The sequence below is a fragment of the Xyrauchen texanus genome, chromosome 7, assembly GCF_025860055.1.
Source record: "Xyrauchen texanus isolate HMW12.3.18 chromosome 7, RBS_HiC_50CHRs, whole genome shotgun sequence".
Taxonomy (NCBI): Eukaryota; Metazoa; Chordata; class Actinopteri; order Cypriniformes; family Catostomidae; genus Xyrauchen; species Xyrauchen texanus.
Window position 1 is genome coordinate 48,966,434 of NC_068282.1, and position 144,179 is coordinate 49,110,612.

The following is a 144,179-nucleotide window of genomic DNA, read 5'->3' on the forward strand; positions in this document are numbered from 1 at the left end:
GGGCGAGCTCTGCATGCCCCAGTCCCAGGCAGAGAGCGCAGATGATGTGTCGGTCTCCGGCGCTGAGAGGAGCGCGGCATGAGCTGCAGGAAGTGCGAGGCATCTTTAAAAAGACGCTCGATACTCTTTTGTGAAGTTCGCTGAGGAACTTAGCTTGCTCTAAAAAAGGATACGTCGCGGATGGCGTAGCTCGCAGGATGGCTGAAGGTGGCGAAGACGGCCGGCTTCTTCGAGCGCTGTCCACGCTTGCTAGATGCCCCTCGAATGGCGACGCGGCTTCCAGTTCAGAGATGCGAAGAGTTCGCTGAAGAGATGAAAATCAGGGATCCAGCCTACGAACTACGCTTATATGCACTCTAGTCACGCCCTTTTTGGCGGGCTTTGATGCAGTGAGCGCGCGGACGCCTCTCATTGGATGCGAGTTCGCCCAAGCTCGTCTATAGGCTGCAGCAGTTGCCGCAGAGCAACCAATGAGCTCGCTAGATAGCCCGCTCAAGGTCTGCAGCTGCCGCACTGCGTTGACAATGGATACAAAATTAAGGATAATTTTTTGGCTTCAATATCTCAGAAAAGATTAATCTTTCCCGTAGCGTAAGCTAGCTTACGCAATACGAGAGAACCTCTCGTAAGAGAACTCCTCGTAGAATGGATATAGCGCCACTTGTGGTAACGCTGAGAATGCAACACATACTTGCGTTGTGTTATGAATTGCACTATTACACACTTAGGAACCCAGTGACGCACAAAACCGAGATTGCGTAGCTAAAAACGTGTTTATGTGTTTCTTCAACCTGTGAAGAAATCCTGTTAAAACTTTTATCACACTCTCGCTAGTTTATTTAATTTGTCTACTAGTGTATGTTCATGCATCACAGGAGATTTCTGTCATTTTTGTGTCATTTTCAGCACTTCTCCAATTCTGTATTGTGTTTAATAGAATCATGTGCTGGAAATGACACTGATGGGTCTCGCTTGTCTTGCTCAGGCTAATTTCATAGCTAATATTTATATATGCTAAATACACACAATTAAATAATGTTATCTTAGATTTTTTTTATTAGGGCTGTCAATCGATTCAAAATGTGAGCCAAAATAAATTATGGAGGCCTGGTAATAACTAAAGTCAGTTTTAATATGACCTTCATATAGCTGAAATATTTTCCATACAGCATCAGGGTTTTTTTTGGGGGGGGGGATTGGGGGGGGTTTAGGATGCGTGCATCAGGTGATCAGGTGAACAATATATGCTATCAGTGGGCACAATTCCCACAAAACCGAACACTGCTGCCCTTGGGGAAGTGATTTCCTGACCCTCTTGTCTGGTTACAGTAAGTCCTGTAAATGGCATGACCTGCGTCCTCTCTGACTCTATACATTTAATTGATTGACAGCAGGACGGCCGGTGCTGCGGTCTCTTGCCAAGCCACGGCCGGATTAACTGAGGCTTTTTAAAAAGCAGATTATGTGAGGAGATTTTTGAGCAGATGAAAACTGTTCTGTTCTCTCCATGATCCATTAACTAATTGTTACGCGTTACCTTACATGCTCCTTTCATCATACAAACACGTGGTGCATGAAGGGAAGATGAAGGGAAAGAGAGAGTGAGAGCACTGAAAACCGACATACAGTATATTCCCCCAGAGACTGTCGGTTTAATTTCATATTAAGACTCCACTGCAACAAACCATTTTTAACCAGATTTGCTATGGTTAGAGGTGAAGGTAAGTTTGGGTCTCATGATCAATGCCATATTAGAGTGCTTGACATTGTCATGACAGTAGAGCTGTCAGCTGTGCACAAGAATTAATATGTAAATCTTGTCAGAGTAAAGGTGCCTTTATGGTTTAGTGTCAGTGAGTGTGTTTACATGCACAACAATATGCTGAAAACAATCTAACAATGCAAGAAAACCGTGTTTACATGAGATTTGAAATCACAGGGTTATTCTCTACTTCTGACATCAAAGCATAAACAGTCATGCGCACAACACTTGTACACATTGGATAAGATGGTAAGAACGCAGGTGAAGGTGTTTACATGCAACGTATTTTCAGGGTAATGGGCAATATCTATGTGTGCCGGTCGGTTTATGCTAAAACAGTTTACCACCTTACCGAGATAAAAGAAAACCACTTCAGGAATTCACATGACCACAGATGTTGTCGGCTTCTTAAGTAAGATCATACATGTAAATGTGCTCAATGACGAAATATAAAAGAACTAATAATACTGTATTTGACGTCATTAATGTAACAATTGCCATGGCACATCTTGAGGCGTCGTGTTTAAAGGGACAGTCCACCCAATAATGTAAGTTCTCATATCATTGACTCCCCCTCATGCCATTCCAGACGTGTATGACTTTCTTTCTTCTGCAGAACATAAATTAAGATTCTCAGAAGAATATTTCAGCTCTGAAGGTCCGTACAGTGCAAGCGAATGGTGACCAGAACTTTGAAGCACCAAAAAGCACATAAAGGTAGCATAAAATTAAAAACTCCAGTGATTTAATCCATGTCCTCAGATGCATATGATAGGTGTGGGTGAAAATACAATACAAATGTATGTCATTTATTTATTTTTTTACAACAAATCTCCACTTTCACATTCTTCGGCTTTTCTTTTTGGCGATTCGCATTCTTCGTGCATTTCGTCACCTACTGGGCAATGAGGAGGATTTATAGTACAAAAGAATGTAATACTGATATTGTCCTCCTCATATCGCTTCTGAAGACATTAATTGAACCACTGGAGTCGTTTATGCTACATTTATGTTCTTTTTTAGAGCTTCAAAGTTCTGGTCACCATTCACTTGCATTGTATGGCCAACAGAGCTGAAATGTTCTTGAAAAATCTTCGTTTGTGTTCTGCAGAACAAAAAAGTCACACATCTGGGATGGCATGAAGGGTCAATGATATGAGAACTTTCATTTTTGGGTGACCTGTCCCTTTAAATGTGTGTGAACGTGAATGAGATTTGAGAGCTTTCCGAACGGCATGCTGGTCCACCAGCTACCCGTTCATCAGCATCAAACAAGCACTAACCAGCTTAAAGTTTCAAAGTTGGTTCCAGAGAAAACAAAGACCGTAATCTCACACGTGTCTCCTCTTGAGCTTTAAAAGAGATCTCAACAATGTCTCAAACTGTGCTCAGAGATCTCAATAGATGAGCTCAAAAATGTCTCAAGATCAAATTATCCACATTCATTTCATAGGTCTATCATCTAGACGTTGAAACTGGCACGCTGAGAAAACAGATGCATTCATATCAACTCTGATAATAATGTATTAATAATTAAAAGTACATAATAAATTGATAGAAATGCACAAATCGCATAAAAGCAAATAGTACACAGAGATCTTTCTACAAAAGCTCTCAAGTATTCCTGTCCTTACTACGGTGCCAGACATTGTTTCTATCCTAAAGCAAAATGTAAATGTGGAGATTGTTATTTAGTGTTTATTGTTATGAACTGTATATGGAGCACAAATGTCAATGCACCAACTGCACATAAAAACATAAAACTGTAAGACTGTGAAACCTTGTCAGATTCAAAGGAGTCTTTCAGTTTTATCAGGAGCATCATATATATATATATATATATATATATATATATATATATATATATATATATATATATATATATATATATATATACATGTATATATAAGACTAAAATGTCCTCAGGCTATAGGGCATCCCGGCTTACATTTAACCCTGTCACTACCAGCAAAAATCATCTACTTTTAAATCCAGGCCATCAGCATCAAAGCTCAGTCTGAATCAGTTGACAATGTCTATATTACATTACAGTGTCAATTTCACAATTGTTAGATACTTCAATACTTCTTTTGTATTGTAATATAATAACAGTGTGATATTGTACATGCATACATTACTTACATGGTCAGTACTTAGTAATAAAGCACTGTACACTTACTGTCTTTATCAGTATTTTTGTCTTATTTCAGTAAAAACATCCTTAAAGCAAAATACATTTACCTGAGAAGACAATTTGTGTTTTTTAGAAAACATATATAACTGTATTTTCATTACCCTATTAGCAAAATATATTTATTTATTACATTTTTTGTCTTGTTTTAATTTAAAATGGAACAATATTTTGTGAGGTTTATGCTGAAGATGCGGGGAAAAGATTAAGAAATGTATTAATATTGTTATTATTATTATTAATTATTATTATTTTGCTGTGCAGTAACATGACCAGGAATTTTATATCATTTTCTATATAATATACATATAAAATAATAGGTACACTTTACAGTAAATTTGTATTTGTTAACATTAGTTAACATGAACTAACAATAAACATTTATATTTACATTTATATTTATGCATTTGGCAGACGCTTTTATCCAAAGCAACTTACAGTGCACTTATTACAGGGACAATCCCCCCGGAGCAACCTGGAGTTAAGTGCCTTACTCAAGGACACAATGGTGGTGACTGTGGGGGATTGAACCAGTGACCTTCTGATTACCAGATTACCAGTTATGTGCTTAGACCACTACACCACCACCACTCCTAACAATACTTTACAGCACTTATGCTAATTCCCAATCAAATTAATACATGCTTTAAGTTAAAAGCTGCATAAATATTTAAATGAGACCAATAAGCATATGCGCATTATTTGCATAAACCAAACAACTTTCCTGGTCTTGTGCTTGGAGCAAAACATCCACCCTTGAAAAAGAGAGCAAATGCATGAAACACCGATGCCTTCGAGAGGAAACAAACCAAGTCGTGCTGCAAAATGCTGATGAGCGAATAAAATGGCTAATAATTACAACAAACTTCAAAGCCAGGGGAATTAGGAATTGAGTTGCTAACATGCCCAAATCAAGAGACTCTCCTCAAGTTCGTACTCTAGAAATGGCTCATAAGACCAAAAGTTGATAACATTTGAAAATATAAGCAGCTATATAACTTAAGGACGTGAATCATCACTGACGTCCTTTTACAGAACGTTGCCTCTGAAGACAGGAGAGCAGAGGAGGAAACTTCAGCCTCAGCTGTTTTTATTATGAGACAACAGAAGATCAGAGAGTCTCTGTTTCTGCAGTGAACATCAGCAGTACAGACATCATGACCTACTTAGAGTTTGGGCTCAGAGTAATTCCTCATGCTGGACCTGAACGGTGGAAACGTCTGTTAGAAAACATAATAGATATAACTGGGCGAGAATGCAAATAGTGGAAGGATTGTCTTAATATTGATATTATTATACTGATTTCTGTAATAGAGTTAGAGTGACACAAAAACATCCCAGAATTCATCAAATTCATCGCTAATACTCGCTGATGTTTGTGCCAGTGTCAGAAATCAACCATCGAAGGGCATTCGATTTTCAGGGGCATTTTGCCTATAAAAGGGCATATTTTGTTCTATTTAATAAAAAAATATATTGTATCATCCTTTCATTTCAAATCGGCTACTTGAATTTAATAAATGCACTTGTATAGATCTTCCTCTGAATAATTACACTGTGAATAAACACTCAAAAAATATTTGATCATAATTTTAAGATTTCAATTTCATGACAAAATTCCTTCAAATTTAATGTATAGCCTTTAAGACAATTAAAGTAATAAAGTAAAAAAAAAAAAAAAATTTTTATTAAAATGTACGCAATTTTTGTTATGAAACTAATATGCTTAAATATATATTTCTATTTAAAAAAAAAAAAATAATAATAATAATAATAATATATATATATATATATATATATATATATATATATATATATATATATATATATATATATATATATATATATATATTATATATTTTTTTACAAGCGTTTAACCTATAACCCATTAACCTGCTGATATTCAATTCCCCGCGCGCGGTAGTGACGTCACTCTGCTTACATTTAATATATAATTTACCGTCTATAAATGTAATTATTGTTAACAAATGATGCATCTTTTCAAAGGTCTAAGGGTTCAACATTGATATCCGATCTCTGTTTCACGATAGTAATCCTCCAGAAACAGCAATTGAGTTATTTGTGCAGGATTACAAATGAAAACATACAATATCAAAACGGGACTTTTATTATGAAAACACGATCGCCAGATAAATCCAGTTCAACACACTTGGGTCAATCGTCCATGACAAGCGTTCATTAAAAACATCCAATAGCACTTTTTGTCCATAAAAGTGATAAATGTGAGAAATATTGATATATTCTCCATTATTTACATGATAATATATTAGAGTCTCATAAACAAAACGAGAAGGCGGAGCCTTAATTTTACTCTGTACGCTTCCAGAGATTTTACAGTGAAAAAAAGCTTTTAGGAACCTGGATTTGTGCAATTTTATGTATAATTTGACCTATAATATAATATATAAATATGTAATTTTTTTTCTTAAATTTTTTCCCCTTTTCTCCCCAATCTGGAATTCCCGATGCGTCAAACCCCTTCCTCCTCTGACATGTCACTCAAAGTTGGTCAAAAGCCCCGAGGTAAACCCAAACCCATCCATACCCTTCTGTTACTAAGACCTGTCTGAAGTATTCAGCAAACACAAAGCCACCGAATTACCTCCTCATCGCCCTTGGGATTGTGCCATCAATTTACTTCCTGGTACCACACCACCTAAGAGTACAATCTACCCTTTGTCTCAACCTGACAGCAAAGCTATGGAGGAAAATGTTAATTAGGCCTTGGCTCTGGGGTTCATTAGACTATACACTTCTCCAGCAGCAGCAGCAGTCAGGTTTTTCGAAAAGAAGGATGTGGTCTTCGACCCTGTATTGATTACAGAGAGTTAAATTCCATCAGTATTAGGAACCAGTTCCTCTCCCCTTGGTCCCCTCTGCATTAGAACAGATTAGAGAAGCTAGGTTTTTTCTAAGCTCGATCTCTGTAGGGCTTACAGAGAGGGGGATGAATGGAAAACCACCTTTGTTACTAACTCAGGGCACTATGAATAGCAGGTGATGCCATATGGGTTAGACAACGCACCTTCAGTTTTCCAATCAAGTACTAAGAGACACGATTAACGTCTTTGTGCTGGTGTATATTGACAATATTCTGATTTACTCTCCCTCAGAGAGGGAACACATCCATCATGTTTGTCTGGTGCTTCAAAGACTGGAACAAAACCATCTGTATGCCAAGCTGGAGAAATACACATTCCATGTGTCCACAATCTCATTCCTGGGATATGAACTAAGCCCACAATGGGTTTCAATGGACAACTCCAAGGTGGAAGCTGTGATCAACTGGCCCACACCTCATAATGTCAAAGAACTTCGTAAACAAAGATTTCTAGGCTTTGCCAATTTCTATCCTTCCTGTTGGAGGGAAAGCCCAAGAGACCCCTGTGGAGTTCAGCTTCCCAGTTCACTACTGTCCCCATTCTGAAACATCCTGATCCCACCCTGCCCTTCATTGTGGAGGTGGATGCATCTGATTTGGGTATCGGAACAATCCTATCTCAACGACATGGTACGCCAGGAAAACTTCACCCCTGTGCTTTTTATTCCCGCAGACTAACACCATCTGAGCAGAATTACGATGTTGGAAATAAGGAACTACTCTCCATCAAGGCTGCACTTGAGGGATGGCGCCATTGACTGGAGGGTCCCAACTGACCATATGAACTTTGGAGTATATCAAGCCAGCTAAATGTCTCAATCCAAGCCAAGCGAGGTGGGTCCTGTTCTACACTAGGTTTTATTTCCAGTTATTATCGCCCTGGCAACAAGAATGGTAAAGCCAATGCACTTTCCAGATTGCATGACACTTACCAAAACAATCCCAGATCTGACATTATTCTTCCTCAAGCAGCCATCCTTCATAGGAACAGCCCAAACTTCCTTTATATTCAGTTACTGGAGAAGAACAAATGTGTCTGTGACAGTGGGTGAGCAATCTAGAGTTTCAATAGAAATAGAGTTCCAATAGAGTTTCAATTTGTTCATGTGTTTCATGTCATGTGGTCCCCTGGTCATGTGATTTCATGTTTTCCTCCATGTTCATGTGTGTTGTTTTCATTGGTTTATTGTATAGATACCTTGTTATCAGTTCTGTCTTGGCATTGTTACCCTTGTCCATGTATTTAAGCCTCATGTTTGCCAGTGTTAGGTATTGTTTGTTTGTTTAAATGGTCTGGACTTATATAGCGCCTTTTTAACCTTAACGGTATTCTAAGTGCTTTACACTGTGACTCATACACCCATTCACACACACACATTCATAAACCAATGACGGCAGAGCTGCCATGCAAGGCACTAGCCTGCCATTGGGAGCAACTTGGGGTTCAGTGTCTTGCCCAAGGACACTTCAGCATGTGGAGTCGTGTGGGCCGGGAACCACCAACCCTGTGATTAGTAGCCGACCCGCTCTACCAACTGAGCCAGAGCCGCCCCACATGTTGGCATGACTAGTGCAGAATAATCTTGTAATGTTATAAAACAAAAAAATATAATTCATAGCCTATTTAAAAACGCTTCTGTCCACCAATTCAAAGTCATTGGGTGAAACCAACATGATAGTAGCCATAGTTGAATATAAAAGTGGAAACATTTAGACCCTCAAGACTGAGCGTGAAGTTTTAAAAAACATCTGATATTCATTTTGTCATGTGGTGCAACCCTGAGAAAACCCCTTGATATTAGTGACTCAAAAATTCAGAACGTTTATAAAACCACCACATGACAATTTAAAGGAGACAAAGATTACATTTCTGAGAAGTGTTTTAAACTAGACAGCCTTATTTGTCAATGACCCATAATAATCACCCCTCCTGTGATGAACAAGGCAAACAGGTCACCTCATTTTCTGCCTATCTGCAGTGCGGTTTTAAGAATCTGTGTGTGTGTGTGTGTGTGTGTGTGTGTGTGTGTGTGTGTGTGCTCTCCGACGGCACTCTGACCCAAATTCCGTTCCTCTCCATCCATCAGACAGGTGGAGAGTTGCCACACAGCACCTCAGTGTGCCTCTGCCGCAGTGTTCAGCCTGTGTTCTTCAAGCAGCTATATTTATTCTAAGGAGGACACTTGGCTTTTTCTTTTCTAGAACTTCCGATAAGTTGACACTGAACTAAACGAGGCACACAAGCCCAGAGGGAGCCTGAATTAGGCTTGCTTGAGAACTCGGGCACATTCACTAAACAGTTGTGCCATTTTAGCATTGAGTATTTCAGTGCAAACCTCTGCATATACAATCCAAGTGAAGTGCGCTAGTGCATCCTCCACAACCTAACACACATATGGGATCTAATTGCAACCAGCAAATTGCGTTCAGCACTACTGTTTTTTAGGGGGCATTTGCACATCGTTCCTTTAGTGAATTGGACACTTAAGCAGGGCAGACAGCACATGCAAATAAACAAAGCTATAAGAAACTGTCCAGTCCTGTTTTGGCACAAATTATGAGAATCTGTTTTCATTTTCCAAAGTCTAGAGTCATACCACAGGGTCTCTCCTTTCATTCACACATTGCAAATTCAACACCCATGTATGAACCCCCCACTTAATTCACATCAAACTGCATTTTCATTCATTCATGTTTGACACATGCAGTAGCAAAACTCTCTCATATAAATGGATATGAGTTATGGTTTATGCTGTATAATAAGAGCTTGATGCCTTACTTCTATTGTACAGCTCACAGGCTCCATCTACTGGACAGCATAAAGTTTTGTAGACTACAAAATCCTTCATAAAAGAGGCAAAAAAGTATCTGAAAATCAGACATAAAGACAAAGATGTCTGTGCACTTACCATCTTTCCTGAGTGCACAAACTACAATCCCATGATGCATTGCAAATGATGGCATTGAATAAAAACTAGGGGAATATTCAGTATATATTGATTTTAGGTTGTTGATTATAAGTAGAGAAACAATATATTTAATATTCATTGATAAATATCCCTATATGCATAAATATATAATTAGTTTAAGGGTGAAGGGAGGCCGACATGATTACATCATTCACAGTGCATCATGGGTGTGCACAGTCACTCTGAGGCAGGTTTCCATGGCAGCTGTTCTCTGATTGGTGGATCTGTCTCTGCTGTACCATGGGTAATGTAGTTGGTCATTTCCTGGCCGTTGCTCCTAAAATGGCCACTATTGATGAACTTTAAGTCATCATGTGCCTTTCTGCAATTACTAGATTAACAATACAATGTAATAATACAATACATACAGTTCCAGAATATTAGTGAATCAAGTTTATATCATTTAATAATATAAACAGTAATGAACCGTAAAGTATACTAGCATCAAAATTACATCCCATAAATCTTGAAACATGGTCACTATATTTTTACGGTTTATTTTTACGCTACATTTTTAATTTATTGTTCTATTTACAAATGTTAAAATAAATGTAAATAATAACATACATAGTTAAAATAGTAAATAATTTTTTTTAGAAACTGATCCGGGTGGCGCAGGACGAATCTCAGTTGCCTCCGCGTCCGAGACCGTCAATCTGCACATCTTATCACATGGCTTGTTGAGCGCGTTACCGCGGAGACCTAGCACATGTGGAGGCTTCACGCTATTCTCCACGGCATCCACGCACAACTCACCGCACGCCCCACCGAGAGCGAGAACCACATTATAGCAACACAAGGAGGTTACCCCAACGTGACACCATCCACCCTAGCAACCGGGGCCAATTGGTTGCTTAGTCAGCGTCTTTACTTCCTGAGCTATCCAGGCCCCCAGAAACAAAGTTTTGACCAAAATACCATCATTTTTAATCCAGTTTTTGCTTCTACAGTAACCGGTACAGAATTATCTATATCAAGAATGACTCTACAGTAGTTATACCAATATCTGTAACTACTGTTTAGTAATTTTGGATCAAAAATATATGTAATTTCACACAGAGATGAGTAGGTCTGTTACTAAAATCAGGTGACACCTCGTTGTATTATATGTCAATGGAGTCCAAAAAAGAATTTTGATACATTTGATAGTTTATAGTCTTGTAAAAGATATGAGCAAATATGTTTTTTGGGTGTGGCCTATAGACAATTTTAGGGCAGAAAAGCATAATAAGAAAAACTTTTTCAGAGCTTTACAGATGTACAATAATCCTGAAATCCAAAATTAAGGTAAATAGTTAGGTACATTTTGTGGTCAGTGAACCATTTTTGTGTTGATTTTGATGTGTGTTTTGGATCATTTTCCAGCTGGAAGATCCAACTAGGGCCCATTTGAAGCTTTCTGGCAGAGGCAGCCTGGTTTTGAGTTTTTTGATCTGTTGGTATATGATAGAGTCCATGATGCCATATATCCAAATAAGATGTTCAGGACCTCTGGCATAAAAACAGCCCCACAACATTAAAGATCCAGCACCACATTTAACAGTGGGCATAGGGTGCTTCTTCATCTCTGTGTGTGCCAATCCGATCTGTAGTGTTTGCTGTCAAAAATGTAAAATATGAATGGGATTATACTTCAGATACATATTATTCTCATAAACATTTCTAGGGGTGCCAATAATTGTGGCAAACAAGTTTTGGAGAAAAATATTTAATTTAATTATGAGACACCCCCCCCCACCCCTTCATATGTTTTTTTTTTTTTACCTCTAGTTCTGCTACCAAAAATCATAGGTGAAAATTTTCAATTTGAGCAAATTTAAGCACTGAGCCATATTGAGAGCCCCATATCTCTGGGATAAATCCATGTAGGGCCTTAAAAATGAAGATAAAAAGAGAAAACTTGTTTTGAGACAGAATGTAAAAGGATATTAAGATATCTTTAATTCTTCTGTAATTATAAACACTCCAAAAAACAACAACAACAACAACAACAACGACACACAAAAAGTATTGTTCTCCTTATTTGCAAAAAGAGGTGTTGAAGTCAACTGATGTTAGTAATAGATCTCCCTATCTCTGTGTACAAATAATATAATGACACTGACACCTTTCTAAGATTTTTTATAACATGTTTTGACCTGTTGCACTGATGCAAAATCATCTGCATTTTTACAGCGTAAATAGAGATCCATGTACAAAAATAGTTTTAACAAATCAAATCAGTAATCCTCCAATTAGTGTGAACACGCTCTCTCTCTCTCTCTCTCTCTCTCTCTCTCTCTCTCTCTCTCTCTCTCTCTCTCTCTCTCTCGCATGCTGGCACACGCACGCACGCGCACACACGCACACACACGCACGCACGCACGCACGGACACACATACACCTGTTGGCAGCAGCACATGGCTCTGTTCTGTCACCTATCCATCATGTTCAGAGTCAGACACATGCCATTAGAGAGATCACAGTAAGAGAGCAACACTAGAGTCCAGAAAACTGCTCAGGGTGAGTGTAAGTGTGCTTTTATTTTTATTTTGTCTATCAACGAAAACTTACAGTTGTGCTGAAGTGTGTTTGTGTGTTTCTTAGTTTTATCTGCCACAAAGTGAACTCAAGTGGTAGTGACATATGTCAGTTTCGATAGAAACTAAGAAAAATAGTATTGACTAATTGGTCTTTTAACAGCATAAGATTTGTTAGTCCTACAAATGTCACTATATTACTGTAAAGAGGTTTTTAATTATTTAGCAGGTCATTTTAGGTCACTGTGACACTGAAGTGCAATAGCAGCTCTCTTGAGGATCTTTAGTATGTGAATAAATATATATACAGTATTTCCTGCCAGGATTGTGTTTGTCTAGGATTCAAATCAGACTGTAATTCATCTGATAGACAACAGAGTGTGCTGAACAGCTACAGTAGTTCTCTTGATTTAATAAGTTTGATTTATTTCTGTTTTACTGGTGTAGATGCATTTGTAAAACCATGAAATACAGTTTTTCATCAGTTTTTAACATTTGTATACTGTACCTGGCCGAAACTGTATTTTTCAGTTCAGTAAAACCAGACGGATTACTATAGAGAATAATGCTGTCTTTCTAACAGAGCACAATGCTAGTTGAATAGTCTTTTGAAAATGAAAAGCACAGGTTTATGCAACACCATCTGCGGCATTCACGCACAATAATGTTGCATGAAATCAATTCATTCTCCCAGTGAGATTGTTTATTCTGGATCCGTTCATTCAGTTCATGTCACTGTGTTCAACAAAAAACGATTCTGTTCTTGATTTATTAGCACGATTCACTTGCATGCGTTTATTAACAGAATATAAAACAACACACAACAAAAGATGTTCTGAGCTTTTCAGATAACTCGATTTAAGGGTGTATTATCAGGGTGCACAAGAGATGTGAAGGATCAGGATGCAGGCAAACCTATTGATCTGCCTTTGCAGGCAGCGTTTTAAGGCAAACAAATTCTAATATTGTTCTTGTACATGTTCAATAAATTATTTAAACATTCACAGTGTAGGTTGGAAAAAGTATGTGAACCCAATATGATAATGACATCAACTAAAGCTAGATAGAGTCAGGAGTTGGCAAACCTGGCGTCCAATTAAAGAAATGAGATTGGAGGTGTGGATTAGAGCTACTTTGACTTACAAAAAGCACTCAAACATTTTGAGTTTTCTATTCACTAGAAGCATCTGCTGACGTGGACCAAGAGATCTCAGACGACCAACAATCAAGAATTGTTGCTTTGCATGAAGCTGGAAAGGGTTACAAAGTTATCTCAAAGAGTTTAGATGTCCATCTGTCCACAGTTAGACAAACTGTCTATAAATGGAGATGATTTAGTACTATAGGTGCTCTCACTAGAAGTGGCCGTCCAGACAAGATGGCTCAAAGGGAACACTGCAGAATGATCACTGAGGTAAATATGAACCCTAGAGTGACCGATAAAGACTTGAAGGAATCATTGGAACTGGTTAACATCTCTGTTCATGAGTCTACTATACAGAAAACATTAAACAGGTATGGTGTTCATGGCAGGACACCACGAAAAAGCCGCTGCTTTCCAACAAAATCATTGTTGCACACCTGAAGTTTGCAGAAGACCACCTTGACACTGCACAACACTACTGGGAAAATGTTTTGTGGACTGATGAAATTAAGGTTGAATTGTTTGGGAAGAACATGCAGGACTATGTATGGTGTAAAAAGGGCACTGCATACCAACATGAAAACATCATCCCAAATCTACCCTTTTGAATTGCCCAGTCAGAGCCCAGACCTTAACCCAATAGAGATGCTGTGGAATGACCTCAAGAGAGCCGTTCACACCAGACATACAATTCATGCATTACCGACAGGAACTGATAATTTATCATAATGCATTTTTATGCTAATGCATTAGCTTAGCAACATGCTAACACCAAATTCTATAGGAATCAATTCGAGTTAAGTCGAGTCTCTAATGTGCTACATGTGTGGAGCACGATTTGTATGACGCACAGAGTGTTCCAAATCAGTTGCTTATGAGGTCACAGTTTAGTTAGCATTATGCCTTAGAAGGTAGCTGCCTATATAGTCAGTAGACATCAAGGAAGCTCGCTAGGTTTTGGTAAAATAGTCAATTCTAAACCTTTCAGGCCAAAACTATGTTCCAGGGACTGAAAAAAAATGGCCGTGGCTTATTTCTATGCTAAATAAAGCCTTTAATGATGATAAAAAATATAAAATTGACAACGGTTCTGAAATGTTTTATTCGTTTTCCAGTAAAGATATTTACAAACTCTTAAAAGAAGATACATTTACTTCAGAAGCATGACAAGATATATTGTCTTGTTTTCAGAGAAATCTGACAAAATGTAGTAGTTTACGCTTATTACAAGATAACAAAATCAATTTGCCAATGGGGTGAGAAAGAACATTTAATAATCTGGAAAGGTTTATTTCTCTTATTCAGGGGCCTCATGCCCATTCAGACAGAGGGGGCTCGAGCTTGTTCCAAAAGCAAATCCTTTTTATTTCCTTGTTTTAAACATAAACCTCAATTAATTTAGTCCAGCAATTCTCTGAAACAAAACTTAACATCTCAAGTCATTCTGCTTCTCAAGTAATTGTTTCTTGTTTAAGCATGTTATATTTTAACTAAAAATTCTAATAAAACTAGAAAAAAATTAAGTGCAACTAAAATGTGTGTTGTTCAACTTAGAAAGACGGCTTTACAACGGTTGTGAAGGGCAACATCTCTCCGGATAACTTTTTTGTTATCTTCAGAAAATCATTTAAGATATGAAATTATTTTCAAAAAAATGTATTATAAAAATGTAGAGCTGGAATTGATTTTCAATCCCATTTTTGGAAGCAGATACAAGATAGATAAAAGCCTTTTAGTGACCAGCTCAGATATTTTGATCCAAAAAGACCAATTATAAACGGTTTGATCATAAAATATCAATTTGATCATTTTATCACCAGAGAACAAGTGACGTTCATTGGAAAGGACCCAGGTTTGAAAAGGTTCATTAGATTGAATAGTATATTTTGTGTTGTTACAATTAAATATTGAATATAATATGCTAATTATGAAAATAAAACCATCAAAACAGATTAGCCTAACCAGTATGTCTGGGAGACCAGCTAACCGCTAGGCTAAACATAGGCTGGTTTAAGCTGTTTTTGTTTTGTTTTGATTTGTGACATTTTTCCTTGTTTCTGGAAGTTAAGGTTGAGTTTAATCTCTAGTTCCCTGATAAGTCTCAGTGACACTCCCACACTCGGAGTGCCAGACGTGATGTTATTGTTATCAGACTTGGTTCATATCACGTATGTTTGCGACTGTACAGGAAGTTATGTTGGTCTGTCTGATGCCTTGAGAGGCCGTGGCAATAATGAATGTTATCATCAGTCTATGTTGTTACAATCCTAGACTAAATACTGACTCTATTTTATTGTATAATTTATGTCTGAGGAGAGAGACCTTGTTGCAACACTTCGTTATGAAGTGCAGTCTGATGTTTGTGTAGCCTAAATCTTTTATGTGCAATTTGTGCACTTAAAAAAAATGTAAGAAATGTTGAGGGTTCAATTCGTTAAGCTTTATGGACAGCACTGTCCATAACGTTGCATGTTATTTATTACCAGAGACAATAATTTCAACACTGAAATGCATTTACTATAGAAGTCTATGGAACAAGCATTCTGGGGGGTTTAAACACTGGAAATATTCAGCTTGTATTTTTTGTTAATGTGCTTTATTTATCCTACATAATATAATACAATATTGCAAATTATTTGAGCTACAATGTTGTTTATATTTTCCTTTTAATGGTGGGAATACGGTTTTAGGCAAATGGACATTTCGGGTTTCTAATCTTGTTTTAATTTTAAGGTTTTAATTTGGGTATTTTTATGCAAATATTTAGGATATCACATAAAAAATGCCGGATGTAAAAATATATATTTTTTTTACAAAAGAAAATTCACTCTACATATTCATATCTATATCTATATTTTGATTTTGCACAAATTTCAACAGATTTGACAATTAAATACTTTGACAATTAATACTGTTTTATTTAATTAAGTCTTTTGCAATATTCAATTTTTGCAAAAATTAATTGCGCAACTTGGATGGAAACCTAATGTAATTTATTTATTGGGTTTCCTTCTTAAAAAAGAAAACAATATGTATTATAATAAAAGCCTTCCACAGTATAAAGATAGAAATGCACTAAAATAGCACAAATTCAAGTAACATTAAACATTTCCCAAAGTCTAATTGGGAAGTTGACCAATTGAAATAACTAGTCCTGATAATTGAATTTAATTGCAGTGGATATTAACCCTTTAAGTTCTGAAGGTGTTTTTCAAGATTTCCTGTTTTCGTTGCATGCCCAAAATTAAAGGATTATAACTCTACAAAACAAAAAGTGTCAATTGATTGGTATAATTTTAAAGAAAACGTTTTGCAAATTTGAATGACAGATTATGACAAATTATGAAACTCTCAGCTTGAGAAACAGCTGTAAAATCACACAGATTTTTTTTTTTATTGCTTTGGTTTTTCCCCTCGATCATGTCACCAGTAACTGAGTAAAATTTTGTTTTGATATGACAAAGCAGTCAAAAGTTACAGCATTACAAATATAATTTGATCATCGTGCCAAGAACATCTCCAAGTGTCCAGAAGCCTCTCTAAACAAATAAAACATAATAATTGTACATAAAAACGAATTACACATGCAAATACAACAATGACTAAAGGAATACTCTCTCCAAAACATGCAGACATGAGTAACAAGATCTCATTCAGTTCCATTCTGTGCCATTTGAGCCATCGAGTCTGTGTCAAATACTTGGCGCCATCTAGTGGTGGCCATATGTAATTACAGTAAACGATCCTCTCTGCCCATATTTGGATGACTTCCATGTTTGGTTGCAGCGATCTGAATCCTAATACGATTGGTTTAGCGCTCCATGATACTGGACAACATACTACATCATTTCCAATTAAGTCATCTGCTCCAGGATGCAACGTCTTTTAGCCAGATAGCACATTATGTACAAATAGCACGATCTCACATATGTATAGTGCAAAATAATTAACAAATTATAAAAATGGAAGACTTCAGATTTGTCAGCAAATTTCAAAGTACTTGTTCAATTTTGGTCATAATAACTGCATGCATTGTAAAGTAGAGCTTCTAAGCTTTAAAACAATACCTACAAATGGCTTGATTAGTTGTCTCTGCATATTAAGCTGGGATAAAGAAGTTGTTTAACACTAACAAAGATACACACTTCAGCTTTAGGTATAATTCACTGTTTTAGAGGGAATCACCTGTTCTACAGAGCACTTGTGCTGGTCACATAAATGTGATGGCTCAGCATTAGAGCAAATGGAGTGAGATAGAGAGAGAGAGAGAGAGAGAGAGAGAGAGAGAGAGGAGAGAGAGAGAGAGAGATAATGTCTATATGGCTCCCAGACTAATGGCTGATAACATTCTAGCTGTGTAAACAATCTAATCTTCTCACAAACAAAGAGACTCAGGAAAATAGGTGTGTTTGCTTAGCACGCAGCCTTTACACAGTGATTTTTATTTCCATGAGGTCAACTTATAACATTAGTCAATAGTTATCATGACTAACCACCCTCACGTTGACCCTTAACCAGGTTGTTTTTTGCTACTGTGTCTTTAAAACTTCACCACATTTGACTCTTCTCATTAGTTATTCTGTTGTACAGGATTTATAGTATCTATCCTACTTCCTAAAATGAAGAACCATTTTGTTCTTCTGAAATACTGCAGGTTTTCATCAGCCGGTAGAGGGCGCTGTTTCCTCTCTATCCTTTGGTAAAATCACAGAGCATGTGCAGGTAATAATGAGATGCAAATGCATGTAAATCCTTCTCATTATGCGTATGCATGTTGGACAGGATGTCCTTTCACCCAGATTCACAACACTTCCTCCTGCATGTCTCATGACTGTTAGCCCCTCATCTCTGATGTGTACAGTGTCTAGAAATGTCTTACACTCATAATGAGTTCCAGCTGCTCTGTATCACATATGAAAGCCATTAAAACAGACAAAGAGCAGAACAATGCAACATTGTCTCTCAAAGCGAAAGAGCGGTTCATTCCTGGTTTGATTTAATGGGGTTAATGTGTTGTTGTCCTTTGACATATTAGCAACACTACTAACAAACTTCTATAAAAAGCTCAAAGGGAACTATGGAGGAATGCATCATAAATATTGTGTGACCAGACGTCCTGGTTTCACGAGGTGTGTCAGTTCCTTAAAAAATGTCAATATGTCCCAGTTTCACCTGTTAAAGCTGATGTATGTCATTTCTGCAGTGTTAAAATGATTTCTCATATCCCAGCTTAATATGTAGAGTCAACTATACGTTAGCCATGTAGGTTGATTTCAACATAAGAGTGTAACACTGTGACTCTGTGGCGTTATTAAAACATTCAAGAAGAATCCTGCGATTACATGAGACTTGAAATCCCCCATTTCTGCTTTTGACGTCAAAACAGTTGCACACAAGGTATAAGATGGTAAGAACGCCGGTAAAGATGTTTACATGCAACAGGAAATTTGGGACAAGGAGCGATCTTTTTTTTTTTCCGGCGATGAAAAATGCCATTTATGACGTTTACATGATCTATCAAGTTTTCGCATTATTACGCATAATCGTGTAAGTATATGCGCGTAAACGCACTCATTTACTCAATGGTGAATGTTTGGTGCGGGACTATCTTTTTTTTCCTACCATTGGAAGATGGAGGGAGTATTCCCCCCAAAAATGTTAAAATGGTGATTATTATGGCAGTTTTGTTTAGTGATGCTAGCGGTGGAGAAATGCCCATGGTTTTGCCCTCTGAGACAAATTTCGGGAAACAAACAATATTTCTTTCGTCATACAGCAAGCGTTCTGAGTGTCATGAGCAGAGCAACTGACATAAGTGTGTGTTAAGTAGTGCTGTCAGTTATAAATAAATAAATATTTAATCACGATTAATCGCATATATTTTTGTAGTTAATAGCGATTAATCACAGATTTTGAAAGTGCTGACATTTTACACCATATATACGTCTTTTCCTGTCAAAATGCATTAATTTCCGTCTTCGGAAAGAAAAAAGTAACATTTCCCGAAACAAAGCTTTCCACAGTATAAAGATAGAAATGCACGACAATATCACCAATTAAAGTAACATTAAACAGTGTAATTGGGAGTTTTACTAATTGAAAGAATTTGTCCCCTCGTAGGTTGCCTATTCATTGCAATGTGCATTAAATATCTTAAACGCTCATCCTGCACAATATAAATATGCCGGTCGACTGTGGCTATCCACTTTCCTACAGCAATCGTGAAGCTGCGTTCATTATTTGCATCAGGCATCAACACCAGCGCCTCTTTAAACTTCACATTAATAGCGCTTGCAAAGAAAAACCTCTCATTTTGCGTTTTGGTGATAATTAAGACTTGACGTGCTTCTGTGATAGTTAAAATGCGCCTTACATAGGCTGAAAAATACTTGACTTTTATCACTAGCCCCATCTGGGCTTGTTTTGAACATCAAATAGCATGAAGTGGTCCTTTCTCCATTTTATCATGAAAGCACTGTCTGAAGGAATATAAAGTCACCTTTATTGGTCTAAACTCTTGAGGATAAATAGTCCAGTATCTCACAGCAGTCGTGGCGCACATGCGCTAACTGCCAGCGTATGCGCACACAGTCTATTGGAGCATACTTTGAAAGGCTAGTACGCATACGCTAAGCACCCGCGTCAAAACCGAAGTATACTTTTGGCTCAAGAGAGCAAAACAGAGACATTTTTTTATAGCTTGTCTGTATGATGTGCAACATACATATCTTATTATTTAGCTTTCCCTTCATGTAACAATCATACTATCTTTTGTCAAGCCACCAAATTGGTCTGTGCTTACTGAAATTCAAATCCCTGCCCCCAGTGGCCGAAGCTGGAAGTGTTGTTGATCGGTTTATGGGTGAAATATCCACAAGGTGGCGCCATAAGAGAGCTTATTTTTTATTGGAAATGATGTAATACAGTAAACAAGAATGCACATTTTGTTAACCATATGCTCTAAATCAAACCCCAACTCTAAACCTAAATGTCAGTGGAGTAACCATGTCATCTTAGAGGGAAAATAGGTTTCCACGGGACCAGAACCCGTCTCTTGACGTTTGGTTGCATGGCGTGCTATCAGTTGCACCACAGGAAAAATGTAACACATTTGAATTGATGTTTTGAGTTCTGAGAGTTACAGTTTGTCTCAAAAGATCAAGGAAAAGGTTATTTATGATTTGACCCCTTTCAAAAAAACAAAAATGGCTCTCACTCAAAGGTGAACAAATATATAAGTCTGGACACAGTACTAATGGGTCTGTCTGTACTTTTTTAACTGTATCCTTTGGTCATTCTCACATGTGACTATCCAGTTTCTATACAGACATTCATAAGAAATGCATTATCACTCTCTCTCTTACACACAATCACAAGTTAGCTACACACATTGTCTCTGAATATCCTGAGCCTCATCTGCAACGATTTAAAATGCCAAATTGAATTAGAGATCCTCTCCATCGCGTGTGTGTGTGTGTGTACTGAATAGTGAATGTATGCATACCTTCAGCATTACACAGGGGCACTGGGTTTTCTCTAAATTAAACAGAGAAAAGGAAAGTATGGAATAAGAAAAGGCATTTTAATGACAGTATTAGGTTTAGCAGTGGTGCAGAAATGTGCAGTATTATGCTGGAAATACACGCTGTGTTTAGGTGTACTATACAGGATTAGGGTGTCTGGTGCACACTATATTTAAATGATGTGTGTCACACACACACACACACACACACACACACACACACACACACACACACACACACACACACACACACACACACACACACTATTCAGGTTATGTGTTTGTGTTCTCCACCCATGCCCAGTTCCAAAGTATACAATGGAATGACCATTATAATAATATAGTGTTTTTTTGGACACTACCACAGTAGTAATGCCATGGTATATAAATATGATGTGGCATTGCAGATATTTTCCAGGTTCAATACAAGTTAAGCTCAATCGACGTCATTTGTTGTATAATGTTGATTGCCACTTTTTTTTCCAACTAAAAAAATCAAGGTTACAGTGAGGCACTTACAATGGAAGTGAATGGGGCCAATTTTAGAGGGTTTAACCCTTTAAGCTCTAAATTTGTTTTTAAAGATTTTCTGTTTCGGTGGCATATTCAAAATTAAAGGCTTATGAATCGACAAAATAAACAAGAAGGGTCATGCGCTTGGTATCATTGTAAAAAAAGTTTTCAAATTATTCATGATATAAATTATGATACATTCTGAGACTCTAAGCCTAAGAAACTGCTGACATTAATACAAATGAAGCCAAAAATGTAATATTTTTCTTATCTGACATTATATATTTCTGAGTGTAAATAACGTGGCTCCGAAAAACTGCTCGCAAACATGTCAACTGTATCAGTGAAAAATATTGTGTTGAAACGACAAAGCAATCAAAAGTTCTAACATTAAAAATATAATTGATCATAGTGTCCAAAAACATCTCCAAACAAATAAAAGATAATAATTGTACATAAGAACTAATTACACATGCAAACACAACAATGACTAAAGGTTTGCATAGCATGCACACATGATTTTAGTCATGAGATTTCACAGAATGAGTTTCATTCTGTGTCATTTGAGTCATCATTGAGTCTGTGTCGTGTATTTGGCGCCATCTCCTGGTGGTCATATGTAACATTGTGCTTCATGTGGATTATCTAATGATCTATACATCTGATTATCTTGTGTGTGGACTTGTTTGAAAAATAATCACCTCGTCTAAGTAATGGACATATTTTATGTTCTGTTTATTTTTCGTTAAGTAATAAGCGAAAAGGCAGCATATAAGCAACACCAACATAATTTTGTCTGTGAGTAAAACAAATAGGTTGGTTGTATTCTACTCTTTAAGAGCTTTCCAGCAACATATGACACATGGATATTTGATCAGCTTGACGTTTTTACTGATTACAAAAAGTGCATTAAACCAATGAAAACAAGACACATGAAAATGGAGGGAAAATCAGGACATCACATGACTAGGGGAACACATGACATGAACTGGAACTAAACTTTTCAAAATAAAAGACTTGGAATCAAGACATGAACAAAAATACATCTAAACATGACATCAAGACTGTAGTTGTTCATGTTTTGATGATTCATTTTTCAAGGCCCATCTGAGCTTGTATGTATAAAAGCATTTATATTAATTGTTCTATTAAACCTTGAGTATTTTTTGAGCTGTAAGGTTTATATAAAATCTTTGTTTTTATGGTTGTTTTTGGGTTTACACCAGCATTACGTTGTCATGGCAATGAAGTTGTAAAATTGGATATAACTTTACACAGATGTGGTCAGTAAGTAATTTTATGACAGTAAACTCATGTTAACACACATATTGTTTATGTCTTGTGTCTATACTTTTGAAACAATGAGTATTTTAATGTTTACAGATTAAACCCCATTGACTTCCATTGGAAGTGTCTCACTGGAACACACATTTGTTAAGCAAGATATTCTGTATTAATTTCTTCATATATGTGAAATAGAGTCATATGTAGTATTAAAATAGTGAAATCTGATTGTCTAATCTCATGTAAACACAAACACTCACTAAACACTTTATTGGGAACACCTGTACACCTACATTTTCATGTGATTATTTAATCAGCCAATCGTGTGGCAGCAGTACAATGCATAAAATCATGCAGATACGGGTCAGGAGCTTCAGTTAATGAAACTTCAGAATGAGAAACGCATTCATTCATGTGTTTTGTCTTCTAGAGAAGATTCCTCATTCAAAAGTCACAAAGTTGACATATCCACATACAATCATGAAGTCAAATTGTCCTCAGCTGTATATATTTCAGATGTGCACCTCAGGCTACAACCAGAGATAATGTGTTCCTCTGTTAGCTCACTTTTTCCATCTGTAAAGAATAAATCCATTTGGCATTCCTCTTTTAAGATTTTATTTAATGTTTGAGTGTGGCTGATGTCTTTTAGACTGAGATGAAAGCTTATATATTATAGATGTGTGTGTGTGTGTGTGTGTGTGTGTGTGTGTGTGTGTGTATGTGTGAGCGTGTATTTATCACTTTGTGGGGACCAAATGTCCCCATAAGGATAGTAAAACCCGAAATTTTTGACCTTGTGGGGACATTTTGTCGGTCCCCATGAGGAAAACAGCTTATAAATCATACTAAATTATGTTTTTTGAAAATGTAAAAATGCAGAAAGTTTTCTGTGAGGGTTAGGTTTAGGGGTAGGGTTAGGTTTAGGGGATAGAATATAAAGTTTGTACAGTATAAAAACCATTATGTCTATGGAAAGTCCCCATAAAACATGAAAACACAACATGTGTGTGAGTGTGTGTGTGTGTGTGTGTGTGTGTGTGAGTGTGTGTATGTGTGTGTGTGAGTGTGTGTGTGTGTGTGTGTGTGTGTGTATGTGTCAAAACAGACACCATATTTCCATGCTGACACGGCTCTTTTACTCCCTTAAAACAGATCTTACACATTCATGTCCATGAAATGCTTCGACAGAGAAAGTGTCATAGAGTGGTTTTGTTTTTCATCTCACATTTGCTTTGACACTATCGGTTAAGTATATTCGATTTATAATTATCCTCCTCAGACCGGAGCATCTCAAGAAGATAATTATAATTCCCATTTTCGATTTGTAACTAGTAGAACCCAATAAACATTGAATAATAATTACTGGAGCAAATAGTGTTCCTAAAAATTGATGTCCACATATGTGGACAGCGGGACTAAGTTGTGAAATTTGACCGAGCTATAGAAAGTCAGATATTTTTCATCAGATAGTTTATTATGTTTCCAGGAGTGTTGATTATTCAAGTTTTTGAGATGTTATAGACATTACATCATAAATTAGCATAATTAATTCTGATTCAATGTAATGTCCAGCATCATCCAATCACTGTCAACCATGTTCAAATAAAATGATCCATTATAAATGGTGAATCTATGTACTGATGATCATCGTCCCATGTGTGTCAAACATGTTGAGTGATCCAAACATCATCTGCAGCCTGAAACTGAACTTTTGATCAGATTTTAGGAGTGAACACACTTAACTGCATAGAGAGCTATAGGATGCTCCCTTGCTCCCTATTTAGTGAATGACTTAACCTCCAGTGTGTTGTCTGTCTGCACTGGTCTCAGAACAGTTATAGGAGAGCTATAGGATACTCCCTTGCTCCCTATTTAGTGCATGACTTAACCTTCAGTGTGCTGGAGGTTATAGGAGAGCTATAGGATACTTCCTTGCTCCCTAATTAGTGAATGACTTAACCTCCAGTGTGCTGTCTGTCTGCACTGATCTCAGAACAGTTATAGGAGAGCTATAGGATGCTCCCTTGCTCCCTATTTAGTTACTGACTTAACCTCCAGTGTGCTGTCTGTCTGCACTGATCTCAGAACAGTTATAGGAGAGCTATAGGTTACTCCCTTGCTCCCTATTTAGGGAATGAATTAACCTCCAGTGTGTTGTCTGTCTGTACTGGTCTCAGAACAGTTATAGGAGAGCTATAGGATGCTCCCTTGCTCCCTATTTAGGGAATGACTTAACCTCCAGTGTGTTGTCTGTCTGCACTGATCTCAGAACAGTTATAGGAGAGCTATAGGATGCTCCCTTGCTCCCTATTTAGGGAATGAATTAACCTCCAGTGTGTTGTCTGTCTGCACTGGTCTCAGAACAGTTATAGGAGAGCTATAGGATGCTCCCTTGCTCCTTATTTAGTGAATGACTTAACCTCCAGTATGCTGTCTGTCTGCACTGTTCTCAGAACAGTTATAGGAGAGCTATAGGATGCTCCCTTGCTCCCTATTAAGTGCATGACTTAACCTCCAGTGTGCTGTCTGTCTGCACTGGTCTCAGAACAGTTATAGGAGAGATATAGGATGCTCCCTTGCTCCCTATTTAGGGAATGAATTAACCTCCAGTGTGTTGTCTGTCTGCACTGGTCTCAGAACAGTTATAGGAGAGCTATAGGATGCTCCCTTGCTCCTTATTTAGTGAATGACTTAACCTCCAGTATGCTGTCTGTCTGCACTGTTCTCAGAACAGTTATAGGAGAGCTATAGGATGCTCCCTTGCTCCCTATTAAGTGCATGACTTAACCTCCAGTGTGCTGTCTGTCTGCACTGGTCTCAGAACAGTTATAGGAGAGCTATAGGATGCTCCCTTGCTCCCTGTTTAGTAAATGACTTAACCTCCAATGTGCTGTCTGTCTGCACTGGTCTCAGAACAGTTTGAAATGTACTTTATTTTCATATTAAGCCTCTGAAAGCAAAAGGTTTCAGCTTTTGGATGCATCCATTGATTCTTAATGTGATGATGCACAGAAATATGATTTCTAAGGAAAATGTTTTTGTTAAAGTTCACATAGTGTACATTGTGTTTAACAGCATTGGGTTTTGTGATAAATTGCTCAAATTTTTAAAATGTCATACTTGATGAAACTAGAGACACTAATCTTTGACTCAAACAGGTTTCAATGTAAAAACGGAATTCGTTTTCTGACCAGATGTAGTTTTGTTGGCCTTTCTCCCAAAGACAAACTCCGCTGTGGTCAGCGCCATGTTGTTTTGTCGACTTTACTGACAGCACAGAGTCTCCTGATCTGAGATCAGTCAGTTTAAATTAAATAAAAAATTATGCATTGCATATAGCGATGCCAAAATACAACATTGTGATGAGGAGGAGGACGTGGCTGGGCCGTGATGTAGCACGGCTGGCGCTGAATCACCTTATAAGCGGGATAGCTAGATAAGGTGCAGCTGGAGACGCCGGTTCGAGAGAGCGAGAGATTTAAAGTTAATTTAAGTCATTAAAGTTTATGTTTAGTGTTCAGCCAGTTCCCGCCTCCTCCTTGCCCGTCCTTATACTGTTACAGTGGTGAGGAAACCTGGGAAGGAGGAGGGATGCGCTGTTGCAGAGTCCTCACCGCTGCCATCCGCCAAGGGAGCAGCCGCAGCCGTCTGCTTGTGGACGGAGGGGTCGCTGCCGGCCACCGTGAGCCGGATGAAACATGGCCATCTGTCGAGAAGGGGAGGACTGGTTCGGTCCGCCAGGGGCCGGAGGATTCACTGACATCCACCAGTGGAGGAGAAAGCTGCCATCTGCCAGAGGGTGGAGGAGCGGTTAAGGACAAGGCATCCGAGGCCTGCAAGCAAGTTCTCTCTCTCTCTCTGTGTGTCTCCGATCGTCCTTTCCCTCACCCCACGCCCCCCCTCGTGTCTCCCCCAGGTTCACAGGAGGCTGGATGTGCCACCGGCTGAAAGTTATTCAGACCGGTGGTGCCCCACAGACAAGGAGGAGGGTGTGGCCGGGGCGCTGAATCAGCTGATCAGCAGGAGAGTGAGATAAGGGGCAGCTGGAGACGCTGGTTTGAGAGAGAGACGCATGTGGCCTCGTTGCATGTGTGTCTGTGTCCTTAAGTTTTATGTCGTTTTAAGTTAATTTAAATCATTAAAGTTTATGTTTATTGTTCCGCCGGTTCCCGCCTCCTACTTGACCATCCTTACACTGTTACTAACATCCACGCATGTGTACGCGGGGTTGCACAGTGGTATGATAGAGAGAATGTTGCTTTTGTTTATAAAGAGAGGATGCTTTAAGCATTTACACTTTCTAAATAACTAGAGAGAATTCCTGTGTGTGGGTGAATGAGATCAGGGCATGGTGACTCGCAGATGGAGGGTGTGAGACCCCTTCAGGTCTAGTGCCTTGAGGGCTTTTGTTGGATTAAGTGTCTTGTGTTTTTAAATCCAGCTGAATCCTACATCCTACAGCAGCTATCAATCATTCCTTTCCATTTTCTCCTTCATGTTCCTCTCCACTCATCCCATCCACAGCCAAGTTTTATTTAGCTGCTTTTATAGCTGTCCACTCAATACTTTCTCACACCCTAGTGTCAGAACATCCTAATAACCACAACACCACTCAAATTCATTTCAGACAATGTCAAAGAAGAGTTGTCTTTCCTTCTCTTTAGTGATGTAGTTAATGTGAACCCCTCCTACATTTCCAGACATCATGAGTTTCACATGAGTCTGTGTTTAAGTCTGGCGTTTTGATCTGTAGTTCAGACTCTTTTATATAAGTACATTAGATAAAAACTATCAGATGATAAAACACTCACGCACGCACGCACACACACCCAAAAGTGCATTCTCTGTCCTTCTTTTACAACAAAATAATCTAAAATCTTTCACTCTTTGCTATCACCAAAATAGAGTGAGTCTGAGAGTCTTTGCATATGGCTACTGATCAATTGGTGAAATCATACTTGTCTTTACTGGGCTGGACTGACTTACCTTAAAAAGGGACTTTGGTGAGGCCAGAATCAGTCATATTCTCCTGTACACAAAGGACATGATTTACTTAGGGTATTAATTTGCTTGTGCAATCTATCACATCGTGTGCACATTGCGGGTGTATTGCAAATGATTTACTCAGAAAATAGAGCAAATAACTACACACACGAATACTTTGGACACGCCCTTGAAAAGGAGGCTTTTGCATGTGGTAATTACACCATATGACTGCTCACAGTACAGCTCTCACTGAATTAATTCAATATAAAATTGCATTTATTAATATAGCATTAATTACTACAAATATATTTATAAATAGAATTATATTTTAGATATAATAGAACATCCTATATGAAAGACAAAACAAAGAAAGAAAGAATGAAATTAAGATTGAAAGAAAGTACAAAAGAACTAAAAAGTATAAAAGAACAAAATAAAGTTTGAACAAACATATGAAAAAATTACAAAAAGAATGAAAAAGTGTGAAATTATGAACGAAAGACTTCAAAAGAACAAACAAAAGTACAAAGTATAAAGGTACGAAAGTACAAACACAAGAAATAACAAAAGTACGAACAAAAGAATGAAAGAAATTAAAAAAGAACAAAACATTTATGAAAGAACTAAAAGTTCGAACGAAAGTATGAAAGAATGACAGAAACAAAGAGCGAAAGTATTGACAATAGAAACAATAGAAAGAACAAACAAAAGAACAAAATAATTAATTTGACTGCTCACGGTACAACTCTCACTAAATTAATATAATATGGCATATATTAATATTGCATTTATTAATACATATATATATTTATAAATAGAATAATACATAATCTTTTGTGAAAGACTGAACGAAAGTATGAAAGAGCAAAAATACAAAAGTATGAACAAAAGTATGAAATTACGAACAAAAGAGAGTACAAAAGAACAACAGTGCGTAACAACATATGTACAAAAGAAGGAAATTACAAAAAACTAACGAAAGTACAAAAGTACAAACGAAGGCTTGAATGAAAGTACAAATGTAAGAAAATACAAAAGAACAAACAAAGGTACAAACAAAAGAACAAAAGTAGGAAAGTACAAACAAAAGTATGAAAGTAAGTACAAATGAAAGTACAAAAGAATGAAAGTAGGAAAGTACAAACAAAAGTATGAACGAAAGTACAAACGAAAGTACAAAAGAACGAAAGTAGGAAAGTACAAACAAAAGTATGAACGAAAGTACAAAAGAACGAAAGTAGGAAAGTACAAACAAAAGTAGGAAAGTACAAACGAAAGAACGAAAGTAGGAAAGTACAAACAAAAGTACGAACGAAATTACAAAATTAATAAAAGTATGAAAGTATAAAGGTACGAAAGAACAAATGAAAGTACGAACACGAGAAATAACAAAAGTATGAACTAAAGTACAAAAGAACGAAAGAAAGAATTAAAAGTACAAGAGAACAAAAGTGCATAACAACGAATTTACGAAAGAAGGAAAGCATGAAAGAGCAAAAATACAAAAGTATGAACAAAAGTATGAAATTACGAACAAAAGAGAGTACAAAAGAACAACAGTGCGTAACAACATATGTACAAAAGAAGGAAATTACAAAAAACTAACGAAAGTACAAAAGTACAAACGAAGGCTTGAATGAAAGTACAAATGAAAGAAAATACAAAAGAACAAACAAAGGTACAAACAAAAGAATGAAAGTAGGAAAGTACAAACAAAAGTATGAACGAAAGTACAAACGAAAGTACAAAAGAATGAAAGTAGGAAAGTACAAACAAAAGTACAAACAAAAGAACGAAAGTAGGAAAGTACAAACGAAAGTAGGAAAGTACAAACGAAAGAACGAAGTAGGAAAGTACAAACAAAAGTACGAACGAAATTACAAAATTAATAAAAGTATGAAAGTATAAAGGTACGAAAGAACAAATGAAAGTACGAACACGAGAAATAACAAAAGTATGAACAAAAGTACAAAAGAACGAAAGAGAATTAAAAGTACAAGAGAACAAAAGTGCATAACAACGAATTTACGAAAGAAGGAAAGCATGAAAGAGCAAAAATACAAAAGTATGAACAAAAGTATGAAATTACGAACAAAAGAGAGTACAAAAGAACAACAGTGCGTAACAACATATGTACAAAAGAAGGAAATTACAAAAAACTAACGAAAGTACAAAAGTACAAACGAAGGCTTGAATGAAAGTACAAATGAAAGAAAATACAAAAGAACAAACAAAGGTACAAACAAAAGAACGAAAGTAGGAAAGTACAAACAAAAGTATGAAAGAAAGTACAAACGAAAGTACAAAAGAATGAAAGTAGGAAAGTACAAACAAAAGAACGAAAGTAGGAAAGTACAAACAAAAGTATGAACGAAAGTACAAACGAAAGTACAAAAGAATGAAAGTAGGAAAGTACAAACAAAAGTACAAACAAAAGAACGAAAGTAGGAAAGTACAAATGAAAGTAGGAAAGTACAAAGCGAAAGAACGAGTAGGAAAGTACAAACAAAAGTACTGAACGAAATTACAAAATTAATAAAAGTATGAAAGTATAAAGGTACTGAAAGAACAAATGAAAGTACTGAACACGAAATAACAAAAGTATGAACAAAAGTACAAAAGAACGAAAGAGAATTAAAAGTACAAAGAGAACAAAAGTGCATAACAACGAATTTACGAAAAGAAGGAAAGCATGAAAGAGCAAAAATACAAAAGTATGAACAAAAGTATGAAATTACTGAACAAAAGAGAGTACAAAAGAACAACAGTGCTGTAACAACATATGTACAAAAGAAGGAAATTACAAAAACTAACGAAAGTACAAAAGTACAAACGAAGGCTTGAATGAAAGTACAAATGAAAGAAAATACAAAAGAACAAACAAAGGTACAAACAAAAGAACGAAAGTAGGAAAGTACAAACAAAAAGTATGAAAGAAAGTACAAACGAAAGTACAAAAGAATGAAAGTAGGAAAGTACAAACAAAAGAACGAAAGTAGGAAAGTACAAACAAAAGTATGAACGAAAGTACAAACGAAAGTACAAAAGAATGAAAGTAGGAAAGTACAAACAAAAGTACAAACAAAAGAACGAAAGTAGGAAAGTACAAATGAAAGTAGGAAAGTACAAACGAAAGAACGAAGTAGGAAAGTACAAACAAAAGTACGAACGAAATTACAAAATTAATAAAAGTATGAAAGTATAAAGGTACGAAAGAACAAATGAAAGTACGAACACGAGAAATAACAAAAGTATGAACAAAAGTACAAAAGAACGAAAGAGAATTAAAAGTACAAGAGAACAAAAGTGCATAACAACGAATTTACGAAAGAAGGAAAGCATGAAAGAAGGTTTGAACAAAAGTAGGAACAAAATTATGATAGAACGACAGAAAGAACGAAAGTACTGACGGAAGAAAAGCTGTTAGATGTATTTCACATTTATGAGTTCTTCTTAACTACATTTTTTGGTGGCGATTTTCACAATAGTGTCGTTTTTCCAGTAACGAGCTACGGGATATATAGTGTCATGAACCGTGACTTCTTTTTTATATATATATCAAGTGTATTGCTGCTGTTTAACACTATATTCCAATTTATTTATATCATCCTATTGTTATAATATCTAAAACTATTTTCATTTTAAATGTCATTAGCTTGAGGTATAGCTAAATACTTTTTCAAAAAAGTAGCTTGACTGTAGTTAAACAAAAATAAAAATAACATATATAATATAAAGTATAAAAATGTAAAAAAGTCTGGTAAAACTGACCATTCACCAGCCACTGTGGTGAAAGTAAAAAAAACATTCCCTCCCCGACTGTGTCATTTACATTCCTGCTTTGGCGTAGAAACCTGCAGTGTTTTTTCATTCCAGTCTCCTCTTGAAAAACTCTGTAAATAATATTCAGGTGTTTGTGTGTATCTGAGAAAGAGAGAGAGAGAGAGAGAGAGATACACTTTTCAAGAGTTCTGCATCGAAGAGAAATAAATAATGTGCTCTTTCTGTCTCTGATTTGTTTAAATGAACAGAAACTGAACTGTACAAAGGAAATGAAAGAATTTAGGGAGGCTTTAGTGGTCTCTTTGTTTGACCAAGTGTGTGAGTATGTGAGAGAGAGAGAGAGAGAGAAGGGACGCTCATGATTTGCCACTGAGAGAAGTATGAAAAGCCTTCGGGGGATTTCCTCTAAAAGAAAGACCTCCTACTCTCCTCTGACCCTTTACTTTCCCTCCCTCCCTGAAAGAAATCACTTTACCGTCAAAACACTGCAGCCAGCCAACAGATTTGCCGTTTCGCTCTTGTACAAACTTGTAATAACTTGCTGCACAATGGCTGTAATCCACTATAGACCAGGTTTACTACCCTCCCCAAACCAGATAGCTTGGAATCACCTTTGGATGTGAGAAATCTTGGGAATGGTGCCATTGCATTTCCAGAACTAGATTTGGAGTTTCCTTTGTTAAGGATCACAGATTTGAAGATGACAGCTCAGTAGCCGGAACACTGTCGTCAAGATGGTAAATAAGACTTTTTTATTTGAGTTTCTACAAAACGTTTGTGATGTTGCACCAGTGACCTACTGAACTAATGATAACAAGGCCACTGTTGGGAGACAGACCAGTAAGGTGTTCCGATTTAGTACATTAGTCGTGCTAACGTACTTAACTTAAATTTTTCAAAATCCTAAAAGCTCTGTTGTGCTAGTCCTACTCATCTTTTCCAGAGTATATTCAGGTTTCGTTCTATAGCGTTTCATTTGTTATACATCTCTGAATGACTGATGATGTTTAGCTGAGAGTTGTACAGCCTACACAAGCTTTATGTTTTGTTTTGCTTGAGTTGGGCAGGTGTGTTTTATATCTCTGGTATAAAATGATTTACTCAGTGATTTACTTAGAGCAGGTATGTTCTGAGGTATGCAAAGCAGAAATTACTGCAGACTCCACTACACTCCCTCAGATAGCATCAGGAAGACTCGCAAACCTGAGTAAAGTTTTAGATGACATTTATTTGATGAACATGAAACAGGAATGTAATGTCTCTCTCTTTGGCGTAAGCCCAATCTGACGGTCCGAAGAAGTTGCACTCGGAACCATCAGATCCTGCCGGAGATAGGAGGCAGGGGTGAGGAGCCTACCCCCATGCAGGACGGGACTCAACATGTGGTGGTGGGGTGGAGGAGGTGTCAGTGTTAGCACACTGAAACAGCAATGTGATTGTTAGCAGACTTATAAAGCAATGGCTAACATGTGATTGGCTAGGAGTTACCTAGCTAATGGTGTGATGATGTACAGCTGCTAGTTCTCCCGCTAGAACTACGCTGCACTTACATTTACAATAGTGTTCAAAAGTTTGGGGTCACTTGCCTGAAATGTTTCTCATGATCTTAAAAACCTTTTGATATGAAGGGGTATGCTTATATGTTTGAAATTAGTTCTGTAGATAAAAATATATTTGTGCCAACATATTAATTTATTTATTAGACCCACCCCCCACAATGTTACTCAACCAATGGCATCAGTTGGGGGCGGGTGTAAACAGGTCACTCAAAACAAACACAGGAATTTTGATAGCGTTACAGTGACAAAGTTTACGAGAAATTTTATTTTGAAATGGCTTATAGTAAGAATGTACATTAACACTGAAAAAGTTGCATCAGCTTTTACTTAATTAATCTAATTTAACTGTAAACTTTGTCACTGTAACGCAATTCCTGTGTTTGTTTTGAGTGACCCGTTTAGGTGGGACTATCTGACTGTTTGAACAGCAGCAGAAGAGGGCGTTTTCGGAAATCTGTTTTGAAAAGGTTGCGTTCGGTGGCGCAGAAATTACATACTGTACTTCAACTATAACATTAAATTAATATAAATAACTTTATATTAAAATTAATATAATAACATTTTACAAGTTTACAAAGTTGTCCCCCAATCGTAAAGTCTAAAAACAAAAGTGTAAAAAATCTTTAGATCAGATATTTTGTCCAGGTTGTTAAAGTGAACATTATTAAGAGAAGGGCCAACTACCTCACATCACAATAAACATATAAATTATTTGTATGAAAGCAATATCGTAACTAAATAGAAATGAATCAATCGAACATACTGTTTTGTAGTTGCTCGGTTTTTTATCTGATAATGTAAATAGATGGTTTTGCATATAGTTATTACAGTTAAAGGCAGATTACAAAGTTGTAAGTCGGTGTGATAAATGTAATTCTCCATCTAGACACCCAATAGGTCAACAGGTCAAAATCTCTGCTTTGTGATACTATAGTTCAGGTTTTGACCTCTAGAGCAATATAGAGTGAATTTTGCTGGTGAATTGCCATTGTTGCTTGGCAAAACCTGAACAAGCGTTCTTGTTTGTGCATTTTCAACGAAGTGTACTTTGATTGTCCTGCTGCAATGCTAGAATATCCACATAGAAGTTTCAGGACTTTCTGTGAGAAATGGTGGATATGTTTTTGTGAGGGCTGCACACCTGCACACATGTATTCCTACACAGCGCCCAAACTGACCAGTTAACAGCGGCGTTCACTGGAGAAAAACACCATTAGAGCAAACTCTCACATTCATACTCACAAACAACACTCGTGCTGTGTTCGAGCTTGTTACGACCTCTAGCAGACCTTGGAAACACTCACACAAGTACACACATTAACACAACACACTTGAATGCACACTTCACCACATAAGGCACACATACAGCCGTCTGCAATGCTAACTTTCAAACTACACGTCCACACTGAAGTTGGTTTATTGTTAAAAATAGCAGAGTTTCTTTAAAACCGCTGGTTCTCCAGAAAACTGCTTTTTTACCCTGTCCAAAAACAGAATGGGAAATCTCATTTGATTCAGCCAGACCAGATAAAACTGGTGTTTTATGTCATTGTTTGGGTGATCTAAAACCTAGTGAGCTGCCTACATAGGTCGCTGCCTTCTAAGGCTGTATCCTTACCAAAATGCAACCTCATAAGTGACTGAAGCTATACTTTGGTTAGATGTGAACATTAGGCATCAGCATAGATGTAGAAAGAAAGTCCCGCCTTACAGGTGAAAGAGCCAATCACTTTTTAGATGCAGACTTCACCTGTCAATCAACTCGAGAACGCTCCTTTTAGATACAGACTTCACCTGTCAATCAACTCGAGAACGCTCCTTTTAGATACAGACTTCACCTGTCAATCAACTCGAGAACGCTCATGCGCATTAGCTATACAAGCCAGGAAGACTAGCTAAAGAAACACACTTTATGATACCAGTGTTGTCAGATTTGACTTCTCATTTGAAATATGTTCATCGATCGTAATCTTGACCAACCATTTTGGAGATTTCGGTCTTTCCCCATTCAGGTGCACTTGTTTGCCGCTTGTTTACATAGAAAAATAGCTGCCCGAGAGAGTTCCAAATAGGGCTGGGCCATTTGGTGATATGTATTTTTATTTACTTACTTACTTTGACATTGTTTGACTTGTTCCAAATAAAGAGGAGGCAGTTTTAATTGATGAAGTATTTAATTCACTTACTGGAGTTCCAAAAATAGGCATTGCAATATGGTTATTTAATATATAACACAATTATTATTGATTATCGTTAAATTGACTCTTATCAAGATATAGATTTTGGCCCCTAGTTCCAAAGATGGCTGCCGGTGGATTGACTTGCTAAAAGGCTTTGGTATCGAGTGTTCGACCGTAAGCATTCGCTAAGAGTTTGCATCAAAACCGAAGTATACTTTGGAGTGTAGAGCATAGGCAGCATTTCTGTTCGCACCTAGTGTGAAGCGCACTGACAATTCGACTTGCTTCTATAGAGTTTGAGATTAACATATTGCTAAGCTAAAGACGCTAAAGATCTTCTTGTGTCATCGGGCATATTGAATGATTTAAGTGAGCGTTGTTCTGTTCCAAAAACTTGTGAGCTGCCTTGCTGTCTACTGCCAGGGGCTGGACTGGTAATCTGGCATATCGACGCATTTTCCCGGTGGGCCGACGCATTTTTGGGCCGGTCAGGGGCGGACTAGCCATCGGAAGAACCGAGCGGTTCCGTCTGCACCGTTTTTCAATCGTTTTTCTATTATATTTCTTATTAAAATGTAACCTCGCAAGTTATGAAGTTATAACGCCCTACATAGGCAGCAACTACAAATAGCGAGTTTGGTGTTAGCATGTATGCTAAGATCACAGCATGTTCCTCTAAGCATTAAAATACATAGTACACACAAATATTTGGTAAAATAGTCCTTTTTTAGTTAGATTTAACTTTTTGTTAATGAATGAATTATATGTTTTTTTTGTGTTCTATTGCATATTTTTATTTCTCACACTTCGTCTGCCATCTTGGGGAATTAGAATTTGGCCATGAAATGTAGCTCACTGGGCTTTGAAAGAGAGCTCTAGTGTTGATTTTCAGATTTGTTTTGGCAAACTAAAGATGTTGGGTTACAGCTGTTGAAACACTGTCGGCTGTGAAGTATTAAGCATAGAAAAGTAAAGAAACATGAGTGAATGAGGGATATTTAGGGAAGATTTTTCTTGTTAAACTGCAAGGCTAATACAACACTTTACTGAGTGTAACCACACCGTGTCTGACATGTCATAAAATTCTTGAAAGTACTGGTGGCTGACATATTTTTATGGCTTTTTACCTCAAATAAATCAAGAGACAAATATCAACACATTTTCCTGGATTATGATGTGTCATGGATTGTTTCTTGGCAGCTTTTGACCCCTCTGAGATCCTGACGAGCAAACAAAGAGAACGTCTGCTTTCTATTAGCATGTTGTCCTTCATCCAGATGTTCACAGTCAGTTGCTGTCCCAGTGACCTAAAGGTTCAAAAAGGGATATTTCAATTCTTTTCATCTTTTCATTGTTACAAACGCTTTCTTCCGTGGAACTGAAAAGTAGATATCAGCCACAATGACTTCCATTGTATGATTTCAACTCATGTCCAACATCACACATGTCCATTTGTATTCAGAGGAAGAAAGAATTTCATATGGGTTTGGAATGACATTGAGTAAATGATGGCAGAATGTTCATATTTGGTTGATCACTTTATGGCTTGTTTATACAGGATGCATTTTTGCTCTATGTACAGATGCTTTCAAAATGTGCACCACATCTGTCCGCTTCAGTGTCTCGCGGCATGAGCACAGCATTATTACCCCTTAAAAGCGCTATATTGTGAAAAAAGTTTATGCTTAAAACGTTAAAGTCTTGGGTGCCTGGGTATGGCAGCGAGTATTGACGCTGACTACCACCCCTGGAGTCATGAGTTCGAATCCAGGGCATGCTGAGTGACTCCAGCTAGGTCTCCTAAGCAACCAAATTGGCCCGGTTGCTAGGGAGGGTAGAGTCACGTGGGGTAACCTCCTCGTGGTAACGCGCTCAAGCCATGTGATAAGATGCGCGGATTGACGTCTCAGATGTGGAAGCAACTGAGATTTTTCCTCCACCGCCCGGATCAAGGTGAGTTACTACACCACCACGAGGACTTTGGGAATTGGGCATTCCAAAATGGAGAGAAAAGAGGAGAAAAACAAACAAACAACAAAAAAATTAAAGTCTCCGTATACAAATGTCAGGCATATGAGGTGTCATTTGAAAGCTTAGAATCTGGAATGTTCATGATAACCATTGCTTCTGCGTTTTGTTACTTAAAATAACTAAATAAGGCTTCAAAACATTTGAAGCCTGGGAAGGAGGAGGGATGCCCGTCGCGGAGTCCTCGACACCGCCATCCACCCAGGGGAGCGCCGCTGCCATCCACCGGGGGAGGGAGTAAACTGACCGCCCGGACGCGGTGAACGGCCACCGTCCACGAGGCGAGTGGGGACTGGACTCCCCGACCGCCTGGAGCGATGGAGCCGCTGCCAGGGGCGGAGGAGAGCCCTGCCATCCCCCAGAAACACGGAGGGGTCGGAGGAAGACTGCCATCCTCGAGGGGAGGAGGGAAGTGTTCCCCGACCACCTGGAACGGTAGGGCCACTGCCAGGGGCGGAGGAGTGTCCCCACAAGTCGCCGAGAACATGGAGGGGCGTTCTGACCGCCGGGGGTCATGAGTCTGACTCCGGTCCGCCCGGGAAGAAGCGGCTGTCTCCAGCTAGGTCTCCTAAGCAACCAAATTGGCCCGGTTGCTAGGGAGGGTAGAGTCACGTGGGGTAACCTCCTCGTGGCAACGCGCTCAAGCCATGTGATAAGATGCGCGGATTGATGTCTCAGATGTGGAAGCAACTGAGATTTTTCCTCCACCGCCCAGATCAAGGTGAGTTACTACACCACCACGAGGACTTTGGGAATTGGGCATTCCAAAATGGAGAGAAAAGGGGAGGAAAACAAACAAACAACAAAAAAATTAAAGTCTCTGTATACAAACATCAGGCATATGAGGTGTCATTTGAAAGCTTAGAATCTGAAATGTTCATGATAACCATTGCTTCTGCGTTTATGTTACTTAAAATAACAAAATAAGGCTTCAAAACATTTGCGTTGAAAATTAGCGCCCCCTAGAGGTAATGGGTAGAAATATTTATATGTAAATAAATAGCACCTATATAGACAAGTTATATATCAAATGAAAGCTCTCATTCTCAGGACTGAGACTGAATAGTTAACTTTGTTGCCCTGATACCACAGATCAAAATATTTTCAAAAGGATCTCAAAGTGAAATATGATTTCTGTAAGATATCAAATACAAATGTCTCATTTATGTGCCAGTAACTGCTGCTGTGAGCCCCAAATAGCCAAAAACATTATATCTGCTTTAATCAAGGGCATTTTTTTTAAATAATGAGCCATTTTTTTTTACTTGTCTATGAGTTTGCTCTTCTGAATTATATAATGTTATATATTAAATGTCCAAAACAAAATATGCAATCCAGTAGGAAAAGCATGCAAAACAAATCATCAGAAAATATGTGTTCGACAGATCTCAGCTTTCTAATGATACTGAGTTTAAGCTTGTAGTCCACTCAGAGGCCGATATGTTCAATGAAACAACGAGGGGGGGGGTGTTAACTATCAACCATCTAGCTGTTTTGGAACACAATGAGGCGTCTTGTGAGAATGACCCCTTGGTGGTAATCTTGTCTTTTTTTGCGTTCCGTCTGCATTGCATTGCGTTGGTCAATATACATGCGTCAGACACAAGTCTTTCGGCCATTGCTAACTGTTTTTACACTGTCTTATGCCAGGGGCGCTGTGTGAAACTATAAACAATTGAACTTTTAAACACACTTTGGGAGACCCCTGCCATTTGTTCTATTTCGTTGTGCCCGTATGGCCATTTTTGAATGCAAGAGCATCCTGTTTGAACGACCTCTTAGGGTAAATTAGGCATTCAAATAGGGCGAGTTCTTGTGTTACATGCGAAACGTGTCAAATTCGCAAGTCGCAAGACCTCCTGCTTGAAGGCAAAAACGCATTCCCATTTAAACGACCCCTGAGGTTGCACTTACTTTTTATGAATTAGCAAAGGTCTACGGGTGTTAGTGAGCCTATAAATGCACCTTCTGCATATTTCGTTGCGCTCCATCTGTTATTTTCTAATGTGAACGCCCCCTAAAACCGTTAATCCTGCCCTCCTCTCTGCCACACTGTAGCTGACACAATGTTCAAGGAATTCACTTTAGGGAACTCTAAGTGATCTGAGCATGTCTTTTGTGTGTTTTGAGTTGCTAATATTTATTTTGGAAACAAGTCCCATGGCCTCCAATCAAGATCTAATGAAATATGGTATTCGGGATCATTTGGAGTCAGTTTTGCAGTCTTGGATCTCAGTGAGAAACCGCAGAGTTGTTGCTTCATCTGCAGGGCATACAGCGGAGAGAGTCAATAAAACATACAAGCTGTCAAATAAGTTGGCGAGACAGATGTGTTCGCAAGACATGCAAATGTCAAAGGTGATATATGACTAAAGATTTTACATGTTCTGGATGTAAAAGCATGATTACTGTTAGAGCTTTCACACCAACCAAACCAAACTCTTACATCAAATGCACCAAAAGATCAAGCATGAAGTACTTTTTAATTTCTACAAAGAACTTTTTAGTTTTTAGTTAGTTCAAAAACCACATCTGTCCTGGTACTTTAAAGAATCCAGAACCCAAAACACTGATCTGAAGAACTCATAATTAAACTTCAATAGCTTTTTTCAACTCCCAAAAAACCATACAGCCAACTTTAGAGCTTTATTACCCTCCTGAGACCCGAGTGTGACTGCTGTTTAAATGTAGGAATGCATTTATGAATGTTAATGAACAAAACTGTATTGCACAATGATAACAAAATAAAATGTATATTAAAATGAAATTAAATGACTCACAGATGTGCTAATGTTGAAAGAATTTCAAAATAACTGACATGTTTTTTTTTTGTACTTTTGAGGGAATATTGTCCCAAAGTCCTCATATGTGGACATCGTGTTTATCAGCGAGCTGACGCGCGGAAAATTAACTGATATTTTATAGCGGCATATCAAACGAAACTAGAGACTCTACTCTTTACAGCCAAACAGGTTTCAATGAAAAAAATTTAATAATTTTCTTACCAGAGGCACTTATGTTGCTGTTGCGCCCGTAGAAGCGCTTCAAGGAAATCAAGGTCATGTCATTGTGTCACGTGACTCTTGAGTCTTGTGAACAGAATTCAGTGGTATATTATTATTTTTAATTTAAGGCGACGTTCACACACACATCTCCATTTGACTACTCATTGATTTAGTATGTTTACAGCTCTCATGACCATTCAAGGGTTGCTGTATGATGTAAGGCAACCCTTGAAGAATCTTTGTCACATTGGACATTTATGCATACCATTTGAGCAACAGAAACACTCAGTAAATAAAGAGGTTACCACTGAGATGTTCGAGATGTTTGTGCGATGAGGGCGGACAGTGTTTTAAGAATGCAGAACATTGTGCCAAACTCCCTCTGTGAAGAGTTAAACTACAGTGGCATTGAGACAAAGACAACAGTGTCCTGAAGAAAAGAGGAAAGGAGGAGGAGGAGGAGGAGAGCCATGCTGAGAAGTTGCTGGATTTTGAGACTTTAGGAGGCTTACAGATGACGAAGTTCAGATTAAATTAGTGTTTATATCAAGAGAGCAGATCGACTTTTTAACTTCAACCACTTTTACAATTTTTGCATTCTTTGTGCTCTTCCGAAGTGATTACTGAGCTTCAAAAGAGGGTTTAAAGGCTGTGAGTGCCTCTTTTGTCCTGTGCCAAATGCACAAGTCAAGACATATTCTTTGAGCATAGCACACATGTTTTTAGACACTGTATGGTGCCTTACTATTTGCAATTCTGTTATATTTATCATACATTTTAATGCAACAGACCACAACAGTAAGGCTTTGAAATACCAAACGTTCCCTCACGAAATTTATTTGTAGTGAAAAGTTTCACAACAGATTTTCAAGAGATACAAGGTTGTTAAACAACGGCACTAATGTATGCTTTTGTAGAAGACATCAGAGTGATTTCAACTTAATTTTGAAAACATCTTGCTAACAGTAATTGCTGAATCCTCTGAAGTACTGTAATACACTGCCCACTAGAGGTAGACCGGCATTGCTGAGTAGTAACGGATTACATGTAACAGGATTACATTATCAGATTATGAATATCAAGTAGTTGTAATTGGATTAAATGACATTTTAAAATTCTCGTAATCAGACTACAGTTACTTTTTATGGATTACATGATTACATGTTACTTGGGCAACGACAGTAAATTGTTTATAATTTATTGATCATGATATTTGTTACATTTTTCACTAACTCAGCCAGCCTGTGATATGCATTCGGTAACTCTTCGAGGGTTTTCGGGTTGTGAAACTGCACACAGGTGAAGACGGAGGGGTCTGTATCAGCATATGACCACTGGATGTACAGAGATCATTTCACTTTTAAAGTGACATGCGGGCAAAAGCATCACTGTGCAATGTTAACTCTGCCTTCCAAAGGTTAATATCCTATCAACTGCAAAGGATTCAACATTTGATTTAAAGAAGCATTTTATGGGATGTTTGCAGTGTAAATGGTCATTGTTGGATTAATGTAATCCAGTTGCATTAGCGCTGTAAAATTAGTTTTGGTTTCGTGAATTGCTTTTGTACTCGGCTTCAAAAATGTAAATGAATGTACTTTTGCATTAGTGATTACTTTGAGGCTGATTTTGGGACATTGATTCTCATATTTAACTGGTCTGATCTCTTACCACACATGGATGGCGTTTGTTAGCAATAAAGAATTAATATATTTGTTTCTTTCTCTTTGTATTTTATGTTAAAATGGTACAACATTATCCAACTCAAATGCAAGTGCATCAAATAAAAGAGTTAGGTTGGAAGTAATAAAAAGTTATCTGCAGTAATGTAATATCTGCAATATTACATTACTGATTGAAATTTTTGTCATGTAATTTGTAATCAGTATCCGATTACTATTCAGAAGTAATCTACCCAGGACCGTAGACTGATATATCGGTTTTACAGATTAATCGGTGCCGATAGATGTATTTTGTAACTATCGGTTATCGACAAAATTCTACGCTGATATTTTATATTTATTTGTATTATTTCTTCATGTTTCTCTGTGGCCGGCACTATTCTACATATTGGAACGGCTTGTTATAACAGCTGCCTCGAGGTGAATAAAATAACCATCATTGGCAATATTCATCCACATTTTTTATTTGATTTTATCAGTGTTGGGTAAGTTACTTTAAAAAGTAATTAATTACTACCTACTAATTACATATTATACAGTGTAATTGGATAAGTATTTTCTTTGGACTTGTCTTATCTTGTCTATATTAGTCTATATTTGACTACCAATGGTGCCCCCTCAAAACAATTTTGTCCTATTGAAATAAAAAGGCAAATATGGGCTTAATCTGGACTGTAGCCAAGGCCAAAAAAATCACTGTTAAGCTCTTTAATAGAGTATTGTTGCACATGCTCATGCGACCCTGCATTCACATGCGTTGTGTCCATTTATTCATTTACATTTATTCATTTGGCAGACACTTTTATCCAAAGCGACTTACAAAAGAGGAAAACATAAGCTTCCATATACGCAATGCATAGTTTAAATGGATTTAAACTGACCAAATACTGTTCACAAGACTCCAGACTGTCTTTAAGAGTTAAACTTCTAGCGCACCAAAGTTGAAATTACCAGAAATAAAGTTGAAATTACCAGAAATAAAGTTGAAATTACCAGAAATAAAGTTGAAATTTCCAGAAATAAAGTTGAAATTACCAGAAATAAAGTTGCAATTTCCAGAAATAAAGTTGAAATGACCAGAAATAAAGTTGAAATTTCCAGAAATAAAGTTCCAATTTCCAGAAATAAAGTTGAAATTTCCAGAAATAAAGTTGAAATGACCAGAAATAAAGTTGAAATTTCCAGAAATAAAGTTGAAATGACCAGAAATAAAGTTCCAATTTCCAGAAATAAAGTTGAAATTTCCAGAAATAAAGTTGAAATTACCAGAAATAAAGTTGAAATTACCAGAAATAAAGTTGAAATTACCAGAAATAAAGTTGAAATGACCAGAAATAAAGTTGCAATTTCCAGAAATAAAGTTGAAATGACCAGAAATAAAGTTCCAATTTCCAGAAATAAAGTTCCAATTTCCAGAAATAAAGTTGAAATTTCCAGAAATAAAGTTGAAATTACCAGAAATAAAGTTGAAATTACCAGAAATAAAGTTGAAATTATCAGAAATAAAGTTGAAATGACCAGAAATAAAGTTTAAATTTCCAGAAATAAAGTTCCAATTTCCAGAAATAAAGTTGAAATTACCAGAAATAAAGTTCCAATTTCCAGAAATAAAGTTGAAATGACCAGAAATAAAGTTCCAATTACCAGAAATAAAGTTGAAATTACCAGAAATAAAGTTGAAATTTCCAGAAATAAAGTTGAAATGACCAGAAATAAAGTTGAAATTTCCAGAAATAAAGTTGAAATTTCCAGAAATAAAGTTGAAATGACCAGAAATAAAGTTGAAATGACCAGAAATAAAGTTGCAATTTCCAGAAATAAAGTTGAAATTACCAGAAATAAAGTTCCAATTTCCAGAAATAAAGTTGAAATGACCAGAAATAAAGTTCCAATTACCAGAAATAAAGTTGAAATTTCCAGAAATAAAGTTGAAATGACCAGAAATAAAGTTGAAATTTCCAGAAATAAAGTTCCAATTTCCAGAAATAAAGTTCCAATTTCCAGAAATAAAGTTGAAATGACCAGAAATAAAGTTCCAATTTCCAGAAATAAAGTTGAAATGACCAGAAATAAAGTTGAAATTTCCAGAAATAAAGTTCCAATTTCCAGAAATAAAGTTGAAATTATCAGAAATAAAGTTCCAATTTCCAGAAATAAAGTTGAAATTACCACAAATAAAGTTGAAATTTCCAGAAATAAAGTTCCAATTTCCAGAAATAAAGTTGAAATTACCAGAAATAAAGTTCCAATTACCAGAAATAAAGTTGAAATTTCCAGAAATAAAGTTGAAATGACCAGAAATAAAGTTGAAATTTCCAGAAATAAAGTTCCAATTTCCAGAAATAAAGTTGAAATGACCAGAAATAAAGTTGAAATGACCAGAAATAAAGTTCCAATTTCCAGAAATAAAGTTGAAATTTCCAGAAATAAAGTTGAAATGACCAGAAATAAAGTTGAAATGACCAGAAATAAAGTTGAAATTTCCAGAAATAAAGTTGAAGTGACCAGAAATAAAGTTGAAATGACCAGAAATAAAGTTGCAATTTCCAGAAATAAAGTTGAAATTACCAGAAATAAAGTTCCAATTACCAGAAATAAAGTTGAAATTTCCAGAAATAAAGTTGAAATGACCAGAAATAAAGTTGAAATTTCCAGAAATAAAGTTCCAATTTCCAGAAATAAAGTTCCAATTTCCAGAAATAAAGTTGAAATGACCAGAAATAAAGTTCCAATTTCCAGAAATAAAGTTGAAATGACCAGAAATAAAGTTGAAATGACCAGAAATAAAGTTGAAATTTCCAGAAATAAAGTTCCAATTTCCAGAAATAAAGTTGAAATTTCCAGAAATAAAGTTGAAATGACCAGAAATAAAGTTGAAATTTCCAGAAATAAAGTTGAAATGACCAGAAATAAAGTTCCAATTTCCAGAAATAAAGTTGAAATTTCCAGAAATAAAGTTGAAATGACCAGAAATAAAGTTGAAATTTCCAGAAATAAAGTTGAAATGACCAGAAATAAAGTTGAAATTTCCAGAAATAAAGTTGAAATGACCAGAAATAAAGTTCCAATTTCCAGAAATAAAGTTGAAATTTCCAGAAATAAAGTTGAAATGACCAGAAATAAAGTTGAAATTTCCAGAAATAAAGTTGAAATGACCAGAAATAAAGTTCCAATTTCCAGAAATAAAGTTGAAATTTCCAGAAATAAAGTTGCAATTATGCGGAGTGCTCAGGAGGATATACAGTACATGCAGCAAACACCCAGATTTAATTTATGACTGAACAAAATGTGTTATTTATTGGTTGTGTGCGTGTTTCTAAACACTGAGTGTTGAAACCATCCACAAAAGCCTCTGAATTATTGACAAATGATCTTTGATGTGCTTCAAACATTAGATTGAAGTGTATTAGAATTATAAGGAGACATGAGATATGAGAGTTTTAGCATTAAAACGGTGCTGCTATGAATGAAGTGAAGGTGAGAATACCACAGAGCATCTGTTAAACATTATTTGCTCTGGAAAGAGTGTGTTTCCTAACATTTGCAGATATAAAATAAGCCTTTAATTAACTTTACAAAGTTCAGCCAAGAGCTGAGTCTAAGGCCAGACTGGCTGTTTTATATAAAAACACTGGGAAATGTAGTTGACAATCTCCTGAATGCAAATTCCAGACTGGAGGAACAATGCCAGGCCCAAGACTTGGGATCCTGAGGATTTGTTAAATGAAGTTTGATTTGGATGTGGTTGGAACAGCAAGGTGTGGATGTGTAATGGGAAAGGACGGGGGGTAAATGGAACAACGGGCCCGGAGCCATGAATGAGAGAGCGGTCTGGACCGGCAGAATGAGTGTTTACTGAAGACGAAAAGGATCGGATGGGAAAGTCAGCCAAATGACCGGAGGGGTTCAACATGGGCTCAAACAGGACCACCCTGGACGAGACGCTTGCTCGCGCTAGACAAACCACTTCAGTTAACAATTAAACTTAGAGACTATTGTGTCTTTTTGCCATTATTAATCATTAAACCTATCGTCCACGGCCCTATCCTACAAAGTTGGGCAAGTTCTGAATTTGTAACTGACCTTCTCCTATCCCAGATTAATCTGCAGAAAGTTCATGAAGCCATTTGTAGTTTGATTTCCTGAAAAGTGTGAACACAGCGGATTTATTTCATCAGTCCGACCAGCTCGACACATCAACGTAGGCTCAACCAATGGTGTCAATTTGGGGCGGGACTATTCGTTTTGCTTAACAAAAATGGAATGACAAGAAATGTAAGTGCAGCGTGTTCTAGCGGGAAGACTAGCAGCTGCACATCATCGCAACATTAGCTGGGTAACACCCAGGCAATCACATGTAAGCCATCGCTTTATAAGTCTGCTCATAATCTATCACATTGCAACCTCCTCCACCCCACCACCACAGGTTGAGTCACCCCCCTGCATGGGGGTAGGCTCCTCGCCCCTGCCTCCTATCTCCGGCATGATATGACGGTTCCAAGTACAGCAACTTCGGACCGCCAGACGGGGCTTAATTTACTTCAAATTCACCCTCTCAGTTCACATCTGAATGGTGCATAACTATGCTGTTCTAATCATGTTTAAGTCCATGTTTAATATTAAAGATAAGATTAAAATAAGTATTTATTAATCAAGTCTAGTGCAGATAAATCCAGACAGGACGTCATCTAGTCATTTAGCAGACGCTTTTATCCAAAGGGACATACAAATGAGGAACCTCAATGTGTGAGTACTTCACAGATGAGAACACGGCCAGACCGACATCTGATGTCTGTATCACACAATGACTGTCACATTTACGCTTAAACTGAAAATGTAGTGGTGAGTGTGCGATCTCTTAGTAAAGTACACATCCCTCCTCAAAAAACAAAACAATAAAACACATGATTTGAGGTATTAATCATGTCTGAAGCGCACACGGGACATGGCAAAGTTAGTATTGAATTATGAACAATATAAAAAGTGTACTTCCAAACACCACTTATTATAAATACTGTAAACACACGGTTACATAATAAACAGGGGATTTATCTTTGTTTGTTTTTCCTTTCCAAGCAGACATAAACTTCCTCTGTGAGATCTCACTGAGGTCCTGTAATCATCTTTTACAGGAAGACACTAATATGTTTGCTGAGCTAAACGTTTAAAAGTATAGTTCACCAAAATGAGAAGACCATTCTGTCAATATTTACTCACCCTCATGTTGTTCCAAAACCCCTAGGACTTTTGTTCTTCATGCAGAACACAAAAGGAGATGTTTATTAGTGCTGCTCTTATCCAGAAGCACCAAAAGGACAAACAAAGTACCATTAAAGTATTATAAAAGTGGTCCTATGACGTGTGCATTGAAAAGAATGAAATCACTCTTTAAAGCCATTTTCTATATATATGGAAAAAACATCTTGGACATTCTGCTATACATAATTCCTATTGTGCTTCACAGAAGGGTTTCGAAAGTCACGAGGGTGAGTACATTATTGGGTGATCACTGAACTATCCCCACATATCACGCCTGAAGTATACATTTCTTCCACGGTTAATCGTTGCACTGGGTTGCATAAATAAATAGTTTCAGTGGACGTCCAACAATTCTGCAACAGATTTTCTCTATTTAAGGTTCATCCAAGAGCATTCAGATTGGAGAAGAACATATTTCACTCATTTTCCACGCAGCATTCCCACACTCTTAAACGATTCCAGGTCAGACACTTGAAACTTGAACCCAGTATCCTCATTAAGGCGGACTGGCGGAGAAATATGCATGATAAATATTTGGGAGAGCAAATGTGAGTCAGACATTCATATGTATATCACAGTAATCAATGAATGTTTTTATATTACAGACATATGTTCTGTACATAAACACTTTTAATCCCTCTCAGACCATGTGTTTTCTTTGTTCTCTCTCGTTTCACCAGTCTGTTCACGAAACAAACCTCCCTGCGTGAGGTACAGCATCTCAAACGAGGTGCATCTTGGACTTTTGAGAGCCCACACTGACTTCACATGGTGCACAACAGAATAGAAACACGTCAGGATGGATTTGATGAGAACAAGGCTGTGAAACCTTAACATCACACAAGCTTCATTGTCTCTTTGTCTGGCTTTGTAACAATTGAGATTTAGGAGGGGTTGATGTCATGAAAAGATTTTTGCCACAGGCAATTGACAACAACCTCATTTGACTTCTTTTAACAAAGCATCCGGGCCTTCTACACAATGGTTGTAGTATCATGTATCCTTATAGGTAATCCTGGATATGTCTCATACAATGAATACACCACTAACTCAGGTTCTCAACCCCATATGGACTTTTTACGTTTTGTTAAGAATAAATATGCATCTTCCTTTATGCTTGAAATATTTACATTTATGCATTTTGGCAGACGCTTTTATCCAAAGCGACTTACAGTGCACTTATTACAGGGACAATCCCCCCGGAGCAACCTGGAGTTAAGTGTCTTACTCAAGGACACAATGGTGGTGGCTGTGGGGTTCGAACCAGTGACCTTCTGATTAACAGCCCTGCGTTTTAGCCACTATGCCACCACCACTCCAATATCATGTGAAATGTACTGTAGGTTAAAACTGCCACAAAAGGTGAATAAGCAGAAGTGTTGCTGATCAAGTGCCCTAAAACTGCTAGTACAGTCTGCTTGCAGATATTTGTGCAAAGCCAGATTAAGCACCCTTGCTTTAAGACCAAATACCGATCCCAGTTGGATATAATAGTGGCGATAAAATGCATTTTGCACAATTTTTAAAGCAAAAAGTTCTTCAGGTTTCAAAGTTCAAATTTCAGCATCAGCACAAAACACACCAAAAGCCTGAGTGTCTAGAAGAACCTGGAAGAAGCCATTCATTTTGTGGGATCCTAAAATTTATAGCTTTATTCTGTAATGTGAGTGGGGGTGTTGGTGTGGGGTCCGAATTTTGGAAGCTAAAAAAATGTGTTACAGACCAAAAAAGGTCTCGAATAACTCACAAATAAATCTCTCTCCTTCTCTGTTTCTCTCTCTCTGTCTCAGAACCCTTCATCTCTGGACTGGTCCATTCAGAGCACTCTGTCGTCTCTTTTTCCGCCGTTTGAGGCTACCGCTCCTACCGTTCTCAGCCAACTCTTTCGCACCATTGAGGAGCGTTACCATGGAGATGCACTACAGTGCCTGATGAACTTCCTCATCCCAGCAAAACACATCCTAGAGATTGTGCAACAAGCTGCGTGTGTGAGTACTACACGATAATCACAACACAAAAGAGTGTCAGTGCCAGAGATTTCAAATTCAGCTTCCAATGGTGTACTTATTAAGTGAATATATTGCTAATTTAAGGATTCAAATAAAAACTAAAAAGATCATGCATTCATCATTTGCTCACCCACACATGAGCTACCTGGACTCATGGAAACATGTTACAATACCTGAATGATTTTGCATTGCTGCTTGTACATATCGTGGCAGTTTCCTGGTGAAATGAACATTAGAGGCGCTACAACAACAACTTACATTTCCTTTCACACAAATCAGGAGTAAAACTCCAAGCTGATATATTGTAATGTTTCCATTACCAACTTAATTTACAAGTTTGTTTGAACATGATCAAATTGCATGGTACCTCAACTGATAGAGCATTGCACTTGTGATGCAAAGGACCAGGGAACGATTCCTGAAGAGCATCCGAGTGGACACATGATCCAAAAGTCTCATAGAAGCACATTGGAGTATTAACCTTAAAAATCTGTTTGGGAGGAAATGTAACTCACTTTTAGCACCACTCAGTGGACATTTCACCTCAGAACTGCCACGATACGTGTAAGGAGCTCGTTTCGTCTTGTGATCTGGCTCCACATGACATGCATTTGCATTCAGCATCATTGACGTCAAACCTAGCATGACACATCTTCATGTGTCATATATGATTGTCAATGAGATCTGATAGCTGCAGCAGAGAGACATTTTTTTTGAATAACATCTTCAATCTGTTTCTCACACAAGCTATCTTATGACTTGGAATTTAGTGCACATGTCGTATGGACTACTTTTATGGTACTTGGAACGATATGGACTCTTTTGTCAGGAGTAAATCATGACAAAAGTTTTATTTCTCTTTGAACTATCCTTTTAAAAGTAAAGGTTCACTGATGTAAGATGAAAGCAGTTTCCTGTGCAGTCTTTCCTTCCATGTGGATTTTTATCTTCAGAGGGAACAAAGGCCTTCCGAGATATTTGTTTCTAAAGGCAATTCAAAAATGTTTGCATGCAAGACACTAAAAGGCATCTACAAAGTTAACTTAATAGATTAATCCAAGCCATTTAGGATTTAGTGGTTATAAAGTGAGTGAGTGGTGGCGTAGTGGGCTAAAGTACATAACTGACATAATAATCAGAAGGTAGTTCGATCTGGAAGATTGTTCGATCCCCACAGCCACCACCATTGTGTCCTTGAGCCAGGCACTTAACTCCAGGTTGCTCCGGGGGGATTGTCCCTGTAATAAGTGCACTGTAAGTCGCTTTGGATAAAAGCTTCTGCCAAATGCATAAATGCAAATGTAAATAAAGTCGATCAGTCCAATCCAGTCGGCCAGTTAATCAACTGGCTCCTTCTCTCTCCAAATAGGCTGCATACTCTGATGTCCTGTTCTGCTGTGAAGGCTGGCCGCTGTGCCTGAGAGATCGTGTGGTGATCCAACTCGCCCCCATCAACCCTTTACTACTCCGACCTGGAGATTTCTACCTGCAGGTGGAACCTTTTGGAGATCAGTCAGCCCGAATTGTCCTCAAAAGCCTCCTTGTGCAGGATGACCTCCTGTTGCAGGAGAATCTCAGCTCCAGGGTGCTTGAAGGTCCTGCAGTCGAGGGGATACCTGTATCCGAAACGTCCTACCCTTGCATTTTCACTGAATCTTGGTTAAAAGAAATCAACGAGGGACGCCATGGTACACCGCTAGGTCAATGTGTGCTTTCTTCTGACCAGGGGGTTGTGAAGGTACCTTGGGGTGAAGTTGCCCACCCAGAATTCCTTGACACACCCAAAACAAATAGCTGGTCTGAAACACAGACATGCTCAACCGCAACTCTCAGCGTTGACGAATTTCAGGCTGAGATGTCGAGGAACAAAGCTCATCCACAGATACCTGCAGAATTCTTACCACTTGAGATAGAAAATAGGATTCTTCCAGCAAAAGATGGGATGTCCATGTCTGTTCAGCTTGTTGAAGGTGACTCCAGATTGGCCAAGGTTGATCAAGGACACCCAATCAGCAATTTTGTTGGAAAACCGGTTGGTTGGGTCTCTCCCAATACCTGGGACAGCAGGCATAACCGAGAGCAAGAAGGAGAATATGTGGATCTGTTGGAGTTCATCAAGGACAAAGAGACTTTGAGCCTAAACCAAATAGCGATGCCCGCAAAATCACTGAGCTTCAAGCTAGTCAGTACAGCTCAGCCAGCACCAATAAACAACACCAACTTGTGTGGTGAGGACTTTAGATTTCCGGTTGAGAACTGCAACCCTTGCTTGCCAAACATGCTGCTCTCGAAGGGCATGCAAAACAATCCAGAATTCAAATGCAGGTATCGGCAGTCGTACATGGCAGCTCTCCGAAACCCTGTGAATTTTGAGAGAGCAAGTATGCTGCCTCCCTTGGATGAAACTAGGCCATGCATAGTGGACACCGAGCCAAGTAGTGAGGAATATGGTCTTGGCCTCAGACTTAAACTTTCGAGTTGCACATTTGACCAGACACCAAGCCAAACAGGCAGAAACCCAATACAATCCTTTAAGAATTCAGAGACAAAACTCTGTCAGAACTCAACCCAGCTGAGTCAGAGCACATATCATGACCGTAGTTCAATAGAAAACACAGAGTTTCTTGACCAACATATGACACAGCTGAGCCCCAACATGGTCCAAGCAAGACAACAACACAAGTCATTCTTTGCTGGGCAACATGATCTTCATCAGACTGTACTGGGAACTAAGGCAATACCTGACAAAAGACAATATTGTCTGAATGAGTCAATTAGACAAGATCAGTTTCACATACGGACTAGCAGCCAAAAGCACGTAAAAACACAACACTTACCCAAAATGGGACTCAGGGCTTTACCTGACCACAGTGGTCACAGACAAGATGCTAATCTGTGTTTGCGGAGATTCAATCCAATTCAGCATCCACAGATCCCTGAACAAACACTTCCTCTATTTCAGTCCCAATGCAGTCAGATCCTGTTCCAAAATGAGAATAGTCCTTTGGATTGCAGAATTCTCTGTGGTGGCATACAGCGTGAAAGTGGCCCAGGTTCACCTGTGAAAGTGTTGAAAGTACCAGGTAAAAGCAGGTGTAAATCATGCTCTTCATCTTATGTCTCCGAAGCAACGAGAGAGTGTCTGCACAGACCAACCAACAGAAGCCACAGTGATGTCTGTCCAGAGATCATCCCCGCCTTGACTGTCATTCAAGCAATAAAGCACACGACTAATTTGGTATCCCCCAAATTAAACAGGCGACAAGAAGCGAGAAAGGGTGAGTATGGTTAGAACTCTGCAAAGACAAACATGCAACCTGGCCTCATTGAATCACGTTACTATACCTACATTTTTGCAAAATAATTTTTACTTGACTCGTTATATGTAGTGCTGCAGTTCCTGGTGAAATGAACCCCAAAGGCAAAGGAAATTAACCCTAGAACAACGACTTTTGCTCACTTTCATACAAATCGCAAGTAAAATATTAGATTATTAGTTCATAGACACTTTTCACTTTGTCCTTCACATAATGCTAGTTAAATGTGCAGTAGCTTAACTGATTGAGCGTTGGACTTGCGATCCAAAGGTCCTGGGAACGAGTCCTGAAGACCACACGAGTCGACACTTAATTCGAAAGTGTCATGGAAGCGCCACAAAATGACATGGTTGCGTTTTTCATCTCACATTTGCTTTTTCTGACACTATCGGATAGGTTTAGGTTCAAAGTTTAGGTTTTTAAGACAATAGAGTATTAACTTAAAAACCTCATCTTTTAGGAAGACCATTTAACCTGCTTTTATCGCCAAATAGTTTACATTTTAATTTGGATCTTGAGCAAATTAATGAGTCATGTTTTTCATGAACTCAGGCTCCAAACATCACATTCATTTGTGGTTATGATTTGTTTTGTGAAGCGTTATAGGCATCTCGAGGAAGACAATGAGACAAAATATTCCACTAATTGTGTCTGTGGGGAGAAAGAATAAAAGACATACAGGTTCCAACTATTCCTTTAACTAATTACGTACAGATTTTAACCCAAATCTCATTTTGTTCTTGAAAGAACATCTGAAGCAAAATGATGTCGGCTAACAGGACTCCTTACCCTTTAATCATAAACATGTTCAAACATGACTGATGAAAAATCAAGCCGTTTTCCTTTAATTATGAGGCTTTGTTTGTCTAGACCAGGGTCAGGAACCAATTTGTGTTCATATATTTTTTTGCTGGTCTCCATAAAATTACTTCATTTTACATTTGTTCATGAAAAAGTTCACTTCCTTATAGGAAACATAAAAAATATTTGAATGATAATCGCCTTAAGGAAATATTGTGATATCCAATTATATCGTCAACCCCCTGCCAAGTGTCAGTGAATGTTTTAGATTTTTGATTTAACTATATAAATTGTATTAATTTATTAAAACATGACAAACTTAAACAAAAGACATATATACATTTAAATAGCACTTTAAGCAAAATGAAAAAAGCAATTAAAATAACTCTCCAACCGACCATTTGTCATCACGCAAGCATCCGTCAACGATAACAGGTGAAAAATTACTAATAGCCTATAAAAAGACAATTATAAATGTAAAGATAATAATAATCCTAATAAAAAGCTTAATAAATTCCCTTGTGTTCTCAAAATAATGCCGCCAAATGTGTGTTCTTATCAAATGTGTTTGTGTTGCGTTTTGGTAAAACAGTTTATGCTGCCTAAAGAAAAAGAATGGAGCTCAATTTTACGTTCAACGTGTCTTATATTGTTTTATGATTTTATCACTTTTGTCTTTGCTTCTTTAATACAAAGATACCTGTATATATTACTCAACTTGCAGAGTTGCGTTCACAATGCGTAAGAGCGAACTGCTCCATGGAAATAAAGCGAATTAAACTCACAGCACCTCCTGAGATGATTAGAGATCATGTGCAGAATTCTCATAGACGAGATTATTCTTGCAAACAGTTTTTAGACGAATGAAACAGAGAAAAAGGAGTGATAACTTTACATGTGTGTGTTTCACGAGACAGGGTCCCGCTGCACGCCTCTGAACAAACAGTGCATCAGACACGAGCATTGACGGCTTTTCTTGTGTCTGTTTTTATATAATAAAATATTATAAAGTTTTATCAAGCTCGTGTCTTGTGTCTAACATCAGGTGTCACTCCGAGATGTCTTACAGGTCGCCCTCCTACATCAGCAGAATTACTCGCCAATGCGCATAAAAAATCAGCATTTCAAACCTTGTTCACCAGGAGTAGGCTGTCATTGACTTCAAGCTTTGCAATCGCACCCACACCTTCAGCAGGACAATTATCTCTAGAAAGTTTTAAACTAACATGTTTTGGCAAATAGTGAGACACCCTACGAGCCACTTGATTTTTAACAAAGAGCCCCTTGTGGCTTGCGATTCATAGGTTCCCGACCCCTGGTCTAGATGCAGTCAGTGTTGAGAATCCTCACAACATCATTTTACAAGCTTGCAACAAACGGCACGACACAGATCGGCTGATTTACAGAAGACCTTGACCCTTCTCAGAAAATACACCCATCTAAAAGGTCATCTTAAAAGAGTTCAGTGTGACACAGGTCAAAGGTCAGCAGTGCGCACTGCGTTCCACATGGGGAATATCTGGGCTCATTCATTTGATCTCTCTCTTGAGCTGAACAGAATGAAGCATTCATGGTGACCAAGTGCCAGAGCAAGAGACAAAAATAACTACATCCTCCCCCATTTTAAGGGGGAGCTTTTTGATGTCTTTCTAAATGGGAAGAGAAGGGCCACTGCTTTAGTCCTGTACATTTTCTAAAGACTATCTCAACAGCTCCATCTAGCTGAAGAACATGTGACACATACAAACAACTAGATTTTGGGTCATGCTCAAATTAAGTATTCACTAAACAGTATTGACAATATAGTTGCTCTTTTTTTTATGAAGCTTGCTCATCTGGAAAAGCTGTCACTCCGCTACCTCCTGTTGTTAATGGAGTCGAGCTCCAGACATCTGACTGTGATCAGCTCTTGATGGGTCAGTGTGAGAATGGATTACTCTCTCAGGACCCCACAGTCAAAAGTCTTCTCCAGCTGGGCATTATCTGTCTGCCAGGCAAGTCTGCTGCTTTACATTGTGTTTGATTTTACTCAACACTTTTTAACCGTTAATGGATAAATGATGGTGCTTGTTTAATGCACTGTACACATATACTGTATGTTGCACTTGGTGGTGTGGCATAATGCCATAATTTCTCAACACAAGTTCTCACAAGTTCTCAGGGATTCATGACATCCCTTACAAACAATCTAGAGTTCTGACAAACTTGCCGCAAATGTCCCCCTCGATATTTTCGAATGCAAATGAGCTTGCGATTTGCCACAAATGTTTGCCAGAAGTTTGCAGCTCTTCACCAATAGAGGTGAACCTGAAGGCGACAAAGAAGTATTTGCCGGAAAGGTCATTTACATGTGAAAATAATGAGTGCTGAATTTGCAGCAAGTTTGCCAGAACTTTCGGTCTTTGTAAGGGAATGCCAGTACTAAATTAAAGGTGCACTCACTTTTTTCCTCATTAGATGTCCTAAAGACATTAATGGTAATTTTGCAATCAAGGGCGTAATTTGTCTTGAACACTGGGATCTACACCCCTGCTTGCAATATATATATATATATATATATATATATATATATATATATATATATATATATATATACAGTATATATAGGAAATAATGAGCACTCACATTCAAATGAAGACTCCAGTTATATCAGTAACCTTATAAAAACTAGTTTAATCTACATGTAGAGGGTCCACACATGGGGCGGCTGTGGCTCAGGTGGTAGAGCGGGTCGGCTACCAATCGCAGGGTTGGTGGTTTGATTCCCGGCCCACATGACTCCACATGCCGAAGTGTCCTTGGGCAAGACACTGAACCCCAAGTGGCTCCCAATGGCAGGCTAGCACCTTGCATGGCAGCTCTGCCGTCATTGGTGTATGAATGTGTGTATGAATGTGTGTGTGAATGGGTGAATGAGTCACAGTGTAAAGTGCTTTGAATACCGTTAAGTTTAAAAAGGCGCTATATAAGTGCAGACCATGTTAGAATCACATGACCAGCCAAATACTACTCACTTAATTTCAGTATCCGTCCCATTATTGGACACTTTCACTCATTGATTAAAGTAATCATGGCTGACGGTGAATTCTACATTTGTACAATGACATCTGAAATGGAAAATGATTGATTTTAAATGATGCCTAATGAAGCCACTAGGTGTCAGTGTATCAGGATATATATCAAAAGATATATTGTCCTCTTGGTATTATTATCTGAACCACCACTGTACTGCCACAATACATAAAAATGTTAACGTTTATGGCAGGAAATATTAAAGCTCTGATTTCTCTTCAAATCTAATTTTATGGCTTTTCCTCCACACACATTAGCTCAAACACACACACACACAAAATATGAGCAGTGTGTTAACTGCTGCTAGTTTGAACTCGGTTGTTCTATCATCACCAGGCAGTCGTGACAGAGCTGGCCGAGCTGTGGTTGAGGTTTGTGGGGGCAGGAAATGCTGGGCATCCTCAAAACTCTCTACTTTTGGTCTTTGTAGACTGCTGCTCTACCTGCACTCCATTCCGAGGTAACTAATAAAAAAAAACTGTGCTCAGTCACCACAAGGTGGCAGAAAGTGGCAGTATAATTTACAGTATATCCAGTATCAGGGGATTATCCACTTTGAGTGTATGTACATGTACAGTAGGGTACAACATTCTGAGACTTTATTTGGAAAATATGTCCATAAATTATAATATATACGCCATCCCATATGATAAAAAATAAATAAATACATAAATAATTGGTCCACTGAGACTACTATAGAAAATGCTTATATTTTGCATTATTTTCTAATATATTTATTTATACGTTGTAATAAATTCTATTATCAGCATGAAAATTTTAGTGAAAAGTTGACCCTAACTAACCCTAGCCCTAACCTTAAATTTCAGAATTCTACGTTTTTAGTATGTGTCTCTTTTATTTTATTAAGAGATGCACTGAGAGCTGGCATGAACAAACCTGATGATCATGTTATCCAGTATAATCCAGTATGTTTATTGTGTGTTTCAACGAAAGCAAAGAAGCATGACCTTTTGCAAAGTTAGAACTTTTATCAGAGACTGAGAAATGGTAAACTTTTCAATATTTCATCCTTATTTTACATAATAACTTTGCTTAAAACATTCTGTTCATTTACATGATTAAATGAAGGGGGAAAAAACAGATTTTCAGTATGGTCTCAGAGTTTTGGATCACACTGTATACTCTTAGCCACAGTGGTTTATAAAAAGCAGATTGTAAAAATTCTTGTAAATAAGTTTATTGACATGGCCTGGAAATATTTTATTTTAAGCCATTAGTGTACACTCAAAGAGTAGAATGTATCTCTTCAACATATTTTACCAGTGTTGTAGTCCAGTCCGAAACCAGATTAGGTCGAGTCCAAGTCGAGACCGAGACCAGAGTAGTCGAGTCCGAGACCAGAGTAGGTCAAGTCCAATTCGAGACTGAGACCAGAGTAGGTCGAGTCCAATTCAAGATCGGGACCAGTGTATGTCGAGTCCAAGTCGAGACAGAGACCAGAATAGGTCGAATCCAATTCGAGACCAAGACGAGAGTAGGTCGAGTCCAAGTAGAGTCCGAGACCAGAGTAGGTCGAGTCCAATTCGAGATCAAGACCAGTGTATGTCGAGTCCAAGTCGAGACCGAGACCAGAGTACGTCGAGTCCAAGTCTGAATCTAAACTGCCTTGTGCAAAATGTGACCAAATATGGCAATTTACTCCTGAGCAATTTATTGTGAATCTTTTTAACCAATTCAACACACACATATATGATATTTAATAAGGTGTGTGTTTATGAAGGATGGAGGTACGAGAGCTGGGACTGACCGTTGTGATTGACAGCAGGAAGTGCCCTTTGCCCTCTGTGTTCTATCAGTCTCTGCTCATGGTTCAGGTGAGAAACAGCCAAGAAAAAAATCAATATCACTAAAAACAACACAAACGTATTTCAGATCTTTCATATGCACATATTTCTAGAGTTGTTCACTTCATTCCATGATCACTATGTTACTAATAAAAATGAAGCAATCTAAGTGGATAATTATTCCCACACTAGCCTGTCTCTGTTGTGTGTGTAATGCAGGAGCAGGCTCTTCATGCAGTGCACACTATCTTGATGCTTGTTGATAAAGATGTAAATCCTCGACCGGAGAGACATCCCGGTCTGCAGGTAATTAACACACCCAAACACTCTCATTTTCACCAGCAATTACACCTTCAGGGGAACACACTGTAATCAGTCAAAAGGGGTGTTGGATTTCACACTGGTCTGCAAAGCACACATTTAATGATATCCGTTAGATCTGAGTTCATCTGAGTTCAGCTATTTTCCCAGAAGTGTAGCTCTTCCAGTAACAGGATAAGTTTTACGCTACATGCATTCTGTGGAATTGTATTGCGCATGCAGCCGAGCAACCGAAGGAATTTAACCTGCTCACACCGTCTCTCTCTCTTTAGAAGTCCAGAACATTTAAGTGAATCATCTCATTTGGACGGTTCATGTAAACGAACCTGTTTAAATGAACTATTCACCTATTCACTTGGAGCATTGAGAAGTTCAACTCATTTTAGAGAATCGATTCATTTGAATGGTAGTAAATGAACCAGCTCCATGAACCAGCAACAAATTCACTTGAAATGAAATATTTATTAAGGCAAATTTCTGCTTTTTATAACTATATTTTCGACTCGATTTGTTCTGACTCAGTTATACATTGTTATTGTATGTTTTCTAGTTTTATCAGTTTTGTTTTCGATCTCTCACAGCCGAACAAACCGAATGAATCATTCAGTTACGAGCTCTTTTGGTAAGATTGGTGAATCGGTTCATTTGGACAGTTCTTGTAAATTAACCTGTTAAAATGAACGATTCACTGATTCACTTTTAGCGTTGAGAAGTCCAACTCATTTTAGAGAATCGATTCATTTGAATGGTAGTAAATGAACCAGCTCCATGAACCAGCAACAAATTCACTTGAAATGAAATATTTATTAAGGTAAATTTCTGCTTTTTATAACTATATTTTCGACTCAGTTATACAAAATTGTTTGTTTTCTAGTTTTATCAGTTTTGTTTCGATCTCCTCACAGCCAAACAAACCAAATAAACATGTTCACCTGAATATCGTGTTCTCCTGGTAAGATCGATGAATCGGTTCATTTGGACAGTTCTTGTAAATGAATCTGTTAAAATGAGCGATTCACTGATTCACTTGTATCGTTGAGAAGTCCAACTCATTTTAATGGATCAATTCACTAAATTCACTTGAAATGAAATATATAGTTCGGCTAATTGCTGCTGTTCATAACTATGTTTTCGACTCGGTTATGCAAAATTGTGTGTTTTCTAGTTTTAGTTGTATTTCGAACTCCTCAAATCCGAAAAAAACGAATAAACATGTTCATCTGACCTACGTGTTCTCCTGGTAAGATTGGCAAATCATTTATTTGGACAGGTCACGTAAATGAACTGGTTAAAATGAACGATTCACTGATTCACTTACAGTATATTTATCGTTGGGGAGTGGCGTTTTGTCTTTCTTGAGGCGAAATATTTATTTGATTTCTGCTGTTTAACACTGTTTTCTATTCATTTATATAAAACAATTCACTGAATGGTCCTGTTCACTTAAAACAATGTCCAAAATGAAATATGCCTATAGATGACAATAATACAGTAATATTTACTGCTTTCCACAAATGTTCCTCCAGCTGTGTTTTGTTTTTGTTTCACACTCGACTCTAAAGTACTCAAGTCACTATTGCGTTCATTGTGTGTAAAGTTGTGTGAAAGATGCATTAGAGGGTTGCGTGCGTGAAGACGTTTGCGGGAATGTTTCCTAGTTTGTAAATTAGATTCATAAGCCGTTCACATCTTTACAATGTCATTTATTTTTCTCAGATAGATGTGGTGACATCACTGAAAGCTCTTCATAAGACGGTTGATGCACATCACTTGACCTCTGACCTTGGGGGAACCTTTCCATACAGTCACAGTGACTGGCTGCACTTTCACCAGGTAGACACACTGTAACAGAAGTTATGAAAGGATGTGTATTGTGAAAAGCACAAATTAAAGGACTTGATGTGAATAATCTGCAGAGATCCTGCCATCATCATATGGAGCCGATTATACTATAACATTTGTGTTTCAGAAATTGTCGCTCTTTGAACTCGATCTACAAGCTGCATCTTCATTACTACAAACAGCAATCAGAAGACTTGATGTTAAAAAAATGGACACGGTAAAGGTACGACAGTCAGGGTTATTCTTTATTTCTTTAGTATTTTTATTTCCAACTGGTCATTCCAACTAAGTTTATTTCATTAATTTGCACTCTTTGACTAGTATTTTATGGCTGCCCAAGCTAAAGCGCTTACTGATGTCATTTAAATATACCTAACATTGTTACGTTTTTCAGGGCAGTCTTGTGATAGTGCTAACTAGTAGCATTTTTGTGTCCAATGAAGGAAGATTTTAAATGTCTAAAATGTTAGAATATACCATGCATTAATAACTACAACCAAAAAATGTATTTGAGGTAATGTTTTGGATTTAGGGTTTGGTTTGGTTAGGTTAGGCTCTAACTCCTAACCCTAACCATAATTGAAAAAGTATTTGTTTTTTTCAGTCCATTCAGGCCGTCATTGAAATTTTGCAGACTTTTCTGGCATTTTCAAGTTACAGTTTGGGCCATGTTTAGCTCAGTGGTAAAGACGCTGGCTACCACCCCTGGAGTTCACTAGTTTGAATCCAGGGCGTGCTGAGTGACTCCAGCCAGGTCTCCTAAGCAACCAAATTGGCCCGGCTGCTAGGGAGGGTAGAGTCACATGGGGTAACCTCCTCGTGGTCGCTATAATGTGGTTCTCGCTCTCGGTGGGGAGCGTGGTGAGTTGAGTGTGGATGCTCCGGATGATGGCGTGAAGCCTCCACACGCGCTATGTCTCCATGGCAACACGCTCAACAAGCCACGTGATAAGATGCGCGGGTTGACGGTCTCAGATGCGGAGGCAGCTGCGATTCGTCCTCCACCACCCGGATTGAGGCGAGTCACTACGAGTCACTTAGATCGCATTGGGAATTGGCCATTCCAAATTGGGGAGAAAAGGGGGAAAAAAATCCAAAACAAAAACATGGTAAAAATGTGTTAAACTCTCTCTCTTATTGGTCGCTGAAAGCATAATCAAATAAGTCTAAATATTTCCTAAATGAACATGCAAGCACTGGGGGAAGTACAGAACTTTGTGAAAGTGGTTCTGCATAAAAATCCTCAGATCTTTCTTGCCTTTGGATTTCTAATCATTTTGACTGAAATGTACAGGAAGTGAAGTCCTGCATCCATGAGCAGCAGAGCTCCATGAAAATGGTGCTCGAAGACACACGATTGGTCACTCTCCAGAGAGAGGGCGGGGCAATTCTCGCCAGAATGAGGAAGGAGGAGTCTCGATTCGCTCAGTCTGAAGACTACAGGTATTTAACCTTATATTTGAATCTCAGCAGGCTTACTGAAGACAGTATTTGCTCATGATGTGAGATGGGTGTAAACCGACACCTCAGCAGGTCCTATGATATTTGGACACCTGTTGGTTCCAAGTTAATCCTCTTTACTTAATGGTTAGAGCCTTTAAAGAAACAAAGCCTTGGAGAACTCAAACTTGACAATAACATAAACTAAATTTGTTTTGTAACACTTGAAAAACTAGTGAGGTTAAAAAATGTGTTAAAAAATGATTTACAGAAACATCTTTTAAAATATACACATTCTCTTATACATTCATATACATTTCAACCTAATGTCTTTATGTATATAAAATGGTCCATTGGCATTAGGTCGGCCATTAATGGATTTTACAGATAACGATAACTAAAGTGGTGTAAAAAAATTAATTTATAGAATGTAAAATACTTTGAAAAATGTATTAGTCTTTCCTTAATATGATGTGCACAGACATAGAGGCTACAACATTAATGAAATCCCAGATGCAGTTTATTGTGCATCCAAAATCCCAGTAATATCAAGAAATATTCCGATTTGATGCAGAATGTAGGACTTTTTACTATAAACAAGCCCAAAATACAGACAGGGCTCTTATTTTAAAATGACAGAGACTCTGCTCCGTGACAATGATCTATATTTAAGTATTTACCAAATTAAGTTTTTATAGCCTATATATTAACCAGATGAGGTTTAATAAGGAATCATGTTTATTAAAATTCACAAGATATAAAATTGGAGACATGAACGTGCTGAAGGGGCACATTTCCATTTAGTCGCATTTTTCTTTGTATGCTCTCGATTGATTTTAGAACACTTGATGATTTAATAAAAGTAACAAAATATGCAGTGAAGTGAGGATAGAAATATGGATGAATATTGTCAATGATAAAAGATTAAGATGCAGCAAATCCCCACATGATTGTTTATGACGCTAATTTATTTTTGGAGCTATCAGTTATCAGCAAAATTCTATGCCAAAAGTTGCTGATAACTGATTTAAAAAAGAAATCGTAATGGCAATCGGTAAAACCGATGTAATGGTCTACCTCTAATTGACACATTATTTGTCATATACCAGTATATCGGTAAAACCGATATATTGGTCTACATATTATTGACACATTATGTGTCATATACACAGTCTTAAAGATTCATTTGACTATTTAAATAAGTATTGACTATTTTTCAAAAAGCAACTATCGCCACTGAATAATCGGTAAAACCGATATATCGGTAAAACCAATATATTGGTGTACCTCTTATTGACACATTATTTGTCATATACCCAGTCTTAAAGATTAATTTCACTATTTAAATAAGTATTGACAATTTTCCAAAAAGCAACTATCACCACTGAATAATCGGTAAACCCGATATATCGGTAAAACCGATATAATGGTCTACCTCTAACTTACACATTATGTGTCATATACACAGTCTTAAAGATTCATTTCACTATTTAAATAAGTATTGACTATTTTTCAAAAAGCAACTATCGCCCCTGAATAATCGGTAAAACCGATATAATGGTCTACCACTAACTTACACATTATTTGTCAACTATCCACTCTTAAAGATTTATTTGTGTATTTAAATAAATTACTGAAGGCAAAAGATAATTTAAAATGATAAAAACTTAAAAAGAGATCTATTAACTGTTACAGGCTTTGAAAATGTAAACTTTTCCTTATACTGTACTATACATGTTGTACTAAAATCTTAATGCTGAAGAACATCATATGATTTGTCATATACCCATAAACACAAATTATTTATGTTTAGCTGACACTGTCTTACAAAATAGTGTGCAAACTGTTACAGGATAGTAATAAGGACTCTCTCTTTATTTCTTCTACAGGGACTCTTTGAAATCTGTGACGTGTCTGTATAACCAGGTTGAAGAGGCCGTTCATACGTTGGTGATGAAATCAAACCAGTCTCTGCAACATCTCGAACATGTTCTGCTGTTGAGAGAGACAGAGGATTCACTCAACACTGTATGACTTCAGTTCAATCGAAGAATGCTTGTTTATAACACACATAATAACCAAAAGTCTCAATTTTCTGTTCTTTTAATGTCTAAGAGCAGTGAGCATACATACGATATATCCAGCACATGTATCCCGTGTTATGAGTTATTGCTAATGTTGTTCACAGATCAGAACGTGGTGTGATGCAGAAGAACAGTCCTGGCAGAAAGACAAAGATGACACACAGAAAACTCTTCTGACAATAAAGCAGAGACTACATGATATTCAGTCTGTTCTGATTCAAGCAAAGGTAACACATCTTTAGAGATTTACTCCACTAAACAAGCTCAAACCAAACCTAAAGGTGAATGGTGTCATTTCTGGAGCTTTAATGTCACCAATCTTCCATTGGTCGTTCAAATAGATCATCCCACCATGTAGATGAGTAAACATAGATTGATGGTTCATAATATGGATGCCTCTTAGAATGAGAGAATGTGTTATCAGTCTTACGCTGTAGATTGTGTATTATGGATTTATGTGACAGCCGAATGAAATAATCAAAAAAGTAATAAAAATACCAGACTTTAATAGATATGGTCTGGAAATGTGTAATCTGAATTCATAAATAATGCGTAAAGTTTAATGAGATTTCCTTTCCAGGAGAGAAAAGAAAAAGGGATGCTGTTGATAAAGGAAGTGGAGAGAAAAAGCAAAGGAACACATTTTCCTGAAACTGACGCTTTTCGTCTTCACATTACCACTTTCAAAACCAACATGGCTGGCTTTCTCTTGAAAGCTGAGGAACGTAAATCTGATCTGGAAACTTCTGTTGATCTATATCTTTTCTGTGAACAGGTTAGTCAGCAAAAATGTAACATTTGAGTTAAAGTAATTGTCCAGATGATCATGCAGTAAAAAAATACAGGCATATTTGGATTTAATAGGGTGAAATTATATAAATGTTCTTTGCTTTCCAGGCCTCATCTTTGGTTAAGGAGTGTATGGAGTATTTAGAACTCGTAAAGAGCGTGAACTCTCCGATGTGTGTCAGCTTGAGCTCATTGAAGGCTTTTGAAGAGCGATTCAGAGAATTCACACCCCAACACTTTGAAGAGAAAAGTAACGCGCTTCTCGAGAGGCACCCAGATGGGATCTGGATGTGGAATGCAGTCTGGGCTCAGTGCCGAGACATCAGACAGAGACTTTCGGAAATACTGCACGCCTCTTATAGAAATCAGATGCCCCTGGGATCTCCACAAAAGGAAACCGTGGTGCACGATGAAGACTCCTTAGAAGGCCCATCCATGAGCGGAAATACCACTAACCGTTTAGACATGGACATTGATCCCCAAAGAAACCCTGCTGGCGGTCATATGAAAAGCCAAAACATTCATGATGGGCAAAGCGATAATGAGATAATGACGCAACTCCAATTTCAACCCGAGACAAGGGGAACACAAGGGAATACCTTTTCAGGGAGTCCAAACTCAGACCCAACAATGACCACAAACTCTTGCAAAGAAACAACACCGACTGGTCATTACGTTCATCAAGGTTCTTCAAAAGATCTTCAACAATCATTTGAGCTCAAAGAACAAAGTCCAGCCCAAGTATGCTTGAACAAAACCAGTCACAATGTTTCCACATCACACAATTGCCAAACGGCAAAATTAGGCAAGTGCCTTGAAACTTACTCTCACAGCGACAGTGATCTCAGAAAAGCCGGCCGGGTCAACGAGCACGACCGCTTGCCACGTAATCAAACCCTTGTCCGCTCACATAGTGAGGGATCTTGCGTGTTATCCACCAGGAATCATTTTTCACTGAGCAAAACCAAAGCTAACGCCAAGCCTGTGGTCCATCTGAATGACCGAACATCTGTAGATTCCTGTCAAGAAGGTTTCTCACTGAGGTCTTCAAGCCCAGTCAGTTATTCGGATAGAGCATCATGGGATGGACAGAGCTCTAAACTGTCTCACCAGGACAGCTTCAGTTCTAGTGCTTCTGGACTGAGCCAAAGCGAGATAAACAAGACATGCAGTGACACCAAATGGGAAAACAAGTCCTTGATTTCTCCAGGCAGATCGCAGGATGAGTCGACCTCTAGGCCTGTCCTTGCAGTGGACAACAGCAGTACTGTACTGTGAGTCAAACGTAGTTGTTGCGTTAAAACATCTGTACATTGCTCTGTTCCGAAACCTATTGAACGGCCATGTTGTCTACTCCATACACTATAAAAAATTTGACCTCGTTCATGAAACATTCGGTAATTTGCGTGTAAAATGGACCTTCCCGAAAACTTTCTGCTGCATTCACAAATGCACTCCCCAGATTTGTTAGTAAAACGTGTGTTCGTGAAGAGGGGTCGTGTGCAAATTCATTCACAATTTACATAATACACGCCCACGAAAACGAAGGAGGTATTGCCCCAAGTGAAGGAGTTCAAGTACCTCGGGGTCTTTTTCACGAGTGAGGGGACAATGGAGCGGGAGGTTGGCCGGAGAATCGGGGCAGCGGGGGCGGTATTCCACTCGCTCTATCGCACCGTTGTCACGAAAAGAGAGCTGAGCCGGAAGGCAAAGCTCTCGGTCTACCGGTCAATTTTTGTCATGACCTATGGTCATGAAGGCTGGGTCATGACCGAAACAACTAGGTCACGAGTACAAGCAGCCGAAATGGGCTTCCTCAGAAGGGTGGCGGGCTTCTCCCTTAGAGATAGGGTGAGGAGCTCAGTCATCCGTGAGGAGCTCGGAGTAGAGCCGCTGCTCCTTTGCGTCAAAAGGAGTCAGTTGAGGTGGTTTGGGCATCTGGTAAGGATGCCCCCTGGCCGCCTCCCTAGGGAGGTGTTTCGGGCACGTCCAGCTGGGAGGAAGCCTCGGGGAAGACCCAGGAGAGATTACATCTCCACACTGGCCTGGGAACGCCTTGGGGTCCCTCAGTCAGAGCTGGTTAATGTGGCTCGGGATAGGGAAGTTTGGGGCCCCCTGCTGGAGCTGCCCCCGCGATCCGACTTCGGATAAGCGGTTGAAGATGGATGGATGGATGGACGCCCACGAAAACGCCATATAAGGAAGGCACCAGACTCGCTAGTTAACATTTTTGTGGAACAGTAATGAAATCGTTTTTATGAATAATGTGCATTCACATCGTAAAGCTTTGATTAAGCAAGCACAATAGTGTCTCAAAGAATGTGACTTATTGTCATCGCATGGTTTTGCTGTCATCGGAGGCTCTTATTTGAGTAAATAAAAACGGTTTGACATGAGTGTAAAAAATTTTCAGTTCATGACGAGAGGAGGATGTCCACAGCCATTAAGCTTCTCTGGTTCAATTGAGCGCATTGCCAGCATTTGTGAAACTTCTCGGGTAAATCATGATGGTAACAGTGATATACTTGCAACTGGAAGAATCTTCAGAGAAATTAATAAAATGCCTGAAGAAGATCTTTGATTGATTCGCTGTGAGATATTTCAGGTTTGCAAGCTCTACGACAATGTGCTTTTTCTATTTTTTTCCACATATTGAGTACGCACATGCCCAAGATGTGTTTGTTTATAGATTTAACAGCATTAGCATGGGTCATACGTTATCAAATGAATGCGGTAATTAAAAATGCCTATACTTAAATATGTAACACAAATTATAGAGCTCTTATCAAACTGCCCAACAAGTCACGTTAGAGGGCATTTATGTTCTCGAGACAAACCAAGCACTTCTGCTGGAAAAACGATAAGCATAGAGAATATATTTTCGTCCCAACTAACGTTTTGAAAATACGAAAACTTTCACGAATCTGAGAATTTACATCAAGAGCGGCTTTACGAACAATTTACATACAAATTCATTCTGCTCGTGTTTCATGAATGAGGCCTATTTCTTAATCGGTATTTTTGTATTGTAAAAATGAATTAAAAAGATAAATTTACTTCAGCTGTTTGAAACTAAATGAGATACTATATTATTGTTAGATACTGATTTAGATACTGATTTAGATACTGATTTAGTTAGATTTACCCTAGAAAGAAGAAAAATGTTTTGCAAGTGGAGTAAGAATAAGCTCAATCAACAGCATTTCTGGCATAAAGTTAAAATTTGTGAGAGACTGATAAATCGTCCAGGCAGATTAATCGGCCGATATTTCGCCATTTGAAGATTGTATCAGACAATAACCGTGTCTAAAAGTGTTAACTTTCTGTTGGATCTGTTCCAAAATCTACCAATTGATTTGTCAACCGATAGTCAACGTTTTTTTCTCTTCAAGTTAAAGCAAATCTGAGTAAATATTGCATAATAAAAGTCTTTGTTATACTTTAGAAATTACATGCTGTTATTAAATTGTATTTTATCGCCCATCCTGACCTCTAGATATCGTATTAGCCATTGAAAAAAACCATATCGGATGAAATCAAGTTTAAATACTTACTTTTTAAAAAGTATAGCCATAAGACATAAACAGAATGCATGTTTACATCATTTTAGTGTGATAAAATCACTTATTAAACTTTTTGGTGAAAAGTTATATTTAATTTTACAACGACCTAACACCGTAAACCCAAAATTGACCATGAAATTGATGATTTAATCAACTTTAAAGCTCAAATAATACACTAGTTTTAACAGAATTAGCATAAATGCTATTATAAGCTGTACATTTCTGCTTTTAAACCCTCCAAAAATTGTCCTACAGACCTTGATTTTTGTGACATTGTCACAAATGCTGTTGATTGAGCTTAACTTCTGTTCAACCTGGAATATTACCTTAAATCAAGATATATTCTGTTAATAAATAGCATTTTCTAACTTGTTGCTAAGCACTAAAATAATGGTCATAGAATGTTGCTAGCATGTGTTTTTCATGATTGTAGCATGTAGGTGTTATGTTTGTGTTAGCATGAAGCTAGCATGTTTTTAGAATGTTTTAGCACTTCGCTAGGCGATTTTAGCATGTGTTAGCATGATGCTAGCACATTTTTAGCATGTTTTAGCACTTTGCTAGGCGATGCTAGCATGTAATATCTCATACAGCTTTGATTCTCAAATATATGCTTGTATTAAGGATGTTTTGATATTTTGACTAGAAATCAAGATTAAAATATTAAGAAAATGTATTTTTTGCTGTGTGTCAGACAATGCAAGAGAGATGTATTGAATATTTCTCTGTTATTCTGACAGTAAACTCCAGTGCATCATGGAGGAGTTGCTCCAAACGGAGAGGGAGTATGTAAGAGCGCTGGGGTACGTGGTGGAGCACTACATCCCAGAGCTGGAGCGTCCTGATGTTCCTCAAGATCTCAGGGGACAGAGAGGAAGCATCTTTGGAAACCTGGAGAAACTGCACGACTTCCATGAGCATCACTTTCTGAAAGAACTGGAGCTCTGCCTGAAGGAGCCCTTCTGTGTCGGACGTTGCTTCTTAAAACATGTGAGAGTTTTGAGCAGAAGCCTGATATCAGGCTGTCTGTCCTCACACTATAGACTGTAGTCAAGGTTGAAAAGTTGAAGTGTGTAATTTCTGTGCCAGTCACGACAATTTCCAATGGAATTACAATCTGCTTGTTTGTGCGGCCCGATTGAGTGCAACATAACATCATTGGCAGTTGAGGAACACTAAAAGCCCTGCTGCTTTTTATAGTGTTGCTGGTGCCGTCTGTACCTCCGCAAACACGGACAGAGTAAATTCTCTCAGGAATTATTAAATAAATGACACCTTAGTCAACCGTGCATTTATATCTAGTAGGCTATATAGGTAGACCGATATATCGGTTTTATCAAAGCTCATAGTTGCATTTTAGAACTTTCGGTTATCGGCAAATATCTATGCCGATATTTTCAGTTTATTTGTATTATTCCTCCGTGTTCAGCCGGCGCTGAAGGATTCTACAGTTAGAACGGCTAGTTTTAACAGTATAACAGCAGCCTCTAGAGGTGAAATTAAAACGATCATCATTTGCAATATTCATCCGTATTTTTTATTTGATTTTATTCATTTTTTGGCTCTTGTTTCCTCTATCGGTGCCCATCATAGTAAGGAAATACGACGATTTTTTTTAAACATTCAATTAAGTGATTTTAAAAAGTATCAGCCGATTAATCGGTTATCGGCCTTTTCCATCACCCCAGTTATCGGTATCGGCAAAATACACTATCGGTCGACCTCAGGCCAGCTATATTGTTGCCAAAAAGTTTTGCATTGTCCAGTGTAAGGCTAAATTAATTGCTTTTGTGCAATTACAGAGAAGCATTGAAATGATAAACAATGCATAGAAAATAAAACAGATAAAAAATTATTGTAATAATTACATTGTAACAATCTTTCATTGCAATGGACATGACAGGTGTACCACATTGGACATCGTTTTAAATAAAAAAGGAACTGTCATTCATTTTTTAATCACTTTCCATCAAAGTAGATGTAAATGTATACTCCATGCCTATGTATCTTCATTTATATCTTTATCAACCAAAACTTTTGAGAATATCGATATACATTTTTATCACCCACACCATCATATGTACAATATATATATTTTTGTATTATTTAATTAATTTTCTGAAAAAAAAAAATAAATGATATTTCAATATATAACGTTACCGTGATGTTGAATTTAGGTCATATTGCCCACCCCTAGTTGATTACCACAAAAAATTATTTCGAGGTTACAGTGACGCTTACAGTGGAAGTCAATGGAGCCAATATTGTATAATTTGAGCTGTAAAGTTGTTTAAATTGTCCTTTTATGGTGGTTTTAGGGTTTTAGAGTTTACGGCATTAAGACGTCATGGCAACAAAGTTGTAAAATTGGATATAACTTTACACAGAGTGGTTTAATCATGCTAAAATCATGCTAACACACATACAGTTTACATCTTGTGGCTATACTTTTGAAACGGTGAGAATTTTAACGTTTACAGATTGTCCCACATTCACTTCCATTGCAAGTGTCTCACTGAAACACAGATTTTTGTCATTTTTTAAGAACAAAGAGGATAAGTCGAAATACATTTTTGCGGTAATTTTCACGACCGACCCATCGGCCCGCTCGGTTCTACCGATGGCCAGTCCGCCCCGATCGGCCCCAAAGTGCGTCGGTCCACCGGGAAAATGCCCGGCATGCCAGATTACCAGTCCAGCCCTGTCCATCTCTCAAAACCCTCAAATTAAATATGGCGTCTCCCCTGACTAGCAGTCTGGTAATAGAAAAACGTTTCCAATCACATAAAGAAATAAAGCCACATAAACACTTGACATACCTACTGTAATGTGACATATGTTCTATTCACTTTACCATCAAACATACCATCATCGCCAGTCATGGCATCAGTTACATGTTCTACTTTAATGTCCACTGATCAATAACTTTGTGTCTCTTATTCAGAAAGAAAACTTTGGTCTGTACGCTTTATACAGCAAGAACAAACCACGCTCTGAGACAATGCTCATTGAACATGGCAAAGAATTCTTTAAGGTGAGCCTGGCATTCAGACATTTCTATGTGTGACTTATGTGTCCACTATATGTTCATTACTGATGTTTTAATGTGTTTACAAATTCTAATAATTGCAGCAGAAACAGCAGGTGTTGGGTGATAAGATGGATCTGTCGTCGTATCTTCTGAAACCGGTCCAACGTATCAGTAAATACAGTCTGCTGCTGCAGGACATGCTGCGTGAATGTGAGTCTGGACCACACACGGGCCGTGAGCGAGTGGAGATACAGACCGCACTCGAGATCATACAGTTTCAGCTTCGGCACGGCAACAATCTGCTCGCCATGGACGACATTCAGGAGTGTGATGTGAGTGATAGAGATTACAGAGGGTACATTATTTCAGAGAGGGCTCCATGTCAGTTTTAGTTGGAGTGAATACATGCTGGATAAAGCGTACAGTAGGTGGTGAAAAAGTGGCCACTTGAAACCCGTAATTAGGAACTAGATAGGTACCTTGATGATGGCTTGACAGAAAATTGCCTGAAAGTGTAAGATATTTTAAAGGTTTGAGGTTTTAAGGTTATACAGGTTGACAGAGTCTTGACCTGTTTAAACGTTAAGTCAGTGAAAGCCTCTGGGATTTTTAGGATTTTCAATTGTCTGCTATGGGAAAACTACGGAGCCTCCAAGAGGACAGGGTGGGAATTATTTTTCGGAAATAGTTTTGCATGCCTCCGCAATACATACAAATTATTGGGAGGGAACGCAAAACTTATTTAGAGGGAACGCAAAACTTATTTAGAGGGAACGCAAACTACTGCGAGGGAACGCAAAACTTATTTAGAGGAACGCAAACTATTACGATGGAACATAAAACTTATTTAGAGGAACGCAAAACTTATTTAGAGGAACGAAACTACTCGAGGAACGCAAAACTTATTTAGAGGGAACGCAAACTACTACGAGGAACGTAAAACTTATTTAGAGGAACACAAAACTTATTTAGAGGAACGTAAACTATTGCGAGGAACGTAAAACTTATTTAGAGGAACGTAAACTATTAGAGGGAACGCAAAACTTATTTAGAGGGCATAAACTATTAGAGGAACATAAAACTTATTTAGAGGAACGCAAACTACTGCGAGAGCATAAAACTTATTTAGAGGAACGCAAAACTTATTTAGAGGAACGCAAACTACTGCGAGGGAACGCAAAACTTATTTAGAGGGAACGCAAACTATTACGATGGAACGCAAAACTTATTTAGAGGGAACGCAAAACTTATTTAGAGGGAACGCAAACTACTGCGAGGGAACGCAAAACTTATTTAGAGGGAACACAAACTATTACGATGGAACGCAAAACTTATTTAGAGGGAACGCAAAACTTATTTAGAGGGAACGCAAACTACTGCGAGGGAACGCAAAACTTATTTAGAGGAACGCAAACTACTGCGAGGAACGCAAAACTTATTTAGAGGAACGCAAAACTTATTTAGAGGAACGCAAACTATTGAGGGAACACAAAACTTATTTAGAGGAACGCAAACTATTGCGAGGAACGCAAAACTTATTTAGAGGAACGCAAACTATTAGAGGAACGCAAAACTTATTTAGACGGAACGCAAACTACTGCGAGGAACGCAAAACTTATTTAGAGGAACGCAAACTTATTTAGAGGAACGCAAACTATTGCGAGGAACGCAAAACTTATTTAGAGGAACGCAAAACTTATTTAGAGGAACGCAAACTATTGTAGGAACGCAAAACTTATTTAGAGGAAACGCAAACTATTGAGAGGAACACAAAACTTATTTAGAGGAACGCAAACTATTGCGAGGAACGCAAAACTTATTTAGAGGAACGCAAACTATTGAGAGGAACGCAAAACTTATTTAGAGGAGCATAAACTATTAGAGGAACAAAACTTAGTTAGAGGAACGCAAAACTTATTTAGAGGAACGCAAACTATTAGCAGGAATGCAAAACTTATTTAGCGGAACATAAAACTTATTGTGAGGAACGCAAAACTTATTTAGAGGGAACGCAAAACTTAGTTAGAGGAACGCAAAACTTATTGTGAGGAACATAAAACTTATTAGAGGAACGCAAAACTTATTTAGAGGAACGCAAACTATTGCAGGGAAAGCAAAACTTATTTAGAGGGAATGCAAACTATTGTGAGGAACGCAAAACTTATTTAGAGGAACGCAAACTATTGCGAGGGAATGCAAAACTTATTTAGAGGAATGCAAACTATTGCAGGAACGCAAAACTTATTTAGAGGGAACGCAAAACTTATTTAGAGGAATGCAAACTATTAGAGGAATGCAAAACTTATTTAGAGGAACGCAAACTATTGCGAGGAACGCAAAACTTATTTAGAGAGAACGCAAACTATTGCGAGGGAATGCAAAACTTATTTAGAGGAAAGCAAAATATTTAGAGGGAACACAAAACTTATTTAGAGGGAACGCAAAACTTATTTAGAGGAACGCAAACTATTTAGAGGAATGCAAAACTTATTTAGAGGAACGCATAACTTATTTAGAGGGAACGCAAACTATTGTAGGGAATGCAAAACTTATTTAGAGGAACGCAAAATATTTAGAGGGAATGCAAAACTTATTTAGAGGGAACGCAAACTATTGCAGAGGAATGCAAAACTTATTTAGAGGAACGCAAACTATTGAGAGGGAATGCAAAACTTATTTAGAGGAACACAAACTATTGCAGAGGAATGCAAAACTTATTTAGAGGAACGCAAAACTTATTTAGAGGAGCATAAACTATTGCAAGGAATGCAAAACTTATTTAGAGGAACGCAAACTATTACGAGGGAATGCAAAACTTATTTAGAGGGAACATAAACTATTTAGAGGAATGCAAAACTTATTTAGAGGAACGCAAACTATTTAGAGGGAATGCAAAACTTATTTAGAGGGAATGCAAAACTTATTTAGAGGGAATGCAAAACTTATTTAGAGGAACGCAAAACTTATTTAGAGGGAACGCAAACTATTGAGAGGAATGCAAAACTTATTTAGAGGAACGTAAACTATTGCGAGGAACATAAAACTTATTTAGAGGAACGCAAACTATTAGAGGAACGCAAAACTTATTTAGAGGAACGCAAACTATTAGAGGAACGCAAAACTTATTTAGAGAGCGAAACTATTAGAGGAATGCAAAACTTATTTAGAGGGAACGCAAACTATTGAGAGGAATGCAAAACTTATTTAGAGGAACGCAAAACTATTGAGGGAACGCAAAAACTTATTTAGAGGAACATGCAAAACTTATTTAGAGAGCATAAACTATTATGAGGAACGCAAAACTTATTTAGAGGAACGCAAACTATTAGAGGAGCATAAAACTTATTTAGAGGCATAAACTATTCGAGGAGCATAAAACTTATTTAGAGGAACGCAAAACTTATTTAGAGAGCGTAAACTATTAGAGGAACAAAACTTATTTAGAGGAACGCAAACTATTGCGAGGAACACAAAACTTATTTAGAGGAGCATGCAAACTATTGCGAGGAACGCAAAACTTATTTAGAGGAACGCAAACTATTAGAGGAATGCAAAACTTATTTAGAGGGAATGCAAACTATTGCGAGGAACATAAAACTTATTTAGAGGAGCAAACTATTAGAGGAACGCAAAACTTATTTAGAGGGAACGCAAACTATTGTAGGGAACGCAAAACTTATTTAGAGGGAATGCAAAACTTATTTAGAGGGAACATAAAACTTATTTAGAGGAACGAAACTATTAGAGGAACGCAAAACTTATTTAGAGGAACGCAAACTATTAGCAGGAACACAAAACTTATTTAGAGGAACGCAAACTATTGCGAGGAACACAAAACTTATTTAGAGGAACGAAACTATTGAGGGAACGCAAAACTTATTTAGAGGGAACGCAAACTATTGCGAGGGAACGCAAAACTTATTTAGAGGGAACGCAAAACTTATTTAGAGGGAACGCAAACTATTGCGAGGGAATGCAAAACTTATTTAGCGGGAACGCAAAACTTATTGTGAGGGAACGCAAAACTTATTTAGAGGGAACGCAAAACTTAGTTAGAGGGAACGCAAAACTTATTGTGAGGAGCGAAACTTAGGAGCATAAAACTTATTTAGAGGGAATGCAAACTATTGCGAGGGAACGCAAAACTTATTTAGAGGGAACGCAAACTATTGCGAGGGAATGCAAAACTTATTTAGAGGGAATGCAAACTATTGCGAGGGAACGCAAAACTTATTTAGAGGGAACGCAAAACTTATTGTGAGGGAACGCAAACTATTGCGAGGGAATGCAAAACTTATTTAGAGGGAACGCAAACTATTGCGAGGGAACGCAAAACTTATTTAGAGGAGCAAACTATGAGGAACGCAAAACTTATTTAGAGGGAAAGCAAAATATTTAGAGGAACACAAAATATTCAGAGGGAACGCAAAACTTATTTAGAGGGAACGCAAACTATTAGTAGGGAATGCAAAACTTATTTAGAGGGAACGATAACTTATTTAGAGGAACGCAAACTATTGCAGGGAATGCAAAACTTATTTAGAGGGAACGCATAACTTATTTAGAGGGAACGCAAACTATTGCGAGGGAATGCAAAACTTATTTAGAGGAACGCAAAACTATTTAGAGGGAATGCAAAACTTATTTAGAGGAACGCAAACTATTGCAAGGGAATGCAAAACTTATTTAGAGGGAACGCAAACTATTAGCAGGGAATGCAAAACTTATTTAGAGGGAACGCAAAACTTATTTAGAGGAACGCAAAACTATTGCAGAGGGAATGCAAAACTTATTTAGAGGGAACGCAAACTATTGCAAGGGAATGCAAAACTTATTTAGAGGGAACGCAAACTATTGCGAGGGAATGCAAAACTTATTTAGAGGGAACGCAAAACTTATTTAGAGGGAACGCAAAACTTATTTAGAGGGAACGCAAAACTATTTAGAGGGAATGCAAAACTTATTTAGAGGGAACGCAATACTTATTTAGAGGGAACGCAAAATATTTAGAGGGAACGCAAAACTTATTTAGAGGGAACGCAAACTATTGCGAGGGAACGCAAAACTTATTTAGAGGGAACGCAAACTATTGCGAGGGAACGCAAAACTTATTTAGAGGGAACGCAAACTATTGCGAGGGAACGCAAAACTTATTTAGAGGGAACGCAAACTATTGCGAGGAACGCAAACTATTTAGAGGAACGCAAAACTTATTTAGAGGGAACGCAAACTATTTAGAGGGAATGCAAAACTTATTTAGAGGGAACGCAAAACTATTTAGAGGAACGCAAACTATTAGAGGAACGCAAAACTTATTTAGAGGAACGCAAACTATTGCAGGAACGCAAAACTTATTTAGAGGGAACGCAAACTATTGCGAGGGAACGCAAAACTTATTTAGAGGGAACGCAAACTATTGCGAGGGAACGCAAAACTTATTTAGAGGGAACGCAAAACTTATTTAGAGGGAACGCAAACTATTGCGAGGGAACGCAAAACTTATTTAGAGGGAACGCAAAACTTATTTAGAGGGAACGCAAACTATTGCGAGGGAACGCAAAACTTATTTAGAGGAAACGCAAACTATTGCGAGGGAACACAAAACTTATTTAGAGGGAACGCAAACTATTGCGAGGGAACGCAAAACTTATTTAGAGGGAACGCAAACTATTGCGAGGGAACGCAAAACTTATTTAGAGGGAACGCAAACTATTGCGAGGAACGAAAACTTAGTTAGAGGGAACGCAAAACTTATTTAGAGGAACTAAACTATTGCGAGGGAATGCAAAACTTATTTAGCGGGAACGCAAAACTTATTGTGAGGGAACGCAAAACTTATTTAGAGGGAACGCAAAACTTAGAGGGAACGCAAAACTTATTGTGAGGGAACGCAAAACCTATTGCGAGGGAACGCAAAACTTATTTAGAGGGAACGCAAACTATTGCGAGGGAACGCAAAACTTATTTAGAGGGAATGCAAACTATTGTGAGGGAACGCAAAACTTATTTAGAGGGAATGCAAACTATTGCGAGGGAACGCAAAACTTATTTAGAGGGAACGCAAAACTTATTTAGAGGGAATGCAAACTATTGCGAGGGAATGCAAAACTTATTTAGAGGGAACGCAAACTATTGCGAGGGAACGCAAAACTTATTTAGAGAGAACGCAAACTATTGCGAGGGAACGCAAAACTTATTTAGAGGGAAAGCAAAATATTTAGAGGGAACACAAAATATTTAGAGGGAACGCAAAACTTATTTAGAGGGAACGCAAACTATTGCGAGGGAATGCAAAACTTATTTAGAGGGAACGCATAACTTATTTAGAGGGAACGCAAACTATTGCGAGGGAATGCAAAACTTATTTAGAGGGAACGCATAACTTATTTAGAGGGAACGCAAACTATTGCGAGGGAATGCAAAACTTATTTAGAGGGAACGCAAAATATTTAGAGGGAATGCAAAACTTATTTAGAGGGAACGCAAACTATTGCAAGGGAATGCAAAACTTATTTAGAGGGAACGCAAACTATTGCGAGGGAATGCAAAACTTATTTAGAGGGAACGCAAACTATTGCAAAGGAATGAAAACTTATTTAGAGGGAACGCAAAACTTATTTAGAGGGAACGCAAACTATTGCAAGGGAATGCAAAACTTATTTAGAGGGAACGCAAACTATTGCGAGGGAATGCAAAACTTATTTAGAGGGAACGCAAAATATTTAGAGGGAATGCAAAACTTATTTAGAGGGAACGCAAAATATTTAGAGGGAATGCAAAACTTATTTAGAGGGAACGCAAAATATTTAGAGGGAATGCAAAACTTATTTAGAGGGAACGCAAAATATTTAGAGGGAATGCAAAACTTATTTAGAGGGAACGCAAAATATTTAGAGGGAACGCAAACTATTGCGAGGGAACGCAAAACTTATTTAGAGGGAACGCAAAATATTGCGAGGGAACGCAAAACTTATTTAGAGGGAACGCAAACTATTGCGAGGGAACGCAAAACTTATTTAGAGGGAACGCAAACTATTGCGAGGGAACGCAAAACTTATTTAGAGGGAACGCAAACTATTGCGAGGGAACGCAAAAGTTATTTAGAGGGAACGCAAACTATTGCGAGGGAATGCAAAACTTATTTAGCGGGAACGCAAAACTTATTTAGAGGGAACGCAAAATATTTAGAGGGAACGCAAACTATTGCGAGGGAACGCAAAACTTATTTAGAGGGAACGCAAAATATTGCGAGGGAACACAAAACTTATTTAGAGGAACGCAAACTATTAGCAGGAACGCAAAACTTATTTAGAGGAACGCAAACTATTGCGAGGGAACGCAAAACTTATTTAGAGGGAACGCAAACTATTGCGAGGGAACGCAAAACTTATTTAGAGGGAACGCAAACTATTGCGAGGGAATGCAAAACTTATTTAGAGGGAACGCAAAACTTATTTAGAGGGAACGCAAAATATTTAGAGGGAACGCAAAACTTATTTAGAGGGAACGCAAAATATTTAGAGGGAACGAAAAACTTATTTAGAGGGAACGCAAAATATTTAGAGGGAATGCAAAACTTATTTAGAGGGAACGCAAAATATTTAGAGGAACGAAACTATTAGAGGAACGCAAAACTTATTTAGAGGGAACGCAAACTATTGCGAGGGAATGCAAAACTTATTTAGAGGGAACGCAAACTATTGCGAGGGAACGCAAAACTTATTTAGAGGGAACGCAAACTATTGCGAGGGAATGCAAAACTTATTTAGAGGAACGCAAAATATTTAGAGGGAACGCAAAACTTATTTAGAGGAACGTAAACTATTTAGAGGGAATGCAAAACTTATTTAGAGGAACGTAAAACTTATTTAGAGGAACGCAAAACTTATTTAGAGGGAACGAAAACGTATTTAGAGGGAACGCAAAACTTATTTAGAGGGAACGAAAAACTTATTTAGAGGGAACGAAAAACTTATTTAGAGGGAACGCAAAACTTATTTAGAGGGAACGAAAAACTTATTTAGAGGGAACGCAAAACTTATTTAGAGGGAATGCAAACTATTGCGAGGAAATGCAAAACTTATTTAGCAGGAACGCAAAACTTATTTAGCAGGAACGCAAAACTTATTTAGAGGGAATGCAAACTATTGCGAGGGAATGCAAAACTTATTGGGAGGGAACTATTTCAGAAAACAAATTCCCACCCTGTCCTCTTAGGGTCTCTGTAGAAAACAATTCCAATCAGTTAGCAAATATATAGCACAAGAAGTCAGAAGAGTGTGAAGGTTTATGAGAAGTTTTGTGGATGTAGCTTTAAAGTCTAGAAGGAGGTACTGTACAATTGATATTATTGATCTTATTGAAACTTATTCAAGCCAACATATTACCAGAAACATTATGCAGTACTGACAGAACGACAAGCGTTTCAAACAATAGTATGCTATGTTCTTCGCTACCAGTGTTGGGTAAATTTAATTCGCTACAAATTTGTATCTGCTAAAAAAATTTATTAGGTTAAACCAACAAAGTTGTTTTTAAGAGTTATAAGTAGGCTAACAATTGCACGTAACCATGTTTTACAGTGTAGCTACTGAGTTTGTCCTTTTATTGTTTTTATCAACTTGAACATGAACATTCATGGGTTATTTTGTGTAATAAAAATGACGTTAGCTGAACTAGAGAGGACATGTTTATATAACTGTTTGGTCAAGCGTGAAGTGAAGGCGAGTGTAGCCCACATCATACAGTGTCTGTAATTATAAAGCAAAATACCTTTATATTTATTTGCCTTTATTTTAAGATGCTTTAAAAACAAACTCAGTGGGCAGAGAGAATAAAAGATAATTATTACACTTTCTCCACCAGCACATCAGGTCAAATTTATGTTTAGATGGAGAATAAACATGACATGAAATGACAAAACCAAAAATCTGCAACCTGCAAAACAAAAATCATCTTAGACTTATAGACTCATCATTCTTAAATAATATGGGTGATTTGGTGCAAAAAATGATGATATTGGTTTTGAGAGTGAATTGTTTGAAGTCTTCTTGTATATGTTGAGACAAATGCGGACTTTGTTTTGGATCTCACCTAATCCTAATCCACCAAAATCCTAATAAATTGATTTTACTCAACTGATAGAGTAAACTCGTTCCTTCAATTAAACTAGTAATGGCGTTTCCAAAGTGTATGTAATTAAGTTCACTTTGCTTGGTGATCAGATAGAACTTAACTATTTAAGTTAACCCTTTAATCTCGGATGTGCCCATGAGAAAAACACATATTGTCAATATATTAATAACAACAGTCTTGACCTACACAAAATAGGTATTGTTTGAAAGCGTAGAAGCTCAACTTTACAATGCATGGATGCATAATGCAAAACTGAACAAGTGCTTTGAAATTTTCAAAAGTGAAATTTTCAGACAAATCACAAGTGATTTGATCATTTATTAAACAAAATTGCAATCAATAAAAACATCAAGCTCATTAAATGGTAATGTGTCATATGATGTTGGAAAGCTCTCAAAGAGTAGAATACAACCAGTCTAATTGTTTACTCACAGAAAAAAAAATATATAAGTATATGTCTTTGACAATTATGTTGGTGTTGGTGCTTACGTATATGCCGTGTTTTTGCTTGTAACTTCATATAAATGGAACATAAAATATCACATACCATTACTTAGAGGCAATTATCTTTCAAATGGCACTCGCAAAAGTTAATCGGATGCATTGATCATTAGATAATCGATACGAAGCACAGTGTTGCATATGGCCACCAGGAGATGGCGCAAAATACACGACACAGACTCAATGATGACTCAAATGACACAGAATGAAACTCATTCTGTGAAATCTCATGACTAAAATCATGTCTGTATGCTATGCAAACCTTTCGCCATTGTTGTGTTTGCATGTGTAATTAGTTCTTATGTACAATTATTATCTTTTATTTGTTTGGAGAGGCTTTTGGACACTATGATCAATTATATTTGTAACGCAACTTTTGATTGCTTTGTATCAACACAAAAGTTGTCTCAGACAAGACGTGCTTAACACAGCACGCGGATACATGCGTGCTGTGTTAACGGCCTTTGCAATCATCTTTGTTGTTTTGTTTTATGTCTTAACAGGTGAATCTGAAGGAACAAGGGCAGCTCATTCGCCAGGATGAGTTCCTGTTGACCTTCAGGAAAAAGAAATGTTACCGTCACATTTTTCTCTTCCAAGATCTCATACTCTTCAGCAAGACCAGGAGAACTGATGTCGGGAATGACACATACATCTACAAACAATCCTTCAAGGTAAATGTCTACGTGTGAAACTTTTATTAATTTTATTTCTCAAAACATGACATTTTTGCCTTCAATTAGCATGTGGTACCAATCTTGGCCACCACTATCAGTAAGCCTAAAACCTTATTCTTACAAGGTGACAACTGACAATGGCTGGGTTTCCTGAAGCATTAAGTAAAACTTTAATAGCCCTTATAGGGATAGTTCAACCAAAAATTACATTTATCCCATAATTTACTCACCCTCAAGCCATCCTAGGTGTACATGACTTTCGTCTTTCAGCTTTATAATGGGAGTGAATGGTACCTTAGATTTTGAAGCCCAATAAAGAGCATCCATCCATCAAAAAAGTAATCCATACGGCTCCAGGGGTTTCATGCAGCACAATTTTAGATTTCTGTTTTTCTGTTTGTCTGATTATGTTTACCATCTCTTCTCTCCTGTCTCAGACATCAGACATCGGTATGACACATAATTTTGGTGACAGCGGTTTGTGTTTTGAGATCTGGTTTCGAAGAAGGAAGTCACAGGACACGTATGTGCTTCAGGCACAAAGTCGAGACATGAAGGAGAACTGGACCAAAGACCTGCAAAGAATTCTGTGGGAACAAGCCATTCACAACAGAGGTAAATGGATGTTTTCATAAGGTGAAACCATGAAATATATCACCTTATGGCCACACACAGAGTTCAGTTATTCACAGAAGTGACAACCAGATGTAACTAAATTCACTAAACAGTTGCTCGACCTTAGTGTGCAGTGTTAAAAAACTCACTAATCAATCACAGTCTAACCAGACACAATCAACGCTGGTTTTGTGCTGTGCCAGGTGTATTTACATTAAGTCATTGTTATTCTTTTTAGCGCAAAATTTCTATGTCCAGTGACGCTTATTATAGAATGCTCCATATTCACAAAAGTCAGCGCTATTCGGCACAAGTAACGTTGCGTTTACGTTGCCATGGGAAACAGCTTAATTAGAAGAAACTTTTGTGTACATTTTTTAGTGGCAGCAGAATTCACCCAATGATGCTCAAATGATGAGGAAGAGCAATATAACTGAGCACACTTTTGCCATGTTTAAGGGTTGATTAAGGTGCTGCAATAGAGGTAGACCGTTATATCAGTTTTACCTATTAATCTGTGCCGATAGTTGCTTTTTGGAACTATCGGTTATCAACCTTTTCCACCACCATAGTTATTGGTATCGGCTAAATCCACTATCTGTCATTTCGCCATCTGACTGGGGGGCACAGAGAACATTTAGGTGGGGCAATGCCCCCTCAGCCCCCCTCGACCCGGCCATGGTTATCACTATGTCAGCCATTGCACTTTCAAGATTGACTCGTTTTAGGAGATTCACTCCCTTTGTAGTTATCACTCCTCCCAGAAGTTTGTAGAGTGCACGGTGTCTATAAGCACCAACTCGCGTTATCATGTTGAGGATGGAATTCATGATGGATGGTGTCAGCCTCTATGTAATCTCATCGCTATGTTTATGAAAACTAAACCATGAACACCTTAGAAACAATCATCAGGAGCCAAAAAATGTCTTTGCGTTACACGTATTGTCCCTACAAGATTTATAACATGCTGTGAAGTGATGTTATGGTTGAATGTGATAAGATATGACAAGAAATGAAGAATTACAGCTTGCTCAACTCGTGTAGTCATAACACAGCTGCATTTATTATTCTCTTTATCCACTCATAGCCTCTGACTTTCAAACCCATTTCCAGTTAACTCTACTCCTTTTCCTTTTTATTTTGTTTTAGGATTCCAAAGAATTGCACTTTTATGACTGTTAACCATTCGTAAACAATTAACAACATCATATCCATAATGTTCCTGTTATGCTGTTTCTTCTGAACTCCACCTTTAAAAAACGAATAAGCTTATGTTGTATTTGTATTTGTTAGCAAAGAAGTTGTGGTCGACCGATATGGCCGATAATGATATTTCGAGAGCAGGATGGCCGGTTTAACAACATTTAACAATTTAACAACAGCAAATCAGATGTATACAAAAATGTTAAAGTGAAACAAAGACTTATTTTATGCTATATTTACTATCATTTGTATAAACTTTGTAAACAGAAAGTTCTGACAATCGGTTGACGCATCTATTTGTAGATTTTGGAACTGACACAAGGGAAAGTTTACCCTCTTGTTAATCGGCCAAGCGAACATGGTTATCGGTCGATGCTGATAATTGCAAAATGGCCAAATATCGCCCGATATATTTGATATATCACTACAAAGAAGTTCTGTATTTCTATACGACGGTATAGCACACTTTCAGGTCAAGCTCAGGCACTTCAACTTTATTAATTATTAATTGATTATTTTTGTAAATGGAAAGAAACTTTATAAACATCCTTTCAATTTCAGACCAAAATCATATTGATTTTCTGCAATTTTATCAAACAACATGATCTACTACAAATCAACTAATCGCACAAAACATCACAGAATTCATGTCGTTTTCCCTCCAAAAATGATGTCACTTCCTGCAGGATGATGCAGTGTTATGATCAATAACAGAAACTAAATGAAAACATTTTCATTAACTGAAATAAAAACTGAAATGCTTGGAAAAAACAAAAAATTTAACTAATTGACCTAAAGACTAAACAAAACTAAACTAATTGAAACTTAAACTAAAATACTTTGTCATAACTCCAAAACTAACTCAAATAAAAACAAACTAAAACTAGAAAACTCTGAGAAAACTAAACTACATTGAAATGACAAATTGAGTATAAAACAGAAATAATAACTAAATTAAATATCCAGAACTACTGTCTTATACCCCTATGATGTCTCTAAGGGGCGGGCTTTTGTTAGACTTACAGGATGGAAAGTAGTAAAACAAAAAAGAAAACATGTTTTGTCTGAAACATTTGGATTCGAAAAACTTGGAAGATTTCACTCAAACCGAAGTAGAGAAATAATTTAAAATAAAAGTAATATTGCGATAAGATATAATATATTAAGGCACATGAAATATACAGCATAGTATGTAACTACGAATCACATAAAACAGTCTACTGGTGGTCTAGAGATGTAAATCTTATGTCTGTGTTGGTGTTCATATAGACGTCCGTATGCAGGAGAGAGTGTTCATGGGAATCGGACACAAACCCTTCATGGATATCCAGCCCAGCGAGATGGCCATTAATGACCGAGCTATCAACTGTGTTCTGACCGGACGAGGTAAAACACCCGTAATCAATAAACTAAACCTGAATTTTACTTCACATGTTAAATACAGTAGCTCCTGTTTAAAGGAACAGTTCACCTAAAAATGAAAATGATGTGTTTTGTGCTTTTGTCTGTTGAAAATATGGAAAATAATTGGAGCTTGTCAGATGTGGTTACTATGAACTCTAGTTGTACTGTATTTAAAAGAATGACAATATAAATTCATCTTTTGTGTTCCACAAATAAGGGTTTGAAACTAGTAAATGATAACAGAGAACTATCCCTTTAAATGTCCTAGGTGGGGTTCCTGTCCTTCGGTTAAATTCAATTGGCTCGACCAGCTGTACATCATCCTCTGCGAGCCATTCCTCTTCCTCCTCTGGGTGGGGCTCCCCGCCACCTGTGAGCAATCTGATTGGTCAAAGCAGTGGAGATCTTGAACGGTTTGGACGGGGAACGTCAGGAATCCTGGAGGAATATGATTTAGACCAGGAGAGTGGAAACCACAGTGTACTTGGTATCTCCTCCTTCTCAATGCTTCTTGCAAAATATCATAAGTGATGTCATTTTCGATAATTGCTAGAATTACAATTTTGGGGAGAGAAAACTAGAGTTTTAGATATAAGGACAATTCTTACAGTAAGTTGTGAACTCCTTGGTTACGTCAATGTTTTTGTCTAATGGAATTTTGTCCCCCAATTTGGAATGCCCAATTCCCAATGTACTCTAAGTCCTCGTGCTAAGTCCGGCGTAGTGACTCGCCTCAATCCGGGTGCTGGAGGACGAATCTCTGTTGCCTCCGCATCTGAGACCGTCAATCCGAGCATCTTATCATGTGGCTTGTTGAGCGCGTTACCGGAGACCTGGTGCGTGTGGAGGCTTCACTCTATTCTCGGCGGCATCCACGCACAACTCACCACACGCCCCACCGAGAGCGAGAACCACATTATGGCGACCACGAGGAGGTTACACCATGTGACTGGCAGCAGGCTTTTCCATGCCTCTCTAGAGCTGTGGAGGGAGAAGGGGAGGGGGGCGCGAAAACAAAAAGAGAGGAGAGGGAAAATGCAAGGCAGAGCGACAGTTAGAGAGAGAGAGAGAAAAACATACAAAACATAAATGCACACACGGCAGCTCTCAAACTGTCGCATCCTGCTGCTTTTATCCCTCTCCTCGGCTGAGTAGCCTGATTGAGGGCTGGTATCTTATCACATGACTCGTTGTGCATGACACCGCGAAGACTCACAGCATGTGGAGACTCATGCTACTCTCCACGATCCACACACAACTCACCACACGCCCCATTGAGAGAACCACTAATCACGATCACGAGGAGGTTACCCCATGTGACTCTACACTCCCTAGCAACCGGGCCAATTTGATTGCTTAGGAGACCTGACTGGAGTCACTCAGCACGCCCTGGATTCAAACTCGTGACTCCAGGTGTGATAGTCAGCGTCAATACTCGCTGAGATACTCAGACCCCCATTATAATTATTTTTGAGTAAATGGAACTTATGAAAAATGAACAGAAGAAATTTCTGTTTTGTTCCAAATTAAATGTTTTGTTGTGTTCTTTTTCAGTTGAGAGTTCAGAATCGTCTGGAGGAAGTGTTAGTTGCTTCAGCAATTCTGGCCACAGCTGCCAATCTGTGATTGGAGGAGACGCTGAACACGCCCCATCTGAGGTGCCCGTCATTGTTGTGAAAACATCGTGTCCCCACAAACAGGAAAACAAAGTTAAACCCACTAACCCTACAAACCAAACTATTTAGCAACAATGCTCCAAAGTATGAGACCTTCAAATAAAACATAACAGAACATTTTTATACCAAAAAAAGGTTTTTTATTATGTATATATATATATATTTTTTTTTTTTTTTTTTTTTTTTAAGTTATTCATTAGTATTATTAAGATCCCCTGACATATTCTGAACATTAATATTTTCCTTTACTCTTTGTTCTGTCTCAGGTTCAAGGGAAGACCTTCATTGGAAAGTCAACAGAAGTATAACCCATCATGAATATTTATTCTGTAATATCTCCATACGCCTGTTTATGTTATCATTCATCATGCATGTGGACCACTATGAATCCTGTGAAACTGTAAATAAAGCTTGTTTTAATTTATTTATTTCAGTGTGTGTATAACATTGGTTCATGGAACTAACTTTTCATTTTTTATCTTACAAAAATCCTTATTTGTATCCAATTAGGTGTGTTGTACAGGTGAAACCTCATACAAATGTGTAATCTGTTTAAAATGTCTTTTATCTGTAGAAAAATGCTTTGTTCAAATATACAAAATAAATAAACTAAGAATAACCTACAATGAGAATTATATATTTTCTGCAGAAAAGGGGAAAAATATTCAATATTAATTTGAATTCTTCTATTATGTTAAAGTAAAAAAAAGGACACAGTTGCAAAGTGATGGACTAGATTACACATAACATAGCAAATGATAGTAATTCTATTTAATAACATCCTGTTAACAATGTACACAATATGTGCTTGAATTGACTTGTCCTTCCCTGACAAATAGTGCAGATGTGTTTAGTTAATGATACACCAATGAATTACAAATAACAGTCAGAGAAAACACGAATACGTCACGATTTCAAAATTGAGGTTGAATCATTTTGAGTCATACATAATAAACGCTTTAGAGGCTTATGTTAATTTATCTATCATCTATCTGTCTGTCTGTCTGTCTGTCTCTCTATTCGTCTGTCTGTTCTATCTGTCTGTCTGTCTCTGTTTGTCTGTCTGTCTGTCTATCCTCTATCTATCTATAGTATCTTTCTGTTTGTCTGTCTGTCTATCTATTATATATTTATCTATCTAACTATCATCTGTCTGTCTGTCTATTTATCATCTATCATTTGTCTGTCTGTCTATTTGTCTGTCTATCTATTTGTCTGTCTGTTCTATTTGTCTGTCTGTCTCAGTTTGTCTCTATTTATCTGTCTGTCTGTCTGTCTATCATCTATCTATCTATAGTATCTTTCTGTCTGTCTATCTATCTATCATCTGTCTGTCTCTCTATTTGTCTGTTTGTCTCTATTTATCTGTCTGTCTGTCTATCATCTATCTATCTATAGTATCTATCTATATATCTGTCTGTCTGTCTGTCTCTGTTTATCTGTCTGTCTATCTATCATCTATCTATCTATCTATCATCTGTCTGTCTATCTATTTGTCTGTCTGTCTCTATGTGTCTGTCTGTCTGTCTGTATCTCTATCTATCTATCATCTGTCTGCCTCTATCTGTCTGTCTGTCTCTCTATTATATATTTATCTATCTAACTATCGTCTGTCTGTCTGTCTATCATCTATCTATCATCTGTCTGTCTGTCTCTGTGTCTGTCTGTCTGTATCTCTATATATCTATCATCTGTCTGTCTCTCTATTTGTCTGTCTGTTCTATCTGTCTGTCTGTCTCTGTTTGTCTCTATTTATCTGTCTGATCTATATATGTATCTGCCTGTATCTCCATCCATCTTTAATCTTGCATTAAGGGGTTTGAAAGTTACAAGTTTGAATTGAAAGTTATGCAAGATTTGATCACCAAAGATTGAAAGTATTGACTTGGTGCATTTGATTTGCAAGGTACAGACTATAATAAATGTCAATGCTTGGTTGTATTCACTGTATTAATGCAGTATAAATCTTGCAATGGGAAATGTTTTGAATGTCTATTTTATTGTGTTGTTGCATATAAGATTTGCCTAAATCCTGTTTGCTAAATATTTGAGTGTCTGATACGAGTAGTTCACTGCTCTTTAAGCCTGAAGACCGACAAATGGAAGACACAATTATGCAAATGAAAGTACATGCTAGTCAAATGTCAGCCCCTGCAGAGAAAGTTCACAAAAAGGAAGTCTTACAGAGAAGAATAACCCTAACCCTAGAGATGCATAACCAGGAAGTAAAGAAGCATGAGAAAGCCTTCAACAAAGCTTACCACTCCTGGAACAGATAGCTAAGGAAGCTAGGTCAAAATTTAAAACTTTCTTCTCATTTAAACATCTAGACCAAATCTAAAGAGGCATTCAAAGCAGACAAGATATAGCTAGTCTGCATTATATCCCTTTGCTGCGCAATCATACTACAACACCAGAGATTGTTAACAGAATGGATACCTGTACCACACTGACCACAGGGATCTGTGATTTGGTGAGCAAAAGAATGGAAAGCTTTGTTGATAACCATAATGAAGAAAACATGAAGAGAATGTGAGACAAGTACTAAACAAAGTTTAGTCTTCTTTGGTGGTACAAACACGGACATGGTCATGTCAGAGTCATCCCAAAGTACAGAGAATAAGTTAAATACTCCTCCAAGGCTTCCAGTAAGCACGCTGATGCAGAAGCAGAACTTGCAGCCAAAGTAGGGCAAGCAAAGGCCATGCAAAAAATCTATGCAAGCGAGACTACGCAAGATGGAGACTGATTAGAAGCTGAATGTTGCAAGAATGCTTGCAGAAATGAAATGGAGAGAAACAGAGATTTGCATAAGACTTGAGGAGAGAACAAATCTGCAGATGCTACAAGCGGATAAGGAAGTCAAAGTAGCCGCAGCTTATGTTAAGGCATACAACGATTTTGAGGGCAATCTTGAAGATTATGAGGAGGGAGGTGAAAATGCAACTGAGTTCAGTGCAAAGGAGGCTGACAACAGATTCCAGCTAAATCCTGAGGCAGAGTCATTCCATCCATGGAAAGCATCTCAAGAGGTGCAGATGACTCATGAGACTGCGAGCTTAGCTCAAGCATTAGTAAATTCCTTAAGTATGAGTTGACTACCTGTCCCAGAACCAATGACTTTCACTGGTTATCCTCTAAAGTTCATTGGAAAGTGTCCTTCACAGCACGTATTGATCGCAAATTAATTCCAGCAAGCGAGAAAAAAAGATTAAGAAAAAGATTCAACTTTTATTGTGCAGAGTACAGATGAAATGAAATGCAATTGTTTTCACATATCCCAACTAAGCTGGGGTCAGAGCGCAGGGTCAGCCATGAAACAGAAACCCTGGAGCAGATAGGGTCAAGGGCCTTGCTCAAGGGCCCAACAGTAGTATCTTGATGGGGCTGGGGCTTGAACCCCCAACCTTTCAGTCAGTAACCCAGAGCTTTAACCACTGAGCTACCACTGGCCTAGATGATCTGGAAGGATTCTTTTATAGAGACTCTGAAGATGCATATCAGGGCACCTAGAAGTTCCTTGAAGAAAATATTGAAATTCATTCATTGTTCAGAGAGCCTTTTGTGAAAAACGCATGAAGTGGCCTAAAGTCGGAGACAAATGACCCTCTGTCCTTGCGAGAGTTTACAGATTTTCTACAAGGCTGTCTTGAAGCAATCCCTCATGTAAAAGGTTTGTCTATTCTGAATGTCTGTGAGGAAAATTACAAACTACTGAAGAAATTACTTGAGAGGATTATACGAAAATGGAACAAAATTCTGGTGGAAGATGTGGATGGGTCCGGTGACTATCCAAGCTTTAAATGGTTTGCAGAGTTCTTGCAAAAGGAATCTAAGATAGCTTGCAATCCCGTGACCTCTTCACTTTTGATGAACTCTAAAGTTTCAGGAAAGAGATTCCCCAAAAGAGTCAAAGCTCTCAACACAAAGGCTCAAGTTAAGGAATCTACACCGAAGAGACTAGAGTTCAAACCAACATCACCATGTTCTGTTTGTAAGAGTGAAGCGCACGACATTGCCAAATGTCCTATCTTTGCATCAAAGTCTACAGATGACAAAAGGTCTTTCATTCATGAGAACTCCCTTTGTTTTTATGTCTAAGGAAGGGACACATTACTAAAGACTGTAAAAGATTTCACACCTGTATCATGTGGCCTGCGACACCCTACTTGCTTGCACGAAGAGAGGGGCAAAGGGTCTGTGAAAGCAACGAGATCAGACTCAGAAGTACACACAAGTCAAGAAGTCCAAAAGTTTATGTCTTATGCACTAATACAACATGCTTCTGCCACCTCCAGCATAGTTCCTGTCCTTATCTCAAAAGTGGAGGAGCCAAAAAATGAAATTCTGACTTATGATTTACTTGAAACCCAGAGTGACTCTACTTTCATCTTGAAAGAATTTCTTGATGAAATACGTGTAATCAGTCAACCAGTTATGCTGAGACTGAGCACTATGACAGCTAATGATACCGTCACCACAAGTTATAAGGCAAGTGGCCTGCAAGTTCGAGGACTTCAAGGAGGAAACAACATTAAAATGGTAGTGTCTACCACCCTCTAAAGCCAGACAAGTTGAAGGTGGTGTTCAATTGCTCTGCACAATTCTGTGGCATTTCTCTTAATGGTATTCTTCTCACTGGTCCAGATTTGATCAACTCCTTGGTGGGAGTACTTTGCCGGTTCAGAAAAGAAGCTGTTGCTGTGACATTGAAAAGATGTTCCATCAGTTTCGTGTTCCTCCTGATGAAAGAATCTACCTGAGGTTCTTATGGTGGGAGAATTGAGATTTGGAGAGAGAACCTCAAGAGCATAGAATGGCCGTCCACCTTTTCGGTGCTGCACAATTTCTGTTTCAGAAGTAGCATGTGCCCTGACGCAATCTCAAAGTAAATTACATAGTCATCATCTAAGAAGACATGCTGCCAAGATAGCAGTGGTAGGTTGAGTTGTTGAAATCATTCAGGGGAGTGATGGCTTAGTTTGAAGAGTAAAAGTTCAAACAAGTGAGCGAAAATCAAAGAGTAAGCAAGAGCACTCCAAGCCTACAATCATTGAGCGACCAATTCAGAAGTTAGTGGTCCTACTTGAGTGATTGACTGGCATAGGTGACACACTTGTATCAGACAATTCGTTTTCTAACAAGTGATTTGTCAATGCATATACTTAAATCAGAATTTAAGAGCGGTCATCATAGTTTGAAATCATGAATGATTTATTCTATTTTCATGTGTTCGTTCATCATAACATGATTGGTGGGAGTGTAATGACTGCCCCCCTTTAATTTGTTTGGTTTACGTCTCCACTAGAGGGCGTAAGGTACGCAAGGGGATTTTTTGCAACACAGAAGAGAGTTCACATATGTTACACGAGCTCACACAAATAAGCTCTAAATATCATTAAAATATTTGAAAACTTTTTGTTTTAGTAACTCTTTGGTAAGCGGAGTGAGGTATGTTATGTTTTGAGTTGATAATGGTTCCCAAGAAGCGGAAGGACTCCACAGTGTCAACTGGATAGTCACACAGGATGATGGGGGTGGGTGGGCCTGGGTTCTTTCTGAAATGTACGACCATCTCCACTGTCTTCACAGCATTGAGCTAAGTTGTTCTGACTGCACCAGGTCACCAGATGATCAATCTCCCACCTGTAGGCGAACTTATCCCCACCAAGGATGAGCCCAATGAGGGTGGTGTCTTCACAAACTTCAGGGGCTTGACAGACTTTTGACTGGAGTTGCAGCTGTTAGTGTACATGGAGAAAAGTAGAGGGGAAAGAACACAGCCTTGAGGGGAACCAGTGCTGATTGTCCGGGAGTCAGAGACATGTGACATAAAGATGGGGAGATAGAGTCTGGTCCAGCTGCTTTGCAGGGATTCTGTCTCTTGAATAGTCTGTTTACATCTTAGAGACTCGACATTGTGGTGGGGGAAGAGGGGGGCTCTGAGGTAAGGAGCTGTGGAGAGGACCAGGCCCCTGCTGTGATGGGGGAGGTGGAGCAGGGCTGGAGCTGGGTGGGCTGGAGCTGATCGATGGTGTCACAGGGGATGGTGTCAGGAATGTCCCATTGTCTTTCAAAGCGACAGTAAAAGTCATTGTGCTGAGAAACCTTTGCTACCAAACATTTTTACTCCAATTATAACAATATTTTTTAAATAACAAAACACATGTTAGTATGCAAATTAGACTCTAAAATTTTTTATTTTGCATGCATCATGAAACCAAAAGTCTCGATTTTTGGTGAGACTTTATGGTTATTGCTGGCAATGTTCAAATTTTTTATTACAATTGAACAACACCATACTAAGAAAGGTTTTACAGGATATATTGTTGACATACATTTCAAAATGCTACACTGCAAATAGGAATATAGTCTTCATGTACACTGATGAGCCAAAACATTATGAGCACCCACCTAATATGCTGTTGGTCCTCCATGTGCCACCAAGCGCTGACCCGCCAAGGTATGGACTCTAATAGACCCCTTAATGTGTCCTGTGGTATCTGGCACCAAAACATTAGCAGCAGATCCTTCAAATCGTGTAATTTGTGAGGTGGAGCCCCCGTGGATCGGACTTGTTGGTCCAGCACATCCCATAGATGCTCAATCGGATTGAGATCTGGGGAATTTGGAGGCCAGGACAACACCTTGAACTCTTCATCATGTTCCTCAAACCATTCACGAACAATGTGCGTAGTGTGGCAGGGCGCAGGTCAGCTTGAAAGAGGCCACTGGCACCAGGGAACACCATTGACATGAAGGGGTGTACCTGGTCTTTAACCATGTTTAGGTAGGTGGCACGTGTCCGATTGACGTCCCCATGAATGGCAGGACCCAGGATTTCTCAGCAGAACATTAGCCAGAGCATCACACTCCCTCCACCAGCTTGTCGTCTTCCCACAGTCATCCTGGTGCCATCACTTCCCCAAGTAAACAGTGCACACATACATGGCCATCTCAGACAACAGGACTCATCGGACCAGGAGATCTTATTCTACTGCTCCAAGGTCCAGTTCCGATGCTCGTGTGCCCATTGTAGGTGGTTTGACGGTGGACAGTGTTCATCATGGATACTCTGACCGGTCTGCAGCTTGTTATAAACATAAATGTTACTAAAGTTTTGTGAGATTTCTCTGAAAATAAGATAACATATAGAGTAATTTTGCTTCTCAAGAGTACATTTAAATAGTTTTAAGAATGTGTAGAATTCTGGAAAACAAGTCAAAAATACTCAATAAGAAAATTATTTGTAAATTTTTTCTTTTGTATAGTTTATGTCGTGATGCCTCATTTTTGCCCATGTTTTTGTGAAAAATGTATAATAAATCTAATATAGGCCTATTTACTTAAAAGTGCACATTATACAGTTTATATAACTAAACACATCCACCTGTAACGTCTTTCATAAAATTACCAATCTGCAAAGGTACAAACATATTTTAACAAATTGAGAATTTGTATTAGCCAAATCAGTGTAAAAGACTACATTTAAATGAGCATGAAACTTGATAATTGCCTGATGATTGACAAAACTTCCTTTTTTCTGTTGTGTCCTTGTTTCAGGAAAAAGAGCGAGTAGGACATATTTCAATTGAGTGTTTAAAACAGTATTACTTCATGTGATCAGACTGGTGTCAAACGCATTTTTACACACGCGTGGGCGTGTCGCTCGTGACGCGTGTCGCGCTCTGTAAATAAAAGCGCGGGTCAGCGTGAACGCGCACAGTGAATTTTACCCTACAGCAAAACATCACAACATTACCAACATGGGTAAGTGAATCTCTCATTGTAAGAACAGTCGGACACTTCGATGCTAGGGGCGTTATTATATTAGAAGTGCACGTTCTTATGAGCGAATTATAAATTGAGCTTTTGAAAAAAATTTTCACAGGCAATTTAATGCCAAGCGAATATTTCATATAGTTTCACACTGTAACAAATGTTAAAGTAAAAAAAAAGCAAGCTTGTGGAAACTTAATTGGTTTTATTTAATCAAAATATGAATATGAGTAGCTAATTAATTTATTATTAATTTATTTATTTGATATGCTGTTAATTAATACATGTGTTTACTAGGGATCTGTTTAATCGTCTATTGTGTAATACACAAATTCAATGAACATCTATTTTGTGTCTTACCTAATCTGTATTTATATGTATTTATTACAGTTCCTTTCAGTTTATTCATTTAATTATGATTATATTCAAATGCAAGGCAATTTTAATTATATAGCAAACACAGTTTCATACACAATGGCCATTTAAAGTGCTTTACATAAACATTATGAAGAAAATACAAGATAAAATAAATTTTTAAACCAATTAAGAAAAAAATAAGAATAAAAGTAATAAAATAAATGTAAAATAATAAATAAAAACTATTACATTTAATAAGAAAAATCATATATATTTATATATATATATGGATGTGCGTGTGCGTGTGCGTGTGTGTGTGTGTGTGTGTGTGTGTGTGTACTGAATATATATATATATATGTATGTATGTATGTATGTATGTATGTGTGTGTATATACTGAATATATATATATATATATATATATATATACACACACACACACACACACACACACACACACACACGAGTCATTCTACCAAACAGGTGCAAAAAAGCTGCTCAAAGAGTACCAAAGAGGTTGGATGAACATTTAATGGAAAAAGAGACAAAGATATTATTAGAGAACATTGCTATTACATTCAGAAATGGGGATGCAAACTTTAGAACCAATTAAATTTTGAACATTTTACAATAAAACTATTAACAAACAATTTTTTAAAAATGTTCTTCCTTGTAATAATGAAGGAATATTTTCTAGACTTTGATCATATACATCACAATACTTTATGCATTCAACTGTATAAAGGAAGTTGTACAGTAAATAAAAGATAAATGCTGTGTGAGTGTGTGTGTGTGTGTGTGTGTGTGTGAAAGATATAGTGAGTGAGTGAGTGAGTGGTGAGTGAGGGATGAGTGAGAGAGTGAAATATATAGTGAGTGTGTGTGTGAAAGAGGTAGTGAGTGTGTGAGTGAGAGAGAGTGAAAGATATAGTGAGTGTGTGTGTGTGTGTGTGTGTGTGTGTGTGTGTGTGTGTATGTGTGTGAAAGAGGTAGTGAGTGAGTGAGTGTGTGAGTGAGAGTGAAAGATATAGTGAGTGTGAGTGTGTGTGTGTGTGTGTGTGTGTGTGTGTGTGTGTGTGTGTGTGTGTGTGTGTGTGAAAGATATAGTGAGTGAGTGAGTGAGTGGTGAGTGAGGGATGAGTGAGAGAGTGAAATATATAGTGAGTGTGTGTGTGAAAGAGGTAGTGAGTGTGTGAGTGAGTGAGAGAGAGTGAAAGATATAGTGAGTGTGTGTGTGTGTGTGTGTGTGTGTGTGTGTGTGTGTGTGTGTGTGTGTATGTGTGTGAAAGAGGTAGTGAGTGAGTGAGTGTGTGAGTGAGTGAGAGAGTGAAAGATATAGTTAGTGAGTGATGTGTGTGTGTGTGTGTGTGTGTGTGAAGAGGTAGTGAGTGAGTGAGTGGAGTGAAAGATATAGTTAGTGTGTGTGAGTGTGTGTGTGTGTGTGTGAGTGAGTGAGTGAGTGTGTGTGTGAAAGAGTGAGTGAGTGAGTGAGAGTGAGTGATAGCTATAGTGAGTGGGTGAGTGAGTGAGTGAGTGAGTGAGTGAGTGAGTGAGTGAGTGATAGCATATAGTGAGTGGGTGAGTGGGTGGGTGAGTGAGTGAGTGAGTGATAGATATAGTGAGTGAGCGGGTGAGTGATTGAGTGATTGAGTGAGTGAGTGAGTGAGTGAGTGAGTGAGTGAGTGAGTGAGTGAGTGGGTGAGTGAGTGTGTGATAGATATAGTGAGTGAGCGGGTGAGTGATTGAGTGAGTGAGTGAGTGAGTGATAGCTATAGTGAGTGAGTGAGTGAGTGAGTGATAGATATAGTGAGTGGGTGAGTGGGTGGGTGAGTGAGTGAGTGAGTGATAGATATAGTGAGTGGGTGGGTGAGTGAGTGAGTGAGTGATAGATATAGTGAGTGGGTGAGTGGGTGGGTGAGTGAGTGAGTGAGTGATAGATATAGTGAGTGAGTGAGTGATAGATATAGTGAGTGAGTGAGTGATAGCTATAGTGAGTGAGTGAGTGAGTGAGTGAGTGAGTGAGTGAGTGAGTGAGTGAGTGAGTGAGTGAGTGAGTGAGTGAGTGAGTGAGCCAAACAGGGTTAAGTTAACAAGTGACTATATTAGAATCCTTGATTTCACACATTCTCGCATTCAAATGAGAAGCAGAACCACCCCATCACATCCCATACCACCACGTCACAATAAAACTTTAATCCCAAAATGGCTGCAGATCTCACATGTGGTCAAGTTCATCACATAGCATAAATGCATTCAATCTGAAATACAATTTTCTTTGTTTTTTATTACATTTTTTAAATTATTAATGCAGTTTTCCCTATCTAATTTTCCCTATCTAATTTGGCAACAAATAAAGAAAGTAAAAGAATGTCAGAGTGGTGGTGGTGTAGTGGTCTAAAGCAGATAACTGGTAATCTGGTAATCAGAAGGTTGTCGGTTCAATCCCCACAGCCAACGCCATTGTGTCCTTGAGCAAGGCACTTAACTCCAGGTTGCTCCGGGGGGATTGTCCCTGTAATAAGTGCACTGTAAGTCGCACTTAAATGTAAATGTCAGTACTTGCCTGCTTTTGTTCTTGGTGGCTACAAGTCTCAAATTATGTCATTTCCACTTTGTGATGTCATTTAAAGCAACGGTACATTATTTATAGATAAAACAAGTTAGTGTGACGGGGTGGTAAGTCAAACTGAACGCACACAAATCATAAAATATTTACCAAAAAATAAGGTTTATTTTAAATAAATATATCTTATATATACAGGGACACGCATAAAATCCTGAAAATAGTAAATGTTTTAAAAATATATATATAACTTATTTGGTGATATTTTTGATGCAAATGTCATGTTGGTCAACACGGACATGTGAAATTGGCGATGTACTAATGAAAAATTATTCAAAATGGTATGTTACTCTTTAAGAATAGTATTTTTTATCATATATCATGTTAACAAGAACACTTGATTGAATAACTTTAAGCTTTGGAAACACACTTTGGGACATTTTTTGTGCCTTATGCATCTCATCAAACGTTGCGGACTCAAATGGCAGCCTTTCATAGAATGATATATATATATATATATATATATATAGTATATCAGCATACACACACACACACACACATTCACGTTTAGAGATATTTTAATGATGGAACTATAACATAATCTGGGATGAGATACAAATGCTTTATACTTGTCAGAGCATTAACAAAACATACAGTAACATATGGTCTTTTCATAAAATGTTGGGATGTAAATGCTAAATTGTGCTGTTTTATCTACTTTGGAGCTTCATATGGTTGTTTAATGACAAACCTCTCCACCCACAGTGAAGACAATGTAGGCGACATTAAGTTTGGCATCTCTGCTCTGTTTGTTTTGGTGTATTTTAAGGAGTGCAGCTCCAAGTTGGGTGTCATGTCTCCTGTATAAATTGATGTAGCTTGTTATGAAGTGTCTTTCAATGAAAGAGCATCTGTTGGGATTAAGACTTGAGGAACTATAGACAGCTGTTTACCATATCCTCAACTAAAATATTTATAAAGGGTCTTAATGACTAAAATAGCACGGCAGTCACCTGACCATAAATGGAAGGACCGGAGGCTCAAAGTCCTGTTATTTTCCCTCACCTTTCTATAAAAGCAGCATTCACATGTTTGTTTGTTAATGTGCTTGTTCAGTCGCTCATTCATTGGCATGTGTGACCTGGACTGGTCCAGAATACCCATCCTAGTTTATACTGGCAGACCGCGTGGTTTAAGTACACTCAGTATGTCAACATATCCGAGTGGAGTGTGTGAGTCAAGAATGAGTACACAGGAGCAAACACACACACACACACACACACACACACACACACACACACACACACACACACACACACACACACACACAGGGGTGCAATACAGATATTTGTTTGAGGTTGCAACATGAACTATAAATATTGAGATACCAGTAACACTTAAGGGGACATTTGTTATCATTAGAACATTTGTTCTTTTATACATGTTTTTTATCTTTGTCATTTAGGCATAAAAATGTTATATGTTAACATTAGTTAATGCACTATGAACTAACAATTAACATTAACAAAGAAAATTGTATATATATATATATAAATATTCAGATAATTAAAATGCATTCCATTCCTGTAGCAGAAGAGTTCATCATTGATAAGATACAAAAAGCATCTTTAGAATACAATGTATTGTTTACTACCATATTATTGATCATAAGTCAATCACTGACACACAGTTCACAGTAATCCATTACACAAGTGAATTTGTCAATCAGAGATTTATTATGAGGGCTTGTTTAAAGACCCGTCAATTTACACGTCAGACGTCTTGGGTGTGTTGTATCATAATCATAGGGTGAACATACGTCCTCTTTTTCCTGGACATGTCCTCTTTTTCGGACCTTACAAAGCATCCGGCCGGGATTTCTAAATGTCCGGGATTCGGCTGTAGTTGCATTATGATGTGTAACTGGTCTAATACTTTACTTATAATACTTTATTGTGAGTGTGCGCATGTTTGCATTGCTTTAACCCCTCTTTGCAAGTCCCGCCTTCTCGCACACCAATTGGTCAATTATTTACATTTACATTTATGCATTTGGCAGACGCTTTTATCCAAAGTGACTTACAGTGCACTTATTAAAGGGACAATCCCCCCAGAACAACCTGGAGTTAAGTGCCTTGCTCAAGGACACAATGGTGGTGGGTGTGGGGATTAAACCAGCAACCTTCTGATTAACAGTTTACCAGTTATGTGCTTTAGACCACTACACCACACCACAATTATAAGAGGCTTGCAGCAACTATTGGCCAAATTCCTGCCTGTCAATGTTTTTTTTAATATTTTTTTTTTTTATAATTTTCTTTATTTTTTAATTCATTTGGAACAAAATTTCTTTACTTTGTTCACATATGGTATCTGAAAACACACAAAAAAAATTGACCATTTTCTTTCCATTTTCTTGGTTTTATTTCACTTTGGTTCCTGCACAGAAATGGCCGGCAATTGTAAATGAACGGATTAGACCACAAAATACAGAAATATTAAGTGTTCAGGAGCATCCCGAACCTTGCACACACAAAGTCCTCTGACATCTACACACACACACACACACACACACACACACACACTTTTTATGCATATTATGTCGTGTTTGGGCTCGTTTGAATCGGGATATTCTGCTGTAAGTTATGGTATGTCATTATCAATGTTATATGTATGTTTCAGTTAGTAATAAGGAATAACGTGACAGAAAGACGCTTCTGTTTATTATATTTATGTGTGTCTGTGGGAATTTCATCCACTAAAACTCACTTTGACCTCTATTGAAAGTCTTGGTCTGGGACAAGGCTAAAACATTCAAATGTATACATCCTCTTGTCTTTCACCTTCCTCACTATGTTTACGTCTCTAAATCATTTTCGTAACTCGGATGACATCTCATTGCTTCCTTCTGCCTCCATTAGGATGAATCGCTTCTATTTGTTCACCTCGTTCGTAAGTGGCTTTGGAGAAAAGAGTCTGCTAAATCATTAAGTGGAAATGTACATAAAAGTAATTCAAAAAGTATCAAAAATAAATGATGAAAGCCTGTGAAGAAAGTCAGTTTTAATGTGGCCTTCATATAACAAATAGTAAAAGTTATACACTGTTAGTTGAAAATATAAAGTCAATATCAACCCCTGGGACCTGAAAGTGCACAAAGAAACACCTATAACATCATTTGACTCAGACGGCATCTCTTTCAGACTTTGGATGAAAGGGATGTTAAGGATTACAAGAGCGAGTAAACTGATTGAAAACAGAAGGCACCCCGCTGTGTACATAACCCACAAATATGCAGGACAACACACACACACACACACACACACACACACACACACACTGACCTGAGACTAATCATCTCACCATGGTTCCCATGGTTCTCTACAAATAGTTCACACAAAACATTTAGTCATTATTTACTTACCCTCATGCTGTTCCAAACCAGTATGCTATACCTTTTACAGCAGAACACCAATTTTAAAAGGACATTTTGAAGAATCTTCATGCAGTTTGTTTTCCACGCAACAATAGTTCCTGCCTGATCATGAAAATGATGTAACTGCAGTGAGACGTTTGCAAAAATGTATTTTAAGCGGTTCAGTACGCGTATCACTGGCATTCCGAGGTGAAACGTCCACGGTGTGGCGCTAAAGGCGAGTTAAACGGTCTTCCAAACAGATCTATCGAGTTTTAAATGAACAAAACCAACCTACCTAAACCTTAAACCTAAACCTAACCGATAGTGTCAGAAAAAGCAAATGTGAAATGAAAAACACAAAGTGCAACACTATTTAATCACTCTTAAACAAGCTTGTAAATGTAGTTGATTAAGTAACGCAAACGTTAAAATAAATAATGTGCGATAGTAAGTGTTTAGATGGAACGATGATAGTTTGCACATCAAACTGATGTACTGAGAGTAATTAGTGACCGATAACGTTTCTCAGTAAACTGCCCTTCAAAGGTGCATCTGTTCAACATAACCACATGCTTCACATGTGCCATGCATACTTCAGATTTTATATTATTATTATTATTATTATTTACAAGGCACTCTTATTGCCATTCAAGATATGCACCTTTGAATTCTGTAGCTAAAAATAAAGTAGAGAAATTATTTGAAATTAATTCACTTAATTATTGATATTGCAATCAAATAAAAAGAACTTGAACGATTTCCAACAATTAAAAATAGTGAGTTTAATGCTGTTGATACTTGTGCAACTTCTCAGAAAAACACTTTTGCATAAAGATGCTTTTTCAGCATTTATTTATTTAATTGTGTTCTCTTTTGGTGACTATCAGTGTAACCAAACACTTATTCTGACAAGTTTATCTGGAGAACAGCTGTGAAGGAATGTTGCTTGGATGTGAAAGTCTTTGTTTCCTGGGCGTTTTCTTCTTAATCCAAACCATTAACCCAAAATCTCAGGCAAACACCACCTGGCTTGATGAAATCGGAGGGCAAACGGAACATGCTTTCTCTTGTTTTTAATGGTATGAATGGTATGTACAGATATGATGGTCAGCAAGTTCTAACATATCACGTCCACTTACCACATCCTCCACTGTTTTAGCAATAAATGTGTTGAGTTATGTTATATCCTTTCTTATATGCTAAAATGAGAACATTCTTGACCCATGACTGGTAAAAAAAAATCTTCTTTATCTTATTTATGTACACATTTTGGTTGGTTTACATACATATATATATATATATATATATATATATATATATATATATATATTATATAATTTATCTATATACACTTCATCTGTGTATTTTGTACATCTTATTGTACATTTTATATAGAACAAAAATCCACAGTTTTAGCACAATGTGTTGATTTTCTGACAGTCCCTTACCCACTGTATGCAAAATGTCCAACTTATATCAACGTTAAATTAGCGATCTGGAACATCTTTACAGTAACGCCATCTGACCAGCTAAAATCTGAGACAAATCACATCCCATATTGATTCAATGCGGGATGCATCATTTCATCTTAAAAAACGGGACGATCTCGTATTTACGGGACGGGTGGCAACCCTAGAAACAACAAAAAAGAGCTATTAAACTGAAATATTTAGGAGCCAAATGGCTATTTTTCTTTTCTAAATTACAGAATTGCATTTGTTCAAAAGCAAGACCGAATGCAGAAGAAAGAAAGACAGCTGTTTAAAAAAATTATTATATAGGCTCTCTCTCTCTCGCTCGCTCAATCGCTCTTTCTCTCTCTTTCTCTCTCGCTCGCTCTTTCGCTCTCTCTCTCTAGCTATATATATATATATATATATATATATATATATATATATATATATATATATATATATATATATATATATATATATATATATATATATATATATATATTATTATTATTATTATTTCCTCCTAACAAGGCCACATGTCAAGATCTGGGTAGATGGTATGTGAATAATCAGTATACTCCATATATACCAGATGCAGTTATTGTGCTTCCAAAAACCAATAACCACAAGGATGAAAAAAATAAAAAAATAAAAACAAGCTTTGACACATAAAGCGGGACTTCTAATTATAAACAAGCCCAAAATACACGAGGACTCTTATTTTGAAATGTCTGCACTTCCAGGTTCAAAATAGGCTCTCTTATAATCAATGAGTCACAAACTTACAATACAAACACCGCAAAATTAAAATATTAAAAGTAAGCAGTAATTCAACAGTACGAACGCATGTTATAAATGTCCAGTATTCCGGTAGTCACTTGTGAACTCACTGACGGCTGATTCACTGTATGAAAATGACTCTGATTCAAACTGTTAACTTTAGCTACTAAAGTACAAACCCGTTTGGTGTCTTAGAATCTTTCGTTAAAGTGACCCTGTTAAAAAGTTAGTTGGTATGCAAATTGCGCTACTTAGTACCAACATAGTATCTATTTGTAAGGAAGTGTACAGGAATAATTCATTAAGACATGGTAAAGTTAGAGGGGCCTGGGTAGCCTAGTGGTAAAGACGCTGGCTACCACCCCTTGAGTTCGCTAGTTCGAATCCTAGGGCATGCTGAGTGACTCCAGCCAGGCCCAGTTGCCAGAGAGGGTAGAGTCACATGGGGTAACCTCCTTGTGATCGCTATAATGTGGTTCGTTCTCGGTGGTGTGCGTGGTGAGTTGTGCGTAGATGCCGTGGTGGATGGCGTGAAGCCTCCACACGCGCTATATCTCCATGGTAACTTGCTCAACAATTGATAAGATGGGCAACTGTGATTCCTCCGCCACCCGGATTGAGGCGAGTCACTACACCACTACGAGGACTTAAAAGCACATTGGGAATTGGGTATTCCAAATTGCAGAAACCGGGAGGAAAAAAAAAAGTTGTGGTAAAGTCAGCATAAAACAATTTCTCTGTAATGTAATGAATTTCAGAATGAAACGTGATAATAAACAAGAAAAATTGAAGAGCAATGACAAAACAAGATGGTGTACTTACCGTCTTTTATGAGGGAATGAATTACAATCCCATGAATCTTTGTGAATGTCATAAATTTAAAATAATGGAAATAAATAAAACCATTCATTTAAAGGTGTTGATTACAAGCATATAAACAAAATATTTGTATACTATTGCAAATTATTTAGATATATACAAATATATAAGTAGTTTGAGAGTGTAAGGTGAGTGACTTGATTGCGTCATTCATAGTGTGCTGCTGCAGAGCCCTTTTGGTGGGCTTTTTTCACCGTGATTTTCTGATTGGTGGATATTTCTCTTCAGGATCATGGGTAGTGTAGTTCTTCACCAGGATTCTGCTATTAAACATAATTAAATAGGAAAGTTTTAAATAATAAAAAAGTTTAAATAATATAGACTAATGCCTTCAACAGAAGCATATACCTTCAATTAACAACCTCAGAGCCTACGGTAGGTTTATAAGTTATCGATAAATATCAGTTGTCCTATAGAGAAAACCAGGAAAAGACCAGTAATGTTTGTTATTAGTAAAGTAAATGGGGTCCATTCTTTCTCACTCTGTTCAGCAGTGGTACTCTGTCTGTGACACAAAATAATCTTTATTTTCTGTTCTTCTCACAGCTTTAGATATTGGCACCTGGGATCTGGCATGTCAGTTCAATAACACTGACCACCACACGGAGCTGAACGGCACCGATCGACTGATCGTGAGGAGAGGACAGGCCTTCACCATTAATCTGAATCTCAACTCCAGTTCTTACCTGCCGGGAGTCAGTCAACTTCAGATCGTAGCCGAGACCGGTAATGCTGTGTGCTAATCAGAATCAGAATGAGCTATATTGTCAAGTGTACTCCCTTACAAAATGATTTTGAGAAACAAGCATGTGCACACAGAACATTACAGTGAGACACAGTATATACAACATGGTAAGAGTATAAATAGACTTACAAAAAATAGGACATATAAAATAGAATGGCGTATGTACATGTGCAAGTGGTAATATACACTCACATAAAGGATTATTAGGAACACCATACTAATACTGTGTTTGACCCCCTTTCGCCTTCAGAACTGCCTTAATTCTACGTGGCATTGATTCAACAAGGTGCTGAAAGCATTCTTTAGAAATGTTGGCCCAATTTGATAGGATAGCATCTTGCAGTTGATGGAGATTTGTGGGATGCACATCCAGGGCACGAAGCTTCCATTCCACCACATCCCAAAGATGCTCTATTGGGTTGAGATCTGGTGACTGTGGGGGCCATTTTAGTACAGTGAACTCATTGTCATGTTCAAGAAACCAATTTGAAATGATTCGAGCTTTGTGACATGGTGCATTATCCTGCTGGAAGTAGCCATCAGAGGATGGGTACATGGTGGCCATAAAGGGATGGACATGGTCAGAAACAATGCTCAGGTAGGCCGTGGCATTTAAACAATGCCCAATTGGCACTAAGGGGCCTAAAGTGTGCCAAGAAAACATCCCCCACACCATTACACCACCACCACCAGCCTGCACAGTGGTAACAAGGCATGATGGATCCATGGTCTCATTCTGTTTACGCCAAATTCTGACTCTACCATCTGAATGTCTCAACAGAAATTGAGACTCATCAGACCAGGTGACATTTTTCCAGTCTTCAACTGTCCAATTTTGGTGAGCTCTTGCAAATTGTAGCCTCTTTTTCCTATTTGTAGTGGAGATGAGTGGTACCCGGTGGGGTCTTCTGCTGTTGTAGCCCATCCGCCTCAAGGTTGTGCGTGTTGTGGCTTCACAAATGCTTTGCTGCATACCTCGGTTGTAACGAGTGGTTATTTCAGGCAAAGTTGCTCTTCTATCAGCTTGAATCAGTCGGCCCATTCTCCTCTGACCTCTAGCATCAACAAGGCATTTTCAGCCCACAGGACTGCCGCATACTGGATGTTTTTCCCTTTTCACACCATTCTTTGTAAACCCTAGAAATGGTTGTGCGTGAAAATCCCAGTAACTGAGCAGATTGTGAAATACTCAGACCGGCCCGTCTGGCACCAACAACCATGCCACGCTCAAAATTGCTTAAATCACCTTTCTTTCCCATTCTGACATTCAGTTTGGAGTTCAGGAGATTGTCTTGACCAGGACCACACCCCTAAATGCATTGAAGCAACTGCCATGTGATTGGTTGAGTAGATAATTGCATTAATGAGAAATTGAACAGGTGTTCCTAATAATCCTTTAGGTGAGTGTATGTACAAGGTTGGGATATGTAGTTATTTACTAAAATATTTGAGTGAATTTACATATTTATTTGCCATATTTATACATTATTGTACTATGGTAGTCCTGAAGGCAGTTTAATTGTTCATGTGGTAAATGGCTTGAGGGTAAAACTGCTTGTGTTCCTGGATGTCCTGGCACTCATTGCTCTGTAGTGCTGGCCAGAGGGCAACGGTTCAAAAAGGGAGTGAGCAGGGAGTGTGGGGTCCAGAGTGATTCTTCCTGCACGTTTCCTCTCTCTGGAGACGTACAGGTCTTGGAGGGTGTGCATGGCGGCACCAATATCAACCACGTCACCCTGTAGCTCAAGACTGGTTGCTAAGCAGGGTTGAGCCTGGCCAGTACCTGGATGAGAGACCTCCTGGGGAAAACAAAGTTTGCTGCTGGAGGAGGTATTAGGGAGGCCAGCAGCAGCTAAATATTTCAGCTTTAGGATGAACCCATTGATTCTCAATATGAAAATGCACAGTAAATATAATGACACCTAGATTGAGCTTGTTGTCCACTCAGAGGCCGAGATATTCTATAAAATAATAAGGGTGGTGCTTGAACTGAAAATTAGACTGAATGTCTATGGATGAACACATCTGTGAGGGCTAAAAAGCGTTTGAGCACCAGCTACATTTCAGATCTGTATATTGTGATGGAATGTGATAGAGAGAAAAAAAACACTCTTATTCTTTTTGCCACCTAGTGGAATAAAATTAGATTAGGAGAAAATAAATATATAAATCCTGTTTATCATAAGATTGTAAACACATACAATATTATATATTAATAATTTGATTATTTATTTATTTGAGAAAGTATGTGTGAATGTGAATGTATGTGTCAAATTTGAATGTGAAAAATTGCGGGCAGAATCCCAAAAATGCCAGGGGGTTTAAGGGTTTGGTATTCATACATTTCAGTGTTGATGAACAACTTTAGGAAAACACTTGTAAATGGTAGTGAGAACAGAGCGTTTTCAAAAACGAAAATGTATCTGGATTAATGTGGACGTCGCCTTCGTTCTTGTACAGTCAGACAGCAAAATTCTGTTTTGACTGAAATACTTCCGAAATCCAAATCGCCTTTGCGTAGGAAATGTCAAAAGTTCAGTGGGAAATGTTTCTGTTTGACAAAAAGGATTCCATTTATTTTTCAAGATCAAGAAGCAGAAAATTGGTCGTGCTGGTCCTTCGATGTTACTGATGGAAGTGGCCTGAGAGGAGAGATAACATAAAAGCATCATTGAACTCAAATAGAAGCAACAGTGTAGAAACTGTTGCCAGACAGATAGGAAAGAGTCTGCTCAGTCTCAGATAACAGCAGTCAAGACAACAAGACCAAGACTTTTGGCTCATTTAACGGAATTTATGATGATGGATCACAGATGTTGAGCCCTTGAAAGTTTTTAGTAGTGTTGCCAAAAACAATGTAGATACAAAAACATATTGAGCCATATGTAGAGACCAGAATTTAAAAGAAACTTAAGGGTTGGATTCTTGTGAATTGGGGTAGTAAGCAACCGCAAAGCATTGTGCAAGAAAACACACATTCATGCAGTGGAACTAACACTTCTGTTTGATTTATGATGTCATAATAATGAGAAATGTAAACTTTAACTTTTTTGTAAGTACATCTAGTAGTACATGTTTCATAGCTCTGGAGCGAGTTGAAAGGAGTGGTTCTCTGGAATGCTTCCAAGACTGAGTGCACAGAATTCCAGTGAGTTGACCTCTGAAAGCAGGGTCAGTAACTCAATGAGACCTGATATTCCCAGAGATTCACAGACTGAACAGTGGACACATTCCAGAATAGTTTAGAATAAAAGCAGAGGGGAATTTTTGTGCAAACATTTGGCTTGTATTTATTTACACCAAGTACAAATTATTATTATTGTGTAGGTCCCCCTCGTGCCGTCAATACAGTGCCAGCCCTGTGTCTCAATGTGCGAACACACTGTCAGCGACTTTGTCGCCAGTGGCTGGCAGTGAAGTCGCTAGTGGGCGTTCCCACTACTGGTTGCCTAGTAACGTTTATAAATGACATTCATGGATGTCATTCCATTGCTGTTGACAGCAAATCACTTTTCTTGCCACTAAAAACAAACATTTTGGAGGGAAAAGACTAAATATAAATGGAATCAGTACATAAAATGCTTTATATCAAAGATGAACGAGAAACAAGGCGTGCTGTTTGCCATAGCGGCTGTTTATCTGTGCCGAAAATCCAAATGCCGGTCTGTCTGGGTCCACAAAATCCCCAGGATCTCAGATACACCTTTCCACGCAGTATTTTTCTTAAAGTCCTTGTACGTGGGAAGAGACATATCATAGAGCACTGGGAAATTTCTAACAGCAAGAATTAACCTTTCATCCATCTTTCCGTTACTGCAGGAGCTGAGAGAGAGAGAGAGAGAGAGAGAGAGAGAGAGAGAGAGAGAGAGAGAGAGAGAGAGAGAGAGAGAGAGAGAGAGAGAGAGAGAGAGAGAGAGAGAGAGAGAGAGAGAGAGAGAGAGAGAGAGAGAGAGAGAGCTCTCCCGCGAGCTCTCCCGTCTTCTCTCCTATTGGCTGTTGCTTCCGTTAGTCGCTCTTCATTTGAATAAAGTTGAACTTGTCTCAACTTTGTCGCATCGCTGGACACGCCCACATCTAGTCGCCAACTGTCGCGACAGCCCGTGTCGCCTGGATTCGCTGTGCTCTCATTGAAAATGAATGGGATGGCGTCGCTGTTGCGCGCGATGTCGCTGGCAGTGTGTATGCACCTTTAGAACAGCATTCTGACATGATATTCTTCTGATCACAATTGTACAGAGCTGTTATCCGAGTTACCGTAGACTTTATCAGTTTGAACCAGTCTGGCCATTCTCGGTTGACCTCTCTCATCAAAACATTTCCATCCGCAGAACTGCCGCTCTCTGGATGTTTTTGGTACCATTCTGAGTAAATTCTAGAGACTGTTGTGTGTGAAAATCCCAGAAATTCTCAAACCAGCCCGTCGGACACCAACAATCATGCATGAGATTCTCTAATCAGCCAATCGTGTGTCAGCAGTGCAGTGCATAAAATCATGCAGATACGGGTCAGGAGCTTCAGTTAATGTTCACATCAGCCATCAGAATGGGGAAAAATGTGATCTCAGTGTGTAAAGGGATTAATGGAAAGGAGGCGAGAACTGGCTTGACAAACACTCAAAGGTGTCGGACATCTGTCCGTGGAAACTCTGGTTCTACACTGAAGAAGATATGTGTTATTTATACAATTGTAATAAGATTACTTTACTGAATAGTAAAAATAATTTATACTTTTAAGTTACTTTATACACTCACCACCGCATATTTCTCCCTTACAATGACTCATTAAAGGCTTTGCTTTTTTCTGTACTTATTTCAACATATAATTAGGAGTTGACGCTGTAATGAAGTGTGATTCTCTGATAGGCCCTCAGCCTGCGCAGCAGTACGGCACCAGGGCCGAGTTCAGCCTCAGCGATGAGATCGACAGCACGTGTTGGAGTGCTGCAGTGACCAGTCCACCCGGGGACACCATTTGCCTTTCCATCTGCCCTGCCCCTGACGCTCCCATTGGCCGATACATCCTAACTTTAGATGGCTGTGTCCAGTTTGATTTCATACTGCTGTTCAACCCGTGGTGTCCAAGTAAGTGCAAGCACATGTGTTTGGGTGGACCACATCTTGAGGTCACCCATGGAAATCCTGTTCTCTTCCCTGCATGATTGGAAATCATTGTTTAATTGTAACTTGACAGATGGATAAAACTGTGTAATGTTTCATACTCACTCAAGCTGTAAAAATGACTTGCAGGAGATGTGGTGTACATGGACAGCGAAGATAAACTGGCAGAGTATGTTTTGGCTCAGGATGGGATCATCTTCAGGGGTGATGCTGATTATCCTGTGCCGTTGGCCTGGGATTTTGGACAGGTACCAACAAATATGCAAGAACAATGGCAGGTCTTCCTGTGTAAGATAATGATCTAGCAGCATATGGTGATGTCACCCTGTAACAACTCTGCTCAAAACAACTCATTAATGCATTGCAGCCAAGAGACAAATGAGGGTGCTTTTTAAGAATGAACATAGAATCAAAGAGAAACTGAAGCCTGTTTTGTACCATTAAGATTTTTTGCATTGTGACATTATTTCCATGACAATTAAGCATCCATGATACTTTACAATTTAAATAATATATCATAATTGTTTTCTGCATTTTGCATTGTTATAATGAGAATTGGCATGCTTAAAGGAAAATTCTGGGTTCAATACAAGTTATGCTCAATCAGAAGCATTTGTGGCATAATGTTGAATACCACAAACATTTATTTTGACTAAGCTCTCCTTCCAAAGGGGGGCACCATATCATGAAGTGTCTCCGTATACTGTACATAAGTGAGGCATATGAGGTATCGGTTGAAAGCTTAGAATCAATTCTGCATTCATGTTACATAAAATAACAAAATAAGGCCTCAAAATATTTGTGTCCCAAATTAGCGTCCCCTAGAGGTAATGGGGTAGAAAAATTCATATGAAAATAAATGTCTTTCACATAGCACCTAAATAGACAAGTCATATATTAAATGAAAGCTATCATTCTCACGACTGTGACTGCATAGTTAATTTTGTGACCCTAATACCACAGTTCAAAATATTTTCAAAAGAATCACAAAGTGTAATATGATTTCGGTAAGTCTTCAAATACAAATGTCTCATTTATGCGACCATCATTGCAGCTGTAAGCCCAAAATATCTAAAACTATATATCTGCTTTTACCTTAGGGAGTTTTCTAAAATATTAACCATTTTTTACTATCTGTGTGTTTGCTTGTGTGAATAATCAAACATTATATCTTAGAAGTCCAGAACAAAATATGCCACCCATGAGGAAAAGCATTCCAAACCAATCAATCGACTATTGATGATAAAATGCTATATGTCAAAGGGGAGGATCTCAGCTTTCTAATGACACCTAGATTGAGCTTGTAGTCCACTCAGAGGCCGAGATATCCAATGAAATAACGAAGGTGGTGCTTGAACTGAAAATTAGACTGAATGTCTATGGACGAGCAAATCTGTGAGGGATAAAATGCACCATATATATCATTTATGAATAGTTGGAGCCATTTTTATTTTATTTGGGGGGTTCTCTGAAAAATGAGACCAACTTTGTTGGAATTAGTCCACAGAATTTTTGAATGGTGAGCTTTTAAATTTGAGTGTGAAAAATTGCGGGCATCAGCCCAAAAGTGTGTGTAAAAGTACATGTATATGTAAATACTTTTAGTAAATTACAAGCATCTCATTTCTGCCTTAAAACCCTCCAAAAATTGGCCCCATTCTCCTCCATTGAACGTGCTTCACTATAACCTCAATTTTTGAAGAAAATGAGGGATGAGTTGATTTTTACATTTGTTTTTATGGTATTTAGATCCCTCACTTATTATTGCAGACTTTGGCATCTTGGTAAATCTGAGCACAGTTTGATACATTGTTGAGATCTCTTGTGAGATTACAAATGAGGGTCTTTTTCTCCGGGGAAACATCTGAGCACTTCAGCAAAAGCATAATTTTTTCTTTCCTATTGGTATTTCTGAAAATAAACTCTACATATCAAATAGTAGAGCAATGTGTTATTTGCACATGCGTCTCTTTTTGTGTTGTGTCCTGCAGTTTGAGGAAGGCATCCTGGATGCTTGTTTAAGAATCCTGGACATGAACCCTAAACACCAGAGAAACCCGGGGAAAGACAGCTCTGGACGTAGAAATGTCATTTATGTCACTCGAGTTCTCAGTGCGATGGTAAGTGCTGTTGTGATGGGACCACCTGAGACCGATTTAAATATCAGGTGTAAACGGGACCTGCAACTTATTTACTTTATTCTCAATCCAGATAAACAGCAATGACCGAGATTCTGGCGTCCTTGAGGGCTGCTGGAAAAAGTCATTTGAAGGCGGATTGAGCCCCATGTCCTGGAGGGGGAGCGTTGAGATTCTGAGGACGTGGAACAGCACTTCCTGTTTGCCTGTGCGCTACGGCCAGTGCTGGGTGTTTGCAGCTGTTGCCTGCACGGGTATTATGATTCTCAATTATTCTGACTGTCTTTTCTTGTAGAAGGTATTACAGTAGATCACTGGTTCTCAACTGGTTTTGCTTCAGGATCCAGATTTTTAATTGGACCTCAAGTGGTGACCCAAAACAGTACAAAAGTACAAAAAAATAACCAAACATTGGGTAACACTGTCCATGAAGCCCATATTTATAATGCATTATAATGTCTCATAATACGTCTTATAATTGTAACTACAGTTATAATACATTATAAATAATACTAAACCGAAAGATGAATGTAGCTACTATAAACTATTTAAAAAGTTGAAACAGTATTTTCTTTGTGTACTCGCACTAAGCGTGTTGTTTTGTTTGTTGTCAGTGTCTCGAGCTCTGGGGATTCCATGCAGGGTGGTAACAAACTACTTTTCAGCCCACGATACAAACAGCAACCTTGTGATCGAACGTTACGTCAACGAAAAAGGTGAAACGGAGAGTGTCACCAGAGATATGATATGGTATGAAAAACGACTTCTTTTAAAAACTCGTTATACATTAATACATGAGGAAAGTGAGTTGTCAGGGAAATGATGTTCAATTCTATTATTAATGCTGCCTTCATGTGCATCAGCTTTATGGTATATACGTGTTTCCTACAAAAAAAATACATTTCAAGGATTAAACATTTAAAATCTTTATTTTTTTCATAGGAACTATCACTGCTGGGTTGAGAGTTGGATGACCCGACCTGACCTCTCATCTGGTTTTGATGGGTGGCAGGCGAGTGACCCGACACCACAGGAGAAAAGTGAAGGTATATCGTTTTTAGGGGCCAAGCACTGAAAGTGCATAGGCACCTATTGTATTCGTTATTGTTCTTCTTTGTATTATTATTCTTCCGCCATTGAAGTCTATTGGCAGCCCATAGAACCATACATGGAAAAGTTGTGAAATTTGGCGCACAGATAGAAGACACTCTTAACTATAACTGACCCAGATTTGGGGTCTCTAACGCCAACGCTCTAGCGCCACCAACTGTTCAAAGTTGCACTTATGTTTGGGCTCATAACGTCTGGTTTTAATTTCTGTCTGACTAGATTTTACACCATTTTTAGAACTCCTCCAAGACCGTAAGTCTGATTTGCACAAAATGTGTTGTGCATCATCTAGAGACACAGTGGACATTTATCAAAAGCTTTTTGATGGACCAAACTGTTCTCGAATAACTCTTCAACGAATTCAATGGCAAGCACTCCAAAATGGACGTGAGGCTGTATCTTTGCAACACTTTGGCGTATTAACACTAGACTTGGTAAATGTCATAGCCATCATGACTTGAGGGTACATGCAGCATTTCAGCACAGTGCCACCTAGTGGTCAGGAGATATGAAGTATGCCTCTTTTTGCTTGTAACTTCTGAATAGTTTGGTTACTGCTCCACCTACTGGTCAAAGGTTACAATTACTTGTATTTTATCAATTGTACCCATGTTTTTTATGCTTCTTTTCTTAGTCATAATCAGTGATATCTACTGACACTTCCATACTCATGTAAATGTGTATTTTGTAATGCACAGTTTTGCAGTTTAGTTTCAATATAAGGTTCTTTTTGGACTGGGGAAGACGTTTTGAGGTCTGAAAGTTATTAATAATTTTATTTCAAAAGTTGTCTCATGTTATGACCCTTCTAAAAGAAGCAAAAAGCATCAATTCTAAAATGCATTTATTCTCTCAGGTGTGTTCTGTTGTGGACCAGTCCCTGTACAGGCAGTAAAGGAAGGAGAGCTCACTTTAAAGTATGATGCTGCGTTTGTGTTTGCGGAGGTGAACGCAGACCTAGTGTTCTTCCTGAAGTATAAAGACGGCAGTACAAGAAAAATCGTGAATGACCAGAAGGTTGGACAGAAGATCAGCACTAAGAGTGTGGGTCGTGATGTGAGAGAAGATATCACACACCTGTACAAATATCCTGAAGGTAGAAATATAGTCTCATTACATGTAAGCTATCAGATTCAATACACACACACACACACATACACACACACACACACACACACACACACACACACACACACACACACACACACACACACACACTGGGACACTGTTAGTGTACAGTGTTTCCACATAACTTTAGGTGCAGCTGCAGCCTAACACAAGCTGCCTTGTTGTAACTCATGATGTGACACGTTTGGAAAACATGATGAAGAGAGCTTTGCATTAAACATTTCTATGTAAGCTTTGACTGTTGATGGGATTTGACCGTTGGTGACACATGTTTCCTCATGCAGGTTCTGCGGAGGAGCGAAAGGTTTTTGAGAAAGCCAAACACCAGAACAAGTTGAATCAACAGCAGGCGAACGGCGGGTTAAACGTCACCATCAAGCTCTCCTCCGGGATCAGCAAGGGCTGCGACTTTGACGTGTTTGCAATTGTGACAAATAACAGCGCGGAAGAGAAGAAGTGTCGTCTTGTGTTTGCATCCCGCGCCGTGTCTTATAATGGAATCACTGGACGAGAGTGCGGCTTTAAAGATCTGCTCAATGTGGAACTAATGCCAGGAGCAGGTGTGCAGCGTTTAGGTTTTATACGACCGATGTGTGTGGTTAAATATTAAAGGGGTCATGTAATTAGAATATTTTTTAAATAAAACAGTATTTTATTGTACTATTTAGGCATTTGTAACTCAATAACCCCAGTCTACCCAGAGGATTTAATTAAATTAATTTCATTCACCTCATGTCTGGACTACCGCAATTACCGCAAAGTTTCTGACCTGTAAAAATTATCGTATTGTCAAACTCATAATTACAAGTCGGAAACTCTGAATGTAAATTTTAAAGTGTTTGTCGTCTTTAACATACATTTATGTTTGATATGCCATTTTATTATAGCCAGTGTAGCTATAATAAAATAAAATATAATAAAAGTAGCAAAGTTTTTGTTTGCATAAATACTAATAATCAATTAAAAAAGCACTTTTTGTGTGTGTGTGTGTGTGTGTGTGTGTGTATATGTGTTTGTAAGTGTGCGTGTATGTGTGTGTGTGTGCGCGTGTGTGTGTGTAAGTGCGCGTGTGTGTGTGTAAGTGCGCGTGTGTGTGTAAGTGCGCGCGTGTGTGTGTAAGTGCGCGCGTGTGTGTGTAAGTGCGCGCGTGTGTGTGTAAGTGCGCGCGTGTGTGTAAGTGCGCGCGTGTGTGTGTAAGTGCGCGCGTGTGTATGTAAGTGCGGCGTGTGTATGTATGTGTGTTTGTGTGTGTGAGTCTGTATGTGTGTGTGTGTGTGTGTGTCTGTGTGTGTGTGTGTGTGTGTGTGTGTGTGTGTGTGTGTGTGTGTGTGTGTGTGTGTGTGTGTGTGTGTGTGTGTGTGTGTGTGTGTGTGTTCTGAATAATATGTGTCTTGACCGTGTTGCGTGTTTGTTTCAGAGAGGAAGGTTCCTCTGAGGCTGAACTACAGTAAATACTGTAATACTCTAATGGAGGATAATCTCATTCGTCTCGGCGCTCTGCTCATCGACTACAGCACCAGAGAAGCTGTCATGGCCATGAGAGACATTGTATTGGACAACCCAGATATCAAAATCAGGGTACAGTCACATGGTTACCATTACAACCCCTCAGTCACCATGATCACAATATAAATGTTGTCATCACCATGCCAACCCCATTTACGTACAATCACCGTGTCAGGTCCAAGATGTTGAGCGCACTCGTGAATGCACGCTAATGTAAATATGTTTTTCTAGATTCTTGGAGAACCCAAGGAGAACCGTAAGCTGGCAGCGGAACTTACGCTGCAGAACCCACTGCCAGAACCTTTACAAGGCTGCTGTTTCACTATAGAGGGCGCAAACCTCACAGGCGGCTACAGCATCACTGAGAAGTAAGAACACTTACTAACAATAACACTAGAAGTAAGAACACTAATGTTTATGGCTTCGAATGAGGAAGCGGCTAGTTGGCATGAAATACTGTGGGGAAGCTGGCATGTACTGCGGTGTTACATGCTGCACTCCATTGGAAACTATTTAACATCTGCTCATTCTTTCATACATTTTATTAAGGCTGTTGATTTAACGAGTTAAATGACGTGCTAAAAAATTTACGCAATTAATCATGCCCTCTGTGTCATGCATGCTTAAAGTGCCACCTTGTCACCATGTCTTTGTAAGTACCAGCCAGCAGTACAAATCCAGCTGTACAGAATAAAAATCCAAGTCGACTTCACAGTACAGTGTGCATGCGTCTCGAGACACGTTTTTTAAACTTTCAAACTACATTTAACATTTTGCATTTATGGTCAGAGATGCTGTAAACTAGGGACACGTGTTGCGAGACCAACTAAAATAGTGCAAACTCAAGAACACATTCCGTGGTAACATCCCTCAAGTCTACCTCAGACAGACTGATAGACTCCAGTTTGTATATGTTTTTGTCAGCAAAAAATGGTCAATAATTTCTAAAGTACTGGAACTACAGTCATGTGCAACTTCGCCACAGCATTTTTTCACTTCTTTGCAAATGTCATATCTGGTATGTGACATCAGAAGAACAGCATGGGGTATTTTCGGGGCATTAACATTTGTCACATGGTGGCACGTTGGGTACGAATTTGGTTATTAGCATGTTCTACATTTCTTTATTTACATGTCTTTAAATATCCATCCACCTCCCCAGACAATGTCCAGACAATCCTCGATTTTTTGCGGGCATTATATTTCAAAAACGCTCAATATGTCATTTTCATCACCGCCATTGACACCACAGAATTCTATTAACCTCATGTGTGTGTGACTCCTCATCCACATGCGTGGACATTTGTATTTTGGCTTTGTGACAAGCAACAAATAATTAAAATGAATTTAAGATGACTGAATACGGTTCACAAGACTCTAGAATGTCATATAAAGGGTTAAACCTCTGCCGCATCGAGTCACATGACATGCCCACACTGCGTCGATTTACGTGAATCGCTTCTGTGTGTGCGGAGCCAACAGAAGTGCCTCTGGTAAGAAACCGATTTACGTTTTTTATTGAAACCTGTTTGGGTGTAAAGAGGAGAGTCTCAAGTTTCGTTTGATATGCGGCTTCAAAAATGCATTTATTTTTCGCACGTCAACGCGCTGATAAACATGATGTCCACATATGTGGATTTTGGGACAATATTTCCTCAAAAGTTGATTTTTTTTTTTTTTTTTTTTGAATAACTTTCAACTCTTAACACATCTGTGGGTCATTTCACTTCATTTAAAATAAATGTTGATATATTTATATATTTATTTCCGACTCTATTCATTAACATTAATAAATGCATTCCTATATTTACTTTTTACATGGAGAATGCTGAAAAAATGTTGCTTTTAGAGACTTTATATGGGGATGAATATAAGGTGAAAACTGTTTGGAGACCAGTGCAGACAGACCGCACACTGGAGGTTAAGTCATGCACTAAATAGGGAGCAAGGGAGCATCCTATAGCTCTCCTATAACTGTTCTGAGACCAGTGCAGACAGACAGCACACTTTAGGTTAAGTCATGCACTAAATAGGGAGCAAGGGAGCATACTATAGCTCTCCTATAACTGTTCTGAGACCAGTGCAGACAGACAGCACACTGGAGGTTAAGTCATTCACTAAATAGGGAGCAAGGGAGCATCCTATAGCTCTCCTATAACTGTTCGGAGACCAGTGCAGACAGACCGCACACTGGAGGTTAAGTCATGCACTAAATAGGGAGCAAGGGAGCATCCTATAGCTCTCCTATAACTGTTCTGAGACCAGTGCTGACAGACAGCACACTGGAGGTTAAGTCATGCACTAAATAGGGAGCAAGGGAGCATCCTATAGCTCTCCTATAACTGTTCTGAGACCAGTGCTGACAGACAGCACACTGGAGGTTAAGTCATGCACTAAATAGGGAGCAAGGGAGCATACTATAGCTCTCCTATAACTGTTCTGAGACCAGTGCAGACAGACAGCACACTGGAGGTTAAGTCATGCACTAAATAGGGAGCAAGGGAGCATCCTATAGCTCTCCTATAACTGTTCGGAGACCAGTGCAGACAGACCGCACACTGGAGGTTAAGTCATGCACTAAATAGGGAGCAAGGGAGCATCCTATAGCTCTCCTATAACTGTTCGGAGACCAGTGCAGACAGACCGCACACTGGAGGTTAAGTCATGCACTAAATAGGGAGCAAGGGAGCATCCTATAGCTCTCCTATAACTGTTCTGAGACCAGTGCTGACAGACAGCACACTGGAGGTTAAGTCATGCACTAAATAGGGAGCAAGGGAGCATCCTATAGCTCTCCTATAACTGTTCGGAGACCAGTGCAGACAGACCGCACACTGGAGGTTAAGTCATGCACTAAATAGGGAGCAAGGGAGCATCCTATAGCTCTCCTATAACTGTTCGGAGACCAGTGCAGACAGACAGCACACTAGAGATTAAGTTATTCACTTAATAGGGAGCAAGGGTAATTTGCTCCCTATTTGATCATTTCTGATGTAATGTCTGTAACATCTCACAAACATGAATAATCAACACTCCTGGAAACATTTGGATTACAAAAAATCTGACTTTCTTTAGCTTGGTATTATTTACTTTAGTTCCGCTGTCCACATATAAGGACGTCAATTTTTAGGGAAACTATTTGCTCTAGATAAAAAATGTTTGCATGTATATTAGGGGCTACTAGTTACAAATCAAAAAGGGAAATGGAGAATGCACACAGCAGTCACACTCGGGGCTCAGAAGGTTATTTTAATTATTTCAATATGTTTTTCAGTTTGTCTCCGAGTTTTGGACCCAACTCAATATTTAAAATAGCGAGGAATTACGACACTGCTTTTTTTACATTTGAACAAACAACAATCAGGAGAGGAATGTGTAAAAGATTCAAAACATGTGGTTTCCAATGAGTCTAACTTATAAACATTTCATCCCTCCAGACTGGAGTCGAGCATTGAACCCGGACAAGAGGCTAAAGTTAAAATCTACTTCACTCCGACTCAGTGCGGCCTGCGCAAACTTGTAGTGGATTTTGACAGTGACAAGCTGGGCCACGTAAGAGGATACAGGAATGTTATCATTGGAAAATGAGACCTCTTAACCTTTAATGAGGTAGAGAGTTTAAAGTGGAATCATCTGTTTCTCTGTGGTTCACTTGTGATTATTAAGACAGTATTACTTCTATATACAGTATTTTTCAAAGAATGTGAAAACAATAATTTCACACTACAAACTGGCTTCTATAGCAGCTGTTCACAGTATGTTATTTCTGAAGATAGTAAAGCGCTGTAATCGGTATGCATGGATATATGGGTCATTGATTTAAAAGAATATATTTTTACCATGGACAACCTTATTAGTCAATGTGTCCATGTTGGTTTAATAAAAAAAGAACTAAATAAATGCATTTTAATTTCATAACACATTGAACTGTGTACATTATAAAACATATATATATTTTTGAAATCATACAATTTTGTTAAAGATTACACAATTCAATTTGATGGCTAAATATGTTTGTGTTCGTGTTTTTGTGCCTTCAACATGTCACATTCCTGGATGTTTAAAGCTCAGATGATGGATATTAAGAAGTATTACCCTGCAATTAAAAAGAAAATTATGAATGAATGAAAGAAATTGAAAATCAATGTGACTTTCATTGACTGTGAACATGTCTTATTCATAATTGTATTCTGATATTACTTTTTATTAAAAAGAATATTTACTCATCAGCGATGTGGATTTAATGTTCAGAAACCGGCATGTCCAATCGTGCTGAGGAAATCACTGTAAAGAGTTCAGACCTGTAAAATCTTTCAAAAACACAACCTGAATTCAGGAATAATGCCAGAATATTATTTGCACAAAGCAATTTGCTAATAAGGAAAAACAGAAGTGATTTTGTCATATTCCCTGTTGTCTTATCTTTGTGCTTTTGTTGGAATTCTTTACTTTCCTGTTTGCTGTGTTAGTTTTGTACTGACCAAGGAAACCGGGAAAACAAGGAACACCTTGGGAAAACAATCAGGGAGAATCAATCAAGGAGTAAAACTACAAGGACTACAAAACTAACACAGGAAACAGGAAACTAAAAATTCCAACATAAAAGCACAAAAACAAAAGACAACTGGGAATATGACAGATTTGAACACAATGTTTATATAACTAATTTATAAAATATATGGTAATTCAATATTTACATTAATTCTTTTTTCTATTATTATTATTATTATACAGGTTTCTAGGTAATGAAATGGGAAATCCTGTTTTTTGTTACAGTTTTACACGTTTGCATTTTTAAGTTACATTATATTTTATTTTATTTATTTTATTCATATTTTTTTTTCCCCATTTTTTTAATTCTGGTCATTTTTGACCCCCATTGAAGACTATTAGAAATGCATAAATACTTGGTTAATGTTTGTAGTAAAATAAGGATTCTTATGCATAAGGTGAATTCTGACCTCTGTTGCTCAAAGGAAGAAATTATTTATTACCGTTTTATTAATGGCTAAATAAAGCATTACACCGATTTGAAACTAGCCAGTTACACAGTATATATGTCATAAACAAATTAAATTATGATGCTTTCTCGTGTTATGCGCATCTATTCTAACACATACTTTCTGAATCTTTAAGTTTAGAAATATGGGTTTATATACTTCAGATAAATGTTTAAAGCGTTTACTACCAGATTAGCCAATTTATGATTATTATTTGCCATAAGTTATTTACTGGATGTCGGCCTGCTGTCTACCCCTTACCCCTTCATGTCGTCACATGTTATGTGGTAAGGTTTAAAAACAGCCTTGTAGCAATTGCTTTCAGCAAAATGTTAGAACTATTATAAAACAAAACAAATTATAATAAAACAGCAAAATAGTTCTAATGCAGCATGAAGCTCACTGTCATAGCTGTTTAAAAAAAATCTGTATTGTGTTAAACTATCTTTATTTCATAGTTTATTTTTCAATTATTAATATTATGTTTATATTTACAATAGTATTTATGATCTAATTTTATTGCTATTTTCCCACCTGTTGTCATAGTGATTTTTAAGTTGGAGATTTTAAGTTGGAGAGATAAAATTATTTTTTTGACCACTTTGTTATTTTGATTATTTTTTCATTTCGTCTTGTTTAATTTGAAATTAGAAATAATTTTGGTTTAATTTTTTCACGTCTCAATACACAAATTACTTTTTTTTTTTTTTATCAAAATCGACCATTTAGAAGTGCGTTCCGATACAATCACAGTTAATACTAGCCATGATTTGTGTTTTATTAATAAATTAATATTATTAATAATTCTTACATTCTCTTTAACTGAATGGAGCACACATCCAAATTCTGATGAGAATCACATTCACTGTCATAGATAGATTTCATAGATGATATAGATAATGCACAAATCTTTTTAAGCTTTGCATTTAATATTGCATGAGTTCTCTTATATCTCTGTGGCAGGGCGGAGGGCGGGCCGGGTTGTGATTACACACACCGGTCCCTTATCAGGCTAATTAAGCCTCCGAGACGGATAAAGGCCGATGGCAGACAGTGGTGCGATGAGAGAGGACAGTTAACGGACATGTCCGTCATGTGTGTGTTTGTCTTTTGGTTTAAGTTATTCATTAAAATATTATTTATATTGCCAAGCCGGTTTCCATTGAATACGTTACACTGGTGCCGAGGCCAAGGAAGGAGAAGGGATGCCCGTCGAGGAGTCCTCAACACTGCCGTCCACCCAGGGGAGCACCGCTGCCATCCACCGGGGAGGGAGTAGACCGACCGCCCGGACGCAGTGAACGGCTGCCGTCCGTGAGGCGAGTGGGGACTGGACTCCCCGACCGCCTGGAGCGATGGAGCCACTGCCAGGGGCGGAGGAGAACCCTGCCATCCCCCAGAAACGTGGAGGGGTCGGAGGAAGACCTCCGTCCGTGAGGGGAGGAGGGAAGCATTCCCCGACCGCCTGGAGCAGTAGGGCCGCTGCCAGGGGCGGAGGAGAGTCCCCACGAGTCGCCGAGAACACGGAGGGGCGTTCTGACCGCCGGGGGTCGTGAGTCTGACTCCGGTCCCGGGGAGAAGCGGCTGTCGTCCGCCTGAGAGGGTGGAGAAGTGATCAACGACCATGCGACGGTGTATCGGAGAACCGGCGAGTAGATTATTTTTTTTTCATCTCTCTCTCCTCTCTCTCTCACTGCCGCTCTGCGTTGGCCTTTTCCCTCTCGTTTAAATTTGAGTGTTTTTTTGGGGGGGGGGGTACTACACTATTACAGGAAGTACCCCCCCATTTTAATTATGTCTGTTTCCCTCCCCTTGTCCCCTCCCTCGTCCAGGTAGATGGGGATGACCTGCCGGCAGACCGGGCTTAAAGCACGCCCTCCCCCAGGGAAAGAGGGGGGAGATGTACGTCAGGCCGGGGGCTCCCCAGCCTGAGAGAACGAGGGAGGAATGTGGCAGGGCGGAGGGCGGGCCTGGTTGTGATTATACATACCCAGCCCATTATCAGGCTAATTAAGCCTCCGAGAGGGATAAAGGCCGATGGCAGATGGTGGTGCGACGAGAGAGGACAGTTTACGGGCATGTCCGTCATGTGTGTGTTTGTCTTTTGGTTTAAGTTATTCATTAAAATATTATTTATATTGCCAAGCCGGTTCTCGCCTCCTCCTTCCCATTGAACTCCCTTTACAATCTCTAATATAATATACAGTATATCACGGTATATTTTACCCCATTTCCACCTGCTAATAAAGTGCAACTAAGTCAGAAAAGACATAGAAAGAACAAACAAAATGGTGCAAGGTTTTATCTCAAGATATTTTCTGGTTTCCGTCCCTAAAACGTTCTTGTGAGTGGAACTACTTTCTTCCGCCACGGATTGAGCGTATTGTTTTAATACAGACCGAGCCTTCGTTGCTAGTTCAACAAAGTCACTTTACAAATAGTAACGGAGGATTGCGATGCTTGCACTGCTTTATTGGAGCACTTACTGAAATAACAAGGTAGTGCGTTTGTGTGTTTGTGCATGTGTGCGCATGAGGGAAAGCGAGAGAATGAAAGAAAACGGAGAGATTACGTGTGGGATTACCTGCGTTTGTAGCTCTCATCAGCAGAAGCATCGCTTCAAATCACAAAGTTGCTACACAACTGTTTTGAGTCGTGGGGGTCCTTTGACATCACTATGTGCCGGCCTGCGAGTATGTGTGCCTGTGTTTGTGAGAGTGTGTGTGTGAGAAAGGGAGAGGTGGGGGGTGCGAGGGTGCTTTCAGATATTAAAAGTTGTTTTGGATTATATACAAACTGTTGTATTGATCTCGATAAGCAAATGAACAACACACCAGTCATCGCTGCTGCAGCTTGTAGAGAAATCATTTGCTTGTCTTGTTTGTTTTGCCAACTTGTTAAGTGGTTAATTCTTCGAACCCAGCGATGGGCGCAGGGTGGACCAGCTCAGAGGTGCGTTGAGTCATCTATCGTACCGGGGTAAAATTGCTTGTTGATTAGCGCCACCTATTGTAAAGGCGTGAATGTGCTGATGGCGAACATTCGCTTAGCTTTCTATGGGAAAGGGCTATTCGCCGGCGATTCGCCCCTCATAATCATGCCGCCTTTTTTGCGCAAGTCTTTATGCAATAAATGTAAACATTGAAACGCTGAAAACAGACCAGTTTCTGAAACGTCTTGGAGCAATGACCTATTTCTCCGAAAATATGTAATTTGTGCTTTGCATTTCATTACCATACAGTACATCCACAGTTTGCACATATATACCCACAGATAGTGCAAACACTCCCACCCATGCCCATGTGTGCTTTGTGCTGGCATGAAAATTGAGCTCAGAATTAGGCCTCTCACAAAAGATGATGCCCTCGGTGCCCACCGTCACCGTCATCATTTCAAAGTAAGAGCCTGAATATGATCTTTAGTCATCAGCCTCTGATGAGAAATACATTTTCTTCTTTGATAATAGACAATCTCTAACAGACGTTTTCCCTAATAGTTCAGATATTACTACAGCTGTCTGACATGTCTGCATGAGTTAAGTTGCTAAGGCTGTTTGTTGTCACTGAGGAAGTCGAAACGTTCATTAACCACATGATCACAGGAGGGCATGGGTGAAGAGACAACAGTTTTAACCACTGTGTGGTTTCCAAGAGTTACAGAAATAGGCATAGCAGCAATATTCACTACAGCTCGCTCAGAGACACTTTGAGAGTCGTTTGCAAATGTCAAAACGAAACAACTCGTGTGAGCAATTCAGTGAAGAGGTGGATTAACATATTATTCTGGTAAAATCTAAAAACATATTCAGAGGGTTTAAAATGGATTATAAATTGATGCTGGGCCTTTGAGTTATATATTTATGACAAAGTACTTGACAAGTGCCTTTATTTTCATTTTGCTTCTAAAGGTAATGGACACTCTTCAGTTGTACCCCTTTTATGTTATTGGTGCTGTAGTATTTCATCTTGGAGTGGCTGCATTTATTTTCTGTATAAGAAATAGAGGTAAAGTAAAAGCTGATTTTATGTGTGTTATGTGATCGTAATGCATTATTTTTGTATTTGATATATTCCCCTTTTTTCACTCTCTCTCTCTCTCGCTCTTTCATTTTGTCAAAGATTATTGGCTAGATGACCAAGAAACTGCCTTCAGAAATGCACCTTCTTCAAATTAATTTCATACTCATTAAGTCTTTTGGAATTAAGTAAAAAAATAAGTAAAATAATTCACATTTTACACACTGGAATAAACAGTTTTCTTAAGTGCATGAAAATGTGGTCTTTGAAAGTGCTAACGGGTGTTATTTTAAAATAACGTAACATCCGTCCATTTCTTTACACTGTTTATATTAAATTAAAATATGGTTTTAATTTAATCAGTTTTTTTCTTTTCTTCTGGCTTACAATACCTTATAGCCAATGTTTGGTCTCATTGGAGTTAAATATTGAAATGTATTAGAAATGTGAAATCTTATAACTGTATGTAGCCGAATATTTGTAACATTGAGTTCCTTTTCTTTAAAAAGCAAAAAGCACTTACAATGGAAGTCAATGTGGCCAATCGGTAAATGTTACAATTATAACTATCAGTATTAATGTGTTAACCTATGCGATTAATTCGAAAAGTTTAACACGTTCATTTTTCGTATTCGCGATTCACACATTGACGGCTATTACAGCATAATCCATCATAAACAGAGAGCGTGAAGACGTGAAGAGCGGACCTTTGCAATATGCCAAAGTCATTACACTGGCGCACACGACACAGTGCCGGAGCCTCTCTACCATGAGCCTACAAGCTTAGCATGAAACAGCATAAGACATTCGATGGGCGGTACTGTCGTAACACACTTAGTTGACCGTTAAGCTCTCTCCTACGATAGAGCTGCGGAGGTTATTTCCCTGTCTGAGAAAGGAGTTCTCAGCGCTATTTGATGTACAAAACAAGCCCAGATGGGACTTTTGATAGCAATTAAGTATTTTTAAGCATTTGTAAGTTTGTTTGTAAGCACTTTTCATGTGGAGTTCAAAGTGGCACGCACCGTTGACGCTCCGACTCGAATCATGAACGCAGCTTCACGATTGCTGTAACAAAGCAGATAGTCACAGTCTACCAGCAGAATAATATTGTGGATGATGAGTTTAAGAGATTTATTGCAATGAATATGCAACCTATGTGGGGACTAGTTCTTTCAATTAGTCAAAGATTTACTATTACTTGAATTAGTGCTATTTTAGTGCATTTCTATCATTGTTTGGAAAATGTTAATAAAGCATTATATTGCTACATATTGTTTTCTTTTCTTTCCTAAAATGTAAATAGAAGAATTTTGACAAGAAAATAATATTATACATATTGTCAAATTTCAGCACTTATAACTGTGATTAATCGTGATTAACTACAAAAAATATGCAATTAATTGCGATTAAACAATGTCATCGACTGAAGGCACTAGTTCAAATACTCACTGTTTCAAAAGTATAGTCACAAGATGTAAACAATGTGTGTTAACATGAATTTTGTGTGATTAAATATCTTTTCTGTGTAGTTAAAGCCAATTTTACAACTTTGTTGCCATGACGACGAAATGCTGTAACCCTGTATCCCACAAATACAATGATTAAAACTTTTAAAAAACATAACAGTTCAAATAATACATGTGTTTCAACAGAAGTGCTTTTATGAAATGAAAAGCTTTACATTTCTGCTTTAAATTGTTGGGTGATGTGGTCTTAATGTATCGATCCAACAACTGCCCCAACTGCAGTTTAATGCCTTAATGAAACTAATTAGGTTGTGAAACTAAGCAACTACTTTCACTTACTGTGAGCTAATTTAATATATGAATAAACATGAGCTATTCTATTTGAGGAATTCATTACCATGAAGTTTGGAAAATGGCAGTTTTAAAAGGCGTAAAATGCCGCATACACATCCGTGGACATTGTATTTTGGCTAAATTAATTTAAACCATCTGATCTCAGTTCATAAATCATGTGACTAACCAACATGGTGCCAACCACATCTGAGTTTGTCTTTGTGAGAATCACCAACAAAACTACATCTGTTAAGTTTTACACTGAAACCTGTCAAAAGATTAGAGTCTCTAGTTTCAAAAATGTTGCGATTTATTGCGAAACGCCACACTGCTAAACAAATTGTACACTTAATGTGTACAATAGCACAAGGCTTTTATTAGAAATCCTATTTTCTGTGCATTATCACATTGAGAATCAATGGGTTTATCCAAAAGCTGAAAAATGTGTCTTTCAGAGTGTTTATATGGAGTTATGATGAAAATAAGTTGCATTTTAAACTGTTCTGAGACCAGTGCAGATAGACAGCACACTGGAGGTTAAGTCATTCACTAAATAGGGAGCAAGGGAGCATCCTATAGCTGTCCTATAACTGTTCTGAGACCAGTGCAGAGAGCCAGCACACTGGAGGTTAAGTCATTCACTAAACAGGGAGCAAGGGAGCATCCTATATCTCTCCTATAACTGTTCTGAGACCAGTGCAGACAGACAGCACACTGGAGGTTAAGTCATGCACTAAATAGGGAGCAAGGGAGCATCCTATATCTCTCCTATAACTGTTCTGAGACCAGTGCAGACAGACAGCACACTGGAGGTTAAGTCATGCACTAAATAGTGAGCAAGGGAGCATCCTATAGCTCTCCTATAACTGTTCTGAGACCAGTGCAGACAGCCAGCACACTGGAGGTTAAGTCATTCACTAAATAGGGAGCAAGGGAGCATCCTATATCTCTCCTATAACTGTTCTGAGACCAGTGCAGACAGACAGCACACTGGAGGTTAAGTCATGCACTAAATAGTGAGCAAGGGAGCATCCTATAGCTCTCCTAGAACTGTTCTGAGACCAGTGCAGACAGACAGCACACTGGAGGTTAAGTAATGCACTAAATAGGGAGCAAGGGAGCATCCTATAGCTCTCCTATAACTGTTCTGAGACCAGTGCAGACAGACAGCACACTGGAGGTTAAGTCATTCACTAAATAGGGAGCAAGGGAGCATCCTATAGCTCTCCTATAAATGTTCTGAGACCAGTGCAGACAGACAGCACACTGGAGGTTAAGTCATTCACTAAATAGGGAGCAAGGGAGCATCCTATATCTCTCTATGCAGTTAAGGGCGTTCACTCCTAAAATCTGATCAAAAAGTTCCTGCAGATGATGTTTGGATCACTCAACATGTTTGACACACATGGGACGATGATCATCAGTATATAGATTCACCATTTATAATGGATCATTTTATTTGAACATGATTGACAGTGATTGGATGATGCTGGACATTACATTGAATCAGAATTAATTATGCTAATTTATGATGTAATGTCTCAAAACAAAAATAGCCCAAACTCCTGGAAAAATAATAAACAATTTGATAAAAAAAACAACAGTAACTGATTAAGAACACTCTACATAGGCAGCAACACAAATAGTGCTCTTAATATTCAGCACAAAACAAAAGAAAGAATCACAATTGATTTCAATAGTTTGGTACTATGTTGCTAAGCTAAAGATGCAATACTCTTAGCATTGCTAGTGCCATGCTCTACCAGTTGAGTTATAGGAACTTAAAATAACAGGGTAGTGAAATAAAGAGTAAAATTGTAAAATCTTGTTCCTGAAGTGAAACCAGCAGAGAACCAGTGCTTTAACTCATGTTCCATGTCTTTAAGCTGATTTAACATTGATGGTCTTGAATCCCCGCAGGACAGTGGGCAGGTTCGTCAACGTTAAACTTGCGTGAAGCATCTTTGAGCCTGTCATCTTGGGAATGAACTTGACGGGTATCTTCATGGTTTCTCCAGGCTGGAGCTTAACACTGCAAATAAAACAAAATGACATTTAGAGAACGACACACAATAGTCACACTTATGCATGAATTACATTGCATTACATAACAACATATCAACATGCTGCTTGACATTTTCTCAGAATTTTTTTTGCAATGAAGGTGATGGCTAATGACAAGTTACTTCTGTATAGAATGTATAGTTGGCTCAGCAGTTGTTACTTTCTTACTAAATAAAGGGAAGTAGACAAAAATGGATAAAAATGAATGGTGGCGTGTTTGATATTTTCTATTTGAATTGGGCGATCGGTGCTAATGAAAGTCGATTTCTTACCGGCATGCACTGAACTGAAGCAAAAACACTTTACGAACCTCATTTCAACCTTCGCCTCCAAGAGTCCCGAACCCAATACTACAAGTTCTCCACTCACTGGGACATTGAACGGGCTTTTGAACATCACCGTTCCAGCTTGCTGCGTGTTAACAATGACCGAGTTCTCATTTTCAACCTGGAAGAATGAAAAGGGATCATATTAAATTGCTGTATTAATATACAACAATGTATTCTTCCTATTAAGTTGTTACTTAAAGCTAACATGAAATTGCATTCGCAACCCAAGAATATGTAATGAGAAATGAATGTATCACAATAAGACAAGGCACATGTAGCATGAGCTTCAATAGGTTAATCAAGAAAATAGCTTACATTTTTTAATATAGACTAAACCTCAACCGTTGTACACGTTGGGCCACCATACCTGTATATCGAGGTTAGGGCTGGTGATGTTAAACTCTTCAGTAGCCAGTTCTCTCTTCTGTGACTTCACATCCTCTATAACCACGGCCAGGTTAATCAGATAGTCCTCTCTCACCTCCTTCAGTGCATACTCACGGAACAAGATCTCGTGTTTTATAGTCACAGCTGGTAGAGAACAGAGAACAGAAATCGGTCATGCAGAACCACACAGTGACAAATGACATCTGTATGAAGACTGTGTAATTCCCATTGAATAATTTCACTCATATTCTGTTTCCCAAGTAGATTCAAAATGAATCTAGATTGATAGATGGATGATGAAGGTTCAGTAGATTCAGGAATTGCTATTTGTTTGTTAAAGCGGTCTGACTTGGCCAGACAAAATTACGTTGGGTCAACCAATGGTGTGCGTTTGGGACTACATGCTCAACCAATGACAGTCGGGGAGTGTTTGAAAACAGTCATTATGTTGGCTCGACAAAGCCAACATAATGACCAAGTGTGAACCAAATAAATTTTTAGGAAAACTATTTACTATTTATTTTTTTTTTTTTGCATGTTTATTAGGTGCTTCTAGTTACAAATAAAAAAGGGAAATGGAAAATGCACACAGCAGTCCCTCTTGGGTTGTTAAATTACAACTTGATGAGCACAAGTAACTTCTAATGTCATTTGGTACCAAGTGTACCAAAAACCAAGACCATCATTTCTAACAATATCTCCTCCAAGAGCTTTCAAACTACATCCACGAAATTTGGTACAGACCTTCAGACTGTTCTGGAATAGTGCGCTTTGTCTTTTCTAACTGATCGGACATTTGGTTTTCGCACAGCAGAAGATCAAAAATGGTGAAATACAATAGATTATAGACTTTTTGTTCCATGAACGGAATGTTTAAACAGGTCAACGGAATGCTCATTAATTCAAACTCCCAACTGTCCAAAATTCAAATGTAACTAAACACACAAAAGGCCTTTGATCTGCTTTATGTTGCTCTCTCTCTCTCTAACTGGCTGATTGTCTTACTGTAATGTCTGTATAACCATCACATTTCAGATTTTAAAACTAGTTAAACTTTCACACAAAGATTTATCAAGCCAACATATTTTAAATCAGATGTTTTAGCTTATTTACATATAGTTGGTTTAACACATTTCACCAGGGTTAAATCCATTCAAATGAAATCATGGTTCAAAGGGACAATGCTTCCAACGTGTCCCACCCAAATAAGGGATTGTCACATATTTAAAGATAAAATTATGCGCCCTATATCACAGGATGTGATTTGTCCCATATTTAAGCTGGTTAGATGCTGTCCCAGCGAAAACGCTCAACAGGGATAACCCCAGCAGAGTGAGGTTAATTAAACTTCGATATTGGTTGGAACTTTTTCCTTTGTTGTGTAAGGGACTGTCTGAAAAGTCCACCATTGTGCTAAAACATGCTAAATGTCCCAACCAAATAGGGTTGCCACCCGTCCTGTAAAATATGTGATCGTCCCATATTTAGAGATGAAATGATTCATCCCATATTGAATCGCTCTCTACAGAGAGTGTCCCGTATTTCTCAAGTTCAAAAGTGGCAACCCTACACTCAAATACATCAACACAGGTTCAGAAAACTGCACTCATCAAGCCTTTTCAAGAGGTCTTTTAAAGCAGGTGAAGCAGGCTTTTGTAGTTCAAGTAGGGTGCAGAACTCTTACATTCATTAGGATTGATCTTGAGATCATCGTGAGCCTCCCAGAAGGCTGAGATTGGATTGCCGTTGTACTCTTTGCTCTGAGCGTTCACATGCTTTTTCAGGTCTTTTGGAACAGCCTCTCCGTTGGTGATTGTGATGCTGAATGAAATGTTTTCTCCCATTACGGGGGCTTTCAGAAGACTTAGAGAAACAGCTATGCCCTCTGGAGCTGCATGCAAACACATGCAAAATTTAATATTACATCACTGTGATTAGTTGTGTTATTCAAACAGATAAAATGCAAAATAGTGTTAATGGAAAGGAAAAACAACACTAGAACTCACCTATTACCCTCCTAGAATCGTCCCCTCTGGCTGAATAAGAAACATTAAACACAACCAGTAAAACATTTGGAGACACATGATGGTTCTTATGTTAGAAAACCTTTGGATCTAAAGGCTTATGATCAAATGCTTATTGGCTCGACAAAGCCAACATAATGACCAAGTGTGGACCAAATAAATGTTTAGGAAAACTATTTACTCTAGAATTTTTTTTTTTTTTTTTTTTGCATGTTTATTAGGTGCTTCTAGTTACAAATCAAAAGGGAAATGGAAAATGCACACAGCATTTGTGTACCAAGTGTACCAAAAACCAAGACCATAATTTCTAACAATATCTCCTCCAAGAGATTTCAAACTACATCCACGAAATTTGGTACAGACCTTCAGACTGTTCTGGAATAGTGCGCTTTGTCTTTTCTAACTGATCGGACATTTGGTTTTCGCACAGCAGAAGATCAAAAATGGTGAAATACAATAGATTATAGACTTTTTGTTCCATGAATGGAATGTTTAAACAGACAAAATGCAAAATAGTGTTAATGGAAAGAAAAAACAACACTAGAACTCACCCATTCCCCTAATAGACTCTCCGCCAGGCCCTCCGGCTGAATAAGAAACATTAAACACAACCAGTAAAACATTTGGAGACACATGATGGTTCTTATTTTAGAAAACCTTTGGATCTAACGGCTTATGCTCAAATGCTTGAAATTAATTTTGTAGAAAAATATTAATTTCTATCAACACTTTACAATAAGAACTATCGATTAACAATATTTTTTTACAGCACTTCAAAATTTTGGTTGATGTTAATTTGTAAAAAAAATATTGTTACATTGTAACATTTACAACGTTAGTAGTAATAATAGTAGACAGTGTGTCAAGCTGACAATGAGTTCATTTTTCCATCAACTTCTAAATACTTAAAAAAAACAAGTCTTAAATGACTTACCAGCGGCGGGAAGCATGGAAAAATCTGAAAAATTATTAAAAAAGATTTGTTCACTTGATGTAAAAGCATCCTTAAAATGATGTCATTTTCTGTCTTATTGCTTGCTGTCTTACCTCTCTCATTTTTATATTCTGAGGTGATATTCTGCATTTTCATTGATCCTGGCTTCATGGTGCAAATCAGGGCTCCGACTCTCTTAGTGTCCATTATGGTTCTTAATATCCTTCCATTTCTTGTGATCATCGTACGCACATCTGCGTTCACTTCTGCGTAGACAAACGGCACGTCGTACGCCGCCTCCACTTTCTTTTCACGAACTGCTTTCACTGATGCAGGGCCACAACGATAAATTCCTGCGGAGAACATTTATTGTTCAATTATTTTTAGGGAGGATTATGACAATGTACATCAGTGACACATAAATATCCCTGCTGAAAAATATTAGCATGGCTGGCCACAAGCATAGTTGGAAAAGAGCCGATGGCTGTGCTAGATAAACATTAGACTAGCATAAACCAGTCTGGACAAGCTTGGAATTCTGTAACTGGTCTTAGCTGGTCTTTTTAACAAGGATAAAGAACACACTAAATACTCTAAATCCATTAGCCGTAAAAACTGACTGTTATTACCTGCGCTCCGCTCTTGGGGTGTTGGGTCGAGAACCTGCCAACCGTCGTACGCTTGACCCAGATCAGGCCTCTTCATCCAGCACTCTACCCACACATGAAAATTCCTGACAGAACCCAGAGATTTAAGAATGAAGATATGAATTATTTTAGGTTTGTGTGTGTTGGACTTGTTGTAATATTACTAGTCAAACAGCCGCAAACGTCACTGAGGAATAAACAAAGACGTTCCCAAATAAACAGTGATGCCAGCGATACCAATGGCTTATTTATCTTCTTATACTGGCTTTCTTTGGATTAAGTGAAATACTTTCAGCTTGAAAAATGTGTTTTTTTATTTAAGCAATAAGATACACCAGCTGTTAGCAGGGCCATTTTCTAAGCAAAAATATATATATAATTATAACTATACAAATAAACAATAAATGCCTCACTTTGTAGGGCCCCCTGGTGGCTCAGGGGACCTTAGCGCCCGCTTATACTGCATAGCAAGAAACGGCCCTGGATATTAGGCTATAAATGAACAAGACAGCATGTCCTTGAGTTTCATCTATAAAAGTAATATAAAATAATTTTATAATGCGATAACTACACTGATTATTACTGGGTTAATAAGATGCTCATTTTTGTAAGAGTACGGCCATGGCATTTAACAAAAATAGATAAATAAAATAAATATCCCATGCAGAGAAATCCATATATTTTTAGCTGCATAATCAATGCATCAAGACTCACCAAATGCTGTCCCGGCTGAGTGACAGTTTCTCGCCCGTCTCCGTGTAGTACTCCTCAATCTCCAAGTTTCCATTTGTGTCGTGGGCAGAGTTAAAGTTGGTGACCACACGAGTTGGGATGCCAAGGGCTCTCATTACTATTAAACCATAAAATAAGAATTGTGTTAGATGTTGATCGCCAATAACACTAATACCATTCAAATATAACTTTGTCTCTTTCTGATTTCAATTACAAATGATAAGGAATCGTTCACTCAAAAAAACAAAATTCAGTCGTTATTCACTGATAATCTTTCCCTCCATCGAAGCTCAAAGATCTCCTTCATGTCCATGTTTACATTTAGAAATGGCGTGCCAACGCAATTCAACATGCTTGATGTCACTAGCCTCAAACGGCATTGTTTTTTTCACGTGTTTTTTTTTCCAAACGTGGCACGGCAGTTGAAATATGTATAGCGAGATTTGAGAGCACCAGTAAAGAGGAAGATTTCCAGTGAATAATTTAAAAGGTTAAAAGTTATAACTTAACAATAATACTTCTTGTCTTTTTCTGAGCTTGGCAGATATGATCACTATAAACTTTTTGTTTCTGTCAAAAAGATTCTGTCAAATTTCTCCATTTGTGTTCCAGTAGAAAAAAATATTGGTTTGGAACAACATGAGGGTGAGTACAGTAAATAATAACAACATTAGTGGAAACCATTCCTTTAAAACAGGTATTCAAATGTATACAGTATCTGTCCCACCTGTACACATAACTGCAGCATAGACCCAACACTGTCCAAATTTGACAGGCCTAAACTGCGTTTGTGACCACTGCTTAAGAATATCAGCGCTGCCGGACCAATTTGAGGGGTTAACACCACCTTTATAGTCCCCTGACCAGTTCCCCACTATCACACCCTTATCATCCGGAGAGTTTACCTGTTAACACACAGAGAGAGAGAGAGAGAGAGAGAGAGACTATATTAATATTTGGAGGGAGGGAGAGGAGAGAACGAGAAAAAGAATAATTGAGATGAGACTCACCATTGCTGAAATCACTCTGCTGATGTAAATGGGGTCAGAGAATTTGAGTACATCTCTGTTCACATCGGCTTGATATTGAGGACTCAATTGAAACAGCTTCATACAAATGTCCAATATCCCCTTTTCATACTGAAAATGCATTGCACAAAGCAAGAGTCCAATTTAGCAACCAAAAAAAAAAAGATACTAAAATAAACGTATACATGAAACATATAAACTACCAGTCAAAGGTTTCGACACACCTACTCACTAGAATTATTCGGGTTTTTTTAAGTATTGAAAGAGTTCCATGTCTGCTGGATATTTGTTAACAGCTTTTAATTTAATATCCATCCCCAAATAAAAAAAAATAAAAAAATTGAATTGAAATTTCCATTTCAGTATTTTAGTTTTGTGCAAATTGTTTGTCTACGAAACTAATTTCAAGCATGTAAGATGTAAAGGTTTTACCGACAATGAGAGATGTAAATTCATTGTGCCCAAACATGTGTATATAAAGAAGGCCAATATGGTTTGATTTATGTGTGATAATCAGGGTTGGGAACAGTGGCATAGCCAAGGCTGGGCAGGGTGGGCCAGGGTCCCCCATATGAGACCCAGGCCCACCCAGAATATTTGAGATTATTCTTTGGCTTCAAATCTATATTTATAAAATTGTTTAAAAATGCATAAAGTCTTATTACTGAATTTTTTGAATGCGCCACTTCTCTTTTGTTAAGGTAAATTGGGTAAAAACTAAGTTGGGCAAAAACTTGGCCCATCCATTTTTATAGAGGCCCAACCACCCAAATGTATTTTCAATGATGTACGCTCCCAAGGGAAAGCTCCTCAATGACGTCATATCCACCTTTTCTCTCACAACAGTGTGAAAGCGTTCATATCTCATATCGCTGACGCGAGTCATGTGATAACCCTTTAACCGCTGACGCGAGTCATGTGATGACCCTTTACACGTATAAATATCACTCACTTCATAGACTTCAATGTATTCTGCAGCGCTGACGCGAGTCACGTGATGACCCTTTAACCGCTGACGCGAGTCACGTGATGACCCTTTACACGTGTAAATATCACCCACTTCATAGACTTCAATGTATTCTGCACCACCGAGGCGAGTCATGTGATGACCCTTTACACGTGTAAATATCACTCACTTCATAGACTTCAATGTATTCTGCAGCGCTGACGGGAGTCATGTGATGACCCTTTACACGTGTAAATATCACTCACTTCATAGACTTCAATGTATTCTGCAGCGCTGACGGGAGTCATGTGATGACCCTTTACACGTGTAAATATCACTCACTTCATAGACTTCAATGTATTCTGCAGCGCTGACGCGAGTCACGTGATGACCCTTTAACCGCTGACGCGAGTCACGTGATGACCCTTTACACGTGTAAATATCACCCACTTCATAGACTTCAATGTATTCTGCACCACCGAGGCGAGTCATGTGATGACCCTTTACACGTGTAAATATCACTCACTTCATAGACTTCAATGTATTCTGCAGCGCTGACGGGAGTCATGTGATGACCCTTTACACGTGTAAATATCACCCACTTCATAGACTTCAATGTATTCTGCAGCTTGACGGAGTCATGTGATGACCCTTTACACGTGTAAATATCACTCACTTCATAGACTTCAATGTATTCTGCAGCGCTGACGGGAGTCATGTGATGACCCTTTACACGTGTAAATATCACTCACTTCATAGACTTCAATGTATTCTGCAGCTGACGGGAGTCATGTGATGACCCTTTACACGTGTAAATATCACTCACTTCGTAGACTTCAATGTATTCTGCAGCACTGACGGGAGTCATGTGATGACCCTTTACCCGTGTAAATATCACCCACTTCATAGACTTCAATGTATTCTGCAGCGCTGACACGAGTCATGTGATGACCCTTTACACGTGTAAATATCACTCACTTCATAGACTTCAATGTATTCTGCAGCGCTGATGCTAGTCTAGTGAAACACCCTTTACATGGCGAACTCCTCTGAAAGGTGAGGAGTTTGGATCCCTGAAATTATAATTTTTTTACATGCATTTATTTATTTTGTGGAATTTGATAATCTTAGTGTGCCAGGGAAACACTGTTCTAGATATCTATATCAGCCATGAAAAAAACCTATATAGGTCAATCACTAATATGTGAAACAGTTTTTCAACCCAGTCAATGAAAGACATCTCACATCTTCAAGCTAATCTCACCTGATCAAAAGACCACGGTCTGCCAGAGTTGTTATTCGCTGAGCCTTTGAACACCACTCCGTAATCATTCCTCACATATTCCATTCTCAGATCCTCAGAGGACATGTACACTGAATCAGCTACAAAATATATAATATAATAGTATCATAGTTAACAATAAGCCACAAAAGTGATTTAACACAAGGGTGCGTTTGGTCTAAAACGGTCGCAATAGCAGAATGATAAAAGTTTAATAAATAGTACATTTATTAATGATAACATTGTATATTTATAATGCTTAAAATCCCATCAGAGACTTACCTTTGTTCCAGGGGTTGCAGAGTAATGTGAACTGGCCGAGCGGGTGTGTTTTTTTTACACTTGTGCGAGTCTCGATTGTAAGACTGAGGGTGTAAACCCCAATAGGAGCAGACGCAGGGCTGAAAAGCAACACCGATAACGCGTTGGTTGAATTCAGGCTGGGTACACCCTGTTTGATAACTGCGCTCCATTGAGAAGGCTGTTCAGAAACAGAGATGGGGATCTGGACAGATAACGAACCTGTAGAGAGAACATGAGAGAAGAGTGAGTTCAGGAGGGGAGCATCCAAGTCTAGTTCTGGAAGTAAAAATCCCATTCATTTTCTCCATAGAGACATTTTTATTTTTTGGTTATTTACTGTGTAAACCTTTCAAGACAGTTCACTTTTTCAGACATACATGCACATACCTAAAATTACTTTGAAGATCAGTTTGTCCTGCCGTGAATTAAATGGCCTTCCATCGAATTTCAATTGAATAAGAAAGGACTGTCCTCTCCGCAGAACCAGCGTGCTGGAACTCAGACCGTCTGTCCGGTGGCTGACCTGGTTTGAAAGTTGTTGCAGGTCCACACTTCTAAACTTTAACTCTGTACAAAATGAACAAAATCAAACAATAAACAAATGTGAAATTGCTTTTGACTTTGAATTATACATCAAACATAAACATATGAATCATAAAAATATTATGATATTATAATAACAAAAATAACAGAACAGTAAATTATCTGATTTAAAGTTTAAAATACCTTACATTTAAAAAAATAATAATACTCTAAAAAGACATGATTACACACACACATATATATATATATATATATATATATATACCTAAAAATAATAGCACAGTAAAATGATCAAATTTGAATGATAAATATTAAAATGCAACAAATAACTTTAAAACTTTAAAAACAACCACATTATTCTAAAGACTTAAAATCATGTCTTTTTTTACAAGTTGTTACAAAAGTAAACGTAAAAACAGTTATGAATCTTACCGTCCATGAGATTCAGCTGTGTATTGTCGCTTATCGTTAGATTGACTAATCCTGTGGTTTATTGGGCTTTTTATATGATTCCATCCTGCCCCTACTTGATATTAAGTCAAAAGTGGTCGGACCACATACACTTCTGAAAACAATGATTAACAATACAGTCAGTAACAACACCTACATGATTGTGAAATCACAAACACAGAAGAATTGTGCATTTAATGGGGTGGACACTGTTTGTACAATGTCCCTGAATGAAAAATAGGTACTCTTACTGAACTCACACATCTGTGGGGCAAAAGGTGAGTTCAGGACAGACAGGCGTGGAGCATTTCATAAACAGTGTAACTTCAAAAGTTATAATGGAGGAATGTGAAATTGCATAGTTTGCTTCGCTGTGTACATTTAGTGCATGTGTTTATGTACATTACATAATAGTCATTACAGAATACAGTTGCTCATACATTGTTTAAATTCCTTCACTAGTGGATTATAATACAACAAGATCCTGATTATTATAAAATGGTCATTTATATGATTCAGAGATTTTAAAATGCAATAAAAAACAAATTTGTAAGATTACACACCATCACTCTCACAAATTTTCATCATAACCTGAAAATCAAATCTATGATGCATATAGCAGAGGGTGTGGTGATTTCAGGGTGACACCTAGGTCACTCCTCTGACTCGCCCCATGTCCCATTAGTGATAATGACACCTTTTGTTTAGTGATTATGAAATGCACTTATTCCATTTCCTCATTACATTCAACAAAATATGGGAGAAATTCAACAAAATATGGCATGCTTTCTCATGCAAACACTTTCTCAAGACCTGGATAAACATTAGTCATAGTTACAAAACAATTTGAGAAAAAAGTATGTTAATACTTAGGATTTTTAACTAGATATCTGCATAAAAGTTTCCTAAAATAAGATCTATTTATAATGAGGTCAGAAGACCTCATTTACATTACAAAAATCAGGTGTAGTGTTAACACTGGTGGGTGAAGTACATAAATACTGTACCCAAGTAAAAGTACAGATACCCTGGTGAAAGTAAAAGTGTAAGTACCCCTTGGAAATTCTACTTGAGTAATAGTACAAAATAAAAAAAATAATAAAATAATAATATAGATTATGATAAATTCTGAGACTCTCAGCCTGAGAAAATCTAAAAATAATTAGAGCCAAAAATGTATGCATGCCAACACAATGGTGTCCAAGATCCGTGGGCAAGCCTCTGTTAGAGACAGTGTTACATAGACCTTCAACGTGGAGGGGGACAACCACCCCTCCAACCTGTCCTGCAGGAAAGGGAGTACTGTCCGACTGTGCACATCTGCAGGTCTTCAAATCGGGAAGAACACCCATTTGCGAACAACTGCCACTTTGGGGCATAAAGCCTGGTAGAGGGAGCTCTGGCTTGAGTGATCGTGTCTACGACGGATGGTGGTAGACCGTTTTAGACCTTCCGCATCCCATCCAATGGCCAGAAGCGGAGGTTCCAGAGGTCTGGGCATGGATGCCAGAGAGTGCTCCGTCCCTGAGAAAGAAGGTCCTTAATCAGGGGAATTTGCCAGGGAGGTGCTGTCGCGAGGAGCATGAGATCCGAGAACCAAGTCTGTGTGGGCCAGCAGGGGGCCACAAGAATTAAATGTTCCTCATCCTCACTGATGTTGCACAGGACTTGTGCAAGTAGGCTCACTGGGGGAAATGCGTACATATACAGCCCTCGGGGCCAGCTGTGTGCCAGTGCATATGTGCCGAGGGGAGCTTCCATCATAGTACCAGAGCGGGCAGTGGCTGGAATCTCGGGAGGCGAACAGATCTACCTTTGCTGTGCCGAACTGAGCCCAAATCAGCTGGACCACCTGTGTGGTCCCAAATCTCCGCTGAGCATTATCTTTCATGACATCATGTTGGCTGTGGCGTTTAGGTTGGATATGAGAGGCGTGCAGCGATATGAGTTGCGACATGCGATGAGAGCGATCGCCGCCCTGGCGATTTATATACACTACTGTCGCTGTGTTGTCTGAACAAACTAACACATGCTTGATGCAGATCAGGTGCTCGGTGTCTGATCGACGTGAGAATGGCAGTTGTGGGCATCGGCTAAGTGACCCAGGGAGTGAGGAAACTGCTCTTTTTTTTTTTTTACAACGTGGGTACCGCAGTCCAGTGGGGGTGCGGCAAACAAAGAAAAGGAACCAAAGATTCTCCACCCGGCCCTCCACCAGGGGATGGAGTGGTCTGAACACCAGCTCTGCGGTAGACCTCTCTCTCCCTGGGTTGCCCGTCTCAGGAGCATTTGGGTGCCGTCCGGGAGGAGGTCTGTGAGATGGGGGGCGTCTGCCTCCTGTTGGTAGCTCTATGCTAGGGCTGAGAGCTTGGCCCGGACTGGGGTGGAGCTGCCTGGGGTTTCACCACCGCAGGGGGATGCCCTCGGTGAGCAGACAGGGTGTGGGATTTTGAGCCGAGGCAAGTTATGTTGTATCGCCTCCGTCTGCTTCTTCACCATCGAGAACTACTGGGAAAAGTCCTCTATGGTGATGCCGAATAGGCCGATCTGGGAGATGGGTGTGTTGAGAAAGCGAGCCTCGTTAGGGTCCCGCATCTTGACCAGATTCAGCCACAGATGACGTTCCTGGACCACGGGGGTGGTCATCACCTGTCCGAGTGTATGCGCCATGATCTTGGTGACCCAGAGGGCAAGATCGGTTGCCGAGTGCAGTTCCTGCACAACATCAGGATCAGGACTACCCAAGTGCAGATCTCTTAGCGCTTTGGCCTGGTTGACTTGCAAGAGGGCCATGCCGTGCAGGGCAGAGGCAGCCTGTCTAGCAGCGCTGTAGGCCTTGGTCACCAGAGACGACGTCAACCTACAAGACCTCCGCCTCAGTCTGGACCTACACCCAAAGGCGCCAGCCTGGTCGAGTCCTCAGCGTCGGAGTCAATAAGGATGCTCTCCGATGCAACTGCGAATCTCTCATCCAGCTCGGGGGGACCGAAAGTGACATCAGAATGGCCATAAGGCGAGCTGGTCTCATTTCAGACCCAGACGGAGGCAGATGAGCACACTGGGGAACGGGTGGTCTGCGGGGTTTTACCTGGCAAAACCGCACCCGTTGAACTCCCAAAATCGCCCCCATGGAGTGGCTTTCCCTCGGAAGAAATAAAGCCGAGACCGCAACGTTTTCATGGTCATGTTCTCACAATGAGAACATGAACATCCACAAACGCTGCCTCAGTGTGTTCTCTGCCCAGACACATGAGGCAGTGCCCGCGGCCATCTGAAGCGGAGAGGTAACAACCACATCCAGGAATAACACAAGGACGGAAGGGCATCTTGACAAAGATGCGTCTTTCCACGTGTCTTGCTCTTTTAGAGAATTATACTCTTTTAGCGAATATACTCATTTTTAGGTGGCTGTCGAAGCACCCAGGGGCGTAATCTGCACTGGGGTGCAGATAAGAGAAAATCCGCTGAATTGCACCGTATCTCCAACAGCATGAGCTCTTGCAGAGGTGAGTGGAACAGCAGTTTTATTTAGCTCGCTGAAACACAACCGCTCGGCTCAGCAGTAAAAATCTGTCAGAATAGACGCACGTTTCCCTCCTTTTATACCCGTATGTCCGGGGTAGGGGCATGAAAATTTTGTTCGCCAATTCTCATTGGCCTTTTCTCAAAGATAAGAGGTAACCAAGGCTCTCAAGAGATACACCTAGTGTCTCTACATCGGCACAATTTTGAGTGACAGAAAGGGAACTAATTACACACGCAAACGCAACAATAACTAAAGCATAGCATCAATACATGATTTTAGTAATGAGATTTCACAGAATGAGTTTCATTCTGTTGCATTTGTGTCATGTATTTGGCGCCATTTCCTGTTGGTCATAAGTAACATTGTGCTTCGTGTGGATTATCTAATGATCAAAACATCCGATTACCTTGTGTGTGGGCTTGTTTGAAAGATGATAAAGTAGTGGTAAGTGATATTTTAAGTTCCATTTAATTTTCATAAATTTGAAAGAGAAAACGCAGAATATAAGCAACACCAACACAACTGTCAAAGACATAATTTTTTGACATTTGTAATTTTAAGTAAAACAAATAGACATTTACATTTATGCATTTGGCAGACGCTTTCATCCAAAGCGACTTACAGTGCAATTATTACAGGGACAATCCCCCCGGAGCCACCTGGAGTTAAGAGCCTTGCTCAAGGACACAATGGTGGTGGCTGTGGGGATAGAACCAACGACCTTCTGATTAACAGCCATGTGCTTTAGCCACTACGCCACCACCATCCCCAATAGACTGGTTGTATTCTAAAGTAGTAGTCCAACAACACATGACACATGGCTATTTGATGAGTTTGATGTTTTTACTGATTACAATAAAATGTACAGTGCAAAATTATTGCATCAAAACGGAACACTTCTGATTTTTCAGAAAATTTCAAAGAACTTGATCATTTTTGGTCATAATACCTACATACTACAAGTGTAGAGCTTCTATGTTTTATAATGATTCATATTATGTGTTGGTTAAAAAACATACATGTTTTTGAAACTCTGAAAACATACATTTACTTGAAAATGTTCTTAAGTACAGTAATGGTGTAAAAGTACAAGTCATGAAAAATACATGAACCAGAAACAGTTATGGTGTGAAACATAGATTTTGAAGCTCATAACTCTGTATAGGGTTCAAAGAGTTTCTAAAGACTTCAGTCAGACAAATTGTAGGTTTTACATGCAGAAATACATGTCATTAATCCATTAAGCCAGTGCTGTTTCAGTGTTGACATTTGAGTATATGCCATACAATACAAGATTTAGAAGTGACTCACAGGTGGTCTGGGTAGCTCAGTGAGTATTGACACTGACTACCACACTTGGAGTGACTTCAGCCAGGTCTCCTAGGGAGTGTAGAGTCAACCTCCGGGTCGCGAGTAATGGCTCTCGCTCTCAATGGGGTGCGTGGTAAATTGCGTGTTGATTGCTGAGAGTAGCATGAGTCTCCACATGCTGTAAGTTTCTGCGGTGTCATGCACAGCAAGCCAAGTGAGAAGAAGTGCGGATTGACGGTCTCAGAAGCGGAGGCAACTGAGACTTGTCCTCCACCACCAGGATTGAGGTGAGTAACTGCGCCACTACGAGGACCTACTAAGTAGTGGGAATTGGGTATTCCAAATTGGGAGAAAAGGGGATAAAAAAAAACGTATTGAGTACCAAGATATTTCTAAAGAGGATAAGAAAGGTAATATCACTAAAATTCTTAGAATTTACATGGAAAGTTTATACAATGCTGATGTTCCAAGTTCCAGGTTATTTAGATGAATACCAAGGAGGAATCTTCTCTTGTAAAGAGTATTTCTGCCCCTCTCAGGTTTGACACACTCTGTTTCACTGGAAAGCCTGGGTTTGGAAATAATTAGTAATGAATTTATTACGAGAACAATGAGAAACAGTCTTCAACAAATTTGAAAGGAAGATGAAACATCTGCTAAATTTAGATTTTAACGATTTCAGGTAGCAGGTTTCTGAGTTCTAAGACATTAAAATCTATTTTTTAATTACACAGGTAGCTTTACAAAGTTGTACATTAAAGTTAGTTAGTTTCTAAATCAATTTCAAAAGCTACCGAGAAATTTGTTTTTGGTAAATCAGTAAACTTTTTTGCTCTGTAATTTTTACACACCAGTAATGTGTACATTTCAGAACCATAAACAGCTTTGAGTTTTGAAATTTCCAAGTCAATGTTGTAACATGACAAAAGTTAAGGTCAACATGTGGCAATACAACACATGGGCTCACCAGCCGCACATGGGGGTAGGTCCTGCCTCGAAGGGGAGGAGCTCTTCAAACACAGCGACCGGGGCAGAGAGAGCTCTGCCCTAGGGAGACGCGGGTCCGCTGACAGGGATACACCCGGCCAGCTGTATTACCAAACTCTACCTGTTCATATCTGAAAGAACATGGGACAAAACCGGCTCAACACGGAGACTGTAAATTAGAGCCCTTGCGAAGAAGGTTCATGATCTCCGCATGCAGGGTGGCGGCTCGCTGTTCACTGAATTGAAGCGGACGGCACTGAACCGGGGCGGGTGCCTGGTGAACTGAATCGCGTAGCCGAGTTGGATGGTCCTGGCCAG

At 38.3% G+C, this 144,179-nt stretch overlaps 3 protein-coding genes across 6 annotated transcripts; 2 read left to right on the top strand and 1 right to left on the bottom strand.

The window, feature by feature from the left end:
• The first annotated feature begins 12,200 nt into the window (after positions 1–12,200).
• quo (quattro) lies at positions 12,201–87,191 on the top strand. Of its 3 annotated transcripts, XM_052129825.1 has the most exons (23): positions 32,070–32,315; positions 49,082–49,279; positions 50,670–52,578; positions 55,245–55,416; positions 56,831–56,950; positions 58,232–58,325; positions 58,515–58,601; positions 60,333–60,449; positions 60,586–60,681; positions 61,753–61,901; positions 63,788–63,926; positions 64,087–64,209; positions 64,563–64,757; positions 64,880–66,045; positions 69,075–69,324; positions 71,279–71,368; positions 71,467–71,697; positions 81,505–81,675; positions 82,116–82,293; positions 84,766–84,882; positions 85,169–85,387; positions 86,455–86,558; positions 86,843–87,191. In XM_052129825.1, the coding sequence occupies exons 1-23, from the start codon at positions 32,313–32,315 to the stop codon at positions 86,882–86,884; spliced, it is 5,970 nt and encodes a 1,989-aa protein (XP_051985785.1). In that variant the 5' UTR covers positions 32,070–32,312; the 3' UTR covers positions 86,885–87,191. The 3 variants fall into 3 exon arrangements, with proteins under 3 accessions (XP_051985786.1, XP_051985785.1, XP_051985784.1); XM_052129826.1 differs by lacking the exons at positions 32,070–32,315; positions 86,843–87,191 and adding an exon at positions 12,201–12,326 and having other exon boundaries at positions 86,455–86,785; XM_052129824.1 differs by lacking the exon at positions 86,843–87,191 and having other exon boundaries at positions 86,455–86,786.
• Positions 87,192–94,211: 7,020 nt separating this feature from the next.
• tgm2b (transglutaminase 2b) lies at positions 94,212–119,773 on the top strand. The gene is made up of 13 exons (XM_052129843.1): positions 94,212–94,346; positions 104,353–104,532; positions 109,414–109,632; positions 109,798–109,916; positions 111,660–111,788; positions 111,880–112,060; positions 112,421–112,556; positions 112,749–112,852; positions 113,773–114,012; positions 114,329–114,604; positions 115,462–115,622; positions 115,782–115,918; positions 118,988–119,773. Exons 1-13 carry the CDS (start codon positions 94,343–94,345, stop codon positions 119,136–119,138), a joined length of 2,037 nt encoding a protein of 678 aa, XP_051985803.1. The 5' UTR covers positions 94,212–94,342; the 3' UTR covers positions 119,139–119,773.
• Positions 119,774–127,978: 8,205 nt separating this feature from the next.
• Positions 127,979–138,160, bottom strand: tgm5l (transglutaminase 5, like). 2 transcript variants are annotated; one of them, XM_052129840.1, is made up of 16 exons: positions 138,020–138,160; positions 137,432–137,611; positions 137,024–137,263; positions 136,724–136,842; positions 134,496–134,624; positions 134,213–134,390; positions 133,468–133,603; positions 132,736–132,839; positions 132,220–132,459; positions 132,107–132,130; positions 131,724–131,759; positions 131,155–131,184; positions 130,833–131,039; positions 129,129–129,292; positions 128,743–128,879; positions 127,979–128,400 (listed from the first exon to the last, which is right to left on the bottom strand). In XM_052129840.1, exons 1-16 carry the CDS (start codon positions 138,024–138,026, stop codon positions 128,250–128,252), a joined length of 2,082 nt encoding a protein of 693 aa, XP_051985800.1. In that variant the 5' UTR covers positions 138,027–138,160; the 3' UTR covers positions 127,979–128,249. The 2 variants fall into 2 exon arrangements, with proteins under 2 accessions (XP_051985800.1, XP_051985801.1); XM_052129841.1 differs by lacking the exon at positions 131,724–131,759.
• Between the last annotated feature and the right edge of the window lie 6,019 nt (positions 138,161–144,179).

Coding starts and splice junctions, on each gene's coding strand:
- quo (XM_052129824.1), top strand. Junction 63,927..64,086: donor CAGAGGATTCACTCAACACT/GTATGACTTCAG, acceptor TGTTGTTCACAG/ATCAGAACGTGGTGTGATGC. Junction 69,325..71,278: donor GACGTTGCTTCTTAAAACAT/GTGAGAGTTTTG, acceptor TCTCTTATTCAG/AAAGAAAACTTTGGTCTGTA.
- tgm2b (XM_052129843.1), top strand. Junction 112,853..113,772: donor ACCACAGGAGAAAAGTGAAG/GTATATCGTTTT, acceptor TTATTCTCTCAG/GTGTGTTCTGTTGTGGACCA. Junction 115,623..115,781: donor ACCCAGATATCAAAATCAGG/GTACAGTCACAT, acceptor ATGTTTTTCTAG/ATTCTTGGAGAACCCAAGGA.
- tgm5l (XM_052129840.1), bottom strand. Junction 131,760..132,106: donor TTCCATGCTTCCCGCCGCTG/GTAAGTCATTTA, acceptor TTTCTTATTCAG/CCGGAGGGCCTGGCGGAGAG. Junction 128,401..128,742: donor GAGGCGAAGGTTGAAATGAG/GTTCGTAAAGTG, acceptor TTTTATTTGCAG/TGTTAAGCTCCAGCCTGGAG.